Source organism: Coturnix japonica, chromosome 2 (genome assembly GCF_001577835.2).
Source record: "Coturnix japonica isolate 7356 chromosome 2, Coturnix japonica 2.1, whole genome shotgun sequence".
Classification (NCBI taxonomy): Eukaryota; Metazoa; Chordata; class Aves; order Galliformes; family Phasianidae; genus Coturnix; species Coturnix japonica.
The window spans coordinates 12,554,743-12,698,921 of NC_029517.1; the positions used below are offsets into that span (position 1 = coordinate 12,554,743).

At 40.6% G+C, this 144,179-nt stretch overlaps 1 protein-coding gene and 1 long non-coding RNA gene across 5 annotated transcripts; one reads left to right on the plus strand and one right to left on the minus strand.

Annotated features, from left to right (window-relative positions):
- Window positions 1–6,442: 6,442 nt before the first annotated feature.
- On the plus strand, window positions 6,443–115,114 carry NRP1 (neuropilin 1). Of its 4 annotated transcripts, none has more exons than XM_015853136.2 (18): window positions 6,443–6,574; window positions 6,766–7,228; window positions 10,273–10,447; window positions 51,581–51,762; window positions 55,974–56,201; window positions 63,132–63,287; window positions 65,786–65,952; window positions 82,749–82,904; window positions 85,943–86,087; window positions 87,346–87,677; window positions 91,646–91,790; window positions 94,652–94,756; window positions 97,731–97,790; window positions 104,501–104,638; window positions 107,604–107,878; window positions 108,338–108,431; window positions 110,170–110,226; window positions 111,476–115,114. In XM_015853136.2, exons 2-18 carry the CDS (start codon window positions 7,162–7,164, stop codon window positions 111,760–111,762), a joined length of 2,769 nt encoding a protein of 922 aa, XP_015708622.1. In that variant the 5' UTR covers window positions 6,443–6,574; window positions 6,766–7,161; the 3' UTR covers window positions 111,763–115,114. The 4 variants fall into 4 exon arrangements, with proteins under 4 accessions (XP_015708622.1, XP_015708623.1, XP_015708624.1 ...); XM_015853137.2 differs by having other exon boundaries at window positions 107,607–107,878; XM_015853138.2 differs by having other exon boundaries at window positions 94,652–94,735.
- On the minus strand, window positions 79,412–80,378 carry LOC116653014. The gene is made up of 2 exons (XR_004306367.1): window positions 80,228–80,378; window positions 79,412–79,850 (listed from the first exon to the last, which is right to left on the minus strand). It is a non-coding gene; the product is annotated as an uncharacterized LOC116653014 (long non-coding RNA).
- Window positions 115,115–144,179: the final 29,065 nt, after the last annotated feature.

The window sequence follows — 144,179 nt, forward strand, 5'->3', positions numbered from 1 at the left end:
ATCTCTTTTTCATTAATAACATTGAGAAGAATGTGTGAAGTCTTAAAAACTGCTTTGGTTATTGTGAAAGCTTCTTTAGAAAAGACTTTTTCATAATGTAAGCAAAGAATACATTGCTTACACACAAAACTGAAGTCAACTTTCTTCCATACAGGTGTTCTTCAGTTGTCCTCGCTGGCAACTTAATGGTCCCAGTATCAGTAAAACAGTAGTAGAAACTGTCGGGAGGGAGAATGCAGACAAACACATCAAATTTCTGAGATAGGTGAAGCTGACAGGTGAGGCCATTTAAAACATAACCTCTTATTCGGTCAGTCCTTCTACAGATTCTCTTTCATTTTCTTTTTCTGGCTGGGAGAACCTGACAGTCCAATTTCTGTCACCCCCATTGGGTTTCTCTGACATCCCTCTATTGCACCCCCACAGACTGAATTTTAAAATGTTGCCCACCTGCCCTTATTCTGTGGCCAAAACATCTTCCTGCTTTAACTGGATTTTCTTGATAAAATTTAAAAAAATAATAATAAAAAAAAAAACCACAAAATTAATTTATTTCTCTTTTTCAAGGCAATTTTTTGAGAAGTAACATTTCAGAGCTATTTTTCTATAAACGTAGAAATAACAATAAAATACTAAATGAAATCAACTTTCTGAAAATGTATCAATTTTATCAGGCCAGTAATGATTCTCGCTTTCTACTTTCAAGCTATGGTATGAAATACAGTTATCCCATGTAGACCCTTACACCTCCTTCTGGATGTCAGTCTGTACTCTTAAGTTGCAAGATCAACAACGGTAGACTTAGAAACTTGCTGCATTTGATTTATTTGAATAATACTCCTACCATTATATGTAATCTCCTGAACAAAGATTTGTGTTGCTTGTTGCTTCCACTTCCTCCAACTCAGTAAACCAACTGGAGGCAATCCATTGCCTGAGAGTTAATCCCTTTGAATACGATTCCCCGAATTTCTAGTTAATCCACTATAGTCTACAAATGGGTCCTCCATTCCATGTATAACATCAAAGTATGCCAATGTAAATGTTCTCTGGTTAATAAATAATCCAAACAAGCATTTAGCTGAAAAGCCATTTAACATCATCTGTAATAAGTGACAAAGAAAATTATGATAGAGAACATCTCTTGAGAAAGATGAGAGATGACTGACAAAGGGAATCTGATCTGTAATGAATGCAGTACAACTGCTTGTTTACTGTGATTGCTGCATTGTAGCTAAAGGGGGTGCATGACAACCATGCAGCACCGTGGTGACAGCTTCCATTTCCCTAATAACATCACAGTCTTCCTGGTATTAGTCTATCAGATGTAACATATAAAATAGTGCATATAATTTTCAATAATATGATATAATTATATGGACCTGCACAGATGAATAGATTACATGAGTGAGACACCAATTTTTCCAGCCAAAAACAAAGCAAGACAAGATATACAAAGATAAATCTATTACAATTTACACCTTCTTCTTAATGATTATAGACTTTCAGTCTAGCAAAGCCTGATTTTGAAAGGAACTGTTATTTTGGCTTTATGCAGCAGATCTCAGTGTAAACACAGACACTGATATACTCATTGTGCAATCAAATGGGAAAAAAATGAAGTTGATAAAACAAGTTTATTATCTGAGGGTCTGTGATCATTATTCAGGGCTTCTTTTCTTCTTTGAAGTCAGTGGAATTTTGTCATTGCCATTAGAAGAAATATAATCAGATTCTTAGTCCACATGGGTAGATTTGCTGTGTATCATTACTTTCATCACAGCAAGAGCTATTTCAGAACCCCTTGAGATGATCAGGCATCGTTAGTAAACACACCACCGTAAAACCACTTTCATGCTGTGTATGTCCCCCACTTCCTATTTCAGAGAAAAAGCAAAAGATGCGGCGAAGAAAGGAGTGGGGCAATCTGGTGGAACATGGCATTGACCATGCCTAGATCTGGCAGCACTAGCAGTGCAAGCAGAAGAGGAACTGAGCCTTGGAAAGACTTGACAAGCTTGTCAAAATGGAAACAGGAGTAGAATGATATGAGTGATGATTTGCCTTTGACACACATGAAAACATTTGACTTTTGATAATCAGATAATCAGCTAATAAAGCTTCGGGCTGTGCTAATTTGTTGGAGTGGAATGTGTTTAGACAGGATGATGAACATGTTTTGATAAGGCATTTGTGAGACAACACAGTAGTGATTCCAAGGAATTTTGTAAGATACTTGTAAAGCCACTCTAACCCTAAGAATGAAGTCAATGTGGAGGTGATGTAAATGCAAATGAAACTGGTCTCTAACCAACCAGAGTAGAGGTTCAATGTGTATCTTCCAATACAGGCCCATGTGTAAATGTAAATAATGGACAGATCAGATGGCTTTGTTTATAAAAACTACATATTTGCACTGATTCTTTGGAGGAGGTGAAGATGAGTGATGAAAGAGGACGGATCGTTTAGATGCATGTGGCTGTGTGTGGAAAAGAGGTGTAATGTGAGAGGACAGGGTAAGAAAGCATTGGGTGTGAGAGACTGAGTAGGAGGATAAAAGATGTAAGAGATAAAAGGGAGAGATGCAGACAAGAGAAAATGTATGTCTGATTTTAAAGATAAGGGTAAATACCTTCAGTTCAGTACAGCAAGCAATAGGAAGCCAAGCAGTGATTCATACGGCCAAAACAACAGGAGAGGAGATGACACAGAAGCCTAATTTTGGAGAGATTCTTGGGGAAGATAATCTAAAGAAAAAGAAAACATTAGAAAGGCAATTATAAACGAGTACCAGGCTATACATGAACACACTAATAGTTTTTAGTCGTAAAGCAAATGTATTTCCAGTTCTCCCCTAAATATTTGCAGGAAGTCTTGATTTCATGGCATTTAACATTATGGATGGGTTTAATTTGTTGTGTTTCTTCCTGAAAATAATACCAAATAAAGGTGTCTACAGCCACGTATTAATCATTTGCCAAACTTAGTTTTTAATTAAATGCATTAACGAGCTATATGAGTGTATAAAGGAGAAAACATCAAAGTTGCTCTGTTCTGCTATTGTTAAAATGGGAAAACTGTTTTCTCTTTTGGAATTTTAAGTTTTACATTACATGATTTAGCCCAAGGCAAATATATTTTATGGCTGAATTATAAACTTCCTGAGAAACAGGTTTATAACAGAAGTGCAGACAATCTTCAAAAAGGTGCTCTAAGCACCAAGTCAAATTACGAAGCAGAGATGGGCCTCGACCCAAACCCCAGAGCTAGCCACTCCATTAACTTCTACACAGACAGGATTCAGACTCTGTCTTTGTAACACTAACTCATCCTTGCCATAAAATCCCATTACTGATGTGAAAATGGAGAGCTGAACAAACGTGTAAGCAGTTGCAGGATCAGAACCTAAAATACTAATACTGAAATGTGAGAAGTGGATTATAAAAAGAGACTTCTGAATGTTTCATTTGATGACAGTTCGTATTCAGGATGATTAAAGCTTAAACATTTTCAGAAAAGTATATGTAAACCAAGGAAAAAATGTCTTCACTCATCATTTCAGCTCAGTGCATACATGGAAGATGTATGCATGTGCCTGTGTTTGTGAAACAGAGAGAAAAAGAAGGGTAATAAAAACAGACCGACGCCATCCACATTGTGATGAAAGGTCATTAGTGTACCAGACCTGTAGCAAAGGCTGCCCAGGGAGGTGGAGTCACCATCCCTAGAGGTGTTCAGGAAAGGGGTAGATGTCATACTGAGGGACACAGTATAGAGTGATCGCAGGCACAGGCTGATGGCTGGACCAGATGATCTCAAGTGGTTTTTCCAACCTTCACAATTCCACAATTCTATGATATTCTGCTGTATTTCCTAAGAGTCTGAGAATTCAAGAGAAAAAAACAGTATGAAATCCAGAAAGCCTAGAGAGCACTGAGGAAAGGCTGAAGTCCCCATCCATGGCCCCAATGGAGACAATCCTGCCCAGCTGTCCCTGCAGCACATCTCTGAGCAGGAGGAGAAAGCACTGACACTGGAGACCCGTGAGCGCTGCAGTCAGCCCCAGTGTGTGGATTGGTGTTACAAAGCACAAGCCCTTCAATTCATCACACCGCACCATCTCACTAATGTACACACTGTACCTGCGTTTTAAGTATCTAATTCTTCTTTCAGATAATGGAATTCCTTTAAAATACACCATCTAGCAGTACACCATGCCTGAACCCATAGAAAGTGTCTTTTTCATCTGATATAGAAAGAAACTGAAAGAACCCTGCTGTTGCTTGATTTGTTTGGAGCATCTTTAAACTGTACAGCTGGGAATAGGCATTGGCTCCCTTCAGATTCATGGGCACCGCTTGATAGGAGAACAGTGATGGAGCCAAGAGAGCCACTGCTGTCAAAAAATAATTGCAACTGTTAATATACACAACCTCTGGTTATCTTCTCACTGCATTTCACTTACAAAATTAATCTTGGCTTGTAAGGCTAAGCTTTTAAAACTCACATGTATGTATACACTTGTGTATACGCCAATTAGCTGCCATCAGCAGGGAACTTCAGAATTCAGAAATAGATGTATTTTATTTCAGAATGAACATTGTCTCTCAGTTGCAGGCAACAGTGTGCTTCAGGACAGAACCAATTTATCTCAAGGACTGTCCAGCAGCATGAGAGCTTTAATCATCAGAGAGCTCTGCTAGCTCCCCACTTCCCCCTTTTTTCTGGGAACTTCACTATAAGAAAAAAATAAGGGGGCTTAATGTGCTACCCATAAAATAGACATCCCAATCAATCATGGAAATGCCCAAGGATTGTATGTCATGATTCAGAGAGTGCCTAAAGACAGAGAAATGAGTCTGAACCCAGTAACTCAGTATGACTGGTTCCTGCCTGTGGACATGGGCACAGACATGGGTTTGGACACGGGCAGGGATTGGGACACGGGCATGGGCAGAGATGGAGGGCTGAGGAAAAAGAGGATGAAGTGTGTAGAGAATGTAACAGGATCAAACAGTGCTTCAGCATGTGATATTGTAGAACTGCAGTCACAGAAGAAAGCAAAGTGTCTGGCAAAAACTCAGAAAGTAGCAATGAAAGTGCGCGGTATGAGCCCAGCAGACAGATTTCCTACGGACTTAATCTCCAGACTTCAGCTGACCTTAAAGTCGGGGCTTCAAAAGGGCAGCGAGGGAGAGGGAGAGAAAGAGGGAGAGGGGAAGGCTGAGATGCGAGGCTGGAGACAAAGAGATGGAGGAGGCTGAATCTCCGTACGATGTCTGAACACAGATGTAACACATTTGTAGTTAATCTGTGTGGCTGCAGACTTACAGCTATGTTTGAAGATTATTTCAAACATAGTTACATCTCTTGAGTGGATGGGGATTTACAGCTGCAGCCGCACGGGGGCTGACCCCCAGCAAAAGCCCACTCCCTTCCCCAGCAGCCTTCAGAGGGGCTCCTTGGGAGAAGGACCTCCATGGGCCCTTTCTGATGGAGCGTGAACAGGGTTCACTGGCTGCACACTACTAACAAATCATTTCCAAACTTGGCTGCAGGAGATTTGAGTGCCTGATATCCACGGCAGCCCCAGCTCATTTAGCACAGACTCATCTTTGGGGACCACTTAACGCCGTGGTTCAGCTTTCAGTCTGCAGGCTCTTGGTGTAACCCCTACCGCTGCACCTGACCACCTCTGCACAGAGGGAGCTCAAAGCACTCCATGTGAAGGGAGCACTGGGGTTCAGCCCAGCACTGACTGCTGAGGTGTAGTTAAGCCTCTGGGGCCGGGCAGTGGGGCAGGGCAATGGGGCAGGCCCCATTGCTGTCCAGAACCACAGCACACATCCAAAGCCACAAGACTAGGAGAGTACTGTGCCCTCCTGGATCGAGATTTGAGGCTGCACATTTTCTCTGGGGAACAGAGCAGGCCTGGGGAATCTGGGCTGCTTCTCTGCTCCTTTGTGGGGGATGGACAGAATGGTGACAGTCGAGAGGGCACGAGGGGAAGGGTTCGGCTGTCGGGAATAGGAGGGTGAGAGAAGGTGACCACAGGATGCAAAGGGGACAAGAGCAGGAGGTCCAGGTGAGCCTCCAGCACGGGGTTCCCCATGCGGGAGGGCAGACGGCAGTAGCCGGGCGGTGGGCGCGGGGTCAGGGCGGCACCGCACGGCGGCGCGGGGCCACGCAGGAGCCCGCGGGGCGCAGGTGGGTGCCCCCGCCCGTCTCGGCGCTACCTGCCCGGTTCGGGGACGCCGCTGCCCGTCCCCCCCTTCCCTTCCGCATCTCACTGAGCCGGCCCCCGCCCGGCCGGCTGTCAAGGCCGTGTTTGTTTGTTGGTTCTTCCGCGCCGCCGATGTCTTGGGGGGCAGAGGAGGAGGAGAAGGAGGAGGAGGGCGGGGAGGGGGAGGGGACTGGGGCTTGGGAGACGGCGGCTCCTCGGCCTCTCTTATTGCCGCTGAGTTGCGCTCCTCTTCCTCAGGCTGCGAGCGGGAGCCGCCCGGACGCTTCTCCTTCCCGGCCGGCGCTCCCCGCTGCTGCGCCGCGCTCCCTCTCTCGCTCCCCGCCGGGGCAGGTGAGTGCGGGGCGCCGCCGCCCCTGCCCGAGCCCCAGCCCCGCCGGGCACCGCCGCCCCGGGGCCGCCGACCCGGCGGGAGCCGCTGTGCGGAGCAGAGCAGAGCGGGGAGGGCTCGGGGAAACACTTTGCCAAACTCCGGCGCCCGACCCCGCTCACCGCCGCTCTCCTCCCTTCTCTCCCCTCCGCAGAGCCGCCCCGCAGCCCGCCCCGGCAGAGCGCTCCCGAGGTGCCAGCAGCAGCCGCCAGGATTTTTGTCTGTCTTGTTTGTCTGTTTGTTTTTCTTTTTTTCCTCCTCGTTTTCATTTGGCTTTCTAGTCTCGCTGGGAATGGCCGGGGCAGCGGCGCTCGGAGCGGGAACAAGTGTGGGGAAAGGCAGAGGGAGCCGGAGCTGAACGCCAGGATGATGCGGGCGAGCTGAGGCTCAGAGAGAGCGACCCTACCCCCCGGGACTGCCCGTGCGGACCGTGCCTTCTGCTCCCGACTCCGGCCGGAGGATTTAAGACCTAGGAAGAGTTGTGCGTGGAGGGCTTTTTTATTTTTATTTTTTTATATTTTTTGTCTTTTCCCCGCTCTCGGAAGGGAAAATGGATTGGGGACTTCTCCTGCACTGCGCAGCCCTCACCTTCACTCTCGCCAGGGCTCTGCGAAGCGGTGAGTGTCGCGGGGACGGCGGCTCTCAGCCTGGGGGGCGGCTCCGGGGCAGTAGGAGCGGAGGGCGCACAGCGGGGCAGCTCCGACCCGTGCTCCCAACCCCCCGGGAACTTTCCGCTGGGGGACGGGAGCGGTGAGGTGTCCCTCCGGGCCGGGCATTGCCTTCTGTGCTCTTTTGGGGTGCTTGTACCGAGCAGGCTGCTCGTTCTCACAAGATCAGGGCAGCCAATTATCTTAATAGCGTTTCCTCCCATCGGCAATTAAATAAGTCTCGCCTTCCGTATCTCAAAGATAATGAACGCTGAAGGCGGAAGGCTCTTCCTCGCCCTTTCTTTCACCAAAGCGAAAGGTGTCGGAGTGCCGTGCCCGTTTCGGGCTGTCCTCGTACCTGCGGGTGTCACAGCTCTCAGCCCACCCCTTCCCGAGGTGCTCAGTTTGTGTACAACTCGCTCAGTGCCCGGGGGGGGGAGAGAGGAGGGTGGTGGGCTGAGCCTCCCCACGAAGGTTCAAAGACTCTTCTAGGAGAGAAATCCCGTAACAGATGAGCGATGCAGTCGGTTTGCTATCAGTCATTCCCTGCAAACACAGCAAATTGAAAGCACCGCGCTCCTCTTTCCCCGAACAATGCCCGGGCACCGCGGATGTGTCTGTCACCGCCTGATGCGTTTTTCAAGACGCTCCGGCTGTGGGAGCGCTGACGTTCCGCTCCCATACATTGAGCAGCTCCTGCGAGTTTGCCTTTCCCGACAAATCCCGAGCAATTATTATTAACTAATTATCAAATATTTACTTTAGCCTGGCTGGGTTTTCAATCAAAGTAATTAAATGGAGAGAGCACCCTCCGCTCTGAGCTGGTATATTGTTTTAATAAGGGACCGCGAGCGGAAGAGAGAGCATTAAAGACGCGTGGTTTATGACGGGAGTTCATCTCCTTCGCAGCGTTTGAGGGAGGCTGAGTTTAACCGGTAGGAGCCGCCTCCCAGCACAGCTGCACAGTAGTGGAGGTGTCAGGGGGTGCTTTGGGGCTGCCACCGGCCCAGGTGAGGGATGCGGCTCCCACATCACCCAGGGGTGCCCCAGCCCTGCAGGGCTGTGCTCTCCTTGGCCTTTGGAGGAAGGGAGCAGGGCAGGGTGCTGGAGAGGAGCCTCCGTCTGCTCTGAGCGGTGGGTGCTTGGCCCTGCCCCAGACACCGAGCCGATAACCTCCCTCTCACCCACCGATGCCAACTTCACCTATATCCAGCGCCTGGTGTCTGCTAAATTAATTCATTAACCTTATTTAGAACTAATGGTCCAAAGTCATTAGAAACTACTCTTCTTAATCAAGTGTGAGAGAGATTGCACAGAGCCGCGGAGCCGACCGGAGCGCATTATCTTATTACACTGTCACTTTCCCAGAAGTCGCAGATGAAGCAGCGCTGGTGGTGGTGAGTCCACCTCAGCGTCCTCCGAACTGACTCTGTCAAGTGAGTGGGAGCAGCGCTGCTTTATTTCAGGCGTTAAGCAGATGCCAGACTCTGCCATGTTGTTTGCAGGGCTGAAGTGGGTTTAATGAGACGGGATCACTTTCCAAGGGTGCTTACAGAGGGAGGGAAAGGCAGGGTTCCCCCGAGCCCAGACAGCGGATTAGCGAGATCACCAGTGACAGCTTTGAGCTCTGAGCCGCAGCGCCTTTTGTTCTGGTCAGGGGGAAACAGGCTGTTCTGCAACGGCAGGGCGGAAATAAATAACAAGATAGCCGTTCCCAGCAGCGTGCTTAGCAATATCTGGTTCTTGACCACACAGCTGCGAATGTATCATCCCCTCCTCTCTTAATTTATGGCAAATATTCTCTACAAAGTGTGCGGCTTAATGCATTTTTGATGTGCTCTTCCTCATTCATTTCCATCTGACCTGGTTTTTCTACAATAAAATCCTGTACATTCATAAATTCATGCTGAGAGTAAGGAATGCCATTTTGCTTTTGCAGAACGTGCCTAAGATACAGCAGTGCAGTCTGTGTGTACCATTACTGGGACGTAGTGACATACAGGCTCCTTTCTCAGTGCAGACAGTCTTCCTGTCTGTAGTTTACTGTCATATTTTATTGCTCAAAATTAAGCAGTCAGTGTGTAGGGAAAGTTTTCCCTCTCTGAACATCCAGGCGTAGAAAACCATAGTAGGAAAAAAATAGTGAAAACAGAAATCTGCATTGGACAGTGAAGCGAGTGACCACGTAGGCTGAACCTTCTGTCTCTATATTGGTCTCCCTATATTTTTGCCATAAGTCCTAAAGCACAACCCTGCAGTGCTGCCCAAAGGATGAAGATGTGACATGATCCATCTCACGGTCATGCTCAGTGACTCCAGGAACTTTTGCAACTATTTTGCTGTGAGAAATAAACCCTTGTTGTTGTTGTTGGGGGGAGGGAGGGAGGAACAGAGGGAAGAGGGAAGGATGTTGTTCTGCTCCATTACTTTGATACAGCCTCCAAGCATGAACAAACTTCCTTGAAGGAATAAATAGTGGGTGATTTCTGCTTCACTAAAACCACTTTGTTCTCTGCCAGCATGGGTTTGAGGAGCATAGATAATTTTGGTCTGCCTAGATTTATGGCCTGATAAGCAAGGGGAGGGTCTGCTGCAAGGAGCAGGGATCCTCAGGACCATCCCAGTGACACTGACCAGGCTCATTGTGGACAGAGGTCAGGCGGCCTCCTTTTAGCCGCCCTCCCACAGCTTTCCTTAAAACTTCATCGTTAAGGAGATTATACTTTGAGGGATAATTGGTTCTGTGACACCTCCTGAGCCAGTGTTAACACTGTTGGGAGGGGAGGTTTGAACACCGTATGGGCACTGTTTGCTTTGGAGAGCTTTTAAAATTCAGGAAAGGGGGGCTTGTGCCTAATGTAGGATTTATGGATGGATGTAGAGTTGAGCCTCTTCCCTTCAGAAAACTTAGCAGAGATGCCTTTGTGCAAGCACACAGAGAAAGTTTGCTTGAAGAAAGCTGTCATTGCCTTGAAGTACCAAAAACAAGCCAACCTGTTTTTCTTCAATTGCAGATAAATGCGGCGACACGATCAAAATTCTAAGCCCCGGGTACCTCACCTCCCCCGGCTACCCGCAGTCCTACCACCCCAGCCAGAAGTGCGAGTGGCTGATCCAGGCCCCGGAGCCCTACCAGCGGATCATGATCAACTTCAACCCGCACTTCGACCTGGAGGACCGCGACTGCAAGTAAGTGCTGCCGCCGCGCTGAGGAGCGCTATGGCTCCACCTGCCGGCCTAGAGCCGCTCAGCTCCCATCCTCCGCCACGCTCCGCAGCGATCCGCGCCCGCCCCGCAGCATTGCCCGCAGTGCCCGCAGTGCCCGGGCTCGGTCCTCACGGCTCCGTTCCGCCCAGCGACAGTCGTGGGCCGGTGGGAGGTGGGAAAGTGTCTTTGCGACTTTTCTGTAGGTGATCTGACGTAGGTTTGAATTTCCTCTGTCTCATAGGAGAGGCAGGTGGGCTATGGTGCGTGTTATGGGAGTGCAATTAGGATGAGGTGTTCTGTGTTCGTTTGGCTGTTTGCTTTTTGGAATAGGTTTCCAAAGTGTTAGAAGATACTTCCTCTTCTTTTAGTATTCACACAACTAACAGCCTGTGGCAGAAATGGGCAACCTATAAATTGTAAACTCCTCTTATTAAGGCAGAATGTCTGCTATTTACTCTCACCCATTAAGGGGCAGTGAACTGCAGATATGAGAGCTGTACGTCCCCTTTTCTCCCTTTGCTGCTGATTTATAGCCAGGAGCTGCTCTTATCCCTCCTCCTGCTCTGCTGTAATGCTCTGAGAGGAGGAAGGGGAAAACTGAGGCACTCTGTGCATATGTTTCCATTGACCATCTATAATGGGAGTGGAACTCACCCAGAACATTGTTCTCCCCTTTTCCCCAAATCTTTGCATGGAAACCATTGAACCTCAGGTCCTTCCCCTCTTCAACATACTCTCTAAATTCAGCCTACTTGTTCCACAATGAAAATATTTCAATAATTCACAATTAGAAAATTTCTTGAATATCGTGGAGTTTTCATCCCCTTCTGACAACTGCAAGAGAGAGTCGTTGTTCATTAATGCTATCAGTCAAGATCTTCTCTGCATGTCAGGAAGAGATTAAACTCAGTTGCCATTAGTATTTGACATCTCATGAGAGTGCTCGATATTCCACCGGCTCTGGTACTGTAAAATGATCAGGAGTGGTTGTCATGGACTGTGAGGTGAGACTGTTGGACTTAGGGAGCAACTGTACTCAAGCACTTAATTTTTACCATGCATGTCTCTGTTCCTATTACTTAATAAATGGATTACTCAAATCATCATTATTGATCTCCCTTAAGATGAAGTTCTTTAATGGTGCATTGTAGCGCTTAGCCGCTTTGTTGTTTCTGTAATCTCTAGTATATCAGCATTTCAGTTCAAGTGATAATGCAGGAAAACCCTGAGCTCATAAAACTAAACGGGCTCTTTGTTAAAATGAATTTTTATTGTGATGTTGGAGCTGCAGCTCATATTCACACCATATGTTTGCACGCTCGTTTCCCGTTCTTTAATTTTTAATTTGCTGTACTCAGGCCATGATTCACTTCCTTGTGTCTTCTTTGTATGGGTTTTACTTTCTTTCTGTGGGACAGCGTTAATGCTTAAAGATGATCGTGTGTGTGTGTGTGTGTATCTCTTTGTCTTTCAGACAGAGATTGAGAAATTGAATCAAGCATATTTCAGTGTCAACCCCTTTTTTGTTCCTTGCTAGAATACATGTTTTTCCAATGCTATAAAACCAACGTGGTCTTTGACAGCAGTAAAGCGGTGCACAGCATACAATTATTTAAAGAACAAGTAATCTTTGTGGCGTAGTGTTGTGTTAAGTAGTGCCAGACTGAGCTGAACTGGGTCCAGGGAAGAGATTGACTCCCTCCCTTCATCGCTCCCTTCTCAATATTCATTGTCCACTCTCGCCCTTGCATTATTCCTTCCTCTGAAAGGGGCCCAACACAGTAATGAGATGGCAGTGGGTGGGAGGGAGTCTGAACAGGGCTGTTTGCATTGTCTTTGCAGCGTGTGATGGTGATGACTTTACTGTCATTTGGTCTATGCTGAAATGCTAATCTTCTAGGCTATGATAAATTACTCAGCTGCTACTTCACTTATATTTAAAATTGCTCTTTTTAAGTTGAGAAGGATTGTGTTTGTGCCAAGAACCTTAGGACCAGAATAATAGAAAATGATTTCAGCAACAGAAATTTGTCAACAAGCTCTGTGGTTTCACATTTCACTGTCTGCTTAGGAAATCCACATTCCTCTTACTGAATATTGGGTGCAAGCAATGATTAATGCAGAGAAAGATTTCAGGAGATTTTTTTTCTTTCTGGTTTTGCAACTAAGAACATTTTGATTTCCTAATATTCTTAGTTTATTAGCAACTCAGCGTGCCATCTCGAAATGTGCAATTTAGGTTACACACTGACTTATTGAAAGGTTTAGCACTGGAAATTAATAAGCACTTAAATATGAAAAGCAGATAGAAAATGAGAGGTAGGGGAATTCATGTCTGGGAACAAAAATGCCCCATACAATTAAAGTGGACTGGAGGAGAAGATTAGCTTTCTGGCCTAGCTCCCAAAATCCACTTTGTGATGCTGTTCCTTGCATCTTATACCTCAGTTAGAGTTGGAGATAACATCAACAACAAAAACCCCTGCGCCCAAGGAGGGGAACAGTGTGACTTTGGAAAGGTTACTATTGTGGTCTGTAGTGTCAGTGGGAAAACCAGGAGGCCTTACCTTAATTGTAAATATCTCTGTATGTAGAAGACTGGGCATACTGAAAGGTAAAACTGGTGAAAGGTCTATTCTCTGAGGAGAAGCAAAAGCAGCAAATCTCAGTATCAGTTATACTGAAGCTGTTCGTGGCGAGTCTCTTTGAACGTGAGGGTTTGGGATTCATTTTGAAAACATACTCTTGATTTACCTATGATTATGCTGTGCTTTAATGGATAAGTGTTTCTCAAATGACTGCTAGTAAAATTCATGTGTGTGTGATTTTCTGATGATCGTTTGAGTTGTTTTAAGCAAACACGGTGAAAAATCCTGTTTTTCTGGAGGCAGTCCAAAGTGCTCAACTTTCACAGTTCTGAAGAATAAAGATACGCAAATAATTAGAAATATGTTCTCACAAGCTGGGTTCATCTGACAAAAAACCTTCTAGCCAGAACTACTGAACCAGTGTAATGGAAATACTAGGTCTCAACGGGAAGCATACAATCATGTCAACCACAGATTGTTATCAAGAGTATTAGCACATAATGAAAAAACACACAGTCTCTTTGTAACTTTTAACTTTAATGAGTGTTATGCCTCCTCTTCAGGAGTACTGCGTACTCTAAGACAACGCGAGCTTGTTTGCTGTTTTGCCTTTTCTCAAGCAAGCGTGGATAACATCCATGCATTTTTTGGAGTCAGGAGGATGGTTAAAATGAATAGAAGAGACAAAACATATGTCTGAGTATTAAAATGCTCCAATGTTTGTTGCATGTGGTAAATGCTTTTCAGCACTTGGAGCAAGCTGCATACATCTCGTGTCGCTGAAGGAGCCTACTGTGTAAATGTAGCCATCTTGAATCCAGTAAAACTTTATACCTAGATAATAAACAAGAATGTCACTGATACAGTACTTTGAATTTATGGAACTTTTCCGGTTTCCCAGCAATGCATACTATCAGCATGATAATTTATAATGGTTTGTGACAAATGTTGCTGAGCAAAGAGGTGTGTGGTTACATTCAGATCAGATGTCATTATCTGGGGAGCAATAAAAATTTCACAGACGCTAGGTTAAAAACATTAAGAAAATGAATGTGAAGCTTCAGAAGAAAAGGGCTTAAGAAAGGTGGAGAACAGGGTAGAGAAAGCCCAAAAGTGGTTTTCTTACTGACAAATTATTGACTTTGTTGCCAGACTTGACTATATTGCTTTACAAGGTCTTCATAGATATTCCATGCGGTATAGTTGTTTTATTGGCCATTTATAGATGTATAGAGTAAATATCATCCTTGCTTGACAATTATAAAAGGTGAACACAGTGCTGTCAAATTGGTTCAAACAGAAGAATTACCCATTTTGGAAACATTTGTGTCTTAGATAGAAAGATGTCATAGATAAGTTTTTTTTGTGTACTGCATTTACTAGGAATTAGATACGCTGATGAGATTAGGGCTGAATAGAAATTTCAGTTAGTTATAGAATGCAGAGGAAAAAAAACAAAACCAACCACCTATGTTTGTTTATGTAGAAAAAAGCAGCTCCTGCAGACCCTTGAGTCTGGCAGCAGAAAGGCTAGACAGACTTACTGAGTGCAACTGTAGCCCTACAAACTTCTATAGTCCTTAATGATGTTGGAAATTCATCCATCCATTGTATTTCTAAATAATGTCAATGGATTTATGCTGTAAATCTGTAGGCATAACAAACCGAGGCTGGTAAAATAAACAGGAGCAAGGCAAGCCATGGCTCAGCCTTGCTTTAGTTTCTGCAAAGTTTAAGCTTTCATTTACTTTTGTTTAAATCCTGGTTACTATTCCTCCGCACAGTGACAGGCTGCGTTAGCAGACTTTGTGGTTTATGTTTCTCTTGTGCAAAGGCAGTTTGAGCCCCAGGTGGCACTGAGCTTCTTTGGCTATGCAGTGATGTCCTGGGAGACCCAGTTAAACCACATATGCTGGAATGGCCCTTTGAACTGCTAAGGCTGCACACATTACAGCTGCATTCTGACTGCCCAAAGGTGTGTCTGGGGTCTGGCTCCAGGTTTACCAACCCTGAATTGCTCCCAAATCTGTGCAAAGGACATCTCAGGAGTAATGCAAGGATCTGCATAACTGTCCTGTTATCATTGAAAGCAAGGGGAGTTTTGCCCTCCGCTTTCACAGAGCTGTATCTCCTTTTTCTTTATGGCTGCGAGGAATGGTGGAGCACAGGCTCTGTATGACTGTTTTATAACTGTATCAGTCATTTTGATGGCAAACGTCAATCAGAGCCTCCTAATTTCATCTCTCTCAGTTGCTTTTGAGCTCAGTAGGCAGTGAGGTGACTGCAGCTGATGATGGCAGCTAAGCAGCAGAGCTAGTAAAAGAGCAGATTAATTTGGGCCTGTGAAAGACAGGAACCATATTTCCTAGAATCATAGAATCACAGAGTGGTTTGAGTTGAAAGGGACCTTAAAAATTATCAGCCCTGGCAGGGCTGCCTCCCAGCAGCTCAGGTTGCTCAGGGTCCCACCCAACCTGACCTTGAATGCCTCCAGGGATGGGGTACCTGCAGCTTCCCTGGACTGCAGTGCCAGGGAACCCATTTCACCATGGTTGAAGTCAGAAGATGAGCCTGAATGAGTTAATGCCTCTGATCTTTCAACCAGAAATGTGGTTTTAGCAGCTTGCTCTGTCTGTCTAGGCACCAGTGCCATTTCTTCTAACCGTTTGCCTCAGGACCAGGTGCCTAAAACAGGCATTAATGTCCACTTGCCACCTGCCACCCTGTGTGTCTTTTGAGTGAACCAAAGCACCCAGCCCTCACACCATGAACACCCCACATGAGGAGGCCGGCATGTACCTGTTGGCCCCACTACTGAAGCCAGGTTCAATGTGACCTTGAGAGGGATGTGACTTCTGAGGTAGTTTAGGGTGAGAGTTGTTGCAGTGGACTTGCAATATCTGTTTCTGGGTGCGCTCTTAGAGCATTTCCCTCCTTTAAATAAAAACACATTAAGGGCTTTCTCTGGCAGTGTGCTGTTGGTGACCATTATTTGAAGTTATCTGGAAGACCAACAGCACCAGGGAAGGGGGTCAGCTCAGGGCCTGCTCAGAATCAGGAAAGCAAACAACTCTTGTTTCAGTACAGATGGAATATGTTGCACACAGATAATTTTTTCTTTATGTAAAGGTTCTGAATCATAGTACTTTCTCCTTGCTACGGGATTTGGCATGTATTTCTAGATGTTTATCAGATGCAAGCATGCAAAGATAGCTCTATTATTTTATTGTGTTTTAGAGATGAAATAAGAGTTTAAAGAAGCTGGAAATTAAATTGTTTTTGCGATTACACAGTGCCATAAACAGATCCTTTTGTTGTTTTTCCAAGCAATTAACTCATATGAAACTCTCAACTGCTAACCTGATTATAACAATTCTTTCTTTTAGAGTAGTGTCAGGAAAAGGCATTAGCAAAATCATGATCAAATTACCTGGTCATACCTGGACATCTGGGCACGTGTGCAATGGGAACAGAGGTACTGGATACAGAGCCTGGTTTTGCACTCTGTGGGTGAGGGTACATCCCTGGCGCAGCAGAGTCTTGATTTGGGTCTCTGTACAAAGCACTTTACAATTATAATAACAATCATATGCAGATGTTTATATTAATGTGGACAGTTAAGTGAACTGTGGGGAAAATTCTGTCTTGATGTGCTACAACCAGATGCCCTTCAGACAGGAAAACGTCTTAAGGGTCAAATGTAGATTCCCGTGAGCCTCATCTTTCAGCTTTTCTGTGGACAGAGAGGCAAATTTAGAACAGAGGGCTGAGTCCTTCTAAAATGAAACCCAGAGCTGCAGACATTAGCCCTGTGAACCATTCAAGATGCTTTCAGTCAACCCCATCTTGCTTTCCTCTTCACCCTCCTCCCCATGTTAATGTAATTAAAATAAAAATCTACAGGTTGCTGAAAATTAGTTTCTTAATTATAGCTTATTGCAAGCTATAACGTTGGATCATAATTTGATAATTATGATATAGAGACAGCTGATATAAAAGCAAATTGAATTATTTTCTTTTGTAGTATTTCCAAAGGATGAAGTTATGTCTGAAAACAGGAGACATACTCACATGCATATGTCTAGACATATATCATATGGAACAACTTGATCACAAACATACATGTAACACGCACATCTTTAAGACTGTGCATATATACATGCATGTCATATAGATTTGATAGCTTATATAGAAGTTCCTAAAGTAAATCTGCTAATTAAAGTGCTAATACCCATCTTAAGGCTGATAATTAGGTATAAAGAGAAAAAGAGAAAGGATTAGTGTTCAGATCATGTTCCAAATGCCTCTTAATTGGGTGTTTGTAATCAATCCTGATTGCAAGAGGCAGTGGTTTGGCAGTACAAAGAATGAAAAACGCTTAGCCCTACTATTTTCCTGTTAGTTGACTTGGCCATAGTATTTAGGTCAGGATCCAGTGTCAAGCAAGGTAATTTTGTCAACATTAGCGATCCTCATAATACATATAAAATCTTTTCTAATGATAATTTCTTGCAAACTAAAAACTCTCTCAAAGTGGACAGCTATTTTTACCCAGAACCTCAAAAGTGTTTTCAAGCAAACCACAGAAACGACTTTGTTTCCCTGGCCCCCATCCACCACTGACTTCTGAAATCAGGCCTGAGTTCACTGTGGGTCTTTCATTGCACTGACCTTGGCACTTTTCTCACCGAGCCACAGTTTTCCATCACAAAACCACACAGCTTGGTATAATGATTATTTCTTTTTTCCTAGTAACCAAACAATTTTTTAAACAGGGTGACAGATTTCCCTGTTGTGCTGCGGGAAGCGAGCACCTGGTCATTTCCAAATAGAGTTTTAATGAACTTCCTGAAGGAGATTTGAGAGACGTTTAATAAGTCACCTGCTAACTTTCTGGGAGCATAGGTCATTTTCTTTTTTTTCTGTAAGAATTCACAAAAATGTGAGAATAACCCCCCTCCCAAGTCCTGTACTTCCATGGAGGAAATTGATTTTTGTGGGCAATATCAAAGGTTTATAAAATAGCAACTTCAAAAAATCAGGTTTCTGATTGTGTCTCTCACATGAGGTACTGTGAAACCCTGCCAGCCACAAAGCTAGCTGTGAACTGAGGTTGATCGTAATTCATTTAAAGTGAAAAAGATTGTACTTATTTAGACTTATTTTACATGCTAATAACATATGTAATGCTTTAAAATGAAGAATTTATATGGCTCAAGAGGACTACTATGAAAGTACATGTGCATATGGAAGGACATCCATTTGACATGATGATTTCTTCCAGAAGAAACTACATACATCCCAGAAGCAGGCTAACCAGCTGTTGTGCAGGAGAAACTGGGGCACTAGTCTGCTGCTTTCCATGCTGATGTGGAACCACAGTATCCCTGTGCCTCCTCATAATACAGATGCCTCACATTGAGCTGGAGCTTGGAGTTATCCCTTCCTTATTCTCCCACCAGCTCTCTCTGTTGTACATTTGCACTGTGGTCTGCTCGAGCCCCCATGTGCAAATACAGCCCATTAGGGCTGTGAGGTAGGAGAGGGGTTGGAGCACCCCAGGGTAGCAACACAACTCCTACACAGCTCAGTTGTACACTGGGGATGTTCCCACCGTGTTTCATGCTGGAAAAGAAGATACCATTTTTCTATTTTCTTTTTTTTTTTTTTTTTTAATTTCTTTTTTTATTTCTTATTTCAAATATGCTCCTGCAGCAGTTGGTAGCTGGGAACCTAGGGAAAATTGAGAGGTCTGTTCACAGCCGCGTGATTATTCTGCCTCAAGCTCTGAGAAACGCTCCCTTACAGCCAAATTTTTCCTCATCTTATTCACATAAACAGTCCCACTGAAGTCAATTAAAAGAACAGGCTCACTTGTGCAGGGCTAACAGCGCTTGAAAGCTAGGACATACGTTTTTGGCAGTATACAAATTAGAGTTACTTCTTGCAACAATGGATTTCAAATGCTTGAAGAGTAATTTACTGTACAGTAGAAAATTCAACTTCAGACCCCACTATCACCTCAATTCATATCACCACACCATATGCAACTTATCATTTGTTCTCTGAAATCTTAGCTCATAATGGCAGAGTTTTGGGATAAATTGCTAAGTGCGTGGGTAAGAATCAAAGTTTGTCTCACTGCAGAATCTTGTGCCAATCTGTCATTAAGCCAGGCAACTTCTGCCGACTTTCCTCTGATGTATTCATCTGTAACAAGGGAAGCAGATCAGCAATTTAGAAAAGCTTTAGCTTGATCACCGTGCGGAAATGTAGACTATGCTGCCTATTTCCATAGTGATCACTCCACTTTGCCAGATGCAAAATGGAAGACTTACATCCCTCGTGCTAAAACCCTTCTTAAAGGAAATCCTAGGCTGCCTCTCCATTTGAGTAGTTTTCGATAAGTCTGGAAAAATATGCAAAGGTAGCTCTTAAGTAAAAGCGTTTATTTTGTTTTATTTTTTTTCTCCTTTTTCAAAGCCATCTCCATGACCTGTTGTTGGAGACAAAAGCATCCAATGTCTTAGCATGGAAGGTGTATGCTCTGGTTGTGAAGTGTTTTTTCAACATTTCCACAAAACCCCTGAGACTTCATGTCACAATTCTATAAACTTTATCTATTTGTATCTTCATACCTGGGCTCAAATCCAAAACTTCCCTACATGCATTTGTAGCAGACAGTTTAGGTTCAACCCCTTGTGTTTCTGATGGCAGGCACTTAAAGCAGGTACACATTTTAACCACTCTACATAATCTAGCACTATCCAAATATATTTCTGAATTTTTCTGTTTCAAATAGCACATGCACACCATAATGTATGCATATAAAACAGATACAGGACCACAGTGAGTTGAGAAGCAAATGGAGACAGCTCCAGTGATGCCAATAGCCTAGCACCTGCTAACAGCACAAATACAAAATACCAAAAGCATATCGTATTATGTTCCTTACTGGTTTCCATTTTCATTCACCCTCTACAGCTATACTCGATGATGGCCTTCAGACAGTATAATAGTCTTCTTTATCTTATCTCTCTGACATCATTTTCAAGTTCCTTATTACTCTTGAACAGTGTCGCTAATAGTGCCCAAATTGCTTCTCATTTTTCCCATCATAGCATGCCATTATTCAAGAAACCAGTGCTCTCCAGCCTTTCCCACATGAATAGCTCTTCCCCAAACTAAACTTACGTTTACTACCAAGAGCCAGTCTCACATTTCCCAGGCAATCAGGCTACCCCACTGCCTATTTCACTTTTACTTTGTATGTTTTTATGCTTTTTTTTTTTTGTTTTAAGTAACCATACTTGTGTGTTACTTGAGACTTGAATTTTTGTGTTCTAAAGCCCAGTCTTTGTGCTCTGGTTTTTGTACTTTTATTATTTCAATTAAGGAGTTTGTGTATAGTTAAAACAATTCAGCACGCATCAGGGGAAAGGTTTGTTCCAGTATAAAGATGTCTTATGTCAGTACTTTTGCAGAAATAAACCTTGCTTTTGTCAGCAGTTTGTAGTGCGGACTGCAACTCTTTATCTGTAATGGTTTCTAATGTAATGTAGGTGAAGTGGCTGTAAAAACAGCGTATAGGCTGTGGTAAATAAGTAGTCACAAGTAGTGGTAGAGATTTTTTTGATACTATAATAGCTAACTTTGTGAGCAGAAATGGGTAAGATTACCCTGCTGCTTGCAAGCTTCAGACTTCAATATGCATTTAAATATATATGTACATAGTGGGTGACTTAGTGGCAAATCCATTTCCTCACGGCTTTGATTCTTCTAACACTGGCTCAGGCAAAGTGTCTACGCTAAGCAGTTCCTCTGCTTACTGTAACTTATTCCTTCCAGGAAGGCTATTTTTTTTTTAAACTCACCTCACTAGGCAGTTGGATTAATTACTGCGTGGTGACCTTCAGGCACCTTGCTCACTGCGTGGAAATGGTCCATATGCACACTCTCACCCTATGGTATTCCATATGAAGTGCAATGTAGCTTATCCCCTTTTTTAGTTATTCCTGCCCCCACCCCTAGCAGTGCAAACTAAAAACATGTTCATAGGTGTAGCCACAGCTCAGTTGACAATCGCCGGGTAATTTTTGCATGTCCCCATATGTTCAGCATAGAAAGGAAAATATATCCTTCCTTGCCACATCTCAGTTTCAGCTCTTTGTTGTCTGAAAAAAAAAAAAAAAAAAAAAAGTCAGATTATTAGATTATTGCAATGTAAATACCTGAAGAAAGGGAACTGTTTGTCATTGGTCTAAAGTACATTACTGGAGCTTGTGTTGTATGTCAGCTGAGCGAGGAGCTGACTCTGCACTTCAGCAGTACCCTAGGAATTTTTAGAAGACCAACACTGCAAATCCAACTGCAGTAACTCAAAGTGAAGGCAGTTAAAGTTCTGCTTCAGTGCTTGTGTAGAATGGGTAGGAGGTTATCAAAATCAAATATAATAAAGACCAAGGTCCTCCCACCATGTATTCAGATCTCTCCATTACCAGCCCTAAAGAAGTACACTGAGCTGGGTGCTTGGGCATTGTGGATGTGCTGACCCTCTCATCCTGCTTGATCTTGAGCAAGTCAGCCATCATCTTTGTGCCTCAGTTTCCCTACAGGGCATAATATCTTCATGTTTTGAAGTAGGTTGAGGATGCATTTACTAATGTTTGTGAAGTCCATAGAAGCTTCCGGGTGTAAATGTAATGTAGTTCAATAATTATTTGCTATTGTTTTGTATTTCTTAATCTTCTATCCATTAATTTTTTTAAACAATATACTGCTGTGTATAAAGGCAATCTATTGACTTTCAGAGAGGAGTGTTATCCAAACAAAAATGAAGAATAGTACTCATGCTCACAAGAGACATATTATCCGTGATGAGAAGAATCTATAACAGACATGACACTAACTCAAAACTGAGCACCAGATAGCATCCAAATGCGAGCAATTTCCAATGTGTGCATATTGCAGCACAAAACCAGGCCATTCTGCGAGCACAGAGTCCCCCAAGGAGTCATGAACCACGCAGCAGCAGCACTAATGGTTGTCTCCTCATGTGCAGTGAGGGAAGGCAGCACTTTAGAGCCGCCTTGGGCAGCTTTTAAGTTATTCATTCTTAACTTACTTCTATAAAGCTGTTATTGGGTGGAAGCAGATGACAAAAAGACTTGGGGCCTGCTCTGTCTGCAGCAGGTAGGACTTCCACATCTTTGCATGTAGAGTCAAATTATGGCTTCTTTTAGGTCAGTGGCAAAACTTCTCCCTACTTGCATGGGATCAGGATCTCACTTGACTTTAGGCTCCAAAATATCTTCTTTTGAAGAACATTTCTCTGGTGCCAGTGTATGTCATAGGTCTTTTCCCAGTTTGGATGTTATTTTTCTTCCAGTGCAGACAGTGCATATCAGGAAGCAAAGAGGCCCATGAGTTTCCAAATGGATTCATAATACAAGAAAAATGATTAAATAGGAAAAATACCCAATTTTCTCTTGTTAGAGTACACTTAATCATAGAATGGTTTGGATTTGAAGGGACCTCAAAGATCGCCTAGTTACAACCCACATCCCACAGGCAGGGTTCCCACCTGGGCAGCTCAGGCTGCTGTGTACCCCATCCAATGTGGCTTTGAGCACCTCCAGGGATGGGGGCACCCACAGCTTCCTGGGCAGCAGTGCCAGGGCCTCACCGGCCTCTGAGTAGGCATTTCCTTCCTAATGTCTAATGTAGATCTCTTCCTCTCTTTTTGCTTAAAGCTATTCCTCGTCCCAATGCATGGAGTATTATGCTAAGTCACCTACTTGTTTTCTTAATTTGCTTTCAGAACATTTCAGGCTGTTCAGTGATTTATTTGTTCCACCTGATGCTTGCTCCTTCACTGTGTTCTCTCTGTGGGTGACTTTGCCAACTAAAACTGTCTTTTTCTTTCTTAATAGCACCCACTTTAAGTTTCGGATATTGCAAGTTAGTCCTCAAAAAATGTGAAACTTTATTAAAGTATCTCAAAAAGTACTGAGGATTTCTTTTTCCTTTTATTACTTTTTTGGGGATTTTCTCTGTGATAATAATAGCCATAAAATTCCTTCATCTTAAATGAGAAATTTGGCAATGCCTTGATATCAGCAGCTGATGCTTTAAAACCTGCCATCAAGTTTCATGACACCAGTGATAAAAATCATGGGAACTGGCAGAGCTGGATTCTCGTTACAGTTCCAGCTTTCTGCAGCCACAGCCTCAAAACTTCCGCTCAAGCGATAGATTTGTAGAAAAAAGTACAATCAAGAGGAAATTAAAGTATTAATCTCTATTGCTTTCACTGCTTGGCTATATTTCTTCACCACTCACTGCATGATCAAAACTTACAAATACCAAATTTCACCCCAGTTAAAGAAAAGTCCTCTGAGTTCACTAACCTCATATCTGTGTATATATACAAGAGCATAGAATCATAGAATCACCATAGAATGGCCTGGATTGAAAAGGGCCAAAATGATCATCAGGTTTCAACCCCCCTGCTCTGTGCAGGGTCACCAGCCACCAGACCAGGCTGCCCAGAGCCACATCCAGCCTGGCCTTGAATGCCTCCAGGGATGGGGCATCCACAACCTCCTTGGGGAACCTGACCCAGTGCATCGCCATCCTCTGTGTGAAAAAATTCCTCCTAATATCCAACCTAAACCTCCCCTGTATCTGTTTAAAACCATTCCCCCTTGCCCACTCAAGTACTGGAAGGAAGCATTGGGCATCCTGTCATTATGGAAACTAAATTTTTGTTTGGCTCCAAAACCAACTTACATCCATGAGAAGAAAAAAAAAAAACAAACAAACAATGATTAGAGGTCAGTAAACACAAGGGCATGACTTTGGTTTAGGAAGACCCTGTTCTGCAAGGTGCTGGCATATTTTTGCTGAGCTCACACTGGTTGCTGACGGGTACTCATGGTCCCCTGCTGCTCTGCCCTGGCAAGTTGTACTGAGTAGATGGCACTGAGATTAAGGGTCCTGTTTTTATGTCTGTATCTCTAGTGAAGACGATAAAGCCATGACTGATATCTGTGTATTTTCCACAGAGACCAGATCCTTCCTTGCCACAGTTGCTTTACAGCAGTGGGGCTGCTCTGGTGTGCAGCAGCTGAGAAGCAAACGTGTAGCTCTGAACTCAGGGGCTGTTCTGAGGACAAAACTAGTCTTCAAAACATTTTGATGAAGTCAGGAAAATCTTAATGTCTTTATTCTATTATTACTTTAAAATAATAATCCCGAGCTGAACTGGGAGCTATTACTCAGTGAGCAGTAGCCCCTCGGAAGGTTTCAGCTTGTCAAGTTTAGCCATTTTTTGAATGCACAGAGGAAGTCATTAAGGCACATCAGGCTGCTGATTGCTATTAAACTCTGCGGAGAGTTCTGTGTAAAAATCAATGCTGTAAGAGGGCTGCAAGAATCTAGGAGGCAGGAAAAGCGTTTCTTTACCCTCTGGATCTCGAAAGTGGATTAATAGGTTTTGTGAAACCTCAAAAAAATATCACCTTTGAGCTAGGGGCCGCATGTAAGCCTCTGTGACAAAATAATACAGCTCAGAAAGCTTCAAGCATGTGAAAATGGGATTATAGGGGAACCCTCACTGCTACAACCTCGACTGAACATTTCTGTGCTGAAGAAATCTCACACATCTGCATGTGTACCCATGCACATGCTCTTTTATTGTATCCCAGTGAAGACCTTTTGTGCTCTATCACCACTAAGAAACCCGGAGGGAAAATTGCTTTTTAGTAAAGTATGATCATACATAGCTTGTGCTTAAAGAGTACTGAAGAAATTCCCAGATGAGTTCAGTCTCAGCAACAGCAGAACTGTTTCTTAGATGGCCAGTGGGTTCTGCTTGTGTGGGAACTGCACTGAAAAATGCAGCGCAGTTTACTATTAGTTGAAGGCTTTTTACCAATTTATTTTTTTTTTTCATGGGAAAGAGTAGCTTAAATCATATTAGGAAATTTTACTGTAAACAAGTTACATACAAACAGGCAAAGCCCATTCGCTCTGAGGCCAATTGCTATGGAATGGATGAAATTCAAACCTTCCAGTTCTCAGAAAGCAGAGTGGAAGCATTAGATTCCATTTGGGGCATGAATTTCATTAAATTTCTGATGAGAAGATGTTGAAACATCTCTTTAATTTGATTATTTTCTTTGATTCTTATATGAAAATACAATTTAAATGGGTTGTAATTAGTTTGTTTCATTCCATCATAGGATCATTTGTGTTGGAAGGGACCTCAGTAAACCAACAACTCAAAGGAGCTGTATTTTATAAGTACGAAGGCTAAAATGAAGTAATTCATTTAAAACCAACTGCTTCCATAAAAAATAAAAATAAAAAAAAATAAGAAAAAAAAATAAGAAGAACAAAGTAGACATTTTCATTCTCAATTAGGGTGTTTAAGAATCTTCATTTCATGTTATATCCCAGCCTTTCTACTCATATCAGTACTGGTTTCTCGCAAGCTCTTCTTGTTCATTTTCATAGAATCACAGAATCACAGAATCACAGAATGGCCTAGGCTAAAGGGGAGCACAATGGTCATCGAGTTTCAACCCTTTGCTATGTGCAGGGTTGCCAACCACCAGACCAGGCTGCCCAGATCCACATCCAGCCTGGCCTTGAGTGCCTCCCTATTGTTATTCCATTTTAAATACATGGTAATGTCAGGTAGGGTTGACCACAACATGCAGAGAGCTGAGAGGCAAGGCCACAAGCCTGGTCCATCATCTTATCTAAGCCCAGAAAATACCTTTTTAAATAAGGAGCTCAAGGAGGAGCTGTCTCAGCACCAAACCTTGGGACAGGCAGGACACACGACTGTAACATCCACCTGTGGTTCAGAGGGAGGAAATTTTTTCTTTGATTTCTCCCAAGATGCAAATGCCCAACAGTTTTCCCTTTGTCTGGGGGAGCTGCCCCCAGGCATCTCCCCTTGTCCATGGCAAGAGCAAGGGTTAGGGATGCAACTGATATTGGCAATCCCATCAGAGAGTCCAGATCCAAGACTGAGGTCTGGAAGGAAAGATCAAAACTAGGCTTTCTGCTAAGGACTGTCTCGAGCACACACAGTGAAAAAGCTCTTAACAAGTGAGCTGTAAAGCCTGTTTTAGTGCGTATGGTCTGGAGTGGCTGCAGTGAGGGGGCAGCTCACAGCATGGCGTCAAGGATGGAGGCTCCTACACTCTCATTATAGTTGGGAAAAATCCACTTTTCTTGCATGGATAATTTGGAAGTTATGAATCAGGCTGTTGTTTTTATTTCAGTGGAGTACAGACAAGAGTTGTGTAAAATGAGGCTGCTGCCTGTCTGTCAGGCAGCTGTAGTTTTTACCCTGCAGCCTCTTTTAATGCGCATTCTTGGCAAATTCTGAAGAGAAGCAGTCACAACTGTGCACTCAGACATTCGAGCAGCCCTCATAGCATTGTCATTGAGCTGAGGACTTCACTCATGCATTTTCCCGTGTTTGATGCAGCCTTTAGACATCCTGACCCAGTAACCAGAAAACTGGTTTGGTATCTGAGTCAAAAAGCAGTGTAAATATATTTTCTTGAATCATCTGTTTTTGGAAAGTTAATATTTTCTTCAGTATATCTACTTTTTCCAGGTGTTATATTGTTCGTTTGCTATCTGCTGATTCTTAGGGTTTTTTAAAGCAGGTGTTAAAGGCTATTCCAGCCCAACTCTACAGGGTTTTAAGGTATGAGAGACAGTTACCTGAAGAAAAAAAAAATGCTTTTCATTCAAATAATTAGCAATTATCTGTCAAAAAAAGAAATCTTCTGAACTGACTGCAGTAAGAAAAGCACTCTTCATCTTTGGCTTTTTTTTCCCGTCCTTCTTTCACTCTCCTTGCCTTACTCCCTGTTTTCCCCTTGCATTTTCTGAGCAGGCTTTGCCAAAGGAAATACTGATGAAAGTAACTGTCAGTGGCTGGGCAGTTCCCTGAGTCGCCTCCTTGCAGTCCGCCCCCTAGATTGCAACAGACTTCTGCCTTTGTGCACACCATGTCAGAGTCCAGAAGAGTCATTTTACATTCATTGTTCCTCCAAAATAAATAAAAGCAGCACAGCCAACGCGAACTGGCTGTAGACATCCCATTGCTAATAATGGAGCTATGCTGGTAATTGCTAATAATGATGCAGTGTTCCAGCATGGGAATGCAGTTCTAGCTGTAATGTGGATCTGGCCTGAATAAAGTGACACAGATGGTAACATTATTGCATATTTCTTTGTAGGGGAAGTTGACATTTTACTGTGGGAAAAAAAATCCATTCCTACATTTCCTTCCAGTTATTTCTTTAATATCGGCGGTGCTGGCATACTTGATCCACGAACTGTGTCAGTGGCGCATAAGGAACTTGCAAAGGAGCCTGCAAAGTGAGGAGAAACAATTGTTTCCACTTAGGCAAGGAAAGCTTAGATGCTGTTATACACAACTGCCTTTGCCTTCCTTGGCAGGGATGACCCATTTTGATCACACGCAAAAGCCCAACAACAGCTGATTTGCAGCAGCTCAGACTTTAAACCTCTCTGTAGCTGTCTGAAGGAGCTCCAGCTCTGGATTCTCCTCTCATTGACACATCTGCATCTCCTTGTTCTTTGCCAGCCTGCAGGCTGCAGACAGCAGGTACAGCTCCAGCCCCCAGCTGCCTTTTGATGCATGTTCCCCAATGGGAGCACCCAGTGCCCTCTGTGTGGGCATGCACAAGCCCTCCTGAGCCAAAACCAGGGAAAGGGCATACTGCTGCTTCGGCCTGCTTGCAACACATTTCCTTTGAAAGGTGTTTGTAAAGCTGTGGCAGCTTGACAGAGATAAGAGAGGCAGGAATCAGGTGTGTTTGCCAAGCGTCTGCCTGTGTTGGCTCTGTCCACAGAGCTGCTACCCTCACTTTTGAACTCTCCGATCTCTTTGCGTGCTCACTCGCAGAAATCACTAAGCTAACCCAGAGCCAGAGTTGTCCTTCCTGCAAGATTAGGTCACTGCATTAGATCAAAGCCCTCATATGCCATTTTATACCACGTGGATGCAACAATCAGCCAAGTTTCAAGTCCTCAGCACAGGTGTCTATGAGCTGCACTATGTACACATGAAAGTTCAGGCCAGGAGCCAAAATTATGAGCTGAATTCCATCTTGTTCCCCAGCATTACACCTTTCTTATCCACCCTTACAACTACATTTCCAATTTAAATTCTAGCAGATTTTCAGATCACTCACTGCTGGTGTCTAAAGCCTTCCTGCTTGTCTTTCCCAGTTTTGCAATCCTTTGCAATTTTCTGCCTCTCTCTGGCAATTCAAAAGTGAGCTTAATAATGCCGTTTAAAAAGAAACAATTCAGAAAGAATGATCCACAAACAAAGCCTCTTCCTGCCAAAAGGAGTGCAGCACAGTATTAATTAGCATGTGGAGGGACATGCAGCAGAAAATGGTGTTAGTATGCATTTAGGAAATAGGCAGTGTATTTGCTACAGTTGCCGTGCACCTGGAAGTGCAAGGCTTGAGCCAAAGTGATAAGCAAGTGCCACTTAGTAATGATTAGGAGAAAAATATTGATAAAATGCAGAAAGAATAGCCCTCATCTTGTTTATTTGTTCTCCTAAAAGCTGGATGTCTCCTTTAAACTGGACCCCTGGCCTTCTCTTGTGGTTTTTGGGAAGGGAGATACTAGCAGCAAAAATACATCCAATCTTACAACTGACCAGCAGAGTGAATCATTCTTTTCAGGTGCCTCTATCTCTCTGTACAGACTCCCAAGAGATAACTAGCTCAGAGCTCCTCCCTGACCTTTAGCTGAAGGTGAAATAAATTCCACCTGATGCCCTCAGAAGTAGCTGACCAAGCAGACAGGAAGGTGGGCAGACTGTGATAGCTACAGCAGATCACTCGTGCCATGCTGGATGGAGGGCTGACTGCTGGGGATGATGCATGCCGTTGCCCATATCTAAGGCTACAAACATTCAGTATTGTTTGCCATGTGATGGGCTTGATACACAAGTGCTGTAGTCAGGCTATGGTAAAACAAAAGCAGAAAAATGAACATAAGATCTGCATGTTCTGTTTATGTGGAAGTAAACATTTTCTTTCAGAACTGAAACTGCTGTTATAAAATATGTCACACGTTGATGTGCCTACAAGGTAAAATTGCATCTACTCAGGCATTGCTACCTGCAGCTCAGAGATGAGGCGTACTGCTGTGCTCAATGCAGAGCCTTCCTGAACCTCACCAGGGCCGGCTGGCAACCTGTGCACTTCACTCTGTGGGTCAGAGTCACTGCAGAGGACACACACTGCAGGAGCTCCAGTCAGCAGCCAGAGATCTCCTGTGGAAAAGCAACCTGATAGGACAAAAGAATGTGAAGTGGAAGGGAGTGGAAAGGAAATTGCCAGAGTATAACGGCACACAGCATAGTCTAACACAGCAAACACAATTTGCCCACTTGATCTTCCTCCATCTTCCCTCAACACATCCCAAGCCCTGTTAACATATGCTTAAACTCTATTTAATTTAATGCGGCCAACAGGTGCTTACAATTAGGCTTGTGCCCTGAATTGTGTGATTGAATTAAGGCTCAAAGCCTCAGCACATGAACATGGCTGTTGCTTGTGAGGAGTTTCAGCCACTAGGACCTGTAATCACTGCAGACCATTCTGTGTAGAAGATGAGGCACTGTGAAATGCTTCTGTTCAAAGTCTGTTCACACATTGAACAGACACATCACAGATTCATTCAGGTCTGAGCCCAGAACTTTTTCTTAATTAATTACATCATCTTATGAAGCACAAATTCTGAAGTTGCTGTTGCTTCAGAATTCTTTCAGATTGTACATGAGTTCATAGACTGTGGGCAGACCATCAAGGCAGCTTCCTCAGTTATCTCAGGTTTGACTATATTAATAGCAAGCGGTTCTGTAGCCTAAAGGTCAGGAAAAATGAAGGATGCTGGATGATCATTTACAAACTGATTTGCTGCCTCTCTACCTTACGTATTTAATGTAGGGTGGATTTAAGCATCAGTAGGTTAAGTGGTAATGACGCCAATGTTGTTTTTTTTTTGCTGAAGCATTAGCAAAGCCAAGGATACAGTACTAATCTAGGGTTGTTTCTCTTTTTCCTCAAATAATATTTTTATTGAGCAAGAAGCGGATGTCAGAATAGCCTTTTGATCAGTTAAAAACAGCAGTGTCTCTAAGGGAATCTTTCCTGTTTATTGTATGTTACTGCCTATGAAAAGTGCTAGCCTACAGTAGAAATAGACTTCTTAATATACAAGAAGCAAGGCAAAACAGGATGAGGCCAAAATGGGAACTGTATATCACAGGAACTCAGAAAGGCAGGAAGTAACAAAAGAAGTAGAAATTCTTGATTAAAAATATAATTGTACCAGCTTGTGTAAGAGGATAATGACTTTAAAATGTCAGCCTTTGTGCCTGTTCATAATGATAAAGCTATTAAACTGTATGTACTGTTCTTAATTCCATTTCTCATGGCAAGTCATTTAGGATCTGCATCTATTCTGTCCACTAAAATGTAAAGTATTTCTTTAGTAGTATATTCAAACAGTAGATTAAAAGCAATGCTGACTGCAGTGCCAGCCAGAGCTCCTGCACAGTGGTTTAGAACATTTGAGAGATTCTTTAATAAGCCCTTATTTTCAAGGATTTAAATATCAGCTATAAAAATTCACTCCCATGATGAAAGTCAGCCAAAGAGTGAATATTTAAACTGTGAGAAGAAAAAGACATCATTTTTGTGTTTTAGGAGATCTATGTGTAAAAATGAAGGAGGTCTTAAAATACTTTCTGCAGATCTGTAACTGAAAAGTATAACTTTCAAAAATTAACTCAACCAGAAATTAACTCTTACTGCACTCAGTGGCATCTTTATTTCAGACAATAGGTTGTACCAGAGTTAGTCAATAACTCCGCTCTGCTTTATAACTGCTGCACGGTTGAGCTTGGTCCAGCTCTGTGCTGCTAGTGGAAAAAAACAATTTACTTCAGCAGTAATTAGATCAAACACTAACTTCCTCATCAGGAAGTTCGATTCTGGAAGGAAAGCTAAGAGCTGAACTTTGCAATCACAATGCCTAAGCAAAATACTCACTTTTAATGTCAGTAAAGTTGCCTTTAAAGATAGGAAAACAAACATGGTGATGGTGTCCCTAGGGGTGCTTTTGCCTTTGCAGCATTTCAGTCAGTGCTGCTGCTTCCTACCCCTGCCGTAGGCTGTGGTGCTTCCAGGCTGAAGCTGGTTAAGAGCATGTTTTGTAATTGCAGGCACATGCCAACAGAAAAGCCATAGAGTAAAGTGTAATTGCCAGATGGCTCAATGTTTCGGGAGTTGGGGAAAGATGTTAGCAGAGAATTCTGCAGCAGCTTCCTCAAGTCCTACCCAGCAGGTGATATTTATGGCCTGTTTACAAGATTTTCACATATGGCACGATAAAGAAGTTTGCAGCTTTTATACTCTGCCATCCAATTTATTTATTTTTCAAAAATCCCACTCCAAAGGTCAGCTATGTTTTATCTTTCTTAGCAATTCCAGGTCTAAGGAAAAGTACTGGACATAACCTCAGTGTGCTGTAATTAAACAAACATGCTTTAAAACATGGTAAAGATGTTCATGTGTCTTGTTCTCATTGAGCTTAGACCTCTTGTCTCTTGGCTCCAGGTATCATTTAAATGAGAGCACTGTTCAGTGCCTCTTTCACATTCAAATGATATATTTGTGTTCTTTTGTGTAGAAATGTCTGTATATTTTCAACACTTCAATCCATGTGAAAGCAGACATGAACAAACCAAGGAGACAAAGATTATGTCAAAAAGAGTGAATAATACTGAAGTGATCCTGATGCATCTATTCTTTTCTAAATCTTCAGCAGAAAGTCACTTATCCTTTTTCAGCCTATTGATAGCACTGTGAAGCTCACTGCCGACCCTTCCAGCCTGATGCATTGCTCTTGGTGCTGTGTTTCCATCCCTAAGCTTCCTCTAGTACATCTGATTCAGGCATGGAGGTGAAACCCAGACTTGGTGGCTTCCCTCCTCACCTGACAGCAAGACTGGATGGCTTCTCTTTTTCTGAGCATCACACCTGAAGGGATCCTCACTAAGTGATGACCTACAGGTGTAATTCAAATAATGAAAATGCCACTGGTCTGGCCTGCCTAGTTCATATTGAGGGTGCAAAATGTACTTGCACCCAGGGAAGCCACAGATCAGCTTTTCAACTCGTATCCCAAACATATTTGTAGCTGGAAGTTGTTAGTACTTTGAAGTTATATTTGCTCTAAGACCAGTGAAAAATTTCAACAATTGATTGAACAGCTGAGTCTCTTGATTCACAAAAGCAATGTGATTACAGTGCAACCATTATATATACAAAGTCTGACTTGTGATATATGTGTATAATCAATTGCAAATTATGCGCCTTTCAAACATCTGCTGTGGTTTATTGTGGGTCTATTAGAGGATATCTAATATGCAATAGAAATGATGTGTAAGAAATCCATCACTTCTGCCCTGGCAGGAGGGCCATGCAATTCAGACAGAAGCTGTCTGTCTGTTATATGGAGCCACTGCAATGGTGGATCTGAAGCTTTCCACTGAACTATCATGAAAATACTTTTCATGTCTGCTATAAAACAGCTCCTTGCTCACCAAGAGGACAAAGCAGCCATACAGTACGCAAAGATGGGCACAGCTTTGTAACAGGCATTACTTCAAAGCCATGAGGCAATGCTATTAGGCTTGAAAAAGCTATTTTCAAGTCAAAATCACATAATCATTTTTTTCATTAGATGCTAATATCCCAAGGACTATTCCTTTTAGGAATATTGCCTGGGAGTGTAAATTCCCTTTGCTCTTAGTAGCCTGGTGTGCAGACCTTGGAAGCAGTGTGTGTGGTTGCACATACAGCATGTAGGGAGGTTTGCAATTTCTGGTTTTAGGCAAGTTTTGTCAAACAACCACAATTTACAAACTCTGCATTCTTCACTGGAGAGAGAGCACTTGAAACTGTGTCTCAGCTGCAAGGTATATAGGCAGCCATTAAATAAGCCTCTGCTGTGTGTTTAGAAGCGCAGTAAGGAGGACATGCCTTGGGCAAGGAATCAGCGGGTTAAAGTGGGTCCACTTAAACCAATAGAGCTGAGTCATTTTTCAACTCTGGTGGAGCTAGAGCAGCCAGGCAGGACACCATGCAAGGCCTCTCCACTACCAACAGCTGTGGAGTTCCATAAAATGGATTGGAGGTAGACAAGTGCAGGTTTGGAGCTCCCTGTTGGGCAATGCCCTGGCTTGGTGCTGCATGGAGGGATGTCTAGGGCTCCCTTTTTGCTCCCAGGCTGAGCTATGTGTCATGCTTACCTAGGTGTGTTTTTTCCCTCTCTTTTCTCAGTCTGGAAGAAGTTCCATCATCTCTGAGAATTTAACAGATTTTGTGGGACTGGGGCCATGGCTTCCCGTTACACCTAATTAGCCCTGGGAATTCAGCTCCACCACACTGAATTAAGGCCAAGAATATAGGTAGCTTTAAGAAAGAAAATGAAGGATTTGCAAGGAAGATGTACAATATCCACAATTACATTTCACATGATACAAAGTAATTAAGGGATATAAGCCATAATGGTTCATGGCACAATCCAAGTTCTAACAGATGGGGATACAAGAAATTTCCCCATGGGAAAGTGATTTTGTAATTGTAGAGGTGGGTGTACTCCTTTTACTTCTGTATTTATTTTAGCTGTGTATTTATATTTGTATAAACATTAGGGAAAAACATCAATCTGTAACCTCTGGGTATTTACACCATTTCTTTAAAATACAGAAGTAATTGCTACATACTTCTTAAGGAATAAAAGGGAAAAAATTAAAACCTTCATTTTTCCCCACCCACACATTTCTCTTCGCTCACAGATCCCAGCCCTCAGATTGCCCCTCCCTCTTGAAAAAGCCTGGGAAAAGATTCACAAGCACATGTGAAAAATGATAGTTTCACATGGCTGCAGTAGGTTCACATCCTTATTATGTAAATGAGTGGTTTTGGTTTGTGCGCCTCTTTTGTGGTTTTTGTGCAGATGGTTAAAGACTTAAACACAGTGGGCCAAAGTGTTCCTACTGGAATTTCACTGGCTCTGGGTAAACTACATGAGGATTCAAAACAGGCCACAGATCCAAACTCTAGTTTTGCTCATAATGAAATGACCAAATGGGTAATGGGATTGCAGCACAGTAGCAGGAAAAAGCCAGCAGTGGACAGATTTCCCCCTGTCTCTTCAGTAATTAATGAAGTACCTGGTGAACGGCATAGATCTGAGGAACCTCTCCTTGCTGCTGTGATCTGCACTTCCTCCAGACAGGTAAGTGCAGAGCTGTGTGTGCTGGGGACTGAGTAATTAGCCCAAGCAAGTCGTAAAATCTCTAGGAAGCAAGTGGTGCCTGTTTTCTTTTGCACAGGATGCCAAGAGATGTATTTAAAGTGTGAAAGTCAAAGGTCAGCTTGACATCACATACTCTAAGAACTCTCTTGGATTCCTGTTTCGTGTTAGGACTATCTTCTGAGAGCTGGGAAGCTATTGCACTTTATAAGGAGCAGGATTCATCTGCAGCAAGCAAATTTTAGGTTCAATATTATGAAAAATGTTGAAACTGTGAGATCACTTAAGCAAAGTAGCTGGCTGTCAAGGGAGACAGTCAAAGCTGGAAGTGACACTTTTCCATTGCAGGTGTCTCGCAGAGTAATGAATAAGCGTTGCTCATTGAATGGGGAGGGCTGTGGGCTCTGCTAGTGGTCTCTGCCTGAGCAAAGGAGTCTGGCAGCGGACAGGAGGCTGAGTGCCTCCACACAGGGGAAGTGTAGCCCCGAAAAGAGTGTTCCAGTCTCTTCCCAATGTCTGTTGCATATCAGAAATGGAAATTGAATGCAAATACTTTGAGCTGCTCACTACAAAACAATTTACATTCTCTTGCACCAAATCTAACCCAGAGGAAATTTAAGGGACAATAGTAATACCTCATATAATTCTTTCAGAACTGCTTGAGTTACAATAGTGAAAAAGTCTGCTCCAATCTCTATGATTTCTTATGCCTGTTTCATATTTATGTTCCCAAATTTCTCTCTTCGATTACAGTATTTCAAAGTTTTTCACCACTTTCTTCCCTTATCAAAGCTAATGAATGTGTTAACGTTGCATTCAGTGACAAAACACATAAGCCAGATGTGAGGCTGAAGTTCTAAATATTCTGCTAAGGTTTTTATCTTCAGATTGTTCAGGCTTATCCACTTGCACTGAACCAGTGATAATAATGTGTCTTTCTTTCTGCCTTTGCTCTGGAAAGATAAAATTTGTCATTTCCCAGCATTATATCTAGGTGCAGCAAATTGCAAAACAAATGCATTACCTCTGAATTATTTTGAGGGGACGGTGTGTTAAATTCAATTTCAAAATCAAATTACAGGAGGCTAAATCTCAGTCCCTAATTTGTGTCAAAAAAGTTGGCATATCATCTTAAAAAGGGCCAAAGAATTATTGCCTTGGTAAAAACAGCAAATTTGAGCATGGCAGTTTAATAGATGGCTCTGTGTTGGAAATGCTGATGGCTTTCAGAAGGTTTAGGAAGGGTTGTTCTCCACTGTTGCCAATGGAGTGATGCTTCATAAAAGTATTCATTGTGCCCGCTAACAGTGGTTTTAGCAAAGTGAAGGGGATCACAGGCAATACGAAATATAATCTGTAGCTTTCCATCCGCTGCACCCTACAGAGCCACAACCAGGGAACCAGGGGAAAGAGATCAAAAGGTTCTAAAAATGTCAGGCAACAGGATCGTATTTAAATTATTAGGTGAGTCGCCCTCTTGCTTTTAACAATAGCGAAAACATATCACGTTGCCTGTTTTCCTCTCTCTCTTTTATGCTGCTTTTGACAGACTGGTGTAAATTGCGCATAGAAATTGTGTTTCTGTTTTCCAGCATCACTTTGGACAATGTTTGAAAACACGTTTTCTTAGAACAGTGTAATATTCAAAGTTATTTGAATCACGTAGGAGCTGGAGGATTTGGAACAGGTTCTTAACCAGTGTTGACTGAAATAAAACTCATTTGGAGGGGGAAAAAGAAAAAAAAGCAAACAACAAAACCCAGAAACCTGCCTTTGGTGACACTCAGTGAATACAGGCACTTAGGGAATGTAAGAAGGCTTATCTATAATTCTGTTAAGTGATTCCACTTTAAGAATTGCTTGTTTCTAATTCACATGCATATGTTAAAAGACTTTTCAAGTCTGTAACAATTGAAATCATTAAAACCACATAAGACATTTTTTCATTGTTGTTGTTTATGTAGGCTTAAATGCAGGAAGTTACATACAGTCATAACTTAATGTTGTACTGCGGAGTAGTAAAGCTTTTCTCCTGAGCTCTTTGTCCAAGCTCTGTGCTGCCAAATCTTTGTTTGCTGGAGTGAATGTCAGGAAAGCCAGGGTGCTATGCTATCTATAGTGTTTCATGAGCATGTCAATTCTTGATATTATTGATCCTATTTTGGATTTTATGAAGTAAAGCATATGGCCTATGCAAAAGATTGGCTAAATACTCAACTTCTCTGATTTACTGCGTGATTTATGTTCCTAAATCATGCGAGTAGTGAATAGTACTGATTTAATAAAGGATCAGTCGTCTGAGACTGATGTGCTTAAAATGAAAGAAATAGAAATAAAAAGTAATCACTCTACACATAATTAATGACCACTCTGAAGGAGTTTTCTCCATACCACCTAGTTATGGGTTTTCATGTCTCTGTGTCTGTGCATATAAAAAGAGGACTGAAATGAGGGCAAAGAAGACCACTGCATCATTCTTTCTTATTTATGTTAACGCCCTGGGGATTCTCATGCAAAATAACAGAATTAGGAAAACGAGCTATTTTTAGGACTCAGTTCATATGTAATCATTTTTGTTTACCTTATAGCGGATCTCTGGGTATCTTCTCACAAGCTGTGTTGGCTTAAGGTATGGGCAGGGGACTGTGAAACTGAAGCGAATTGGACTCACATCCTCAGGGATTAAAAGCACCAGGAGACAAAACGTGTGCTGGAGACGAGCAAACTTAAGCTCTGGGTCTAAAGGTCAGCAGTCAGACTGGATGACAGACATCTCAGCATGACGTGTGGTGGAGAAGCGTGTTGCTAATGGTGCCTGCTTTCTCTTGTGTTGCCCCAGGTAGCTAAGAGAGTTCCTGTATGGCAAACAGAGGGAGAGCCATTTGTAACACAACAGACTCACGCTAGGGCTGGCAGGGAGTGCTGTTAACCTCAGAAGCCTTGATGTGACTGAAGAGCCTCAGGATCTGTATGGGAGACAAGTCTGAAAATTAACAGCCTCATTAATCAAATCACAATGTTTTGACAACTTCGTGGTGTGTATGTAATCTATCCTGTATACAGTTTGGCGAAGGCTTTCAAGCAACAAGATGGTTTTTGCAATAACTTTATGTGGTAAAGCTCCACCCACAGTACAATTAATGGATTGTATGCTGATTATCAAAGGGTGAAAAGGCTTAATCAGCTGAGCTCTGGAAAGAAAGTACTGCCAAGATAGTGAAGGATCTCTTTGTTTTCCATCTGTTTTTCTGAGTGAAGCATTGTCACCTTCATCTTTTGCTTAGAAAGTTTACGGAAGGGCATCCAACTTCTCCCACGTGAGCCCAGACACAGGACTTACCACCCTTCTTCGGTGATGAAATCCTTTAAATTCATTCTCCGATCTGTTTAGTCAAGAGATAAATGTGCAGGAAACCAGAGCTTGTCCTCAGAGCTCCAGTTCTGCATAGCAGCAGGATGCTCAGCACAGCATAATTTGGGGTGATTCTGGGTGCCTTACGTGTCAGACAGTCATTTTCTGCTTAAAAACAGACTCTCCCCCAAATCCTTTGTTCTCCAGGCATCTTGTAAGTACTCTTTCTAAGGAGCTTAGAGACAAATGGCAGCCTCCTTCCACACCTAGGGATTTATGCAGAACCCTTGTAAATGCTTTTGGGTATTAATTGTGTAAATGTCTGCACATCGAGACAAGACTATATCCACAAGTACTTCTGGGCTATAATTAAATGTTATTGCTTCTTATAATGTGCTTATGAGAATGAGGCATGATGAACTGTCAAGAGTCACATGGTGCCATATTTCTTCACCAGTACTATGGAAGAGAGGCTCACAAAATGTACGTAGTATTACAAGTCTCTTTGTCCTTGCTGTTTGTTTCTTTGCAGAGGTAATCTTTTAAATCATAGCTGGAAAGGATTAGGAGCAAGAATGCTGTGCTGTCAACTGCATTCTGCTGTTTACAAAAGACATATTAAATTCACAAAGTTAATGATGGAGTCACAGTTGTAGCCATCCAATTTTGTCTCATGCTTTCAAATGCTTTCAGGGAAATATCACTGTCTGATCTTTCAGACTGGGAAACTGAGGCATAGTAAAGTTACCTGCACCTGACTTGGCTGAATAGTGATGCCACAGGAGCAGAGCCAGTGCCTTTGGCCTTTCTCATCCATTGCTCTGCCCACTCTCTCCCCTCACCCCAAGCAACCCTACCCCCATCTTACTGAAGGCCAGACTGGCAGCTGGTTGTGGCACCAAAGGGTATGTATGGGTTAGTGATATGGTGGTGATGGGTTGACAGCTGGACAAGCTGATCTTAGTGGTCTTTTCCAACCTCTGTGATTCTATGATTCTATGACTCCTAGTTTCCAACCTGCCTTATGTTGGACATCTGTATCCACATTGCAGTTGAAGACATGATTGCAGCATCCATAATGGTGCCAAAACTTGATTCTGTTAGTGGCAACACTGCAGTGCCATAGGTTTTATTGTCCCTGACGGGAACATACAGCACTGAACAGAATCTATGGCACTATTAGTACCTCAGCCAGTCAAATAAAAATAGCTCAGACATGTGTCCCTGTGCTGTAATCACATCTCCAAATGCTAGAAAAGCAAATTTTGGTAGAGGTTATCACTGCTCTGAGCAGCAGCATTAATGAGAAATACTGTGATTTTCCCAGAGCATAATTCTGCATAGAAGCCTTACTCAGATTTTTTCCAGCTGATACATATCCTTTTGTTGCTGGCATGAGACTCATCCCTGATCCTTATTCCTATGGGAGAAAGGAGACAATCCTTCATCAGTTCCCCTCTTACCCCTTTGCTAGCTCTGATTTTGGTGAACTGCCGTGTGGAGCGTTCATGGGGTAAGGGCCACAGGTATGAAATATTTGTCAAAGTTGCCTGGCTGGTGTGGATCTTAAACCAGACATGTGGCAATCATGCAAGAGGGAGGGTGCTTTGTGGTATCGTATTTAAGAGAAATGGGTCGTAAATGAGAAAAAGCTGAAATATAGGATGTTATATGCCAAATACGTGAAAATTCCACTCATTGGAGCTGTTTCAGGAATCTGTTCATATTAACATGTGTTGTTACTATGAGTCAGGCAGAATTTTGCCTCAGTAGCGTTCTCTTGTCATCCCTTTGTTCTGGGAGGGCTGGCTTTACCGTGTACGTAAGACCCAGCTCAGCTTAAAGCTAATGAAGAATGTGTGTGTTTAATTTGTTAAAGGGTTTTTATGCCCGTTTCGGGGAAGAGGGGGGATTATTACCATTCCCCCCTAATGAAAAGCAGGATGCTGTATCTTGGAAATGTTTACAGTGTAACAAAATGCAGTTATTTTGGGTTGTAAAATTTTAAAGGGGACTGTGGATGGACAGCTCAGCTTGGAGCGAGTGGAGGCTTTGCCGATCCTGAGCTCCTCCAGGTCCAGCCAGGCGTCCCCGCCAGCCAGCGCAGGGGGCTCAGGGCAAGGAAGGGGATGTGGCATTATCTCATTTCCTTCCCAGACTTCCTACTACTGTTTTGGGCAATTTATACCTTAAAGAATGCATAAGGCAAACAAATCTTTTTCTCCCCAGTGTATGAAAACCTGTCTTTTGCATTATTAAGCTGCAGAGGAAGGCATGGCTTATCTGGCTCAGATTCTCTGCACGTACAGGAGAATCTGGCCAAAATACATTTCACGGCTTGTCTGTCTGGGTTAGCGTGCTGCTTGCTGTGAGTGAAGGAGAGGAAAGAATCAATGCTTAATACCACAGAGCCTTGCAGAGATTGCTCTTGTATGCTTATCACTGCTAAATAGACAAACAAAGCTAAATGCGTTAATAGATACCTGACTGGAAGTGTAAATGAAACAAAAGCTATCAAATCAGGATTTTATCCATTTAATTGTGGAGTAGGTGTTTTCGTCAGCCGTGTAATAGTTTATTGCCTTTCAAGGCTTATTTATTGTAATTGATTAATGAAGACTTAGAGCACCATTCTCTTATGGCTAACAAAAGGAATAAAGCTGCAACACCATCTATGTTTCTAATTCACTGGGTCACTGCAGGCCTCCCTTGATATTTGAGATAATGCATTATTACAGTTCCATGTCACACTGCCTGTTCCCATGAGTAGAAAGCAAGGACAGAAGTCTGACCCATGAGATGAAGAAGTCATATCTACATCCTTATCCCATGCTTGCTTAGTCCCACTAACAGCCATCTCCAAAAGTCTGTGTTCTTTTCTGGATCACAGTTGTAGAAAAATCCAGAATGAAAATGAGGGAGAGTGGTTCCATGGAAACATTATTGTAGATCTCGAAAGCAGCAATTCCTATATGATTGCATTAGTCCTGACTTTTTAGTATAGAGTGTATGTGTGTATAATGACTGAGTATAGGCTCAAATGCTCAGCAAGCTTGAAAGACCATATCTCAAAAAATTGCTCAGATGAGAGAGGAAAAGGAAGTAGAAAGACAAACTCCATCCCATCTAATGAATTGCGCCCTGACATATGTGTGGCTCCCACTAGGAACTGAGCGGATACATTTATGCAGTGTGGTCCCAATTACTGAAACCCGTGAGCTGTGTATGTGCTTGGGTTGTATGTGTGTTCATTACCCTGCTTGCTTTCTCAGATAAGTATCTAGTGCCAGAAAAAAAGCTATGCAAGTTTTATTTCAAAAACTACTGTCAGGCTTTTGACGTAGTTTTAAAATAGCTTATGATGATGCATCCCTAAAGCAACTCCACTATAGTCTAAATTTGCACTGGGAATGACGCTGATCTGCTGTACACATTTTCCTTTCTGAAAGTTGTTATCACATGCCTCTCTAAGAAAGACATTTTTATGAGAGGTGGATCACTGGGGTGGGTTTCTTTTGCATGACCAATGTGCCCCACGCGCTGGTCGTAACAAAGCAGTTTCACTGGGCTCTGGGTCATATGGCTGACCTCAGCTAACAAGCTGTTCCTGTTTGTAGGCTACTGGGAATGTTTATTGGCCACTGTTTTCCTCCTTTCTGAGCACATAGTTATTTCCCAACACCCAAATAAATCATAAGGTCGCAAAACTCATAGAAAGTCTGATATTCTCTGTGATGCGGGACACAAAGGAACTAACTTCAAGCTTAGCAGCTTTGAACATCTATGATATATTTTACCATAATATAAATGCATTCGCTGAAGTTATTTATACTTTTTAGTTTGATGATATACATAATAAAATGGAAATGTAGTAAAATTGTACTGTGGGACAAAAAATTATATAGTGATCTTTCAAATCGGTGCAGTTTAACTGTGGTCTCTGTTACAAAAAAAAACAAAAACAAACAAACAAAAAAAAAACTACTGTAACAGTACTAAACTGAGCTTAAGAGTAATGTTAATTGTCTACACACTTTGTAAGAAAATTGTACTAAGATTGCTACTGAGTTTCTTAATGCAGACTTTGAGTAGAAACCCATACTAACATGCTGCATTGAGATACCCATCTGTACAAAACTCAGCTCTACCAATAGGGAAATACACTCATTTATCAATAGCTGTTTTATTCATAATGCAAGTACCAAAGCTGGACAACAAATTAGTGAAAATAAGTGGTGGTCATTACTATAGTCATTTAGCAGAAGTTTCCACTCTGCTCCATATTTGCATTTGGTTCAGTTGTTTTGAAATGCATATCTTCTGGGCTGAAAGTTTCCCAGGCTGCTCCTCTGCTTGAGAATGTATTTGGAAAGAGAGATCTAGGATGTGATTCAGGCCTTTTTAAGTACAAGGAATATAAAAACACAGAGACAGGCACACACATGCAAGTGTTCCCAGTGGAAAACAGAAGAAGAGGAAGAGCTGTGTTCCTTTTTTTCAGGCAGATCTTTAGCCACATTTAGTAAGATCAGAAAACTGAGATTTGAAAGCAGCCTCCACGAGTAAATGTTCGTTGCACTGCTCTTGTGAAATGCTGAAACGTTATTTAGACTTCCCAAAGCCACAGATGCTTTAAAGTTGCTGTCTACATGAATTACTCATGCTGCTTAAGAGTTGGTTGTTAAAGTGGCAGTGTACACAACAAGATGATTTTGTGCTGAGATAACACCCAGCCAGGAAGCATGCAAACACTGTAAGTGGGCTGATCTCTGAACTGGAAATGCTTCTTATTCAGCCTAGTGTGCCTCCTGTGTCAGACAGCGCTTACAGCCAAACACTTTGTCCTTCCAAATTTGTGTTCTAGGAAAGATGTAAGAAGAAGTGTTTTGTTTTTTTTCTCTATTGCAGGAGAATGTCAAAGGTCTTCTCAGCATTATAGCAGTATTTATCTAATAAATCTCTACATTCACACACCCTAGGACTTCATTTCCAAGCCAGAAAATCTTTGAAAGTTGTGAGCTACTTTCACAGAATCATCATAGAATGGCATGGGTTGAAAAAGACCACAATGATCATCTAGTTTCAACACCCCTGCTATGTGCAGGGTCACCAATCACCAGACCAGGCTGCCCAGAGCCACATCCAGCCTGGCCTTGAATGCCTCCAGGGATGGGGTATCCACAATCTCCTTGGGCAACCTGTTCCAGTGCATCACCACCCTCTGAGTGAAAAACTTCCTCCTAATATCTAACCTAAACAACCCCTGTCTTAGCTGAAAACCATTCCCATTTGTCCTATCACTATACACTCTCATAAACAGACATTTTATTTTATTGAATTGTAATGTTTTGGTTTTTTTACAGTAGCTTAAGAGAGTCCATGTTCACCTCCAAACCACCACCAACCATACCTCACCTCACCACAAAAAAGGGAAGAAATTTTAATACATGTACATCATTAAACACGGGCAGGTCAAAACTTCAGTAATTAAGTTCTATGTCTTCCAATAATTCCTCTTTTCCATAAGTATTCCTTACTCTCTAGTTGTGGGAATATATATAGGTTTTAGCTGTAGCTCCTCCAAAAATCATGCATTCATTTGATGTGTCACTCTTTTTTCATGTGAGAAAGACCCAGCTAAATCATTTATATCAATACCAGCTATGTGTAGACACTAACCCACCAGTGGATTTTTCACTTGGCCAATCATTGGCCCAAAGGGAAAGTGGAATAGAAAACATAACAAAGGGGAAAATGTTGAGAAATGCTGAGTTCCAAGTCCCTAACACTGCTTCCTTAATGTTCTCTTAATATAGTTCCCAACTGCAAATAAGTGAATAAATACCCATCATTTTGTTGCATTTACAGAGCTTCAGGACATGGTTGCCATGGAGGAAAATTGCCATAACTTGTGTCCTAATGCTGATACGTATGTCTGCAATTTCCTTTCTCCTTTAGCCTCTTTCAGTTTCATTAATTACAACTGTTGCTTGGAGTGGTTTTAAACAGCCCACAAGGGACAAATATTTGAGAATTTCAAAAGCTTGAAACTTATTTTATGTTCTGAACTTTCACAGTTTCTGTGAAAAGCTAACATGTACCTAATACTTTTAAAAGTCAAGTTCCATAGGTTATGATTAATATACCACATAGACCCCAAAGGGATAATTACAAATTAATCAGCGGTTCAAAACTCCCAAATGAAGTACTATAAGGTTGCCATCCCTTTAAAGATTTCCTTTCCTACTTTCATGGAAAGAAAACAAAATCACAGAAGGGTCTGATCTTGGTTTGAGTCAGCCCTTTCTCTTTCTTCAGGTAATCGAGGAACCAAACCTGAAGGTTCCATTACATAGCAGTAGGCTTTTTGGTGAACTCAGCAGTACGTGCTAATAACACTCAGCCAACCACAAGCCATTAAACCAGTTAGGCACTTGAAAACAATTCTTAATGGTTTTAGAGATGTACAGATAGTGCTTGGCTCCCTGCATATGCATGTGTATGTATATGCATGAGTCTCTGTATGTATGTAATTTAGTCTAAGTCTCCTACAAAAATCATACAAATGTGTTTTATTTTTAACCATGTGAGACTATGCAGCCCTTTCTTCCAGTTCTGTTGCTTAAGAAAACTTCCAAGTTCTGAGTCTCTTTCAGGAAGCCTCATTCAAAAAACCACAGAAGCCGCTAGGAGTTTTTCCATTATTTCAGGAGAAGCAAGACTGAGTTCTTACATTCAAAACACAGTATCTGACTATTTAGGCTTTGTTCCTTGCTGTTTGCAAAATTTCTGGAAAGTTGTTGGCACTCTGTCTCTCTCTTCTGTCTCCACATATGTAAAATGAGAATGACAACTTTACCTCAGAGGAATGCTGCAAAGCTTTACGTATAAACAGATTGGCATACTTGGGTGAAGTTCCTCAACTCACAAGAAGTGTTCTGATGGATGGGTGTCCCTTGGGAGGTCATAAAAACAAAAACAAAACTGTGTAATTGAGATTGGGAAATTATTTTTTGGCTTTCATGAGCCTACTTTTATGCAAGATGACTGACTGGTCCTCTTTTTTTCTCTCCTTATCATCTATAATATCTTTACAAATCTAATTATGTGGCTTTATACACAAGTAAGCCAAGACATATCTGAAATGTCCATAGGAAAGACTATAAAACTCGAACATAGCCAGCGATAAGAAAATTCCTTTAAAAGAAAAAAAATAAAGATTTTTTTTTTCCAGTTTCTTAAGCCCTTAAATAGATAAAGTAGCTATGAAAGAACCAGTAAAACTTAGGCTACTTTTTATTTTGTGAAGAACACTGGAAAGTTGGCAAGAGGCAAGATTTTGCAGTGAAATAGGGAGGTGAGCGAGTTGTAAATGATTCTAATATCTTCCAGATGGCATATTTTACTTGGGAACTGAGTTTGGAGTAATTAGATGCATGTGAATTTCCTATAAATACTAACCTTCACCAGTTTGACATTAGAAAGCTCCATCATCTCTGATGCCTTTCAACTGCTAAGTGTTTCTTTTTCCGCTACTTAAGTGAAAGTCGTGGATTTGTAAATTTGTCTGATTTGACAGACAGAAATCTTTTTCCATGAAAAGATAGCATTTTTCTATGCCAGAAAGTTATGGACTGCAGTTCCTCACTGAAGAGTTTTAAAATTGAATGTTTCTTCCCAGAAGAGGTCTTCATTTTTATATACTGGTATTATTATATTACAATTTATTACAGTGTGTTGCAAGCAATGAAATCAGTGGAGTAAACTTTAACTTCAAGATCAACTATTTTCATTGGTAAAAGGCTTTTTGCAGATAGATGTGTTGAAGACCTTAGCAGATGAATTCTGTTAATTCCCCTAGGACTCTGCAACACTAAAATGATCAGAGATGGTCCACAGCCTCCCATTCTGCATGATGCTGTTACATTCACTCCTAGAGTGAATACTGATGTTCACATTTATGTTCACGAATTTTCCAAATTTATTTGATGTAAATAGAATTGAAGTAAATAAATACAACAAAAAATATTCTGTCACCACTTGCGCTCTTCAGCCATGTATCAGTGTAAACTGGCTTAGATCCACTGACATAAAGGGGCTAATCTCATTTGCAGCAGCTAAAGATCTATCTGCTGTTCTCAGTGGAGCAGTATAGATAAAGTGCAGATGTAATCTTGCTTATTTAGTTCGTATCTTCAATTCTGCCAGTCCTGGTTATTCAGAGTACACGAGCCAAACAGCCAGAAGCACGTGATAAGATGAAGGATAATCAGATTTTAAAATAGCAATGATTATTTTTATTACTTCTGGGTTTTCGATTTTTATTGGATAAGGTATGTTGTATATCAGATTCCTCTGCTCTGACAAGAATTAAAAGCTTGATTTTAACATGGATGCTGAAATCTTAGAGTTCTTGATGATGCCAGAAAACAACATAATAACAAAACTGTTGCTAACAGTCTCAATCAAACAGTTTTAGTGGGCAACTGTTGATCTTCATCCATGTCTTTGTCACATCTTTTTCTTTTTCACTACAGCACTGTCATGCACTAAAATAGACCCTGACTGTTTAATTCTTAATGGTGACCCACTGTCACTTAATGGCATTAGTAAATTATTGAACAGTGGCCAAATCCCAATGGCCTTATTCCCAGAAACCTCTTAGGTTGACAGGACCTTTGTATGAGTAACTTCAGTGAATTTTGGCCCTGGGTGAAGGACATAAAAACAGCAACTCACAAAAGACCAACTGGAACAAAAGCCTCCCAGACTGATAGGCATTTCAGTAACTTACAAATCTCCGACTGGTTGCAAATTGCTTATCTGAATACCCAGGACTTTCAGAGAGCAGTAGGATTCAGATGGTATACCAACTCCCTCTGTGTGATTCATTCCATGCATCCTGCACGACCTAAACCAGCTTCAAAGACTCTTGCCAGAGGTGCTTACTGCCACCTCAACCTCACTACCATTGAGCTATGCAGAAGTTCTGCTGCAGAGCAGCCTGACAGACACCATAGCTCTGGGAAGAAATACAGCCTCTTTGGGGCTGCGCCTAATTTTTTATTTGTAATGGCGTGTGCTTCTTTTTCTTGTCTCTAATAAAGCGGGATTAAGTTTGGTATCCCTGGAGTGCCTGCTGTTCTGGAGCTCTCAGCTCTGGGATACAGATTGCCTTGTGTCACAGGCACTGCAGTAAATCCCACACTGCTAACCCTCAGTCACTAATGGGACACAAATCCACAGGGCAGAATAACTCAAAACTAGTGGTTTAGCTTTCCTTTTGCAATGCCTTCTCCTTGGCTAGAGTGGAGACTTGCAAGGAAGAATAAAAATTGTTATAAAGTAAAGGCAAAAGAGAGCAAAACTTCTTATAAGCAAAGATAGTCTAGCCAGAGTGGATAATTCCTATCAGGGAGAGATTTAGCAGCTCGGGGATAGGGGAACCAGAGAAAGAAAAGGAATAGGGGGCTGGAGGATCTTTTCATTCTTACAGGTGAATAACCAAAATACTCATAACCACCCTATAGATGCATATCACAGCAGGCTGCAGAAAAATATGGTGTATTCTGATGTAAATTAGAGTTGTATATGCTTCACTGATTGTTTCATAAGTAACATGGCAGATATTTAGATTTCAGCTGAGTTCTGCATATGTCTTCAGAAGGGATTGTTTCTAGGCAAAAAAGCATGAGCTTTTTGCTGCTCTAATACTGTGCAGGATCTGAGCACAGTGTGTCAGGGCATCTGGCTGCAGCACTGCAAGGCTTCCCAGCACCCCACCTTCCCTCCTGCAGCACAGCAGGCAGTTTTGCATCTCAGAGGTCACCAGCATGTTCACAGCTGAAAGCAGATGAGAGCTCTGTTATCACCTACCAGAAACTGGAAATGAAAAATCCACCAAAATCTGTATTCTGCAGCTGTTTATGTTTTTTCACTGCCCAGTGCTCATTTTTATAGGCATAGCTTGGCCTTTTCCTCAAACCTATAACTTACACTTGCCCAAAAAAAAAAAAAAACCAAACACACACTTAAAGCAATTCCTTCAAGGACTTGCAGAGGAATTCTAGATTCCTTCATCATTCCAGTGGGAAACTTTCCCAGATACCATGTTATGGTACCATTAAACTGGGACCATTCAGTGTGCACATGCCCAGGCACCGTCTGGGAGGAGTGGAGCAGTACGAGAGCCCTGCAGTCCAACAGGCTCCCACACCCCACACACCACCAGGAGGTTAGTTACAGGGCAGAGTGAACACAAATGGGATATCCAGAGGGAACCAGCAAGAAGGGAATGCTTTTCACCTCTTGGAAATGGAGCTGCATGAGTATACTCACTGAACCCGCTAGCATGGGTGTACCTTTCCTGGTTTCACGCATGAGCTCATGCAATGGTCTTTCACCTGAATCTTGGAGCAATGCTTAGCGCTGTGTTTTTATTTACGTCTCCACGCCATAAACCCTGGAGGACTATAACATTATGAGAAATATTTGCCACACCATTGGCAGCAGTAACTGAGCGAAGAAATGCCAAGTGGGAAATCCAAATTTGCAAACTCAGTTCTCTGGGCTGCGCGCCAAGGCTGTCTGGGCACTGCGGAGGTGACACATTCAGTCTCCTCGCAAGGATGCCAGCATGCCAACTGCATCCCTGGCACAGCATCTTCTCCTGACAAACTTATGGAGAAGAACTGCTACCACGTCCAGAGGGAGATGCAAGCTGCTTCCTGAGCTTCCTTTCAAGTTGTGACTGTACTTTCCTCCATTTACGAGAACAGTTGTTTGCAATATACTGAGGTCTCCGGTAGAAATTTGAAAAGTGCAGAAGTGACAGCAGGACTTTGGTTTCCAAGTGTAAACTAGTAAAACCCAGAGTAAGTTTATTTCCCTATGAAAAAAATCCATTAATACTCAGTTACTACAGCCCAGCTTTCAGATGTTGCTGCCAGTGTGGGAGAATCCAAACCCGTCTGTTTATTGCCAAACTCAGGGCAGGATCGCCAGAACATGAAGTCTGTGAGGCTGATCTCTACAGTTTCCTGTTTTCAAGTCTTACTTCATACCTATTGTCTCACAGCTCAACTTCTTTCCTTTCTGTCATTTTTCAGAGGAATGGAAAAAAACTGAGAAATCTTCCAGCCTTCTGCAGGGCACTAAGACCTATAACTTGCAAAATCCATTAGAAGGCAGATTTTAGTAACCAGATTGTGTCACCTAGAACTGCCCAGCAGCCAGACAGAGCACAGTAAATTACAGTTCTGTTGGTATAAGGGACAATGGGAAGGTGTGGGCAGGCTGTTTGTACAGAGGAGGAGATTCAGGAAAGTGAGAATTTAATCTTAACGTTTTTTACAGAATATTACTTCCTATAATAGCAAAACTGATACTTATTTATGCCTGATTTTTTTGGTTGTGTGCAGCTTGTTAAGACTGTAGAAGATGGTTAATCTTTATGTGTAGAAAAAAAATAAATACTGAATTCAGACTTTTTTTTTCATTATACAAAGAGTAAAATGTGATTCACATTTTTAGTTAAAATTATTCATAACATCTAATAATTCAGTAGCAGTGTTCTTCTCAATATCAATTTGAAAGATCATCTACTTTTGAGGCTTGAGCAATGAATGGCATTGGTAAAACTGGTGAAGTAATGCTGTTAGAGAGAGAATAGCAAAGACCTGCTCAGAATTGGGAAGGGATTAACATACCTGAACCCCACAAGTGTCAGATGATGCAAAACACAAATAGCTTTAAGCACCTGCATCTGTTTATATTCCTAAGCATATTTGTAGCAACACCAAAAATGAAAAAAAGAAAAGGGGGGGAGATAAATCTTCCTAAAGTCCTTTAATAGCTCATCTCCCAACTTTCAGATCCTCACATGTATATGTCATAATGAAATTACAGTAAAAAACAAAGGTCCAATTTTATTTATATTTTTTAAAGGCAGCTTACTTAAATTATCCATAAAATTCTTTCAGAAGTGAACATTTCCTCTTTGTATTTCCACCAATCTGAGCAGGGGCAGTGAAGCTAGCTAGCTGAGCAATAGCTACTAGAAAAATCAAATCCGCGGAATGAAATGCAGTTAACACAATATTTCACATATGTTAATGCTTATGGTTCCATCAGTGTCAGCTTTATTTTCTACTTGATATACACTAAAGCTGGCACACGGTTTTAACTGATGAGGTAATGTCATTTTTAATTTAAGGAGCCTTAAGCCGTCCACTTTAACTAGTGATATCATCTCTGCAGTTGTCTTATGGGACTTCATGTAAACATAAGTAATGTGCCCTGGATGGTTTGGAACAGGGTTGTTAAAAATGACATTGGTCATCATGAAGACATTTTTTTTTCCTTTGATCTCTTTAAAAATGTCAGACACACTTTACTGTCCTGTCAGTTTTAGCTCTTCCTTGTATATTAATATGCTCAGAACATTTCAGTGAACCCAACAGCAGAATAAAGGTCTAAACAAATTAATGGCTACATTTCAATGTCAGTTGTAGTAGGATAATGAAAAGTAAATGGGATTGTCTGGCTAACAGCAACCTGTGAAGTGAAACGGCAGCGTGGCTGAGACACAAAGAGGCACAGACAGGGCAAAGGCTTTCACTGCAACCCAGCAGAGAGCAGAGCAGAACCCAGTCTCTAAATGCCACCGCATTTTAGAGAAGATTAAACCAGTTCTTCAGATTGTGTCTGCACGTCCTTCCTGCCCAGAGCCAAGTGAAATCATCTGCTAATAAAACATAAAACCCGACCTGTCTCTGCACCTGAACCTCGTGCCTCTCTGACTAGGATGCTCATTTGTATGCTGTGGGTTGGTTCGGCGCAACAAGCTGCCAGCCCTGCACAGCCCCCTGCAATCAGGGTGTGAGACCCAGCCACTGAGGCTGGCATTGCTTGTGGCACAACTCAGGGTCCCAGCTATGACTGTCGCTCCTAGGCACACTTGTGCTTTTATACATTTGTACTTTCTTTTATGAAGTCCTTGGAAATCTAGCAAGTAAGCAGGGGAGGGTTTAGCCCAGCCTGTTTGGCAATCACATACTGTGTAGGCAAGAATACTGTAGTGTGCACTCCTTGGCTCAAACACCTACTCAAAGGTGCTTTGTAATGAGGGATGGTTCATCTGAGTAAACTCAAGTGTTGTGATAGATGTGTGGATTTTGAGATTTGCTGAAAATTGTTCATCCAGCTATCAGGGAAAAGAGCAGGTTTTGCTATCTGCAGCATGGTGGAGTTTTGAAGAAAATGTAATGCTTTGGGATTTATTTATTATTCCATGGACATATGTTTGGAGGACAGCATATGGAAATGAAAGTATTGTTCATGAAGAGCTCCAGCTAAAAAGACGTTTCTGAATTCATAACAGAACTTCACAGTTTGAAAAGAATGCTATGCATTATGTATTGATAACAACACCACATAGACAAAGGAACACAATTTAATAATGCAGAATTGTGCTCATGAGATTTCCTTTTTTTTTTTTTATGTTAATTGGTTACTTTAGCTGACATTGTCTGCAAGCATAATGGACACCATTCTTCCTAATAGTTCCATGTTGCCAGATGATGTCTACAGACATAATGTAGTCCATTTTAATTATTTCATTTTGCTTACATCTTTCAACATAATGCATTTTCCAAGCAAGCTAGCATTTTTCTTGATTATCTATGTTGTGTTATGGTTTCTAAATTAATTAGGTCTCCTTCTTTCCTGGAAGTTAAAAGTTTCTTCCTTCCATTTGTCTACCAGGTATGATTACGTTGAAGTGATTGATGGAGATAATGCTGAAGGACGCTTATGGGGAAAGTACTGTGGAAAAATTGCTCCCCCTCCTTTAGTGTCTTCAGGACCTTATCTTTTTATTAAATTCGTTTCCGACTATGAAACACATGGAGCGGGATTTTCTATCCGTTATGAAGTATTCAAAAGAGGTGAGAAAAAATTCATTGTTATACAGCTCCTAACCCGTGACTTCTACTTTCATCAAAAAGTTCACCATATTTTTTAGGGGTGGGGGGAATACAGGAAAATATTTGAAAGAGAAGATTGTGTTACCTTTGTCGTTACGATGTAGTGCATGTATTCAGTGGGTGGAAAGTGTTAAGGAAGCAATGGGTCAACTGTATGTGAGAACTGACTCCTCTGGGTGTAATCTGATAGTCCTCATCAGCTGTTTGTTTGGACCTTCTTAAAACCATTAGCTTTCTTCTTTTGTGTGATAATAATTACTGTATGATTTACAGTGTTTCAGCCCTAACAACACAGTAACCTTCTGAGTCTCCAACTTACTCTGGTTAGTGCTTACCCTGCATTCCCAAGAGACAGCTGTAAGCTCAGAAAGGACCAAAGTTCACATGGGCAGCAGATGATGTTGCTGTTCCTTCCACAAATCATGTTTGCCAGCTGAAGGAGTGGGGAAGGTCACACAGTTCAGAAACATGTCCTACTGGATGATTGTTCAGAGAGCACAGATAGCTGTACAGGGCGCAGATAAAGCCCAGAGTACCAGTCTAGGGTTAACCAACCCAGTAGAGAATCACTCTTTGATATCTCTCTGAGCCAGCAGCTAGAAGGACAGTGAGATCATGTTTGGCATACACCTTCCCTATAGCTGGATGGAGACAAATAATTCATTTACTCTATTCCTGGAAAATACAAGACCAAAACTAGTTAGTGTACAAAAAGACAAAAAGCTCAGAATGAAGTGACAAACAGATATTGGCTTTGATGTCAGTGTTTAGAATCATATTTACAAAAACAGCTCAAAAGTCCAGACTTCCAGAACAATCCCCTCCCAGTTACTGCTACATTTTCGGAACCAGTTTAGTTCCCTTATATGTACCTAATCCAGAGCCAGATCTTCAGCTGCATTCAGTGCACACACTTGTTGGCAGCTGTACTGTTAATGAGGAGAATTGCAGTTGTGAGGTCTCTGTTGCATGCTAGTGCTGCTCTGCACAGTGCTAATTGGGACCACAGACCTCTTGGTCACCATCTTCCCTGCCTGTAAGTCCACTCCTGGCTCTCTGAAATTCTTTTGGTGACCTTCGGGGTCAAATTTTTTGAAAGAACTCATCATCCAAGTGACACCAAGCTTTCCTGAAAAAAATATCTCTGTTTATTCTGGTGTCTTTAGGAAGCTCAGTTCTTGATATCACATCCTAAATTTTCTCACTCTTTATATTTACACTATCATTTGTAATGAAGATGAAGGCTGAAACACGGAGAACAAGTGAAGTAGTAGTGAGTAGTCTGTGAAACAATCTATTTTAGCAAATGGATGTTTCCAATAAGAAAAGCTTTTATTTATTTTCTAACAGTGAAGCTGTGAGTCAGAACTCTGACAGGAATGTTCTGCTTATTTCCTTGTGTGGTCATTTGCATTTCTCAGTGATGCATATTAACCATGTTAAGAAGGCATTATGAGTGTGATTTTACACACAGAGAAGTCAAGAAACTCAAAATTATGGCACCCAGAGCAACTTTAACTCTAGTTCATTCCACATAAACAGTATTTTAAGGCAGCAAAGTTATCACCAGGTACAGCATAAGAAAATGTTGTGTGTACACAAAGGGCACAAGTTATAGTTGCAGTGGGAATGCAACTCTTTTTAACTTTTGAGTTAATGCACAGATGCTATTCCAAATTTGCATTTTAATTTCTATACCAAATGAAGCTGACCAGTTTACCCTGTTCTGCAGATGAAGCTCAGGTGCGCACATCAGACTACCATGCTCTTCTTTAGCATACCTTTAAAACCTTGCTTAACCATCTTCCAGATAGGAGAGGCATTAAAATGATCCCAATCTCAACATCCTATGGTGCTGAGCCAAAGGCTGAGCTGTACTCCAGAATTTCTGCATTACAGGATGTGAAAGTATCCTTAGTTGTGGAAAAGGAAAGCTTACTTCCAGTGTCCTAAGCTGAATTCCCAGCCTAGCACTCAGAGGTCCACATGCCATGGAAACTGTGAGGAGACTGACCATGATAAATGCGGAATGGGCTTAGAGAGTAGGATCACATGTAATCTCTGTGCCTTGGAAGTATTCATTCTGTTTGGTCTCCACAAGAGCCTTTTCTTCCAGCTTCCCACAAATACCTCTCCATGGAGTTCCTTGTATCCTCAGTGTTGATTTAATTCCTGAAGTTTCTCCACAGTGTCAATAAAGGGTCAAAATCTGTAGAGGGCATTTTAGTAAGGCAGCTTTTCTGAAAACAGTTTTTGTTTCTCGCACCAGATTGGCTTGAACATCTAATACAAGCTGGTACTGAGGTTCTATGTGTGAGCGTAAGGAGCCTGTCAATCCTGCACTCACAGAGCCAGGATTTGGCTGTATTTAATAAAGCAATAATGATCCTGGCTTACATTTTATACTGCATCTCTTATTGGATTCCAAGAAGAGTAAAGAGCACTTTCTGCTATGAATGGCATACTCCAAAGCTGTTTTATCCTGGAACAGCAGCTACTGGTGGGAGTGAGGAGCAACAACCAGAATATAACCCTCCCATATGTGACAGGGAGACAAGGAAACGACGAGGAGAGGAGAGAAATATCCGGCTAATGTGTAGGGGTGCAATTTAATAGCAGGCAAAATGTAATTTCCCAAATTGGAATGGGTCAGGTTAAGTGAGCATTAATTTCTAGATCTTCCAAAATATGCCATGAAATGTTCTGAACGCTGATGTGATAGCTCAAGCATTTCCCATCAGTGTCTGCTGAAGGACAAAAATACCTGAACTGATTACATTCATTCAGCCCTCTCTCTTGCCTGCTGAATTTACTTGGGAGGTAGCCAGATCTGTGGGGGGTAATATGTTTGGCACATTCACAAGGAAAACATTCTCTGTGGTGAAATAAGAGTATGCATATCTGCAACAAGCCAGACTGTTTTCCCTCAATGATCTGTGTTAAGCGTTAGAAATCCTCTAAGGCTACTGACTACGATCTCTAAGGAAGCTGTGCATCCTCATCCAAACCAAAAGCTTTCACATGCTCATACTGGCCTGTTGCAACTCAACTCTGTTGCCTGCACCCTTCCTTTTCTCCATGTCAGAAGAGCTTCATCTGAGCCATCCTCCCCAAACTCCCCAGGTCAGCTGCCACTCACAGATGCCCCAAACCCCATCAATCACTTTACATTAAACTGTGAGTGTCAAAAGGCAGAGAGAGGGGTACCTGAGTTGACCCTGTGGGAAGATATGTGGGCAGAGCCTGCGGCTTACTCAGAGCACACCTGCAGATGTGGGATCCACAGAGAGGATTTCTGAGGACATAAACAAGGGAGAAACATGATCTGTCGACAAGAGTCTCTGGTTTTAGTCCCGTTTGTTCACAAAGGCATATCCAGTGACCTGGCCTTTCATACCCTTGCTCCTCCATTGCTACCTGCCTCCTCCACCAATAGCAGTATTAGGGGCAACATGTTATGCCATGGTAGGGACACTGGGGAAAGCCAGCATGTCAACATTGACATTAGGTGACTTCTAGCAACACCGCCTGTAATCACACAGTTTGTCATGCCTGCACTAACAGCAACATTTTACTGGTGCACCTGTGTCAACACCACTCAGAATGAGTCACTCACCCTTGGTACATGTACGAATTACCTTTCACATTTAGTTTGTCAAGAAGGCATAGGTCACATCTGGCAGAGTTACTGAGTCAGTGCTCCAGGAATCTGAAACCACTACTCCCTCTACTGAATTCACTCGCTCTCTTTCGTAAAAATTTCTATTTTACCAATAAAAGCCTGTCAGCCATAAGATTTAAAGATCTGAGCTTGAAGGGGCTATAATTATTTCTCTAGGGCTCTGTTGAGATTTCTGCAGCTTACACTTTCATTGTTCCCACATGACTTTGTATTTGTCATAATTTTTTCTAGAGCTGGTACAAGTTTTCATATTGTTCTATACAAATTGAAAATTGGAGATCAGACAGTGTATGTGAATTGTGCTTTAAAAACCTGACTATCAATAATATGAACAAGCTGGCTGAATGATTAATACAGCAATTAAAATGAGGTGTTTCATTGAAAAGCCACCTTTGCTTCTGGGGAGACAATACAACCTAATTTGTTTTCCAGCTAACTGCTTTGTTAGTAACATAGTGTTAAGCCAGGTGAATTTTTCTTTCTCTTGCAGGACCTGAATGCTCCAGAAACTTTACTTCATCAAGTGGAATGATAAAGTCCCCTGGATTCCCTGAAAAATATCCCAATAGCCTTGAATGCACTTACATTATCTTTGCACCAAAGATGTCGGAGATTATACTGGAATTTGAAAGCTTTGAACTAGAACCTGATTCAAATACTCCAGGGGGAGCATTCTGTCGCTATGACCGATTGGAAATCTGGGACGGATTCCCTGATGGTAAGAGAAAAATGGACTGTGATACACATAACCATTACTCCATAGTGGGCCGCAGAAGGCACATTCTCATTTTTTTAAATGCCATAGTACAGAGGTCCTTGTTTGATTTATGTGAAATGAGTTAAATTGAAGAGAAATGGGGAAAATGCTCTGTAAATTCATTCAGTAAAGCATATCACAGTGTGAATGATTTTTTTATGAAATATGTTTAATTTTGAACAGTTGGCTTAGAGAAAAGGTCTATTTTTGGATAGAATATGTGGTGGACCTTGTACACTGAATAAATCAAATATGCGACCTTATAACAGATTCCTAGACTTTCACAGATAATGCATTGGGATTATCCAGTAATTTCCAAAAACTTGCACAAGTTGGAGTTCAGATCTTAACCCTCCAACTGGAGGAGGAACAAGGTTTCAGACCAGCTACCAAAGCAGAGGATTTTTGTGCCAGAGCAAATATAGCAACCGTGCAGTCCAAATCACACTTGGTGAACCCAGGTCAATGGGCAATCCCCAGTTAGCCATTCAGGTAGCATCATTGGGCACCCCAGGGTTCTTTGCTCAAAGTGCTCTCTCTTCCATCAGTACAAACAAATCCAAAGGCATTCTCTTAATTTGTTAATTTATAATTTCTGACTAACCAGGCACACGTGCCAGGATGGATATGGTGGTGCCCTACTGGAATTTATTTCTCTGCCATCTCAGTAATTTTCCACTTATCTGTTGACCACACTTAACCTTGTGTAAACTGGAGAAGTGCATAGCTAGATCTTGGCAGAGGCTGGGGAGACAGTCAGCCCTCATTTCACCCCATGCCCAGTCTCACGCCCTTCTTTAACAGAGATGGTTGAACAAAATAGTGATGTGATTTCTTTATTTTTTCTTTATTTTTTCTTTTTTTCCACTAAAAGGGGCTGCTCAAGCTGAGTGCCTACCCTTTAGGGTGTCCAAACACCCATACAGATTGTGCAAACAGCTATGTCAAGCTGTCTGTGATGCCTTTTTCACTGTTTCTATGCACAGTGCAGACTGATAAAGAGAAGTATCCTGTAGCTGTCTTTTTTCTTCTTTCTTTTCTAACTGGTGACAAAATTCATTGGCTGAGGATTGATATTGTTTGTGTTGGGTACTAATTACAGATATTTTAGTTTTCTTTTGGTGTGATAACCCATTCTAAATAATAGATATTTTCTGTCAGTTTCTACAAACTGCTAATGCTACATAAATATTTCATTTAAATGAAAACATATAACTTCAGGAACATATTTTAGTAACACATTTGAACTTGTCCGCCTTCTTAGATAAATCCTCAGTATCACTTTAATTAAAGTTTTTATTGATGCTGCAGTAAAAAAGAAAAAAAAATGCGCTTTTTAATGTATAGCTGTTCTTCCTTTTTGTTTTATGCTTAATGGGTTTATCGTGGCTCTTTTCAGTCCTCTCCAATAAACAGGGAAGAAAGAGCCATGACAGTAACTGCAAGTAGTATTTAATGCCTCAGTTAGGAAAACAGTATTGTAGCAATACAATAACGATGTCTGGAACATTTAATAATAGCTTTATTTGTACATAGGCCAAATCCTTTCAAGCTAAATTCCTGTAGAGCTTGGATTTCAACTGATATGTGAAAAGATGATCCAGTCAATCAATTTGTGTAATGTAACCAAAAAAAAAAAAAGGCATTATTGTTAGTGTCAGAGGGTTTCAAAGCAGTAATTTCCTGGTTCAAGACAGTGACTGAGCCATATTGAAGAGCAATTAACAACAGGCATTATCTGCTTTCCAATTCCCTCACAAACTGTCTAAATCCAAACTGCTCCTGACATCCAATAAGGGTGTTTCATGTTTGTAAATATTCAGTTGAATTTGTAGACCAGAAAAGAGCATTTCCTTAGATACATTCTGTTGGATCTTGTGGCATTGTAAGGAAACATTTGCTACATCATTGTACTGTAGGATGCTCCTCAGCCAGAGGTCAGGCTCTCTTGTTTAACTTAACAAAAATGAAGAGGATGCGTTTATTCATGTGATACATGCGTCACAAGATGAGTGCTTGGGAGGGAGAACTGTTTCTACCAGAGAGCAAAGCAGACATGGGAAACTGCTGTGATGACCCGGCTGTAAACTGAAGATAGAAATTAAAAGTTTCTAGGTACCAAAAAGAGAATGTCCAGATAATAAGGAAGTCAACATAAATCTAATTTGCATCTACGTAGAAATAGCACATTTATGAAAAAGATAATACTCCCTTACACATTTTTTCACCCACATCAGCTGATGCTTTCCCCAGCCGTTCCCAAGTGTGCTTTGGAATGCAGCAGGTCTGGATGGCACGTTTAACAGCTATCCTGCTTCAGAGGGAGGAGCCATCCGGGAGCAAGCTCACTCTGATAATCTGCTCCTCTGGCTACTGACCATAGGTCCAGAGGGTGCTCCCTGGCCACCTTGACTTCCTGATATGCACACAGCCATGCAGAAGGAAGCTATTTTTCTTTGCTGAACTGGGTTACTGCTCACACTCCCAGTTGTGATAGAGGTTAAAGCCCTCATTGCACTGCACTTATATAAACAGAGTAGAAGGATGTCTAGCTCTAATAATAGAGCAGACAGACAGACTTAGAGAAAACAAACACACAAAAAAGAAGTTTGAATTTCTTTTTTCTTTTTTTGTTTTGTTTTACTATAAAAACTTTTTAATTTAAATATATATATATATAAATATATCCTTCTGTTCAAGTCCGAGGATCCAAGCAAAACATCTCTGTTTTGTAGGTATGATTATGTTGGGGTTTTTTTAATACAACACAAAGAGCAGTTTGATGGAAACTAGTTGTGGCTATATTCAGGGCAGAATGAGGTGGGCATCCACTGGACATGATGCTCCACTGTAAAAGCAGGTGTTCCCCAGAAAGCAGATGTCAGTGTGTGAGCTACACATTGCCAGTCCTAATGTTCCAAGCACAGAACAGGACCCAACCCTGATCCTGGTCTCAGACATCTACTGTAGGGTCCAGGTAATGCTCCTCTGGAGGTGCTTATCTCACTGGCTATTCTGCAAGCCAAATGGCTATTCTGTGAATCATAAACTCAGTTGTAAACTTTAGGTACCTAAGTTAGTGCAGATAAAAATCCTCCTGAGCTGAGTGCTTTCACTCTGGAGTTTGGTTACAAGCACGAGGAATCAACAGGTGATGAATTTGCGGTCTTCAAGAATTTCCATTCTTTCTCTTAACTAAACTATGTCAAAGTAAATATGCTTTCATGTATATTTTGTTTCTCCATCATTAAAATTTTTATGCTGGAAAACAATTACTCTTCAGAAAACTTTCCAACAGCCATAGTAATCATTCACAAAGAAGTTAATTCTGAAATGTTCTGTCGTGATCATAGTCCTCAGTCTCTCTGGTTATCCTTCTACTAGATGGAATCTGGCAGGTGCTGAGTACCTGTGACTTGATTCTGCAAAACAAGTGCTTATTTTCAGAGCACATGAGTGGTTAGACTGACTTCAAAAGGAATTCGCTGAGGACACTTACAGGTCTGAAGTTAAGCACCAGTTTAAGTGTTTTGTTGTTTCAGGAGGGGAATGGTAGGCATTCAGGAATGCCTCAGGCATGGCATTTTGTTTCCACATAACTAACTGTATGCCAAGGGCACCCTTTGGTATCTTCATTAAAAGAGAGCTTGAAGTGAAACAAGTCCTGTCAGAATATTTGGGAACTACAGGTGCATTTTGCAAATACAGTGCAGAAAAGATTCGTGGTTGGAAGACAGAAATGAGTAAAGTTGGAGAAGAAGAGTGTAGATGACATCATAGAAACATATGGTTTCTCATTGATAAACTAGGCTCTGAAGATGTCTTTGCCCAAGGCAAGACGTATCTCAGCCAGCCTTGGCCAAGAACACTCCATTGATGGTTTTGAAGAAAAATAGACCAGTCAAAATGAGGGCTAGCTCAGGTGATGAATTGCACCTATTCATCATGCAGCATTCTTTGAAGCTCTATGGGCTGTCTACTAGGTGCTCAGAACTAATTTAAAGAAGTTTACCTGTGGTTTGAGAACCACAGGCTGAGCATTGCTGCTTCAGTCAATACCACTGAGTTACAGAGCAAAACAGAAGGCTTCACTGCAGTTGTTTACATCAGTGCAAATGAAGGTTGCTATTAATCTGGGTTTTTCTCCTCCGCTGTGGTTGCATTCTACATTCTTATGAGAAGCCATTAAGATTTGAGTGTATTCAAGCTCAGTGTGACTAGTGGACTGTGAGAACAGAACTCATTTTTCAGTTGTTTTCTCTTTAGCATCCTAAATTATGTGCAAATGTTTTGTCAATAACAATCACAGTGCTGTGAACATACTGTTGGCAGCACACTAGCACACTTCTATAAGCAAACTCTAAAATCCAATAAGAACACTAGTTAATATAACATTTTGTCTGATATTTTAGTAGTTCAATACAGTTTTAGTTGTTGTTGTTGTTTAAATCTAGTCCAAAAGCTTGTGGGACAGCTTTCTTAGTTACCCCTCCATCTTTTAATCTGGAAGTGACTTGGGTCTCCACTCTATCATATCACGCTGAGGCCCCAGAAATAGCTAGACCATGGGCCATCAGTGAAGTAGCTGGCTCACAAAAATGCCTCTGTTCCGCAGGTAATGCAGAAGTGACCTTGAGAGAGAACATTTCCAAGTGGCTCACACTTGGAGTAGGACATCCTGTAGGATGCCAGCAAAGTCACCTGATTGTCAATAGGCAAAGGTGCAAAGAGCTTTCTGGGCCTAATGACTTCTCAGTGCTCAGTGTTCCCCACACTGTATTTGTTTCATGTGATGATACCTGAAACGTGTTAATTTATTGTCATTCAAAACTCATCAAGACTTGAATAGGAACAAGGAGGAGTTTAAATGTATTAGGTGTCTATGTAAGAAGAGTAAGAATTTCTATTTGATCAAATTCTGCTTAGATCAATACCATATTAGCTCCAAACACTGAGGTTTACATGCTGTGCAAAAAATTCAATACCTCTTTGTAATCTTCTGCAAGTTTTTGCCTCTTCATCTACACAGCTAGGAAAGGGAATAGTAGTGTGATAACAGTGCTAATTTGAAGAAGACTGAAATGCAGAATTATTGAATGTGTCTTAAAAATTATAAACCAGTGAGTCATGGGGACTCTTAAAGCCTGTCTGCTTTAAACAAAGTTCTCTTCTGTTTGTCATTTCAAAGAGGCTTCCCTGCAGGAAATGGGAGGAGGGAGGCTCAGAGTGCCCTAACATGGTGGCCTTATCCTCCCTATTTTGATTCAGTTCAGAGCGAGAACAGCAGCTGTAATGTCAAAAGGCCATCACGAGAAAGAGCAGTGTCAGAGCTGTGTGCATATGCAAAAATTGTAAATATATATATACCACCAGCGCCACAACTGGAGCCTGAATTGGGGTATAATTTTGTCTTTTTTAAAAAGTCAGTAACTGTAACACTCCAGAACAACTTCCTCACTCCAAATAATAAAAACCATAAAGCTTTATTATTTCTAGAATGAGAAGGAATCCAATTCATGTGTTTCAGTCAACTGATGTGAAAATGAGCAATGCTGGAGGAAAAGGGCTGGACTGGCAGGTACTCAGAATGTCCTGGGATTGCCATAGCAAGTGAAGACCATGGCCAGAATATTGGTTGAAATATATATGCTGGCAGCAAAAGCTATATCACATGAGCTTCCTCATTCTGGCAACTCAAGAGCCTTACAGAAGTGTGTGGCTTAGAAAATCAAGTTGTTCCAAGCTGGAACTGTTTTACTTGTTGAAAAATGCCAACAAATGACTACAAAATGATGTTAGCTGAGGATTTTCTTTGAACTGTGAATAATTAGGATATATAAACATTTTATAATTTAAACTGAATGTTAAATGGAGTTCCTAAAGAAATGACAAGGTGTTAATTTAAGTCTAGAAAGCCAGTGGTGTAAGCATTAGAATGATTTCTTATGATTATTTTTATCGTTGACTCCATGCATGGGTTTAGCATTATCTTTTCTTATTGTTTGTAAGCAGAGATGTGTCAGTACTCAGCTGCCTAGGGACCTATCCGTAGTGAGTGCTCAAGAGTTGGAAGACCACATATATTGGTTGTGATTTGAGTAGTGTAATTAAGGGAAAGGATTATCTCCCTGCACAAGAAAGCCAGAATAAATAGCAGGAACCAGTTTATGTGTTATGAACACTAAAAGAAATAATGTATGTGTACTTGTTCTGTGACACAGAGTTCCACTCAAAAAATCTTTGCACTATTGAATGGATTAATATTTTCCATCTGAATTCTTCTATGGTAATCTTTAGTATTCAGCATATAGGTGAAAGATCCATGAGGATGCACTGAAGGTATAAATAGGAAGGGGAAAAGAGAATTTGGTCATTGGCTCAATGTGAATGCAAAAACATTTTTCTGAATTTGCTATAAAATTAACAGATTGCCTGCAATATTGAGCAAAAATCCAGAAAGATGCTGTTTGAACTTCTACCAGAGCTAAGAGCATTCAGCATCTTGTAGGCTGTGTGGGCAAATCAGGCCATTCCAATGTCCTTGTCATAAATAGGTGCTTCAGTCACACTTGGAAACATACTTCTGCTGTTTTGTACATGTGATTTTGTGCATCATTACCGTTTCTGTGCACTTTAAAGAACAGATTTTGAAATCCTATTCTTTCTGTATTCTGAGGTTTAATGGAGTGCTATCTAGAGCATTTTAGAAGACCGCTGGGGCAGGATAAGCAATTTATTGTTCATTGCTAAGTTATTGATGAGGCTGTGATTTTAAACTATTGTGAAGTTTCACTTACTCCTGCTGAGGAAGTCTCTCTAGGAGGCTATTGTAGAGTCATCTATTGTTGTAGTAGAAGTGCTCCTTTACCATTGTACTCTATCTCTTTGCAGTTGGCCCGCACATAGGGCGTTATTGTGGGCAGAACAACCCAGGCCGCGTCCGCTCTTCAACAGGGATCCTTTCAATGGTATTTTACACTGACAGTGCAATAGCAAAAGAGGGATTTTCAGCAAACTACAGCGTGTCACAGAGCAGTGTATCAGAAGGTCAGTATTTTTGCATCCTGCAGAGCTTCTTGGAAAATATTCTCTGTTATGTCTTCTCGCACACCAGGTGTTGCATGAAACTTTAAAGAAACCTTAAATAAATAAGATGATGGGGGAGAGTAGGTTCTGTTTTGCTGTTCTGCTTTTTTTCTTTTTTTCTTTTTTTTTTGGGGGGGGGGAGTTTCCTATCTTTTTTTTTCTTAAGATCAGCTACCCTTTGAAAAAATTCTGCAAGAAGCAGAATTCCTCTCACAGCTTTATTCCTCAGGAAGTTGGAACAGTTATGAAAACCTCTGCTGACCAAGGAAACACAGGAATGCAGAGCAATTGAACAGTTGCATTAAAACAATGAAGCATGTACAATAAATGCACTATCCAAAGCCTTCTTTATTACAATAAGCTTTGATGGTCGATTTCATGAATAAGAAGAACCTATTTAATATATCTGCTCTTGTTTAGACATTTCATAAGCTACATAAGCTTTGTTCTGTCTATTATTTTTCTCCCAGTTGCCTCATTTTCATGCTTGTTGATTGGACAGGAATGAAATCAAGAGAGGGAGATGCAGGAAAATAATAGGCTATGTTATGTTATGCCCTTGTAGATTTCCTTGCTCTGTTAGATGATAAAATATACACTTTAAATCAAACTTTCTCCTTTCTGTGGCTGAGTTTTGAGTAGATTCAGAGTTGTAGTTGTTAAATCACAGATCACAGAATCACAGAATCACAGAATTACCCGGGTTGGAAGGGACCTCAAGGATCATGTAGTTCCAACCCCCCTGCCTAGCAGGGCCACCAAACATACACATTTACTAGATCAGGTTGCCCAGGGCCCCGTCCAACCTGGTCTTGAACACCTCCAAGGACGGGGCATAAATCAAAGAAGGAACAAGAGAAAAATGGGTAAACAGAAATTATTCCAATTTTTCCCCACCCTTTTTCTGCTTTTGTATTTTCAATTTTTTTTCTTGTACATTCATAGCCAGCAGGAGGTAGCAGGACATACCCAGCTGGCATGGATGGGAAAGCATCCATCAAACTGGACAACTGTTTTTTAGATATTTTAATATGACTCTGACCTACCATCTCTTGGGTCTTTTGTAGTGGCCTTCTGATTCCAAGCAGAAGGGGGTTTACACAGATGTAAGAAGTCTTACCTAAGACTTACCATAACATGCTTCAGTTTCAGTACCTCACCTAATATTCTTTAGCAGCACAGAAAGAGGGAAATGGGTGATACACCATGGAGAATGTGATTTTACCAGAAAAGCTGATAATTCAGTTACAAGATATAGTTTAGTGATTTGTTGTAGCTACAGTAATGGGAGAACAGTTGTACTAGATGATCTTGTAGGTCCTTTCCAACCTTGTGATTCTGTGATTCTATGATTCACTTTTCCTCCTTAGGTCAAATGCTCAAAAGCAGTGAGCTGTACCTCTCAAAACTCAAGTGTGCATTTGTTCGACATACAAGATGAATCAGAATCAGCAGCAGAGCAGGCTTCCCATACTATCATGAAAATGCATCTCAGTCCTGAATTCAGTACTGAATCCAGCCAACATTCTCTAGCAGTTCTGAAACCTTTGGCTAACCACCTGTTGGAAATACAGTTCCTTCTCTCAGAAAGGAAAGCTGGCCTTTTCTCTTAAGCTACCAGTGATGAAATGAATTATATTAATATAAGATTAATTCCCCAGACTGTAGTGCAGGCACCTGCTCTTTTCTTCTGCCCTTGAAATCAAAGTGGTAAACCTGACAAAGGTCCTTATGCAGCTGGGTGTGAGGATCCATCTAAAGTCACTAGCTTCTGTTTCTTCAACAGTAGCATCTTTCTGAAGAGTGAAAGAATTTAGAGTCCATGCCCTATCAGCCTTTGAACTTCCAATATTGACAACACTGTTAATTGATTCTGTTATCTAGGTAATTTTATGTGTATAGAAAGAGAGTGGATGAAGATGGTCAACTCATTAAAAATGCAGCACATTACAGAAGAGGTGGTAATTCCCTTGTGTCAACACTCTTCTGAACTGGATTCACATTTTGTTGGTCTGTTTCCTTCTAGTGTCCAGGATCAAAAGAGAACAGCTGCAGTTTTGATAACATCTTAAAACATGTTATACTTTTTGTTCTGGAGAATATACATAGTTCTGAGATTGAATTATTTTATACTGTCATGTAGTTTGTCTTTCCTGGCTTTGTGCATAATTATGAGATGAACACACGTTGTTTTATATTACAAATCTACAGCAGTGCCTGTGCTACCCTAGAAAAGAGAATTCTATTGTCCTATACTGAAATGACTACAACCGCTGGTCTAGAAATATTTGTATAGCATTATTATTATAGGAATTGCCATGGCAACTTGAATGACAATATTAAGAATGGTACCACGAGCTCCATACTGCTTTGCTTAAAGTTGCTAAAGAATTCAAAGTCGCATAAAAATAAATTCAAAAACCTGACCATAGTAATGATGGTAATTTATTTTTCCTCAGATTTCCAGTGCATGGAGCCACTAGGTATGGAGTCAGGAGAAATTCACTCTGATCAAATCACTGTCTCCTCCCAGTACAGTGCTATCTGGTCTTCAGAAAGGTCCCGTCTAAATTATCCTGAAAATGGTTGGACCCCAGGGGAAGATTCTGTCAAAGAATGGATACAGGTAAAAAGATAATGCTTTAAAGATATTATTGATACCCTGTGGAGTTTATTGAATGTGGAGAATGCAGAAGAAAAAGTAAAATAATACAGTAAAGTACTCCTACATAATCTAAGAATCGCTGCAAGTGGAAAGCTCAAATTCCCTATTAAACACTATTAAACACATAGAAAAACTGACTCCCAAAGGTATAAAAGAAAAAAAAAAAGGTCAGGAAGATTAATTCTTCTGCTTCCCACGTCTATTGTTTTTCAGTCTTCTGGGCACAAATAGCAGATTTTGGTTTAGTGGAAAAGTCAATATTAGTTTAACATGCACTTAAAGTGGAATGTCCCAGTAAACTGAGCATGTGCTATGTCTCAAGCTGATTATAGTTAAGCATTAATATGGGATGGTGTTTTCATGCACTCTGATTTCACCTCAGAAGACCTAGGTCCTTTCTAGAAAATCTTAAACAGAAGGTGAGTTTACTGGTCTCTGTCTAGTGGCAATTCTTCCACATCCTTAAACATAGTGCTGTTTAGCGCAATTGTCTGCCTCAGCTTTGCTCTGACAGTACAGGAGCAGTAGCAATCCTGCAAACACTTGTCCCTGTGAAGAGATTCCCTGAGCTCAGTGGGTCCACTGAAGGTTGTTACTAATTGCTACCAGGCCCTTAACTTCATGGTGCACAATCCCTGAACAGATTAAAGTTGTTCATATGAGTTACTGTATGCAAATAACAACCTACAGTAGCGCACCAGTATTAATTTCATTAGGCAAAGAATACAGATTTATCTTGATTATGTAGGTCAACTCCTTAGTTGTGTTGTGATCTAGTTTCTGTTTCTTTTATTTAAAAAAAAAAAAAGAGAGAGAGAGAGAGAGAAAGAGAGACAGTTTAATGTATATTAGATTAATATTACAAATACTGAAAGTTCATTCAGGTATTCAGAACATTTCTTCTGCTCCTGTTGTTTTCTATGGGAAATTGCTAACTGACATATAAAAAGATCTCATTAGCTGTCAATAAGAATATTCATATCAGTGTTTCCTGTGAGGTTTGCTGTCTGCAAGAGAGCTTAAAAACATGTTGAGCAGTAGTTAGTAAAGGAGAGAAAGAAGGGGAAGTCTTTCATTTCTGATCCTTGGCACACAATGGGACTCTCAGGTGTCCTGCTTAGGGGCCTCTACACATCCTGAGCTCTTGTTGATGGACCTAATCAGGCTTCAGAGTGGCAAAAAAAAAATCTCTTGATCCTTCTTCTTTACTTAAGAATAAATAATAAAATCTTACCTAAGTGCTCAACTTGTTATTAATCATTGCTGCTTGTAGAAATGTTATTAATCGTGGAATGCTTGTAGAAAAAAAGGATGGAATGCATCAGAATCAAAGTCCATGTGTCTTATCTGGTCAAAGGGCCACCACTTGTTTTTTATTTCCTTCTTTTCTACCATCACTTATGCATTTATGATTGGATAATCAAAACAAGAAAGCTTGTCAAATCTCATTCATGTGTTCTATGTGCTTATTAACTTTACTAAGTTATGATGACCCCATACATATGTATATAGCTTAATCCTTTCACTTAGAACTAGGCCTTTCTGAGAGAAAAAAAAAAAAAAAAAAAGTCTGAGGACTTTTTTAACTTTAAACTATTTTAATAACAAGTGCGTAACAGAACCCAAGACACTCAGGGATTTATGCTTAAAACAGTAACAGTAACCTCAAGCCTCCTAACAAGAAATTGCTCAGCCTCCCTTGTATTTTGCTATAAACCAGAATGCTCAGGGGCGGAAACAATCACCAAACAAATTTTTGAGCACCTTTATACTGCTTTCAGCTACCCATTGGTCAAGAAGCTGGTGCTTAAGTGTATGTTGTCCTGCTCAAGCCTCAGCTTTCACCTACTTCACCCAGCCCCTGTTTTGGAAAAGGCAGCATGAGCCATTTCCTTGACTGTTCTAGCACTAGAACAGTGCCCAGAAGCCATTATGAGAATACAAGCAGCCCTGGGGCAAACTTCGTGCCAGAACTGTGGCAGCCTTTACAGCAGAGATAGGAGATAGGTCATGTTTGCAGGACCAAGCCTACAAAACTCTTCTTGGGGATTCGCTGTGTTGAATATGCATGCTTTACACATGCTGCAGAACTGTTAATCATTCCACTCATCCTGTGTAAGCGTCTCATTATCCTACCATTCATTGTCTGCATAGCAGAAGCAGCCATGGTTTGGGGACTTGCCTCCCCCTGACCTTTCTCGATGTACAATGGCTTAACACATCTTTGGTTCCATTTGTGTGAGAAGGATATGAATTATTGTAATTATTTGTTGTCATTTAATTCAACACTCATTGATAATTGAAGCCTCCAAATGAATTTTAGATGCTTTCCTGTTAAAGTTAATTGACAGTCTTCAAATGGATGTTAAGTAATTCAGACCGTAGAGTACCTTGGTAGCAGTGTCCTTGCGCATGGGAAAAGCTATGTACAAAGGCTTGATGCCATTGGCAGTAAGCGGGTATTGTGAGTTTGTATCTGGATATGGTAATGAAAGCCCATGTTTCCTCTCCACAAATATCTGCAGGAACAGATGTTCATATCCATAAGAGCTTACAGACAAACAACCAAGGACATACAACTAATAAAACACTCTGAAACTACCCACTGAAAAAAATATATATATAATACTTTCTAAAAGGAGGGGGGCACTTTTATATGAAGGACTGAGATCACTTTGTTCTATGTGGTTCTGTATGCAGTTGTAAATTAGTCATTTACATGAAGTTTTTGCTTTTGTGCAGTACAACGTAAAGAGATTCTTGTGGCACAGTTCAAGACCTCTGGAAAATATTCAGTGGGAAAAAACATGCTGAAGTGTACAGCAATGCTGAACTTGAAACTTTTAAACTGAAAATTTCTGCCTATATGCTTTTGTGTCAGAGTTAGGGAGTTTCTCTATACTACTATTCATTAATCAGCTCACGTTTGCAGGTTTGCATACCTGCACATACTGCAGCTGGTTAAGTAGCAATGTCTGCTTTTAAACTGCCAATACGCATATACAACTAGGGCATATATTTGAGATATGTACAATTATACGTGGGCAAAACAGCTTGAAAATTCAGCTCCAAATACTAATTTCCTTAGTGTTTCATTTTTTGTATAAGGAAAATATTATAGCTCTCCTTTCCCTTCCTTTTACCCCTCCCTTCAAGGTTAATGTTTTTACTAGGACAAAAGAAACAGAAAACCTCAGTTAAGTATCAGCAAAGGGAGATTGGTATCTACAGAGGACGTCTAGAGGGCATGCGATATGATTGTCTCCTTTGAGGTGTTGACGTCTTTTGGACCATTTCACTGAAAATAATTAGGAAAATAGCCTTGGCTTGCTGTTAGCAATGGATTTGCATGCATTCCATCTGTGGACGTGAAATCCATTTTTTGGTAGAAAAACTGGGTGTCTCCTTTGTGGCTGAAGAGGCATGAGCTCCTGGGTGCAACTGAGTGCTGCCTGCCTGCCAGGCTCTGCAAAATGAAAGCTGCATGTCTGCTGCTTTCTTGTTTTGAAATAAATGTCAAAGCTTAGATTCAAAATATCAATAGCACGATCATACCATCAGTCTGCACGGTACCTTCTCCATTATTTCTTTTTTACCCTCAAACACACTTTTTAAAATTACTCAACTGACTCGAGATTTGGAGTGACTCCGTAATCAGAAACAGAGTTACTCCAGATTGAATTTCTTCTTTAAAATCACATTAATAAAGTCTGTGGATTTTCTAATATGAGCAGAATAAAGATACGCATGAGACAAAGGCTGTCAAAAATAAGCATAAAGTTAGTTTATTGTCATATGGAATGTTATTAGCTCTTCAAATTTAAGCAAAACATCCCTGTTTATTACACTTAGGTTTTATACAGTCAGCTGCCCGACAGTGTGAAATAGCATAATTTAAAATAAAAAATAAAAACAGTCCTTTAATTTAATCAGGAGCAGAGTACTGACATTGCATTGTAAGTCATTGTCCCTCATTAACGTATCCTTTCACAGGAAAAATAGTATAGTGTTTCCATTTCTGTAATCTGAACAACAAACATGTTAATAGGTATCAATTACCAGCCAGTTTCAGTACTTAGAACCAGTAAGAAGGCCAGCACAAGGGTTTCACATCTGGTTTTAGTGAAACTGTTCCTGTCTGTGGTATTTAAAATTTAAAGAACTGCTGTTATTGTGCAATTGGGAATCCTAGGGGAGTACAATGTTAATGAAACCCATAACATGCAGGGATTTTATGATTGCATTTTCAAGGCATTCCTTCAAAAGGGACAACTGATTTCTGCCATGGCAGCAGTAATTGTGCTTTTACAGAGTAGATTTAATGTTTGCATTTAAGAATGGTTGTTATGTTTACACACAACTGAAAAGGCAACATGTGAAATCTTTGCAATTAGGGAACTTTCTGCATCTTACCTTTGAAACCCTGGAGTAGGAGCTATAGGTGCTGCACAAGGTAATCCTCTGCATCTCCAGGCCATATGGGTAGGCAGACACTTGAGCCCCATGTGTGTGTGGTTTTGAAGGGAAACTGATTGCCTATTAACAGGGTCACTGGAACCTGTGTTATCATCAATTCTCATAATGATGTGGGTTTTCAAACCCGCAAAGAGCAACACCTTCTGGGTACTTTTACTGCAACATCTGTATGCTTTCTAACAAAATCTTTCTCCTAATGCTTATGGCACGAATCTTTATGCTCCCACCGAGCTGAGTGATAGTTTCTGGGTGGCAGCATTTGTCACTCATTAACCCCCAGCTTGCCCAGATAGCAAAGATGTGTTTGCACAACATCTTCAGTTCGTATTATGACTGGAGTTCAACAAAACCATAAATCCAGCTTTAAGAATCTAGAACCAGATCAAAACTTTGCAGCTATAAGACAAAAGGCACTAACGTGGTATAAACATACTCTGCCAGTTCAAATTTGTTCCAAAAGGTTAGCAGAGGGTTAACATAAATAGACATTATACTCTGGATTGGGTATTATCTGTCACTCTGCAGCTGACACAGGGCTGTACACTAAGATGAATTCCATATTGTGTGCTCTGGCTAACATGACAGAAATGGCTAATCCGCTCCAAATTTGCGTACTAGGTTTTCCAGCAGGGCAATGGAATGGTCGGGTTGGAGGTCTGCAGGGAGCAGGCCTGGCTCAGGAGGCTCCCAGATCCCGACCTGCCACTCAGACCTCCTCCCAGCATCATGCCTCAGGCACCCGAGCTTGCACAGGGCCATCCTCCAGCCCAGCAAGCCCTAAACACAGCAGCCGACCTGGTGTAAAACTATCCCTCTACATCCTGCAGCAGTGAGGTCTCTGGAGTAAGAACGGGCCTCCTCACAAAGCAACCTGGGGGATCCCCTCGCCTCCACTGATTGAAATATCAGTTGTTTATTTAACACGAACTCTCCCATGCAAGGAAAATATACTTCCATTGATTTAAAACACTTCCATGTATACACTGCTTCACCAGAAAGAGAGGGACCTCTGAGGTGGAATTTTTTTTCCACATTTGTCTTCATTCCTTTAAATTTGTAGTAACCTACCTTCCTCATTACTTGCTCCTTTGTAAGCGAAGGCCAGAAACATGCATCATTGATGTAAACTGGTATATAGATTAATATAGATTTATTCCTGCAGCACTTCTGAAAATAATCACAGTTTATCATCTGGTGTCTCGACCTTTCAACTGTGTCATAGCTTATTTCCTTATCAGGTATTCACTTAAAAATGCAGTCAGTATTTATATATTACTTCTGCATAGCACATTTGTTTCATTAACAGGTTTATTCTTACATCAGGCAGCTGCTCAGGTTGACTTTCCTGAGCAAGCTTATCTAAATATTTCACATGAAAGCTCAAGGAAATGCAAGTCAACAATTCCTGTTATTTTTACTGCTATTATTTCTGCTTCTTTTGGAGTCTGCTATTGCAGTAAAGTACATCGTATTTCTGCATAGAATAATGTGAAACTTGGGAAACCTGGGAAACCCACTTCTAAGCCTTTGAAGGACTGCCTGAGAGCTGAGGCTCAGAGGCTTCATGGCAGGGCTTGCCCATCATTAGGGAGCACACTGACATGAAAGCACAAAACCTGCCAGTCCTTCTTCCCTACCACTTCAGAATATGAGTCTTGTATTTGGTTCATGTCATTTTACAGTTCATAACTGTACTCCAGCAATTACAAAAAGCAGAGTTAGCTTTATGTGGAAGAGTTTTACAGTTATCTTATAGTCTTAATATGTGTTTGCACATGGGCAAAGAATGACAAAAGAATATTCCTTTCTGGAAATCACAGTCAGTACAGACTGTGACACGGTGCAGAACCGAGGTTAATTGACCCAGCAGGATACATTCGTACCCTTATTTACTGTGACATGGGAATAAATGGTACAGTTTCTCAAAGGCAAGTACTGAAATTGGGCAAGAGGGAGGGGGAGAACTAAAAGGGCCCTACGAAGTATGAAAGGGTTTTTTTTATTTATTTATTGTTATTCAAAGCAATTTAAGAGATATTTTAGTACCAGAAAGTTCCCAGCCATAGATTTATCACTCTGGGGAGGCTGAAGGGATCCTCAGAGTGCTGTGTGCAACAACTGGCAGCCTTCTTGCTTCAGAATTGCAGGTGCAAAATAATGCTTAGAGGAAAAGCCTCGCTACATCCCACTGAGAAGTTTCTGCATCAGCCCTGGTGCAGTGGGGAGTCCTGCATGGCTTCGAGCAATCCTGCATGTAACATATGGAGGAGCAGCAGAAGCAGAGCCCCTCTGAGTCTCCACCACCAGCCTAATCATTATAATAGTTGCGCTTCTTTCAGGGGATCCATTATGCGGAGATCTGAGTAGTTTGTATATAACTCTGTAATTACCTATGCATCCACTTCCCAGTCCAGCCCTACATCCCCTCAATGGCTGCAAGACAGATGGCCCTTTAGAGCTGAGGTAGCAAATTAAAAATGTGTCCAGCAAAAGCCCTGAATCAGCAGCTACTAAAATAATTTTGTAAATTTATTTCACTTTCACAAAACAGTTTATTCCAGGAGGCAAAGAAATTAAAACCTTTAAATATGCTTTTAAACTAAATGGGGTTTTTGTTTGTTTGTTTGTTTTAATGAAAGCATCTTTTCCTTCTACTTTCTTCCACATAAATTAAAGCCACTTGAAAATATTTGGAACAGAATGGTTCTTCTCTTTTTTTCCCATTGACCTTGCTCGTGTGTTTAGCTTGACTCAAACCATTTGTTATTGCTCAATGATATTTTTAACTGCCATGAGGGCAAAAAATCAGTTGGCTGTGTCACTCTGCTCGGCAGAGGAGCTCTCCTGGAGGGTCTGCAGAGCTCATATGGGCTGAGGGAACCTTGCCTATCCCACACTGCAGCACGTCTGTTCTTCTGAGCCGTGCTCTTTGCAGAGGTGAGGGAAGGTATCTCAAAAGGAGATTTTTTCCAAGTCCAGCAGAAATAAATTAATCTACAAGACCAGGCAGGTGTCGGGCTGCAGGGAAAGCAGAGCCCAAGGCTAGAAGTTAAATGGCTAAGTGTAGTGGCTAAAAACACAGTCTTGGGTAGGAACACGCAGCTGAGGTATGTTATAATAAGCAGAGTTGTTACTGAGCTAAAGGTCGCTGCTCTCACAGGGATGACCCCGGGCTGGAGATGATAGGTGCACTGCTGAGTGCTTTGCAGAGACGGTCATGTGGTTTTATTCACTCTTTCCATACCTGCACGGCAGTATGAGGCTGAAGAGTTCATGAGTCCTGTGGGTCCTTCCCCATCCCAGCATCCATGCTCCGGATTTTCTGACGGTTGCCTCCCCTGCCGTTGTGTTATCCTGATTCTTTGTCCCAGTTTGATTCTGTTCTGCCCATTAGGGGACATTTTCACAGCAGTAGGAAAATAGGTAAAGTGGAAGGATGAATTAGATTTCTACCAAGTGGTAAATAGATTCCCTCCAGAAAGCAATTTGTCTTCTTCCCACCAAAAAAAATACATATATACATATATATATTTAAGTATGTATTTCAATAGAGAGATACTTCAATTTTTGCTTCACCTTTAACATTCTTTATCAAATCTTAAAAAAAAAATCTTTTAAAAAACATCACTGTGAACTTCACAGCTGTCTGATAAACAAAGCCTATATGCAGAGAAAGCACAGCTGGCCGTCAAAGAATTGTTAAGCCAAGGTTGGGTTCCTTTGCTTTTGGAAGTGCCTGGATCCTCCTCAGAGCCCTGTTTGCACACAGCTCCCTGCAGCTGGTGGTACCTGTGCAGTCTGGTCTTTCTCTTCTCTACTGCCTCTTGCATTGAACACTTTGGGCCAAATTCATTTCTGGTGTTGATCCTTCGAAGCTGCTGATAAGATTAATTTGTCGTGTTGCTTGTAAAACCTGGACATATTTTAACTGGTCATATTTAGGTTAGAGATGATTGAAATGGAGACTAAGGGGGCTTTCATTTCAGCCTTAACAAAGGTGGCAGGTCTTCTATTGCAAATCCTATTAAGTTCAGACTGTGGGTTGAAGGGCTGACAGAGCATAGAATAATTTTAAAATGCTGTTATCAGGCTGTAAAAATTAACAGTCCATAGTGGCCTTTCCCCTTTCAGTGATATGCTTAACTAAGAAAATACATCCTGTGTTTATTTTACAAAGTCACAGCACTTAAAAATCAATGGCTTTGCCCTTTGCATGGCTAAAGATAGAGCAACTTTTAGAGAAACGGGGTGGGAGTACACAAACCAGGCACGTTCCTTGGCCCAAGAAACCCTGGAAATGAGATCCCAGAAGTCTGAGCAGGTTTTGCTGAGAAAAGGGCAGAGATGGAAAGGAACCAGTCTTCTGGTGCTTTGTTTATCACCAGAGGGGAAGCACTAGAGGGGGTCTATAAGAAAGAAGGGGAGACACTTTAGCAGCATCTGTTGAGACAGGATAAGAGGAAATGGTTTGAAACTAAAAGAGGGAAGATTTAGATTGGATGTAAGGAAGAAATTTTTTACAATAAGAGTGGTGAGGCACTGGCACAGGTTGCCCAGAGAGGTGGTGGATGCCCCATCCCTGGAGACACTCAAGGTCAGGCTGGACTGGGCTCTGAGCATCTGATCCAGTGTAGGTGCTCCTGTCCATTGTGGGGGGCGTTCCTTCCAACTCAGATGATTCACTGATTTTGTCTGTGTGGTCAACAACCTGCCCATCCCTTCTTCTGCACCGTACTTCCCCAAAGGCAAAAGCATTGCACTCACCAGTAGGTCTTCCAGATCTCTGCCTCAGAAGGATTTCATCCACAGCTGAAGCTATGAGAAATGTACCAAACAAGATGAGCTTGGTATGTCACTCCCTTTATTCTGAGCATTTACAGTCCCTTCAGCACATCGTCTGACCGCAGTTACCTGACATTTTCTCTAGAAAGTAGCAGAAACTCGTATTTTAAAAAAGCAGTGACTTGTTTGGTGACCCAGTAGTAAATTAAAATCATCATACACAATGTGTATGAAATAGAAAATCGAATTTTGGTGCAATGAAACTGACAGTTCCATTTAACAGAGAATAAATGAATGCAGACTCCCGTGGATGACTGACTGACTTAAAGAGACTGGGCAGATTTTCCCAGATGAGAAAGCTGATCACAAGAAAATACATATATTTCTATGTGACACAGGTTATACACCTTTTCCAATTCCCAGTGAAATTAAGCTTAAAAAACATTAAATCTTAGACTCTGGCATTTTTTTCCACATTTTGTTGCTGTATAAATAGAAAACTCAAAGCTTGAACTCTGTAGCAAATTCCAGTGATTTCAGAGGCACTTTCTCTGCATCTGTGATTGCACAGTCAGATCTTTCTGGTCTGAGACAGAAGAGGTTTAATTCTGTATGGCGCATCACACCCTCACTTATGAGCTTCCTACGCAATTAGCATAGGTATGCTGCGAAACAGGAAGAAGCCGAGGTTGTTCCTATGTGTTTATATGCATATAATATTGTACTTTTATTCAAAGTGCCAAAATACATTTCATATCAAGCCTTGCTGCCTCTGCCACTGATTTCAACAGGATAGTAGCTGGCAAATACATGCTAGAAGAGAACACTGTAGATAAAATTCAGTGTTTTCCACCCAGAGCGCAGTTATTCACATGTGAGGCAGTCAGTCACTTTGCATCACTTGTTTCCCAAGTGTGTATTAGTTGCTTGGTACAGCTGGGAGAAAAAGAAGTCCTACAATTATGTCCCTCTCTCAGAAAAGAGCGGTTCTACAAGTATTGCTATAGAGTTTCCTTTTTCTATAGTTTCTAACACAAACTGGGGAAGGTTACATTCAGACTGCACTAAATAGTTGTCTTCATTCCAGATCAGAGGATTAAGCTCAGGTTTAAAATTAAATGTAAATTACAAATAAGTATTCAGAAAACGTTAATTAAAAGTATTACGTTCCTGACTCATTTATGGCTCAGCAAGGGTTCCTAAGTATCTTAGCTGGAGAAAGGGGCCATTCACATTCCTCTTTTTTTGACCAAGTCATTGTACATGTCTTAGGTTATCCATTTGCAAGTTAATGTAGTGCTGAAGCAAAGGTTTTCATTTTAAAGAAGTAATTTTTCACAGCAAGATATGCTCCTGAAAGACGTAAAACAATCTTTTTCTAAAGCACTGGGAGTTAATCAGACTTTCTCTGCATTGCTATGGCAGTTTTGAATGGCACAAGATACCGATTATTTGGATCCCAGAGTCTATAGAAATCCCAATACTATTACATTCTCTTCTCTTTATTATCGTATATTGGTGTTCAGGTTTTAAGTAGTTTTGAAGTAGGAAATAAATTAAGAAGAATGTATTTTCTGAGTCTTCTGAATAACTATTGTGTTACATCAGAGCCCTACAAGACCACATCAGGTGCAGCTTGGAACGAATGAAGAGTGGCAGAAGCACTCTCTGTCACCACCCAGCAACACAGTCACCCCCTTCCAGCAGACCAGTGCATTGCCCCTGCTTTTAAACCGACCCCTTCCAAGCCCCACACTGAAAATATCACACTAAGCTAATGTGTTCCAGTGGCAGCACTTCTCCCAGCCTACTCACAGCATTTCTCTTTCGCATTTGATCTTTATAGTTTCCATACTGGAGCGATTTGGTTTGCTGAATTCTGGAAATGTCTCAAGTTGAAATGCTAGTGTATTAACCTGCTGTACTGAGTCTCTTTTGTTTCTCTTTACCAGAGTGCTGCTTGCCAATTTTTACAACTACAGCAGATTTTACTATTCAAACAGAACCAGATGGAACACCAGTTCAAAGAACATGTCAGAATTAAATATTTCTTTTTTAATTAGTTGCTTCTGATTTATGCAAAAAAAAATTAACATAAGAGTGGGAGAATGTGCCATGAATCCAGATGCAACACAGCCCACACAAGCATTATCTTTTCTCTGTCAGAGACACAGAGGCTTTTTCATTCTTTTTTTTTTTTTTCTAGTTTTTTTTTTTTGCCTTTGTTTCTGGATTTCATTTTTCTTACACTTTCTGCATCTTTTCTTTCTCCAGGAAGCCCCATAGTGACAACTGAGGTTCTTTTATGTCTATTAGTCGTACTTTTTCCGGACCAGTTTGACTTTTCTCTTGTAGAAACTAACTGATCTAGCTCTGAAAAGAAATATCACTGTACTCAGTACTGCAGTCCCAGCATCAGTATCTCAATGTGATAGACTCCTCTGAATCAATTCTTTGTCTTCGGGACCACAGTCTTTACACTCACGTTTTTCCTGCTCAGAAAAGCATTTAGGCAGAGGGCAAAGATTGCAAGGAATATTTCAACTGCTAAGAAAAGTTCCCTTCCTTGTTGCTGCCAAGCATTCCTGCTTCTTTGGCATGAATATTTGCTCATCTTCTTGTTCCTAACTTCCCACTTTTGCCAAGTCACATAGGCATCAGTTCAGTAAGTCTAGAAGTTGAGTGCACTGAGAATTTTGCACAAAAGTCTTAGGTGCTTTACAGCCTTAACTACTTTCACTTAAACCCAGGATGAATATTTATGCCCTGTCATTAATCAAGGGGTTGTGCTCTTTTAATGATGATGCATCTCAGGGGTGAAGGCTTTAAGAAGTAACATTGAAACCAAATTAGTGAAACTCTCAGAATTTCTTCTAGAGCTTGTGTCATTTTGCTTAGCATTGTAATCTTTTTTATTTAAAGCGCAATAAATAAAGGAACTAATTGATAGCTGTATGTGCGTAGTGGGAGTGTGTGATTGGTCAAAGCAACAGCAACATCTAATAAAAATATTAACAAATGAAAAAGATCAGCTCTTCATTAATTAAAATTTTTGACAGAGGAACAGTGAAGCATCACAACAGTTAATGTAAATCAGAGCGCTATGTATGCTATCTAGGGAAATGACACAGTTCTCTAAAAATATTTACTTTGGTGTGTTGTGTCAAGTGATGGATTATACAGCTTTTCAAGCCACAAGAGATGCCCACAACAAAAAGCTTCCTGTTGTTAATCAAACTCCAGCGCTTCGTCCTTTATTTTCTCAGGCTGTTGAACAGACCTACAGTAGGAGTGTTAAAAGCTCATGAAACTGCTCCCTTGCTACAGCTCACTCAACGACTGTATTTTATTTAGGGAGTCAGATTTTCATTCTGAAAATAAAGTCTTCCATACAATGACATGGTTATGTATGACAACGGGGAGAAGCAATATTCATTTCGTGCCTTGCATGTTGTGTGTTGTTCATTAACCAGCAGTTTTGCTAAGATTTGCTGTGTGATATATTGTGCAGAGCTAAATGTTATCTTTTTTCTCTCTCCTTAAATGGTCTCAAATCAAATGTGCATGCCACCCCTTGCATATCTGTGTCCTACAAGTGTGTCACCCACCCACATATTTTGAAGATAGTAAGACAGCAATAAAAATATTTTTCCTGGAAGCTAAAAGATATTGCAGTATAAATAGCGAGGAAGAAATTCATATGCAGAAACACCTAGTGTTTTGCAGTGTGATTTCACAGGATATAAATTGATTTTAGAAACAGGAAAAACTGGGACTTTTCTTTACAAACATTTTTCTTCAGGAGAAGAAACACACACTTGAGATATTCCTAATTTCATGTAGGTTCAGGGCCCATTCCTGTAGGTAGGTCTGCCCCCAGTCTTGTACTTACCAAAAAGGCGGTCACATCGCAACACAGGCAATTATCAAAGCAGTTTGTTGGATAGGTCCCCAAGGCACCATTTTCCAGAAGAGAGAAGCTTTTTAATCAGAATGAAGGTGAGCAAGATTTTGAAAACAGACTTTCAGTATACTGCAGTTAGATAAGGCAAAAATTCTGTTCATGGCAATGAAATGTCATGATTTCAAGCTTCGAGACCACTGTCTATCTCAGACTGTGGCCATACAGCATGCAATAACTTAGAAAATTGTTTGCATCCTGTAAAATAAATACCAGATGTTTATTTATCATATGTGCAGAAAGTTAAATGTCAAATAATTGGAGGGATATGCATTTGATGTTCATCTTCAAAAGTACCGTGTTTCATCACCATCTCTCTCTGCAGTTCATTTTAACATGAAACACAAGTTCTAAACACACACAAAAAAAGGACAAGAAAAATGAGTTACTTCTGGTCATGTTAACACTCGGAGACCTCTGTTGAGAGGGCACACTGAGCTGATTGGAAATTTCATGACTTGAAAAGCAAACATCTCTAAAAAACATAGGAACTCCGACCTATTTGGTGACACATCTGTACTAGAGCTGCTGCAGTGGTTCCTCTGGATAACATAGCACAGAAATCTATTTTATGACCTCTGCATTCTGGTACCTTCAGGTTCCAGTTGTTAATAGCAGTTGAAATGGTTGAGCTTCAACCCTGAAAAAATAGAAAGAGAACAAAATGCATCAAAAAATGGCTAGTGAAGATTAATTTAACAACTCTTTTAAGATGCTTCATGCAATTTCCAGCATTGTCTTCTACATAATTTATTTCAATCACCTTACTTAGAGAAGACTGGTAAATGTATAGTTTGATTTACAAACATGCAGAGGTACCACAGCATTGTGATTCTGTTTTCTGGCACCTGGAGAGAAGCAATTCCTCTGTCAAACTGTTCTTCATGATAGAGTTACTAGCACCAGGAGAACGATTAGGTTACTTCTTCCCTACCTGTAGGCAGTGAACTGGAGACCTGCTCACAGATTCCCTCTCTCAGTCCACTGTTAACTTTTGGCAGGAGAATTTCTACCTACCTGTAGAGTTCTGTCCGATTTTAGGTATAATGGTAGATGTTAGTCCTTACTGTATTCAGGACAGTGGGTTAGATGGGTTTCAGGGTTTTCAGTGCTTCAGGAGTGTGTTGAATATCAGCATTTGGGCCTTAGCAAAATGTGGACACCTGAAGTTCTGTGATGGGACAAGCCTGAGGTGCATAACTGGTCACTGGCCAGTAGCTGTATTTGTTCACTCAGACATCAACTAATCAAATCTTCCCCTCAGTCCCCACTGTTAAAATTTAACTAAGCTTCAAATATCTGGAACTCTTGTAATAGGCCATTGCTTGACTTTATTCACAATGAAGTACTTACTGTATATTAAAAAGCCCCTACTAGAATCATTTCAAATCAGTTGGAATGGTACAGGCTTGGGACCCTAATCATTTCAAAACTGAAGAGCTGTTTCAAATTGTAAGAGAAGCAGATCATTTAAATAACTTAGCTCTGCACTCCCTCAGACTTCCAGATTTTCAAGTGCACTTCAGTCTGGAAGTGAATGTGGTATTGGACATAACTCAGCGCAGCACACTTTACAATCAGCAGAGTACAGTTTGGAGAGCATTTGAAGTTAAGCTGAGATTGCTCAGCGCAATGATGCCCAGATTCCCCCATTAACTTTCAGATTGCAACAATCTAACATCTGAGACTCTCCAGTTACTTTAAATCACTTGATTGTTTTTGTAAGGCAATGCTCTGATTTATTTTTTTTTAAGATTGATTTTTTTTTTTAATCATGAGATAACAAAATGTTGCACTATATCACCTCCACAGACCAATGCTAAAATGTTAAATATAGGCTTCACCAGCCTTAAAAACCGTGGCAAGGGCAGTGGCTTTGTGCTGAAAGCTAGTTCTATCTGTCATACACAAGGCTTCTATTCTTGTGTTGGAAGACTTCAGAATGACTTGCATATGACATGGGCATTGAGAGAGCAGCCAGTCTGTCCTCAATAGCACTTCCTTCAGCCTTTTGAGAGAGAATGCAGAGCATGTTGATTTAACTGCTCCAGCGCCTTTGGATATATGACATACATCCAGGAAAAAGGATGCCTGTGGGACACAGGGGACATATGTGCCCCATCCTGCATACTTTGGAAATAATGAGAAGGCCTGAGACATTCTTTGGACATTCACGCGAGAAGGATTAATCAACCTATTATTATGCTTCTAAAGCCTGGTTAACAATTTTGAGCAAATTAATTGCTCTGATTAATATTTTGTGAACAGTGTAATTTTGTATTGAATTTAAGTAGTTTGCTTTAAGAAACAAAGAGAAGGTTCTAGGTGTGGAGAAAGCAGAGTGATGAATTTGATTTTTATCAAGTTTGCTTTTATGGTTAAAGAAAGGCAGTAAGGAAACGGAGTTTCAAAGCTGTAGTCATCAGCCAGACAGTGTGAAAGTTTCATGCCTTGTTTTGGCCATTTGGCAGCTGTACTTGTGCTCTGAGACAAAGGTTTCTCTTGCCAGCAGAGCTGACTTGAGTAGTCTTGCTCCTGCACCCCACATCATCTCCCCAGCTACACCCATATAGCTTCAGTGACTACATATGGTGACCTAGATCAAGAAACAGATCTAGATTAGAAATAGTTTTTCGAGGAGGGAGCTAATCTAAATCACTTCCCCATTTGGTTGCTGTGTAATTTCATGGGGGAAAGACAGAGAATAGTTGAGGAAGAGAGATGGCCTCCAGCAAGCATTTGTGTGCACACAATAGCATTCATTTCTATAGCAAGTTCAAATTGCCATTATTTTCTAAAGCTTGAAGTTCATTACATTTGTCAGTCAGAGCAGAATTATTGAACTTGTGTTAATGCCTCCTTTTTTTGGCAAATGCCTTGTAGTGTACAAGCTAGCAACTCATTTGCCTTTTTCCCAACAAAATTGCACAGTGATTCATAATTATCTTGTGACTAAATAATACACCATGGGACTCTTTTCTTCTCATCTGTTTGCAAGTGATGAGCTTGTAGGCTTCAGCAGAATTCTTTTTATCATTCCCTAAGTGCATGACTTCGTTATTGTGCTATTAAATTTTATCCCATTTCTAATACTCCAGTCCTCAGGGTCATTCAGCTTTCACCGCATGGCTCTCCTCTGTATTGACAATGCCTGGTAGCTTTGTGTCCTCAGCAAATTTCATTTGCATCTTTGCAAGACAGTTAATGAAAGTATTAAGTAAGATTGTTCACCAGACTGGTCCTTGAGGAGCTTTGCAAATAACTTGTCTATAGTCTGGTGCCCAGTTACACTGAAGGGGTTTCTGGTTCCTCCTCCATAGAGGAAAGATAATCCTCTGCCATGTGTGTTGCCTTCCTAACTGATCAAGCAAATGTTCCCTTCTCCTTTGATGGCCCTGTTAGCAAGAAAGACTAGTACTGTCATTAGCAACAATGCACTGCAGTTTCTTTTATATAAATCCCTATTACCTCCAAGGGGGATGTGGAGGGTCACTTATGCATTGATTGTCCTCACACCCCCATTTGTTCACTACCACAGGTAGATCTGGGCCTTCTCCGCTTCGTTTCTGGAATTGGGACCCAAGGAGCCATCTCAAAAGAGACAAAGAAAGAATATTACCTGAAAACATACCGTGTAGATGTCAGCTCCAATGGAGAGGACTGGATTACCCTGAAGGAAGGAAACAAGCCTGTTGTAAGTCCTTTCTCTTTTACCCTTCTTTTGCCAAAAAAAAATAGGCTGTTGAATTCCTTAGTTACTGTATCACAGTTTTAATCAGCATGATCAGTGCTAGCAGTTTCCCAAATCCAAAATGCAGAAATTTTCTTAGTAGCAAAGGGCCCCAAAAATTCGCTTGTGTGCAGCAGCTGAAATGGGTGTAAGGTTCTGCTTTTCTTATTGTGGACACCAGAATTTGAGTGGTTTGGATCTTCTCCCCAGAGTGTGCTGCTGTTTCCCTATTTGACAGAAATGTCCTATGTGACTTTCAGAAAAACATTATGGGGAACCTTTTAGAAAATGTATCAGTCCTTCATATATGGTGAAGTTCTGTATATGTGCTGCTGCGGTGCCTCAGCATAGTCCTGCTGTCTTGCAGCAGTGCCAGCAAGCCATTAGTAATGTGTTAGACTTTCAAGCATCTCAGTGATGGGGTCATGCAGGCAGATAATTAGGCTTATCTTTCCATCCTTATAGATTTTTATCACCTTTCCATTTATCAGCAGATGTGCTCCCTGTAACCTCCCAACATAACAGCTTTAGACATTTGTAAGAAAAATCTTCATTATCCACTACCACGAGCATAAAGCTCATTACTGAGAAGTCAGTTCTGTCCCAGCTACCAGTGAGGCTGTAACTTCCATTCCACCTCACTGGGACACATCTGGAACTGCATCCCAGTGGCTGCCTGGGCTGATGACATAGAAGACTCTCTGCTGTCTCTCCTCAAAACAGCTTTTTTGTGACCATTCTGCAAGGACTCAGAATGGCTGCATAATATTATGCTCTATCAGTGTAACCATATCTAGCCCAAAATATTTGGTAACTGGTTTGTCCCTTATTCATCTGTAAGTGCTATGCCAAGTCCACTACTTTTATCTAATCAAAATGGTAGTACCATTTAACACATTTACCTTTCTTCTTTGAAACACTTTGTAAGAAACAAAAAACAAGAATCCTGAAAGCTTCCTGAACAGGTATTACAGACGAGAAGGAACTTTAGAAGGTCAAGTGCCTCAATGCAGGCACTGTGTAATGATGTACAAAGGTACAATAACTGACTCACCCAAAGTCACAAGGGGAGCCAACACTGCTTTGGGTACAAGGCACAGGGTTTTCTGGCTCCAGTTCCAGTAACCTGAACAAATCCCTCTTTCAGAATCAGGCCATGCCTGATTTTCTTTACCAGCTTCAAATTGTAAACTCTCCAAGAGTGTATTTTGCATGAGTTTCTGTTATACACGCTGTTCTTAATTCATTCTTAAATCACTTACTTTTTCGAAGGGTTTATTAAAAAGAAAGAAAGAAAGAAAGAAGAAAGAAAGAAAGAAAGAAAGAGAAAAGAAAGAAGAGAAAAGGAAAGGAAGAAAGAAAAGAAGAAAGAAGGAAAAAAAGAAAAGAAGGAAATAAAAGAAAGAAGAAGGGGAAAGGAAAGAAGAACAGAAGCAAGAAAGAAAGAAAGACTAAGAAAGAAAAAGAAAGAGAAGTAAAGAAAGAAAGAAAGAAGAATAGATAAGAAAGAAAGAAAGAAAGAAAGAAAGAAAGAAAAGAAAGAAACAGGTTTCTTAAAAGGTCACATTTCTAAAATGACCTTATTTTGCTGTTATCAGGACAAGGAATAAAACCTGTACATTGTTCTTCCTCTAAAAGCTTCATTCAAACCAATGAAGGAGACTCAGCTGCTGAAGGAATGACAAAAGCAGGCAGCCACCAGCATTCTAAGGAAGCCTTATGGCAGTGTTGCACTGACCAAGCTCAGGAACTGGGTGCCTTGAGAAACCTGTTTCCTTGATCAGATGCAAACCTTGAGATAACTACAACAGGTCCTCCAAGAGAAAAAGAAGATAGTTGCTAAAGAGAAATGTAGATCCATTTAAATTCTCTTTCTGTGTATGAAACTCCTTTATCAAATTATTTAAGAAATAACCAAGCCTGATGAGCTGGCAGCTGTGTGCTGCTGGCCTCTGCTCCAAATTAGTGCAATTGCTGCAAGTAACAAACAGGAAAGTAGACAGTGTATGTAAGAAATGGGAAAACCTCCTGTAAAAAGAGAGGGGACTGTATCTATGGAAAATAACAGGAAGCTGGTCCTCTCTACGTGAGAAAGAGGCAGGAAACTGAATCACCTTCTTTGGACTGGAACATTGCAAAGTTTCGGCTCTGCTAGGAAGGAGCATGTTTGTAGGATCCTCAACATGAAAGAACAGCGCAGTCCTCTCGCTTCTTGTGGAAGTCTTATTGTTCATCTGATCTGACTATTAGCCTCAGGGGACACACAGAGGCTAAACCTTAGAACCCACTATATAGACTTTAAATAGTCTTCCATGTCAGAATGCAAGGAGAAAGACTTGAGCATTTGTTAAAAAGGAGTTAAGCCCAGAAGGTTATCAGAGCAAGGGTTGCATGACGCACTCTGAAAAACTCTGAAACCCAAGGACAGCAAAACAAAGTGTTTTTAGCTTAACTCCATATAGGGATTTTTACATGGTCTAATTGAAATCCAAAACCTTTAATTTGGGCATGAGGTTTTGTAGCTTTTGGCATCATTCTACAAGCATTTGTGTAATCAAACTACCCTAATTAGGCAGTGAGGCTTTCTGCCAGGACACAGCAATCCTTGGGTGGCAAGGACCAGTGTATGCCAGTCTCACATAGAGGCCTGTGCATTGGGAAGATGTTAACACAGTCAGGGGCTGTGCAGAGCCTTGTGCTCAGGTGAATTCCTGATCTCCTGATGGCCTTGAACTCTCCTGCTGTGTTCTGCAGCGTGCTATGGGACATGGCTATTTTTTAGTATTACCAGACATCTTTTTCCTCTCAAAGGAAAGCTTGACTGTCAGCAAAAAATATGTTAGGAGTTTAATGAAATACTTCCCCATGCAAGACTTTTGTCTCATCTGCCACAGAAATAACCCTGGCTAGATCTTGTGTCTCTAGTATCTGTAAAATACAGAAATCTAAACACCATTTAAAACAAAACCTAACAAATATATACCTTTTCTCTCCACACAAAGGTCTTTCAAGGGAATAGCAATCCCACTGATGTTGTTTACAGACCTTTTGCCAAACCAGTTTTAACACGTTTTGTACGAATTAGACCTATGTCTTGGGAAAATGGAGTATCGCTGAGATTTGAAGTCTATGGCTGCAAGATAACGGGTAAGTCTTGGGAAGGATTTTAAAACCAAGGGAATTTATTGTGCCTATGCTGTGTTTTTTTATTTTTATTAGTTAAATACATCTTCACTATTTCTGCTGTGGTCATACTGGAGAAATGTGAACAAATGAGAAAGAAAATAAAATCCAACAACCCAAACATACAGTATTATCAGAATTTTGTTCCAGCATTCTCTTTAAAGTCTTCTGCTTTAAGAAGTTAAATAAATAAAGTGTAATTACTTCTCATGCAACTTTTACAGCTTTGTGCAAAACACCTCAGATACGCATCACTCTTGTTTTCTCTTTCTTGCCCTCCAGTCTCTCTTGGCTCTCTTGCCTACTGTTTACAGTTTGTTCTCAGCAGGTTGCCCAAGGAACAGTCATATATATCTACATTTAAAAACACTACAAGGTAAAAACGCTGAGATCTAAAGCCTGTTTCAGTATCTAGACATATGAACTCATGTTCCCAGTGCAAAATCAGCATTACTTTTTGGAATGTAACTCCTTTGTATCACACAGATACCTACCTACAGATCCCTACCCAAATAATTGCCCAAAGTGCTTTCTAAAATAATAGCAAAAAGAAATAAAGGAAAAAAAGAAAAAGAAAAAAAATAAAGCAGGCACAACCAGGAATTTTTTAGTGTTTCTTTTTCCAGTTCCTACAAAAATTTGTTAACATTTTATATACAAAGTAGAAATAGTCTTCTTTACTAAGACCTTTAACAAGGTGTATAAGAAAGTGATAATTTTAATATTTCGCTTCTTTGTCCTTTAAAAATGCCTAAGACAAAAGTTATAACAATGGGGTAAACTCAAGTAGAGCAAGAAAATGTAATTTACAGAATATACAAAAGATTTCCAGTTCCAACAACTTTATAAATAAGTAGTTTGAAACTGGTTTTTTGGTTGATTTAGAAAACCTTCCTTAGGGGAAATTCAAATTCAGATGTGACCCCGCACTCCTTGACTGAGCAAAAAGAATAGAAAACAAGAATAGAATAGGATTTTCTGATCTTTTTGGTTCCCATAAGGACAGAAATACTTGTGGTATTTTGGTACTTCCATTTCCTGCCAAAACTAGGAAGTGTACGTTTGAATAAATGAAAATTATATACAAATACAAAAAGATAATGTTGCATGTAAGAAAGAAATAAGAAATTGCTTATCAGAGTTGAACTGATTGATACAGTCTGTTTCTGTTTTGGTGTTTGTTCAAATTAACAGTTTAGTTCATTTGTTTTTTTCTCTGCAGATTATCCTTGCTCTGGGATGCTGGGCATGGTGTCTGGGCTCATTCCTGACTCTCAGATTACTGCTTCTACTCAAGTTGATAGAAACTGGATCCCTGAAAATGCTCGCCTTATAACAAGCCGTTCAGGCTGGGCACTGCCACCAACTACTCATCCTTATACAAACGAATGGCTTCAAATAGACCTTGGTGAAGAAAAAAAAGTGAGGGGCATTATAGTCCAAGGAGGCAAGCACCGAGAAAACAAAGTATTCATGAAAAAATTCAAAATCGGCTACAGCAACAATGGATCAGATTGGAAAATGATCATGGATTCCAGCAAGAAAAAGATAAAGGTAAGGAGGAATGCTCTGCTTAGGGAAGAGCTTGCATTACATTTTATACACAGTCATCTCTAATCTGAGGAAGAGCACGTGGTTGGGGTGAAGCTAAGGTAGGACTGCACTGAAAGTGATGTGGCTTTTGACATTATCCCATTCTAGGCGGAATGTACCAGTGAAGATTACTGGTGAAGCACCTTGTTATGTGTGAATAATGCTCATAGGTTGAAGCAGAAACCACAAAATAGTCTTTTTTTTTTTTTTTTTTTTTTTTGTCTTTGAATGTATGCACTTCTGAACATAATATGCACTATTTAACATGTTTACCCAAAATCCCATTTATTGTTTTCCAATCAGATTTGTAATTGTTGCTCACAAAGTCCATTTTGGCTTTGAGAGGTGCAACCTTCTTCAATCCTCCCTTCCTTTTTGTTCAGGAGAGGAGCATGAACATTTTCAGGGGCTGGCGCTACAGTATTGGAAAGATAGGGAATCAGATACACCAAAAATGGTCCCCAAAAGCCAAACCATTATGGTGTTTGGCAAATAGAAACCTTGAGAGCTGCTGCAGATCTTAGCAGTGTTAGTCTGAAAATTAGATGTAAAAGCTGTTTTGCTATATAGACTCATCAATTGAGCAAACCTGTGTTTCTTTAACGGAAAAGCTGAGTGTGCCCATGGATGTAGCTTTTCCAGGCACATTTGGTAAATATTGGACTTCCTTCTCTCCTGTTTTAATCTCACTGAATATCACTTTTCATCATTTGTTATGGGGATTAAAACTAAATGAATTCAGCCTTTGCAATCAGCTCCTTTCTCTTGTTACCATGAGTTTTGACTTCATCATAAAGTGTGAAGAGAGTGTAAATCAACAATGGGATCTAACCATTTTCTGTCTAAAATAGATGTTGTTTTGACATGTACTTCTACACTGGGGCTCAGTGAGGGAAAAAATAATGCCATATGCTTTCAAAGCAGTGCGCCGTCTGCTGCATGGCTTTCTGTTTTCTAATACAAGCACTTGCCATCATTGTCAGAAGTTAGCAGTTTGACAAGAAAACTAGAGTGCTAACTAACACACTGAGCCCATCCTCAGCTTTCATCACTACCAGAAATTAACTTTCAAAGGTTAATGGAATGAGGAGGGCTGGAATTCAAGTCTCTTGTGGCCTAATTATAATCCTTCCCAAAAATTCAATACTATTTAATAAACTTTCCTCCAAAGTACAAGTTTTCTTTAAAGAGAATTAAATAAATCCTATGATTCAGGAGTCAGAGGGATTTAAAATGTTAATACTGGAATGTAGTACTTTTAAATGTAAGTAGAGCTGGAGAGGACAGAATGCTATAATGAGTCACAGCAGGAACATAGATTAGAAACAGCCCCATTTTATGAAATGAAACACATCATTTCACTTGGTTAAAGTCTTGACTTTCAATAAACAAACAACTGCACGCAAGGAAAAGGAAGAGAAACAACAAGCTAAATGTAAAAACAGAATCTGTCCAAAGGATGAAACGTCATCTAAATACCATCTTGTCTTCCATGCTTGCAGCTCCTTCCCTAAGACTATCGTAACTCTTTTTTCTTTGGCTGACCCAATTTCTGCTATTTTTGACTGTGCAGAATGTTTCCCCCTCCAGCCTATCTCAAGCACTTAAAGGAGTGAATATCACTCAAATCCTCAAACAACCACGCAGAACCCCACATTCATTTCAAAATCCAACTTGTGTTTGTTCTCTAGTTTTTTCTTTCTCTAGTTTACTCCATAAAATCATCTTTGTCTTCCATTCTTTTTTCCTGCTTCCACTTACCAACTGATGACCTTTTTGGTTTTCACACCACTTCTGGTCATTTATTGCACAAGAAAATTCTAACTGTTCTGCCAACTGGAACAACCTTTTTAAATTTCTCTGCCATACTTACTTTGATTTACAAATCATGAAAACTTTTTTTTTTTCCTAGTTTATATTCCCTTTTGTTTTGTGATCATTTATTATACTTATCTTTGTAACAAAGTAAATTGATTTGTGACATAGCATATATAAAAGATGCTCAGAAAGTGAAGTTATACTGTGTACTCCTCTCTCCTCCCCCATGAAGAATATCAGTATGTATTTTAAATGAACAGTCAAAATTGAATCACAGGCAGCTCTTCACTACAAAGGACAATGATTCAATATAATTATGATTCAATATAATTCTAGATGCCTATTGAATTCTAATGCCTATGTGTCAGTACTCTAGTATTGATGTCTTTTATAAAACAGTTGTCATTATTATATGTTGCTATTAAGACTACTATTAAAAAGGAAGCAAAGATTCCTCAGATACATCTGTCTATTTTCTACACATAAAATGGCATTCATTCTTTCACATGCAGTAGGTAGCTTTTTGATCATTTGACCTATGTTGGAATTCAAATCTAATAATATATAATTGCATGTTAATTAGTTCTGACAGGCTATCTACATGTGAATTCTTGACAACTTTCTTCCAGGCACCTTCAGAACATGAGATCAGGTATTGCCCCTTGAACCACCTCAGAGTTACAGTCTTCACTAAGAAATAATAGCAAAAGCATTTACGTAGAAATTACCCATCAACTCTGGCTTATGTGACTGCAACATTGTCTTATGCGACTGGCACTCTAACCAATGGCCAGAAGGGATTCTGGACCATCCGCTAGACACAAGTGTAAAACAAACATAACAGGGCTTTTAGGACTGCACTAAAAACACAAGCAGCTGTCAGTTTTACCTGTGCTTTTGGGCAATACAGTCAGTTTTTCCTATGGCTTCGGTTTTCTCTGTCCCCAGGTCAGTAAGAAGGCCAAGTTTTGTTCTCATTCAAAATAAGGGCAGACAAGTGCTGACTTCTTCCTGAAGAAAGCTTCAGACCTCACAGTTATGAGCTGGAATTAGCAGCACTTCTAATCAGTTCAATAAAGATTATTTTTATTGATTTGTAATTTAACTATTAACAGAAAGAAAAGTCCAAATCATTTTACTTTTTTTATATACATTTAATATTTTGTTGTTTATTCTCCACAGGGCCTTCTGAAGTTATTTTTTTTTACATAAATTAGTCCAAAAATAACTCTGTTTAATCATCTAGACTTTGAAACATTTCATGGGAAGAAACATTTCTTTGTGCAGTCAGTTCATTCTAAGGATCTATAATCTCCATGGATACTATATGAAGGTTTTGGTTTAAGTACAAATTATAACTTGTCCCATATAAGAAATATCAATGACAGGTGACACTGAAGGTATCAGACAAATGCAATTGAGAGCTATATTATGGCTGAAGAACCCAGAGTGCAACTCAGACAAGAGATTTTTTGTTTGATAGGTACCTTCGCTGACCTGCCTTCCCTGTTAAATTACATTGCAGTTTTGTCAGGAAGCAGCTCTCTTCTTTCTTTCATTCTTTCTTTCTTTTTTTTCTTTCTTCCTTTCTTTCTATTCTTATTCAATAGCAGTCTCCCTGGAAGAACTCTTGCAGCTACTGTTACTGGAGTTTAATTTATGCCTTTTGAAATAACTACAACTTATGAAACTCTGTCACTGGGGGAAATCAGATTGAAATTTTCTCTTGAATAGTTGGATTATTATTGTAACCACTTAAAAGGTGACAGGATCTTCACCTCAGTCATTTTTTTTCCCTAAGAAGTGTTGAAAATGTCACCCAGTTAAACCCCAGATCAGAGCGTCATTTAAAAACATGTCTCATTAAACACTCAGCTCTTGTTATGACCCTGATGGATTGGTTGCTACCGAGTTTATGAAAAATGAAATGCATTACTTTTCCGAGAAGCTTTAACTGTGTATTTTCCATTCTCATTTAGGATGTGGAAGTCTGACACTTATTAAATGGTTAGAATCTGGCCTACTTCTCACCTAATTCAAAGGCTAGAGAGTGAAGAAAGCGTTGAAATATCTTTTCTTTTTTAACAAGCAGCATTTGTCATGCTTTGCAGACGTTTGAAGGCAACACCAACTACGATACACCTGAACTGCGGACTTTTGAACCTGTATCGACGAGATTCATCCGCGTCTACCCTGAGAGAGCCACACACGCTGGACTGGGACTTCGAATGGAGCTGCTGGGCTGTGAACTTGAAGGTAATTGCTCTGCCAGAGATGAATGCCCTTTATTATTTTCAAACATACATTTGGTACTTGGACTACTGCTGAACACTGCTGTTCTTGCACAGGCAGCACATCATACTCTTGCTTCCGTGACTGCCATTAGTGCTGTTTCTTGGACTAATCAGTTCCTTCTGGGCAGACGTTCGAATATGCTGAAGGCACAAATATTATTCTCTCTCCCATCCTTTGTTGAATCACAGTGATATTCTCCACATGGTTTCTGTTCCCTCAAGCAAACTTATGATTATGCTTTCGAGAAGAATAGAGCTATTAGGAGAAAATGAAGACAGAAACTCGTATTTTCTGTTACAATGATACAACCCAGAAAGAGACATTTTCTGAGAATGAGAAGGGGGAAATTACACCTTTTGCTCCTTCAAAGGATGTGAAAGTCACACAAGACACTATGATAGGTAGTGATTACTTTTATGGACAGGATCTGTGTTCTTCCTTTTTAAGGGTGAGGAAGGTCTTTTTTGTTCCACACCATGCTTTCATTTTGCAATAGTATGTAAAGAGATGAAAGACCAGGAAAAGCAAAGTTTAGACATTTATTCTTGGACTATGACATGAAGTATTATTATGCTTTGATTTTTGTTATATAAACAATAATTATTTAACATCATAGATAACTACAGAGAGCACTACATGAATTTCACAATGTTATCTGGTGGATGAAGGTACAGTGGCTTGGCTTATAAATCACAGAGCTTAGCAATATGCATCTAATAACAAATCATATTATCAGGGGTATCATATGATACCTCAGAAAGAAGTTGCTGAACAGGCTCCCAAGATGCAAAACTGCTCTACCTCCACTTCTTTCTCACCATTTCATTCCCACAGCAGAGGAGTGGAAAACATTACTGTGAGAACTGCTGATCTCTCTGTTGTTTTTTAGTGAAGGCCAAATTGAATAAGTGTGCTTTTTACTTGGCCCAGAAAGTTGGGAGTTTGGAAATGCTTCTTAGTTCCTGCAGGAAGTCCTCATTTCCTGTGAGAATTCTTGGTTCCTGCAGACTATTGTACTGCTTGCTCAGAAAAGAGAAAAGAAAACTCAGCACCTGCCCTGTGTAAACTTACAACCCATGGGTAATGTCCTCCTGCTACAGGGGTCCTGTAGCCACCTTCACATCAAGAAGTAAGGTTATGGATCACCTTACAAGAACATGTGGCTCAGTGACATGGAGGAGCCAGAGAAGACTAACTAGGCAAACTGCAGCAGCAAGTATTGTGTTTCCCTGTTGCCGTGAGCAACATGGGACACATCTACTTGCATTCATCTTCCCAACTCTAGAGCACTTCGGAAGGTTGCTCACCTACAGGTCATCCATGGACAGGCAGGGTCAATTTCCATTCGCCCACGGGAGAAACATAATAAGAAAAATTCGTTGCATAACTGTATCTTTTGGAAGGAGTTGAATGAAGAGAAGTCACTTGAGATTTACTGAGGAGGATGGATATTGAGATGAGAAAAGAAGCATGGAGCTAGGCGCAGACAGGAGTAAAAAATCAGATCTCCAGCAGTAATGAGCAAGGAGAAGCTTTGTATCTTACAGAGCATCCCAGGGGGCCTATAGGAATTGATGGCAGAGATGTAGGCAAGCTTGAGGCTATACAGGGGCATGAAGATCAAGATAAAAAAACTTGACTTGATGTAGAAAGCTAGAAGGAGCTCCCAGAGGGGCTTTCAAGGAGATATGGGGAATAGGTGCTCTGAATAACTTGTAACGGGTGCAGAAATGTTTCTTTAGTGCTAGCTTATACCTGTAAAGCACAGGTTGTGGTCCAGAAAATCCTAGTTTCATCCCAGGATAGAACTTCCACAGAAAGTGCCATCCCTACTGACATTTTCTGACCATGAATTCAGTGCATAAGATCTTGAGTGGCCAGTGGGCTCTGGAGGCAGCAGAAGGGCAAAGAAGAATCCAAGGAAGTGAAGCATTATTATATAGCTATAATCACAGTAAAACATTGTTAATGAAAATAGCAGTAGTTGAAAACAGGCAAAAGCCCGGACCACATTCCCAGGCTGGTTATCTTAAGAAAAGGAAATATACTTCCACCATAAAACATAAACTGTATCCTGATTTTCCAGATGTTATATGTTTTGCAGACACTGGGATTTAGATATGTTTTCTGGCACCTTGCACAAATCTCAAGGTCTTAATTGCAATAACAAAGGTCAGACTTTTACTGGTTATGCAGCAGCTACCGGAAAGTCATCACCAGTGAGAAGCTAGCAGGTGGCCAGGAGGGATGACTGACATCACTGATGTCTTACTTATTTATAACTTCAACAAGAACAAAAGAAACTCCTTCCAGACCTTCTCAGTGAGCACAAAGTAATTCCACATCACACTGCCTTCCTGCCACTGTTACTGTCTGCTCAGACATTTCCTCCCTTACACGTGCTGTGCAGAGATTTCTTTGTCAGTGTAGTAGGTGCTTGAGAACTACCACCCTGAGCTCACACCCCTCCTGCTGCTCTGTACAGGCCTACTCATGGAAACTTTGGCCACACAATAAGATTATGGGGTTTCTACCTTACCCTAACACTTACATCCCTTCACTCCTGGTTTGTAGAAACAGTAAGCTACCATCAGCCAGTGAACAGACAGTTCAGGGCTTTAATGCTCAACTCCACACAGCCCTTGAGCTCAGATATAGCAGAGCACCTCAGTGCAAGAGGAAATATTAACAAACCTGGAGAGTTGCTCCTTTTTGCAAAAATAACACAGGAAAATAGTGTATGGTGCTCATCACGATGTCACTGCTAATTGCATGCTGATACTCCAGCACACTTTTTCACTAACAAATGGATTTTCTTTCAGCTCCTACAGCTGTCCCTACTGTTTCTGAAGGCAAGCCCGTGGATGAGTGTGATGATGACCAGGCGAACTGTCACAGTGGCACAGGTGATGACTACCAACTGACAGGTGCAGAAACCATCCTCATTTCATTGCAGCTTCATTGTAGCTCATATTCATCACCAGTAACCAGCTAAACATTTGTACTAATTTAGTCACTCAGCATAAATGGACATTGGTATGCAGTTCATATTGTCGGTGCTGTCAAAACAGAGGCATCTGCCTTTTACATGTGACAATACTTTTGATTGTTTTCTCAGCCATATAATTTTGGAAGCAAATAATAGTGACTAGCTGGAGCAGAGGGCATTTTTTTTAATCAGGAATTCTGCCTAATCAAATGTCATAATTAAACTTTCTCTTACTAAGAACAAAGCTGATAAACCTTTTGCGGTTTATTGTCTGAGGCTGAAGAACTCAAAATGAAATATTGTTCAGGCTCTTGCATGTTGTTATACTCTTCCATGCATAAAATTTAGCACAGGACTCGTCTCAGCCCTAAATCTTACTCAGACAGAAACAAAGATTTGCTTCATCAAAGCATACTCATGCATATACCACCAAAAAGATTTTCATGAGCTTCCCCATCAGCACTGCATTACAGCCTCAGATGGGCTGACCTCCTCCAAGCTGCCATCACTAAGAGAAAAACAGGACATAAGGTACTCTGCATCTGGAAGGGAGGAAGCTTCTTAAATTTCATATTTTCTCACTTCTGCACAGAACCACTGTCCTTCTGAGAGAGCTGGTTCTCCATCACTATGTCCTCGATCCTTTCACGAAGGTCACTTACTGCAGAAAGCTCTGGGCCTGCTCCTGTACTAGATCCATACTGCTGTAGTGGCTGAGCTTATTTTTGGACATAGCAACACAGGTTATTTCATCACATCTCTCTGGTTCACTTACCTAATAAAAGTTTACTGCTTCTTATATCTATGGCATAAAATAGCACCACAGCCTGACAATAGCTGTCCATGAGGACATTGAGAAATCTTAGGTAAGAGAGAGATTGGCTTTTTGAAAGCAGCCAAGTAGAACATCTGACAGCAGATATGAGTGAAAGTGCAGTTTCAGCATCAGACTCTTTCTGAGCTTTGCCAGTGTCTCCCGTAAATGTATATTGCAAATCAAAAATTGAAAAACAGTTCATGAGCAAAAAAGGCACCACACGGTCACTGTCACTGCTTTTCAAATCACTTTTCCAGATGGATCTTATTCTTTGTGAAAAGAGTCACGTAGGAAGTCTAATAAAATAGTCCATATTGTGTTAAGGTAACTCAGAAAGCTTTCAGTATTAGTAAACATTGTAATTTTGTAATTTCTCTGAAAGCAAAGAGCCAGGTCAGAAAACCCTGGGGCTGTCTGCAAAGCTCTGCGATGAAGGCTGGCTTGCAAGACTCAATAGGTAGAGACATATTTCGCATAGACAGAGGCTGTGTGAGGGCAGGGAGACAGATCTGTGCAATCACCTTCCTGTTCACCCACTAATAGTCTCTGCACTTCAGACAGCTCAGGACTGCATCCCACATGTCCCTCAGGGAAAGGTTATTGAGCAGAAGAAACTCCCTCTGGCAATTTTTGCAGGCTGTGCTTAGGGAGCAGTTTATAAGCTCTAGGACAAGGGAGCAGGCATCAGCCTTCCTGAGCACCAGATTTTCTGGGAACTGAACCTATTTCACTACTAAAATTGAAAATTACTACACTGCCCTTCTATAGAGTGCCAGCACTTCAGTATAATTTACAACATCCCCTAGAAACCCCAGCTCAGTTGTTCTGGGCACAGCAGTAATGTTACGTTTTATGTTTGATGTCACATGTAACACAAAAAATGCACAGAAGTGATTTTACCAAAAATTTTACCACAGATATTCCTCCAAAGTGCATAGACAGAAAGTGTGTAAATCTCACAGACCATTAAGGATGGCAGGGCAAGGCATCAGTGCCGTCCCTTCTTTCCTCCAAGCCCCATGAGTGCAGTGCCAGCATTCTCATGGGTACGGCTGCTTGAGTCACTTCCCTGATGGTACTCGCACATATGTGAGTATCACAATGAATCCTCCCTTGCAATTAACAATAATTGTTCTGTAGGCCAGATTCCTTCCTGCTCTATTTGGACCCCATACAGAGCTACTCTATTTGCATGGCTTAGAGCATTTCCCATCAGATCATTCTCACAAACATAAAGCTGATATAGCTTGGGCATTCATTCTTATTGAAAGTCATCATAGTCATCCTTTCTATAATGCTTTAAGCACTTGCTTGCTGGAGAAGAGAAAAGCCATTGACTGGTAATCAGCACCCCACTGTGCATTTATAATTGCACTAGTTTACTTTTTGTTTCCTTTATCAATATGAGGCTTACCTTTAAAAAGTCAAGTATTTTTAAAATATCAATTAGTGAGCACAGAGAGAGGGCCATGACCCCTCTCTTCTCTTGTTCATCTACTTGAAAAAGAAGACAAAGTTCTTAATTACCCCTGCTCTTTGAGACAGAAGTGAAAGCTGCCTAGAGAAGAGCCAAAAGCTGGGCAGTTCCCATGCAGCTCTCCAGCAAGCTGGTCTCACAAAGTAGCTGTGAAGCAATGCAGGGGCTGGAGGATCTCAGGTGTGTGATATGGCAAGCATGTGCTTGCTGAATGCATAGACTGGTGAGTGTCAGGGGGGCTAGGGAGATCAGTCACTGACATCCCATCTGATTTTGACAAATCACTGTCTGTAAAGTGAGGACAACCATAAGGGCACAGTAGGGATTGATTAGTTGGTGTTTGCAAGGACTCAAAACATAGAAGGCTTTATCTGAGCTCTGGGTGGGGTGATTTTGGGGGGTTTTTTTGGGGGGGGTTATTGTTTTGAGGGTGTTTTGGGTTTTGTTTTGTAAAGGAAACCAGGTCTTTAATGTCATATTTTCATGCCTAAGGTATTCAGTTGCCTTCATGTCTAATAAAGATGGTCATATTTCAGATTTATAAGTAGGAAATTCCTAATGATCACTGTGTCCTTCGTTGAATGCCTCATATCGTGATATGCATAATTTCTTTTCCAGGTGGAACTACGGTGCTGAATACAGAAAAGCCGACAGTGATAGACAATACATTACAACCAGGTATTTAAAAAAAAAAAAACAATTCCAAACCTAAATTTCATGCCAGAGACAAAATAATAAATTGCAGCACTTCCTGACTCCCCAGCCCCTAAAAGTCTCTGAAGTAAAGAAGCATCTGGTCTCTCAGCTCTATACAGTAAATATTTTATTCCTTTCATCCACATGTAGACAAAGCGGAGAACAAGATTTCCTTTTGCATCAGCAAATGGTAAATGCTGACAAAATTAAACTAGCTTAATCACACAGTGCATTCTGTTAAAATGGCATCTTAGCGATGCAGAGTTTGTTTGCAAACTTAAAGAAAACAAAAACAAGCCACACAGGCAAATTCACTCTTTATATCCATGGTTTCACAAACCTTAGAGAAGTCAACTTTGCCAGTTTTCTCCACCAGAGAGCTGGCAGTTTTACAGCATTGTTTTCTAGCAAGCTTTCTCAAAATGGGGTTACAAAAACTACTACCATGAACTTGAAAAGAGAGGAACAAGTTGTCACAGGCAGCAGGTCCTTTCTACTTAATACAGTAACTAGCAGCTTTTAAAATCCTTACTTTCCTGCTTCCAGATCTTTCATAGCAATTTTTTAATATCCTGTTCAGTTTACTGGGAATAGGGGACAGGATAGATTTGGTCAGAATATCTGAACTGTAAAAACTGGGAACACCAGTTTGAAATGCTGTGCGTTAGTGAATGCGCAGTGGTAAAGAGGTCAGCTTTCAACTACTCCCATTTCCTCCATTAAAGTATGGTCAGCCGCAGCCTTGCAAGTGATTTGTAGCAGGGTGGGTAAGTGTTTATCATTGTTTCCTCAACTGTGTGACACAAGCCGGTTTTGCTTCAAGTAAAAAAGGGTACTAATAATGGAAAAGTTTCCTACAGAGCACCAATTGTGTCAGTCTGATAGACAGAGCTGGCTTCTCTCTGACATTATTCCCACTCTCAGCCTCTGCATTCCTCTATTGTGGAGGCAAATGCTTTTAGTCCCCCTAAAATTTGTCTCTGGGGCCATACAGTTTGCTTTGTCAGCATATACTATTCCTAACTGACTTCTGTATGAGTGGGGCAGATAAAGGGGTACCAGAGCCTTCACACAACACTTCTTCATGTTGCTCTTCCACAGCCAGCATTGCTGCAGGGCCAAGGGACAACTGGTGATTCCACAGTTTGGGGGTGGTGAAGGCAGAAAGGATATTGCAGTGGGTTTAGAGTAAAACATTTGGATTCTTCTGTCTGAAATGAGCTTTTAGTCTTCTACTTGGCTGTAGTGAAGGGTTTTTTTAACAGTTCCTTTAACTGTCTTCTTGCATTCAAACAAATGCTAATTGCAAACTCATACAGTGCCTCAGTGCTATGCAGTTCTCCTCACCCCTCCCCAGTGCCAGTTGCAGTTGCAGGTTGTGTTTAATCCTTTTGGCTTGGGTGGGACTGTTTCTGCCAGAGTTAAAGATATCCTCATTTTCTCTCCTTCCCTCCTGCACCACCTTCATTGACTCCGCCATGAGCCAATTTTTTTCTGTACTGAAGAAGTTTATGAGGTTCCCTTCAGAGCATGCCAATGCTACTTCCCTGCATTGTGCTGGTAGGAGCTGTTTCCTTCCGGGCAATAAGGGACAAGCTCACATCCCAAATGCCAGGCTCCCACATGACAGTACAGTACAAAGATCATAGATACAGATCAGTCAGATGCTAATAAATAATAATAGGGTTTCCAGAATCGGCAGTTAAAGACATAAAGGTTTCCAGCTGCTTTGTAATCCCTCACTGAAAAACAGCCAGAAAACTCCCAAAAAGGGGCAGCCAGAAATTCCCTTTAGCATGGGGAAAGCCCTCCTGGCAGAGAGGTGATACAAGCCACTGCCAGCCATGGCATCTTGTGCCATGGTGATTTGAAACATCTTTGCCAGCCCTTCCAACACTCCTGTTGGACAGGTACTTTTGCACCGTGAGCTAAGGCCCTGTACTCCTGCATACCATTGTCTTCCTGCCTGTGTTCAAGCCTTCAAGCACCCCTAATCATGTTATCCCAGACTAACATGCTTGTGTATGTCAAAGTCTTGAGATTATCCTATTCCTGCCAGCTTTCATACATGATAGAAACAGTTAAGTGCAAATAGCTGGAAAGCCTCCACATATAAACAAGCTTTCCATCAAAGAGACTTTTACAGTTCATTCCAAAGAGGCTGAATCGTAAGAAAATAAAAAAGAATCATTATTTCCTACTGCTCAAAAAGTTTAAAGCTTTGGATTTTTTTATTATTTTTTTTTTAATAGAATCTACTTCTCAGACTTAAAAGGTGCTTTTAACAAACCTGTCTGTCAAGGTAAATACCTTTCAGACCTCAGTCCTCAGTCTCACCAACATCTAGCCTTTTTCAACATGTCTCTTTCAATTCCAAAGAACTATTGGAAACTCTTGACTCTTAGCTATTTACATACAGAGCAAGCTGTTCATTTACATAATGTGCTCTTGGAGTGTAAGCTCAGTCCTTTGTAAAGCAGATTGTTCAAGAAGTAACGTATCCTGTTTTTCACACATATAGTAGCTATTTTGGAAAAATATAAGAAATCTTGAGGTTAAAAGCTATACTGAGAAATCATTTAAAGGTAGAATAAGTCTGAATCTCTTTTATGGCAGGACAACTTTGCACTGATAAAGGATGTAAAGGGATATTAAAGCACTTAAATTATAATTTACTATCATTAGAGGTAATTCTAAGCTGCCAATATAAATAGTAAAAAAAGGTGAAATGCAAATAAGAATCAGACTCAATGTATTACTTTGAAGTGTTTGCAATTTCCCTTTTTAGTGTTGATTTTCCCTTTGGCAAGAGCTTCCTATAGGTAATTTTCATAGCATTTTTAATGCCATCATGCTCCTTCTTGCCTCTTGTTGGAATAGTTATAAAAATATGTCAAAGTCATTGGGCCACATAAGATTAATGGACTTGCAAAAAACTCACTCAACTAGATTTTCAAATGACTTTCTTGTTCACGTGTGGTAATGGTTCCAGCTGTGAGCAAGATGTGGTCAAGTACAGCTGTTGGTTATTCTTTGAGAGGATAAATCTGTTTTAATTCAGTATCACGTACACTACATTTTCAAAAAGACATATGGGATTTCGTCACACCTCCATCTCAGATTCTCATCTGAACTGCTGCTATTTAGTTACATAATAGCTGGTTTTCTTCATCTTCTCAATGTACACAAACCCCAAGATCAATCACCTGCTGGCAAGGGAAATATCTTAGCAGGGAAATAGGACAGCACCACAAAGGGAGCCCACCAAATGCTGCTCATCCTCCTCTCTTCTTTCCTTCCTTCCCTAAGATTTGCCAAGCTATAGTTAAAGGACAAAGAAACTGACAGATTGCCTGTAGTGTACTGTGAGCTACTGTCTCAGCCTCCCAGTACGTTTATTAGAAGCACTGAACTATTCTGTCTTCTGCTGGGTTAGACCCATTGTCCATACAGCTAATGAACCTATCCTGATGCTGCAAATGTCTGTTATAAATTGGCTCACAGTGTTGTTTTTTTTAATGGGTCCCTGGGAGGAGCACTGGAAGAGACATAAGAATAGTCAGTAATAGATGGCATGTTTAAGGAGCCCATTAAATGAAAGTGCTCTGAAATAAATGCCTTGCTTTTGACTTCTAGTGCCATTGCTGTGATTGTCTAAGGAACATATTAACATGATCACTTTTGAGAAAACAATACGGACCTCGCAAGAAGTAGCTGATGAAGAACATGTTGCAGGCCAAATCCTGCTCAGTTTCAAGGGCTTCTCATTAACTTCTCCTTGGAAAATAAGTTCATTTTTGTGCTACACAGCAGCAAAGCTAAGGAACAGTCAAGGCCAAATCGTACCAAGTTTAGGCATTTTGCCAGTTTCCTGGACCATATATTTAAAATGAAAGTGTAAGAAATACATTATTAGATGATGCTGTGAAATTTAGCCCTGCTTCGATGCTCATTCTAGTCACAGTGTTCAGAGATTGCTTCAGACCATGAAGAAGGTGGCTTTTGTCACTTCGTGCGTGTTAGAATTAACAACTAAATTCTGGATATTTTCCTCATAAATTTCAGCGCCCATTTCTCTTTGATCATTCGAAGCACCCTTAGCAGTATTCAAGGGAAGAAGGAGTTGTTTGCACCACATGAAGCTTTCCCTTTGATCAGTACTGAACTACACTGTATATCGCCTAGTTCTCAGGCTATGAAACTGAGAAAACAGAACATTGTAATTCTCCTTCTGTAGGTTCTTTACCCGTACTCCTTCTGCGTCCTCTGCTATTTACTTTTATTCAGAGTTAAACAATCCCAGTCCTTTCAACCTCTTTCCACCATGTGCTCATTTATGCTGTCTTACATCTTCAGATGGATGTGATCTATCCACCATTGTTCTGCTTTCTTGTGGTCTGAATACCACACAGGCTATCACAAGCTTCAGATGATATAATCCTTTGGGATTAATACGATTAATTTTGTTTTAGGTTCTCTAAGGCCTTTTTTATGGTTCTGTTTCATAACTCTGATGACAAAACCATGCAGTATAGCTCTCCCTAGGCTTCCTTGACAAGGAAAGGAAATTTTTCAAAAAATTAAAACCCTTTAATTCATTTCAATGTTATTCTTTTTTTCAAAAAACTCTCCTTGATTTTCAGATGTCCCCTTTCAGGGAAGATCGCTTTGATCATGGCCCCATTGTCTAGGAAAAAAAAAAAAACACATACTGAAGCAAGAAACATAATGGATTGCCTTTTTGTACCCATGTGTGCACAGGATGAGTTCTGCTTCTTCAACATTTTGAGCTCAAAGAGGCATTACTCACCATGATCTGCCTCTTGCCTAGAAAAGGTTGAGGTCCGCCAGGAAACATGTTTTCTCCACATTAAATTCCTGTGACAGGCAGTATCTGTTTAATTCATTTGTTCCCAGTTAGGATGCCACATCTGTGTCAATGTCAGGTAGACCCCTCCGGAGGCCAACAGGAGGCTGGGGAGTTGGGTTGGAATGGGGTAGATGAAAGATGAGGGAAAGGAACAAGGCACAGGGATTGCAGAGATGCTGCAACACAGCCGAGGCGGAGGTGAATAATAGGAGCTGCAATGCACTCAGACCTCTCTGATGACAGAACAATATTATGGGGGGGCAAGAGCAGAGAGGGCACAGTGGCTGAAATGCAGAAATCCTCTGGATTTGGGTTGAGTGAAAAACGCGTCTCAGAGCAAGGATTCACTGAACAAGGGCACAGCGGGCAAGGAGGAAATGACAGATAAACTGTTATGTATTGACCTACTCACTTGAGGTTTTCTCTTAGTTCATAAAATATTCTAATTCAAGTTTACCTCCTATTAAAATCTGGGAAGTGAGTTCAGAAGTCTTTCCAGTCTTCCCTGGGCTGCTTTTTTATGTGGAGCTCTTTGCCCCATCAGACTGGAAGAGATCCACCTCAAAAGTGTGCCCAGTTGCAGATCCCAGCATGCATCCCATATTTCTCTATATTTTCCCACTATAAACAAGATACATTATAGGAGTTGCATGATCTTTATCTGGGTTTTTTGTTTGTTTTGTTTTGTTTGTTTTGTTGTGGGTTTTTTTTCTTTGTTGTTTCTGTTTTGATAATGGGAAAGACAGCAGCAGAACAGAATTCTTCCCCTAGACCTGACAATGGTGAGAGAAAGGTTTGTTCTTAGTTCGTACTTGCACAAAGCATCTCATTAAAGTAAATCTAAGTTTTTTCCTTTAATAAAGCATGAGTCAAGCTTGAGAAAAGACTTCAGGATTTGGTCACACTGCTGTGGGGGGGGTATTACTCTACTGGGAGCTGGCATTGCTCAGGGTGAGGTAAAAGTTCATACCAACCTGGTAGAAACCAAAAGCCGAAAAGATTTCAAACTGTTTCTCAAAAGAAGAAACATAAAGAATAGTCTATCTTTGTATAATTTTTCCATACTAATTCCAAGTTGTATTGAGTAAAATAAGCTACAATCTGTTAAACCTTTGGGCAGAATTGAAGAGAAGCTGAAAACAAGATATGATCTCATCCTGACCATAATACCAGATTTCCCTTGTTTTACATGGAGCTTGTTTTGAAGCTTATTTTGAGTCCATATGGCAATCAGCCACATTTCTCCCTTTTCTGTCTTAAGTTGTCCATTTCAATGCTGCCATCTTGTGGGCCAGCTTGTGTGGAAGATGCTGCAGTGCTGTTCCTGTCTGACGCCATGAGCTTGGCATTTCACCAGAAATCCTTTCCTGCCGATGACATTTCACTAGTGTTCCTGAGTTTTCTTATTTTTATCCAAATCTTGCCATGGTTTGTTGTACAATGTTATGGTACGGTTACAGTAGAAATGCACGTTAACAACCAGCAAACGTATCTAATAAGTAAGCCAGAGTTTTCTTTTGGAGTCGTATATGTTAGAACAAAGTTGTCAGATAATGTGGGGAAATTAATCCAACAAAAAAATAATAATAATAATAATCATAAAATAAGATTCATAAAGAGACAAAAAATGAGCACACTTCTTACTAGAAATAGCCCTCCTTTTTCCTAACAGGACTACTTCTGCTATGTCTTCTCACACTTACAAGTGGGAATGGCTTTCTTTGTGGTTAAATGAATGCATTTGGTTTTGAAATGCAAAATCTGAATAATGAAATTAATAATCATATTTATTTTCAACATCCTTTTCTATCTTTTCATGCAGAACTGCCACTATACAACTTCAACTGTGGCTTTGGCTGGGGATCCCACAAGACTTTGTGCCAATGGGAACATGACAACCAGGTGGATTTGAAGTGGGCAATTCTGACCAGCAAAACTGGGCCAATTCAAGACCACACAGGTAATCTTGAGTTCATGATTTAGTCATTTTACATGAGAAGAAGTTGATCTGTTTAATACCAACACGCCTTCCAAAGCCAGAAGAGTCTGAGTTATACCTAAAATAAATATCATAGGAAAGATAAGTCTAGGCAATCTGAACCATTGTGTGTAGATGCGAATGACCATAATTATCTCTTTTGTTGGGGAATAAAGAACATTTATTGTCAGGAACTGAAGATCCACGCTCCTCCTGACTGTCCTTTCAATAACTGCCATCTAGATAAATAATCAAACATTCTGCATGTCGTTTACCAAATCATATGGTCATGAGCAAACCCCACACTATTCCTATTTGTGATTACAGAAACTGCTCACTGTGGAAAGGCATTGTGAGTGAAACTTCTCACAAGGGCTTGTTTCCATGCCCTTCTGCTTTCCAATGGGAGTTGGAGACCACAGCCATCCTTTTGCTCACACAGTTTTTCCAGAATTATTACCCTGGGAAATTGATTAGTTTGGTTTGTAGTATCTAACTCATGGCTCTGCATAATTAGGCAATAAATATGCTGCTGGCTAACAGAGAAGGGAGTGCATTGTTTGACCTGCATGGCCTCTCACTTCAGTGTTCTCCCTTGCATACGTGCAGATTAATCAAATGTGTTAGGGATGAATACCCTTTCCCACTTCTGCAACCCCTTTGCTTAATGAGAATGACAAGGAAATTAGACAAAATTGGACTTTTTAAATTCTGAGACACTTTCAATTGAATCTTAAGACAAGTACAGTAGTTTCTGAAGAAAAAAAAAACTTATAATACTTTGACTATAAATGGCATTGTACAAATAAATGGCATCAAATTAACTAAATGCAGTTAGCTGAAGTGAAGTCTGTAATGGTGGAAAAATTGATGTAAAGTAAAGTGAAATGGCTCAGTAGGATCTGACATTGAAAGGAGGTTAAAAGCTACGTTAGCCAGACTCTGACAAAATCTAAAAGGCATGCATAAGTAAAGCTCTAATTAAGACAATGAAGACAGAGTTCCTGACCCAGCACTACAGTAATATTCTGGAAATGAGAGCTATCTGCACTTTGCCACCAAGGATTATAGAGAGACTGAACCTGTCTTCAATCAAGAGATGAAGAAATGATATTCTTCAAATGAGATTTTGTTGTTTCCTCCGGGTCTTACTATTGCAGAAGACTTACTCATTCCATTAGCTGTAGCTTCCATAAGTCTTCCAGGCAGCTTATTTTGCTCCTTGCTACTCTCGCTTTCGATATTTTCCAAATTTTTCCTTCAATTCCAACAGTATCTTCATCTGCCACATCTGCCATAGGGGGGGAGTGGGTGTGAACGCAGACCACAAGTGGTCTGAATGGCACTGCCATCACAGACGTGCACTTCAGTGTGCCTGTTACTCAACAAAGCACCTGGTATGCTGGGAAAACTTCAGTGAGCAGTTCCCAGCTGTACTTATATAAAACTGAAGAAACTCCATAGAAGCAATCTTCAACAGCAATTGCTTTAAGACAGCAGGATACTCTGTACGCCACTTCAAATTATTCATGTTACAATTAAATCTGGCCAGAGTTAGGTCTTCCAACTGAGATGCCATCCTAATGCTGTGAATATTTTCCTTTTTTCTTTCCTTTGGGGTTCTCTGTCACCATTCTCTGTCACCATTCTTTGATGGGAGAGATTTGCATTTACTTTGTGATGTCCTCTGTACAGGAGTAAATTCAAACACTCCTGCTGAAGAAGCTGGACAAGGTGCTACTGCACTAAAATAGGGAAAAAAATAATTCTGAATTTTTGGCAATTTAACATCAGCTTCCCCTACAACATTCTTTCAAAGATCAGATACTCCCATGTATATTGGCATGGGTAATTCTGACTGCTCACAGAAAAGTCCAAGTAAAATACTCTCATTTCATGTCAAAATAAATATTACTCTTCTCTTTTAGTAGGTTCCAATGACTAAGTTTAACCCACTTGTTTTGTTCCTGGTTAATCTTTTACTATCCTGAACTTCACTGGTGCAAGCCCACACCATCACAAGCCAGCATATCTCAGTTATGTGTTATTTCAGATGAAACTCAAGAATATCATATATAATCAAAGACCAATGTTGAAAATGCTTCACCCTTCTAAAACATCTTTTGCCTCTTTTTTTGTTTTAACTTTTCTTTAGCTAAAGCAATGGTATAATTATATGCTTATTTCAGCAGATCACCAGCACTTTGCTTCAGTCAGTATCTCACCTAGTGTTTTGTTGTTAGCAAACTAATCATGTTCCCACATGCTTCCCTGCCCAATTAAGCAAGTGATTTTCAAAACTAAGGGTATCTAGTGTTCAGATTTTTTATATAAAATCCACGTATAAACCCATTCTGCTGTAATTAGTCTTCTGGGAAGTGGCTCATAAACATTCAGAGCCCAATATGCTATTGCCAAAATCAAGGGATTAACTCTGGCACCATTTGTGGCAATACTCTGGCTCAATTTATGCACTCACTTTGGTTTCAGTTCCTCATCTCTGACCATGGCTGCTCAAAGATATTTTATTCTCCACTGCTCTTCCCATCCTAGCCCTGCCTTCTCAAGCTCAGCCTAAACAGACATTAAAAGCAGCTCTTTACACGATTAGTGTGGAGTAGGCCCAGGGGACTTTAGCTGGACCTACTGTGTGAGGTCTGCCCTCAGAAGCTGCACGCTGACTGACTAAGTGCTCATCACTGCAGACATGCCCTTGCCTCCATTCCTAAGCAAAGGGAAACAAATTCTGAGTGTTATGTGGCACACACTTGTCACAGGGCATCTTGGTGAGCAGCAGAAATACACTCTCTCTGGGGCACACTTCACTCTCAGTTGTGCGACTTGGGGCAGAATGCAAAGAGACCACGACTGGCAGAGCTGAGATTTCTTAGCTGAACAAAGAAAACAACATCTGGTCACTATTCCTAATGCAGTCCTTTTGTCACAGCAGGAGATGGCAACTTCATCTACTCTCAAGCTGACGAAAGCCAGAAAGGCAAAGTTGCCCGGCTGTTGAGCCCCGTCATTTACTCACAGAACTCAGCACACTGCATGACTTTCTGGTACCACATGTCTGGCCCACATGTTGGCACTCTGAAGATCAAGCTGAGGTACCAGAAGCCAGATGAATATGACCAGGTGCTGCTGACCCTGAACGGGCACCAGGCAGACTGTTGGAAGGAGGGCCGTGTTCTTCTGCACAAGTCTGTGAAACACTACCAGGTGAGCCTTGCTGGTCATGCCTTACATGCCTTAGCAGAAAATGTCACTGGAGGATTTGTGTAAACAGTGTTATACCTACAGATGAGTTGCTGTTGCTGTGACAGTAATAATAGTGGCATATTTCATACTATCGCAGATGACAGTGATACAAGCAATTTGTTATAGAAGGCCAAATAAATGCATTAGAAATCACTTCTCAGTTGTCAAAAAACTGCATCCTTGCCATACTTTTGCTACTGATGTAAAATGTTTCTGTGAAGTTTAGACATTATATGAATTCACATTTGTGCATATAAGTTCGTAAAGGCATATAGCGCTGATTGACAGGCCACAATCAAAGTGTGCGTAATGTGGCATCGTGACAACTGGAGAAGTGTGTTAACGGCTAATTAAGACTTCCTGAACTCTTCAATTGTGTGTTAACTTGAAAACAGTGTGAAAATTATCTTATTTTTCCAGGTGGTTATAGAGGGAGAAATTGGAAAAGGAAATGGAGGAATTGCTGTGGATGATATTAATATTGACAATCACATATCTCAAGAGGACTGCCAAAGTAAGTATGCATAGCATGGTTGTATAGAGATCTCATCCAGTACCTATATTTACTTAGATTTATTTAGATAGCTGATATTATGGGATTTTAGTTTTGGGTTTTTTTTTTTCTTTGTGAAAAGGATACATAATTATTGATGATATTGGAAGCTTAGCACTGAAAACGCCCTGATCTGGTCCATACTCTAATTGGTAGGCTGGCCTCAGTACTGCAGTGATGCAGTCTTCTGGATCACAGCTGGCATCCCCCTGACAGGTCACAGCACATTCACATCCTCACATCTCTCCTTATATTTTTTATTGCTGTACTCTTTGTATTTTTCTGCTTTTCATAATGCTCTTCCCTACCTTAATTATTGCTTAAAATTCTTCACTCATTTTAGATCACTTATCCTAGGATTTTTTAAGCATTTTATCAAACCAACATTGGATACCCAAGTATGGTTCAGTGGCCACAGCCCTGTCCTTTGCTGCCCTGCAGCAGAGTTTGCAATTACTCATTTACCATAGTTATCAGTTCCCTAGACACGTGTCACTGAGTAGTACTGGATCGTGGTCTGTTTTGCTTCCGAGCCAGGCTGATCTTGAGCCCCTGTTTCAGTCGTTTTTTTCTGGCCAGTCTGGAATTATTCCAGTCACAGCCAATCATATGTGCATTGCATACTGCACGTAATTTGGCAGCAGCAACCTCCAGATAAACACAAGCAACTAAATCCCGTCCTTCATGATAGAGATTGAGGTATGAGATTAAGAGAGAAAATAGAACAGAGAACCTTCAGCATCAGAAATGTAAACTTACTCCACTTGAGTTGGCAGCACAATGGAGAACAATGATAGAGGCTGTTCTCACCCTTTGTGGCTAACAGCCATTTGAGGATAACATGACAGGCTCCAACTACATGGTAATTTCATAGCTGAATAAGACTGAAACAGTCTCTTCATTGTGCAGTCCATCTCCTCGATTCATCCTGCAGCACAAGTAAACGTTACCAGGAAAGAGAGTCAGTGCACACTGCCTGATCCTCCTGCAGTATCTTCAGTGCCAAGCAAGATGCTGGGACCACAGTGATGGCGCTGATCTGACTGAAATGAGAGAGGAAAGTAACTTATTTCCTACCTCCTCATTTCAGATATGCAAACTGAAATCTCAAGAAATAAAGACAAATGGAGCTTCTATTTGAAACATCATAACAGAAATAATAACAATAATGATAGCCAGGTAAACTGTCCAACAGGAAAGGAGGAACAAAAATTCAACCCCAAACAGTAAGACTACAATTGGTGTTTGTATATTTCCTCCTTTCAGATATACAAACCAAATGGTGCGCAGAAATTTTAGCCTGTGTGAGCTAAAGCTTATTCAGCAGACCAAACACAAATGGTCTCGCTGCAGTTCTTGTGATTAACTGTGCCTTCACTGATGAAGTGTTGTGGAATTGGGCTCCAAAATTGTAAATACAATGAATGAGATGCTAATTTATCACACTGATTTCTCTTTTGTAGGCATGGAAAACCCCTGCTGATAACTCTAAAACTGTGCCAAGATTGGGTGGAGAGAAGTTTTTAAATCTTTCTTTTTTCTCCATTAATTTTCAGAGCCCGTCATAATGAACAGTTATGTCAAGCTGGCATAATGATGCTCTGACACAGAAAAATCTGCTATACCATTATTGTCAGCATGATAGTCAATCAGTGTTTGTAACCCTAATAATCAATGTCAATTCTCTTTGCTTCATTAGAATCAACTGATCTGGAGAACAGAATAGATGAAGAAGATCCAGAAAGTAATCAAACAGGTAAAAATTATGCTATTGTTACAAGGAAATGAATTACAATGTGTCTTTTCATGTGAATTTGTGTATTCTATTTCCTTATTTATGAATTGGTAATCTTAATTGCATATGGCACTAAGTTTTTTGTTGTTGTTGTTTATCTACAGCAGACACTTAGAAGGTTTACATTTATACTCAGGATTTCATAGTTTTATTCTTCTTTGCCTTACAATCTTGTGGATTTTCTATCCTATATAAAGATTTTAAAAATTCAAATTTTATGTATGTTTGTTACATTGTATACATATTTATGCACACACACACTATCGATCTCTAATATTTTTTATCCAGAAGGCATACCCACAGATGAAGAAAAAGCTATCACTGTATTTTATGTCTCATGCAGTGTCTAGGTAATTAGGCTCAAAACTCTTCAGGCTAATCATTTCTCAGACCTTGCAGAAAATGTCGTTTTATAACCAGTCTACCAAAGCATTATCGTTTTCAATGATGATAGCTGTAAATGGATCATTAAATGGATCATAATTGTCATATTGTTCTCATAGTGAAATACATTCGCATTTTTCAAGCAAAGAGCTTCTTTTTTTTCTTTTTGGCTACAGTCAACAAGATTGTCACTGGGTTTAGTGAAAGTGGAGTTCATACAGAAATACTCCTTTGCTTTGCTTGCAACAATTAGCAAGTTTCATAAGCTTAGCATGTCTCCTTAATAAATTGAGTTTAGGGAAAACATTGTGATATCCAGTGAATATTTTACATTAGGAGGCAGAGTGCTCTCCTGTGTCAGTTCTGTCACTATCCCCATTTCCACGTCCATTCCACGAAGCCAGTGAAGCAGAGACAGACTCAAACTGGCTAAAGATTCCTGATTGATGTCTAAGACTGTAAACATTCACACTGAGCTATGAAATATTTAATTAACATTTTGGAGCTAAATACTTCAGATAAGGAAAATATAACCAAAAGGTCTGGTTATTCATTTCCAAGACTCCCACATATGTCAAGGCAGAATCGGACTTCTGCTACCATGCAACAGAATTGATTGCTGGAGAGCTGTATGAAGAATTCAGCAGCTATTTGAGCCCCATTATAATTTTCAGTTACTTATGACTACTTCTAAGAAGCCAGGTTTTCAAATTACATAGCAGTTTATGCCAAAAGCTTGATATCCTTTCTCCAGATTACCTTCTCATCAAACTAAGCTCTAACTGGAATCAATTCTGAACATTTTGCAACTCTTACTCTATTTCAGGGTTTACTCCTTCATACCATACAGATGAGGACTACGATGACATTTCCAGGAAACCAGGCAACGTCCTGAAGACGCTAGACCCAATCCTTATTACCATCATAGCCATGAGTGCACTTGGGGTGCTTTTAGGAGCCATTTGTGGAGTTGTCCTATACTGTGCCTGTTGGCACAATGGGATGTCAGAGAGGAACTTGTCTGCACTGGAGAATTACAATTTTGAGCTGGTCGATGGTGTAAAACTGAAGAAAGATAAACTAAACACACAGAATTCTTACTCGGAAGCATGAAGGTATAAAGCAACTTGAGAAGTTTCAGAGAATCGGGATGGAAGGACATAGCTCGGTCGTGCTGGGGAACTGTTGATCATCTTTTACTGTACAGGCTGAAAAGTGCATTGATGACACTGAGCCAAGCTTTTCTCAGGAGCTTCAACGAGTGTGTAACCGATAAACATGGACAACAATCTGTGTTAACAATCTGAATCATGTACAGTCTGCTTTTTTCTGTTGGTTTTATTTGAAATAATCAAATGCTGGTGTTGAGACCAAGTATGATTGACTTCTAGGTCATTTTGTCTTTCTTTCTCTCCCTCTCTTTTGTTTTCCGTTAATGGGTAATTTTCTTTTTACTGTGCAAAATCCAAGATGCTGTCACAAAATGTATTCAGTGGGGTCCTTTGGATGGACATGCTGTCTGTAGCTCAGTGCCCAGAAATTATTGGAGTAACAGCAATTTAGTGGACTCCTGCACCTGTATTTGTGTATAATTGCTCGTGTTGTGCATAGGCAAAGAAGGGTTAGGATGTTTTTGAAAGTACTGCTGCATCAGTACCAATATAGTGTGTCAGCTCTGTTTACAAAGCAATACAGTCAAATTTTATTGATGTTTTTCAGTGTTGTACTAAATTTTGTGCTTGTGACTCCATAAAAGAGTATGTGCCATCATCAGACACAACTGGTAACCAAGTATACTGCCTAAAATCTAAACAAAAAAGTCCTTGGCACTGGCTAGTGTATGTCCTCTCAAGTGCCTTTTTGTTTGTACTGCTTCTCATTGTGTTAACATTGACTACAGCTCTGCTTCTCTCCAATTATGCCCTTGTCTTTAATCATATTCTGATGGCTTACCGAAAAAAGTATATTTTAGTGTAAGAGAGTAGCCTCGGCAAGGCAAGGGCTAATCAAATTTGACCACCTGGCTCAATGGTTCAGCTTTCTATATTTCACCTTCACATCTCTTGACCCTTTTGTATAAAGCTGCAATATCCCCTTTTATTGTTCTTTCATATAGAATGTATTTTCAAATGTAAAGTCTCTCTACCTTTCTCTTCTTGCTCTCTCTCTTTCTCTCTCTGAGTAGACTGCATAAACATTTGCCATTGCCAAGGAAAGAAAACTGCAGCTTTAACTTGCTGGTAATGGCAAAAGATTTTATTAGAGTTTGTGTTAAAAAGTAAGGGAAAATTCTTAACTTTACCCTCCAAAGTCAAACTTTGGGTTTCTTCTTAACGGCATAAAGTGACAGTATCTTTTTTCCTGAAGTCATGAAATGTATTTTATCCTAAATGACATGCCTGTTAATTACACTAGGGAAATGAATTCCCGGCTGAAAAGATTGCCTTTAAAATGAGAAACTTTCCTCCTCCTGTCCCTACCTAAACCAGAGTTCTTTTCTCTCAGTAAACCTTCATTTTCATGCAAATCAATGCTAATTGGGCTTTCACATGAGTTCAGAGGGCAGAATAAAATCCCACAGTGTATGTGAGAGATGTCCTTGCTGTTCTGTAATATCCCATTGGCATTTCCTACCATGAGGTCTCTGTTTGACCAAAAGTGCAGATAATGATAGATTTGGTGAGCAAGGCTAATTTAAACTGTCAGGACAACGTACTCAACAATTACATGGCAGTTTTTAATATTTTGGGACAAGTGGGTTGAAAAAATAATATCCAGCAGTTGATACAGCTGGTCTGACAAGGTAAAAAGAAATAAAGTGATGCTGTGCTCAGAGGAGCTGTCTGCAGTGATTAGGATGCAGCCCAGTTAGAGCTGAAGTGTTTCAACCCATGCAGACCTGGAGAAAGGACCATTCCGGAAAGAGCTGAACTCCTGTTCTTCCTCACTGGATTTGCTCTGTAGAGCCAGGGAAGGGTCTGTGATTTTCAGAATTAGTCTTTTCTGAAAGTAGTTTTGTAGGTAAGCAGTGAAATATCCTGCTCAGGATTAGGACTGTGAAAGGGATAATTCAGCCCTGAATTGCAACAAAATCCACCCTTGTTTATCAGCTAAATGTTTTAAAGCATGTCATGTAATCAGTACTAATCACAAAACAAGAAATCCACTGATTTAGAAATTGAAAAAGAGGGAGGGAGGCTGAAGGTAAAAAAAATATGAGTTATGTAGCTGAAAATACTGTAGATGAAGACTCAGTAGAAAAGTGAGGAGTATGGTTTCTACTTCAAAGGACTCCTGAAAGCAGAGACTATAGTGACTATTGAAACACACACTTCAGGTCATCACACCTTTGGCTAAAGAGGAAGAGCTACCTCTCCAGGCTCTGGGCCTCAGGCCATCCAGAAGATGAGGCAGAGCACTTGACTTAAAAGTTAAGCCCAAAAGTTAGACCATGAAATGGCCCGAGTGGCAGGCTCACTTGGACAGAGGCAGAAGTTTCATTTACATCCAACAGTGTAAGCTGACCATCGTGGTATTGCAGCAGCTAGTTAATCAACCCAAAGAAAAAAAGGATTGCTCTAAATTATTTTCAGGACACCACCATGCAATTCGGTTGTGTTAGAATCTGCCCTCCTCATCTCAAAACACATCCACTAGCTTGACTGAGAGTTACATTTGTATATTGCCTTGAAGAGAAAGTCCCACAGGGGAGCCCAGGCCCAAAAGTTTGGAAATATTCCCATGGATTTCAGTGGATTCTGGACCAGCTCTTGGTCTTGGTCTGTTTGAACGGTAAAGCTGATGGTTGTTTGTGTGCTGTTTTTTCTTTATTCTTTTAACGTACTGAGAATGGTAAACATAAAAAAGAATGGTATCTCCTTTGTAGTCTTCAGACTTTACTATGATAATGAGGATCTAGCACTGAAGATTTGATTTCTCTGAAGGTAATAGAATGAAAGTTGCCCTTCGAAAAAGGAAAAATGATACTGCAACTTTACATTGAAAAGTATCTTGCACTGATAAATATATTTAAAAAAAATATATGTTTATAAAGTTATTAATTTGTAAAGGCAGTGTTACAAAATGTTCAGTTTATATTGTTTTAGATTGTTTCATAATTTTTAAAGTGTAAAATAACATATTTTTTTCTTTATTGAAAAACTATAAAAATCTTCTGTAGTAAAATGATTTCATTTTACTGGTATATTATTGCTTCATGTTTTGTACCATCATAAAACTTTGTGCAAATTTTTTTTACAGAAATTTTTATTTTCTATGACAATATGACACTTGTAAATTGTTGTTTCAAAATTAACAGCGAAGCCTTAACTTTAAATGACATTTGTATTCTCAGACACTGAGTAGCATAAGAAGAATCACATAGAACTGAACTGTAACTTAAATTTCCAAACTATGACTACTACATTCCAAAGAAACAGTTGAATTAAACATTTTCATAAAATATCCCTTACCTGATGTATTTTATTATACCAAATGCATTTGTTTTATTAAATGTCTGTTTTTCTTTAGAATCCTGCATCAAGCACAACATTTTAATCATGGTTAAATTTGTTTCAAGGCAGTTGGTTAGAATAAAAGTTAGGGCATATCTTGCTAGCTTTAGGAGCTTCCTAAACTTAACCTTCTTGTCTGATCCAGTTGTCTCAATTATCTGTATACACAGTGGGCAGACAGACACCTTGGTAGGAAAGCTCATTGTTAAGAATGGTTTTAACACCGTGTTTTTAGTGCTGAGCACTCTGCTAATTAAAGTTTGTCAAACCCTTCCTTTATTTGCGCACAGTAATAATGCATGTACTGTCGCTGTGTCATTAGGTTGAGTGCTCACAGACATGTGGTTTACTTCATCTTCTTTACTGTTCCTGGGAGAAATACTGCACTGTGTTTTTGATGATTGTGGCATTTGAAAAGAAAGTATGAAGTCTTCCTCGGGAGAGCAGCATTTAGGGTACCTGTGTAAGATAAGATAAAGCTACAGCAGAGTTTCTGAGCAAAACTATGCTTTGTGATCACAGTGGAGGTTGCTCAAAGGATAGCTGTGAGAGTTATTGTCCATATAATTACTAAATCCAAATTCCATAGGAATGTACTTCATCACTTCCCGTTTTTCTCTCTGATACTCAGCCACAGGGCATCTTGAGGGAATATAAATGGCACTTAAATTAATTAGTGAAAAAATGAATCTATAAAGTCAATCCATCAGGAGGCTGAGAAGAGATAAGTATTTCAAGCTAAAAATTCTCTTTCTTTCTTTTAGGGGAGATGGATTAGTCTAGAAGCTAATACTTACTTAGCACTAAACCTTCTGTTTTCCACACTGAACAGGCTTCATGAAGGAAAAACAGAAATAGTGCAGTGAGTTCTGGTAGTCAAACCCACCTGTGAAGAATTGAAGCTTAAATTTCAGAACATAACGTAAACTTGAATGAAAATGATGAGCAGGCTGGAAAAACAGATGGGTCAGCTGAAGAAAAACAATGCCAGGAGCACAGAACTGAGGCTCCGGTGGACACTGAAGTCACTGACTTCAGGTGGGTAGAAACAAGTAAATACTTACTATTTTACCAATCAAACATACCAGTCTTAAACCAGCAGCCATGTAGTTGCAGTGCCGAACCCACTCTCTTTTCCTTCATTTTCAGCACAACAGAAAGTAGAGTTACACAGCAGATACACAGGAGAGGCAGGAGGGCCTGGTTGGCACATAGTTGGCTTGGGCCTGCTGGCATCCAGCACTTGTCCATTCAGACCTACCTGTGGGTCCAGAGCTCCCACCCCTGTGGAAGTAACACCCGGCCCTCAGTCCTCCAAAACTACTATTGTAGTTCTAAAATTGATTCCTGTATGTTTTGTCTTATGTGCAATTAGTATATATCTAATTCACATCTCCTCATTTGCTTTTGCAAAGTCAAATGGCAAAACTCCTCTTGATTTTCAGATCACTGGTAAATTTGTTTGTATGGTGGATGTTTGATCCCAGAAGTAATTCCCTTCCCATTCCTTAATTATCCTATCCTTTGCAATGCATTATGCCTAACAGCAAATTGGTTCAAGCAACATTAATTTATTAGAGCTTTAATTTCTTTTTTTCTACCATTTTATGCATCAAGTCACCCATTACCACAATTTTATCTACAAGTTTTTGTTGAATTATAACAAAGTGTATCTTATTTTTTTATCTTTTTTGCCATGGGATACTTTGTACTGTTTATTTTCCCATTAGTCGCTCTGTAGACCCTAATTGTTTTTCTACAGTAGGTCAGTTCCCTACATACACTTCTATTCTCATAGTAACACATAATCAAACTCTAATCTTATCACCACATTGGTGCCCCAATGTTTATGGCTGAAAATCTCATTAAAAAATCTTCTGGCATTTTTCACGGATGAATGGATTGTTATCATGTGTCCAAACCTAATTTCACCTTCAATAATCATATTCTCCTATTTAAATTTACATTGTTTTTATTCATCTCAAAGATTTAATTCATGTCTCTGCCACTGTGCAGCATCACTGTGCTTGGCTACAGACAACTGCACTTCCATCATGGGTGAGGTGAATCCTATTGAAATAGGAATTACTCCTCACTGGAGTCAGACAGATTGGGTGGTGATCTCACAGGGAGAAAGCAAGGAGTAGGTTTGCAGGTGTTGTCATAATGCAGACTGAAGGATTTAATGACAAGAGGCTGGAGGATGAAGGTCTTGCCTGAGGGAGCTGCAAAGGGAATTATCAAAACTCTCCTGTGTTCAGTCCAGGACTCTTCTGTTTTTCCCTTGAAAAACAAACAAACAAAACAAAAACAACAATATAATTCTCAAAAAAAAAGTGTCTGCTTCACAAAAATCTCTCAAGAAGTCACTATGCACAATGCGCCACTCACCTCACGCACAGAGGAAGTGAATGGAACCAACTCAGCTCTTAGCTGAACTTAAATGGTGAACTTACACACTCAGAGAGGCAAAATGGGTACAGATGTGTCTTTGGAGACCCTGTTAGCATCTCAGAACAATAAGATTCTTCATGTATCATTTTCATCTGAGCACCTTTAGTCTCTTTCCTCAAGTTGCTTGATACCATTTGCTTCATAAATAAACTGCTCTGATGGTATATTTTATGGTTTCTTAATATGTATTTTTAAGTGCATTTTGCCTTCCTCCTTGCCCAAATATGGGTTTCTAAGGTATGAATAGCATAAAATAGTTCTGCTCAATGCTATGCATACTCTGTGTGAGAAGAAAGGAGAAGACTCACCTGGTCTAACCCCTCCTTTCCACATCTCTACCAGGGCTGTGCTCTCCATGTAAGGGCCCAGACAGGATGCCTTTAATAAGTAATCCACCTTGCAAGAAGCTTCACTGTTTTCTAGATCAGTACTGATATATCTGTGCTAATCCATTAATTAAATATTGATGCCAATCTTTCTGCTTAATATTTACTTACCAGCTTCATAACTGTTAGCATAATAGAGTGGGTCACTCTCCCTCTGCCTTTTGAGACTGCTAACTAAACTCCAGTGTTTTATCTTTCTCCCCTTTTAACCTGACTGTGTTTCCCATCACTCTATTAGCGAGGAAACTAAAATGAAGGCATAGCTGGGCCCTTTCTTTCTGTGAAACTGGAGGAACACATTGAATAAGTAGAGAAGTTAACTTTACTTTCAAATGTGTTTTTGTGGAATGAGAAGCAAAGGCATCAGGCTGGTTGGAGGTGGTGTTTGGGAGGGCAGGGAAGCAGGAAGGAGGCAGCTTCCAGAGCTGAAAACTATCCTGTAATGCTTGAAAAGGTTTAATAATACTGCTGAGTCATGGGAACAAAGGACTACAGAAGTAGGCAGGATATGAAGATACTGATTTACTGCAGGTATGCTTGGTGAAATGGTAGAAAACAGAAAAATACTTAGTGCTAAGAGAAGGTCAGAGATGACCTTGTTATAAGTTCTACACATGTCTCACAATCAGTCATCAACCATTCAGTCCTACCTACAGCTCGTGCTGACAAGCATCTCTGAGACTGAGAGAAGGAGAAGCAGCTCACCACCACCCTTTGTGTGAAAAGTTTCTTACTCTTACCACAAATTCCTTTGTGTGTTCTTGAAATGGAGCATGCAGGAAACAATACCACTTTGCCCATATTGCCCACGTACCCAAATTTACCAAAAATATTTGTTGTGGGTCATATTGTCTTTCTTTTCCATTTCTTTAGCCTTTGTTTTTATTAAGTCAGCTCTTGTCAAACAAACATGTCCCTCCAGGCTCTCTGCCTTGCATGGTGCAGTACAGCCCAGGTCCCTTTTTTCCACATAGGAAGTCTCACATGGTACCAAAGTTCCCATTTGCTAATCTGATGCTGTTCTACTGCCTGAGCCCTTCATGGCCTACTGACTGTTTTGCATCACTATCCTGTTTGCAACAGGAGGTCACTGAAAGTTCGCTTGAAATCTGGACTATTCCAGTGCCATTATAAGTAGACAACCAAGGATCATCTTTGCTACTTTCAGCAAGACTTGCACAATCATCAATTCCCTTTTCTTCGTGCATACCGAGGTTTTAAAATGGTCTTAAATCCATATAACTTGATAAAGTGGCTGAACCATTGTCACTGAATTGTAGGCCATTATCTACAATTAGTTTATGGCTTTTAATAGCTATTATTGCAAATGATGGACTTTTCAATAGCATATCTTACCAAAGATCCTGTTAGTACTCTTGCTTATGAAAATTTTAGTTGTAGCTGCTTTCTGGAAACGATCAGCTTACTCTCCAGGCTGAAAAAAAAACTAATACCAGCTAACCAACATGCATATTGTGTAGGTTACTTACTCTATGAGGACTGTTTTGTTCTTCTTTGTTATACATTGTATGTAATAATGTAAGTGTGCACTGCACTAGATAGACAGACTGAAGAAATACTGTCAAGGAGTCACCACCTAGTTTAAGAGGCTGTCTACCTGCCAAGGAGGACCTGCATTAACTTGTTTCAGAGTAACAGCTTTTCTTTCTCTGTTTATAGAGGTAGGATGGTAGAACACTTAGATTCTAAGTGTGTGTCATTTCAATGAAAAAAACTGTGGATTTATGAATCTCCTTGAGGAAGTGCCTTCTGATGAAGGACATGAAGGAGCAGAGAGTAGAGGCAGAGTAGATGAGGTCATGAACTTCATTTTACTTCTCATCATGAGTAATAGTGCTAAACTGATAGTCAGTCAGATCTCTCATTTTCTTTAATTTAACTCTACTCTTCTTGCTCCGTGCATTACTGACCCCACATTATAACTGAACCATGTGTTTTATTGCAATGCTAAGCACTGCTTTAAATGCACATGAGAAGATTTCAGTACTTTTTATACTGCACAGTTATGTGCAGTGAGTTTTGTTTTTTCCATATAAAGAACCACCTCAGAGCTAACAACTTGTATTATTTTAATCAAGTCTCATTTCACACAGGTTATGAACTTTAATACAGATTGCCATTTCTTCTGAGTTTCAGATGTAAGGCACAGCTCAGCACAAGTCTGACCTTTGTGGTTTCATCTCAGTGCATACTGGCTGAAGTTACTTCATTATATACCAACGGTGAAAAAGCTTTCAGCTTTTCTACTAGGTTTCTTTGGAGCTGTTGGCGATTACCAGTATGTACCTTTTAACCAGTAACACATTGTCTGTGTATTATATACAGTAAGCTCAGCACCACCTCCCTTGAGATGCAGCAGAGAGTGAGGAAGGTCTAGAAGTACTAGAATATAGAATTTGCCTAAAAGTAAAGGTATGCATAATTATTATACACGTGAAGGTTCTAGTCAGGTTTGGAGCTTCCTTGTGAAAGTGCAATGCAAAGAGCATTCCTACAAGCAGAATTATTTTCAGACTGCTTTAATGTTGCTGTAGTTCACTTCCAGCTCGGATTTTGAAGGCTAAAAAGAGAATCTTTAGTATTCAGCAACTATTTTCCTCTACTGCTTTATGGATCCAACACTTTTTTAGCTAAAGCAATTTGTATTTAATGTCTGTGAAGTGAAAGTGCCTGTGGTATAACAAAATTGGGGTCCAATAGTGCAAAACAACATAAAAAGATACAGAACTGCACATTCTTGCTCCTCAGACAGAAACTGCAATGTGGTAGTTATGAGGAAAGATGATTCTGAAGCTGGTATCTTTGTAAAGCACTTTATTGACACGTTTCTCTTTTGTATTTTCCAGAGCTTTTGCTGCTTTTTGTGGTCAGTGAGACAAGAGAATGGAATGCCACCACACGTGTAGTTGACCACTTAAAAGCTAACTGAATAGTTTTGAAGGCTTAAGCTTATCTACCACTGGAAGTGGGACATGATACCCAGAGCTGATGCCATAGCCACTGCTACAAACATCTACCTCAGAGGGGGGTGAATTTTCTTCTTATAGTATCAATTTATCCTGTCTACACAATAGTACACAATAGCTCAAATAATACAAGGACTATGTTTTAGATGCATAAAATGAAATGGATAAAATTTCCCAACTATTTATTGTGATGAACAAACCAGTGCTGGTTTTATTTACTTTTCCTGGGGACAAAGATTCAAATTTCTTTGGTTTATTTCTTTCATAGTTTGTTTTGACATCTTAAAGCATTGGTACGCTTTCTGCTATGCTTACTGAAGGGAAACTTAACTGTTTAGTTTACAGTTGGATTCTCAAATCCCACTGGTTTAACTTTAATAAAGGAAGCAAATAAGCAGTGAGAAGGTAAGTAGAGCATCCACTCCTTTATAACTGTGTCATTCACTACTACCTATAGAATTAAAACATGCCTTGAAGAAGTCTTATCCTGCCCTCATACTTAGGCAGACTTGGGTTTGATTGTACCTTTATTCAAGATCTAGTACTGAGAATTAAACTTTAATTTTTATAGGCTTCTTTGAATATGCATCTTAGATTGGTTTTGTTCCAGCTGCTATGAGCTAATTATACTGCATTCCTACAGTGCTGCAGGTTAGACTGTTGCCTCCTGCGCAGTCATCTATTCATTTTCTCACTTCCTTTTCTTGTGTTTTGGTTTTGTTCTGATCTGTATGCATAACTTTACACAAAGCTGTAATTTTTTTCTTCTTAGAGATTTGATCTACTTACAGTTTTATTATCTTATACTCCTTCTGAATGCCTGAATGAAAAGCATGCATTTCTGAAGTGCAGCTCTCTGCTCTCTCTAGGAAATCTCAAACTTCTGCAACACGTAGCTATATTTCTTAACTTGCCATGCACTTCAAACCATTATATTGGATGGTTTCCTGAGTATTTTTCTCAGCAAGAAACATGCTTATGTCAATGACAGTCTGCATGAGAGGTGACCCAAAATCTGTCTGCCTTTCATACGAGAGTCCTAGTGAGCCTGTTAATGAAACCTGACAGAACCTTGAAATGACCTGTAAGAAACTATCAGAAGTGTTTTTAAGAAGTATTTTGGATAATGTTATTGACATCAATATGCTTGCAGCAAACTTCAAGGTCTTTTCTGATTACCTCTGTTAGGAAAATCCATAGTTCTTACCAGAATACTCATTATCTGAATTTACATTTTAATAATAAGGTCATCTCTTCCTTCTTTTTGTACTTAAGTAAGAGAACAGTACAGGCTCAAGTGTGTGACATGTTAATCACCATCTTCAGGAAGTTTGCTCTGATTTTTTTAGTGTTTGCTACACCAAAAAGACAGAGGCATCCAAATTATTTCCATGCTGCTCTTTAATAAATTCAGGTGTCTCCAAGTTTTTTGACTTTCAGCCCTTCCAAGCCCATTTTCTCCATATTCGCTATGGAGCATGAGGATTTGCTGTGTCTCTTTTCAACAATTCTAAAAAATACCTTTTATAATTATTGCCCCAGGTCAGTGCAAGTTCTAAAGCAAGTATAAATGCATGCACAAGGCAGCCATGATCTCTAAGGTGCATATGTTATCAAATGGCTGAAAGACATTGTACCAAACACATAAATGATAGATAAGTGGGAACTGGCTCACCATTTCCAAGTCCTTTAAATAGGAATGTTCTGACATCTCAAAATCCGTTAACCCATGCTGAAGCAGAAGAAAGTACAGAGCAATCAAACCACTTCTGCTCTTTCTACCAGTGGTGCGGATGGATCCCATTCTGTGGGACCCAATCAAGAAAAACAGCCCAGAAAATCAGATGGAGCTTTAAAAGGAGAAAGATTTAGATTCACTGTCCACTGTTGCCAGCTGAAAAATGATACCAGTGTTTCAGAGGACAGTTAGCAGATAAGTTACTCATGCTACAATAAAAAGGTTTTAGAAAAACTAGAAAAATGCAAAGAAGTGTTGACCAATTACAGAAGTCGAGAGAACTGGCCATGAGTAACACACAGAGACTTTCTAACATGAAATGAACATCATCATCTTTTGCACAGAACACAGTTTTAGCTTTTAGCATTATAGCATATATATAGTTCCCAGTACTGAAACTATTTTTGATATTGAAGCCAGCATGATAGTTGATGTCACTGTATGAAAACCAGGACCTGTAAGTTCAGAATGTACATTCAGAATGTAAGAAAAACCCAGATGGCGAGTTTCAAATAACTACTGTTGCTAACAAATATATAAAGCCAGTTTTTATGTCATTTCCTAAACTTAGTAGTTTCTCATTCTCCAAGGAGTTGAAATAACTTTTATTCCTCATTACATTGTGTGGTGCTTAATGGCATACAGACTCTGGTTCACCTTAGGCACCTAACTCATTGAAATCATTAAATGGCCAATTCAGCTGTTCTGAATTACTGTCTGCAGGAACGTACTTCTCTCAATACAAATGAAATGGTGGAAGAAAATTCTTCTCGTCTCCTTTCCCCCAGAACAGTTCTAATGTCCTTCTCCTGCTGTAAATTTCTGTTCAGTGTAAGCCGAAGTCTAAAGAACTTACTGGCTTGTTTGCTGTTGGCAAACATGTCGTGATCATACAGCACTTTTTCAGATTATTGAAACCCTTCTGCTCTTAATTTCAGTGTAAGGAAAGAGAACAGCAGCAACTGATTAACATACATGTAGAATCCATCCAAGATTTTTGATCCAAGAACCTGGCAGCCATCATGTGCAGGAGAATAAATAATACTTTAAAATGCATTTGTAAGACTTGGCATCATCTCAATATTCCACACACAACAAAACTGCATTACTCTGAAATGTATTTGATGGCCATTGATAGTGACAAGTCTTGTCTTTTTAAATTCCATCTCATCTCTGGAGTAATTGAACTCCAGTGCAGCTGCTAGAAGCTCGAGTTCAACTTTCCAGTACATCATTATATTTGATTTTAATGCCTTTACTCTTTTTCCAAGCACTAAAGGGAAATACAGGAACAACTCTAAGAATAAATATTCCAAAGACAATGAATATTTTTAGACCTGTAAGACAAGCCACCCCTGTGGACTGAATAAAAACATATCTTTTTGACCATTCGGGATGAAGTGATCCCCTGAAGTAGATTTGGCACTGTGAGAACATTTTTAAAGCTTGTTTTGGAACCTGCTTGAACACAAATTCAAATATACTGAAAGTTACTGAAGCACTTCAAATACTCCATATTTAATATGTGACCCTACTTTCTATGTGACAATGATTAAATACAAGTAAAGAGAACTTGTTCATTAAGCCAAAACTGTGACTGCAGTTTCCTACAATACGTCTTCATCTCCATCTGGACAGTGGTTTCTATTGTGTTCTCTGGCTTATGAAATAAAACCAGCTGTCACAAATTCCATTGTCTTTTCTGTGAAACAGAGCACTTAGCTGTGGCAAGTAGTTCAGATTTTTCTTCCTATTCAATGTACAGGTTTGGTTCTTTCTTTTCCGAAGACTTTACACTGAAGCTCTAACAAGAAGATGCACAACATAGTCATATTATTGCCTTCAGTTCTTAATTAAGAGGGTGCTACTAGAAAAGTGGATTTAATTCCAGTGTTTTAATTACACTGTAGCTTGGCACAGATCCACCTGTCTGGATTCAATCAGATATAGTTCTTTCTCCTTCTTAACTCAGAGATTGCCATTCCCCGTTCCCATTGAACTACTGCTGTGATTCTCCCATTTCATTTCAGCGCAATTAAAGGCAGTGTTCAGAATGCCTTTTGCATGAAAGCTACACCAAAGCTACTGTTTAAGATTTATGTGTCATGCCATTTACACATTCAAATGTTGTGTGCCAGGCAGTTGTGTTCACACTCAGATCCCATACTGAGTGCAGTGGCACAGCCATGCAGCAGAGCTCAGTTTAGACTACTGAAATCCACCATCCTGCAAACACAAGCCAAGTTATCATTTCAGATGGCTGCTGGACTTGTTTAGATAAGCAGCAATGATTTCATTCCGAATTACAGAGAGAACAGATATTTCCCACCCAGTGGGAAATCTGCAGTGCAGAGAAGCTGAATATGGCCCAAGTGGAGTTCCCAACACAAAGTGGAGTTCTCATTTTTTCCACTGCATACAAGGAATTTTAATACTGACTCCTGAAACAAAAATATTGGTCATTTTTTGCCTCTTGCCATACGGTTGCTCAGGCTTATGATAGGGACAAGGATGGTGGAAGGAAGGAAAGAGTTTTGAAAGCAGGAGTCTTGGAAAGATTGAGTTTACATCCTGCAAAACAGCAGAGGAAGACATCAAGCTCCAAGTCACAGCAGTGGGATTCATCTTCATCCTTCCCAGTCATCCAGAAGTGGGATCAAAGCAAGACATTCAGTCTTCTTCTGTGAGTAGAGATGGGCACCTCCAGATGGCAGTTCAGCCCACCACTCTTTGATGTTTATCCTAGGAAAAGACGAATCCCTGGTCTGCTCCACCAGCCACGTATCTATGTGCCACCACTGACTCAACGCTTCGTAGTTAATTAGAGTTGAAATGTCAACATATGTATGCATCGCTCACCACCCCCGCAGTCTTAATCCTCTCTCACATCTAACTGTTAACAGCTCATCTTTTTACTCCCTTCTTCAGGCGCAGTTTAAAGATACGTGAACTTCTGGTAAGCAGAAAGCAGAAAGCATGTGATTTACTGTTTTCTAAAACTACTGAAGAACTGGCTAGTTTCAGCATGGCTACGGATGGGTATGATGGCTCTGCTTCTCCTTAGGTGACAGGTGTGAAATAGTGAGACTACGCTCCCTACCCACATGAAAGCAAGTACTAAGAAGCACACATGTTTACCAGCCTGCAGCTTGTGCCACATAATACCACTATGACCTGGCAGGCACTTGTTAGTTTCACTCTCAGAAAAACATTCTGCCACTCACATTTTGTCTGCCCATTCTGCAGCTAAAAACAAAACTTTCTGCCAGACAAAGGAAGCCCATGAAAGCATTATTAAGGGGGAAAAAAATGAAAAGACATTTCTCACTGAAAAAAAACTGAACAATTAACAAGTAAACCATACCACATTGCAAGGCTTATTGAACCTATATGACTCCAGCACATTAAGAATCTAAATGCATTCTGTTACCTGGAAGGAGGCAGATGTCTGAAGCAAGGTTGCACACGCCCAGATTCATCTTTACAGAAAATTATAAAATAGCTGGAGGCACGTTTTGCTGTGCTGTTATAATTTAAGGTTCACAAAAGCTGATTGATGCACAGGTTTACTTACTGATCAAATTCGGGAGATTAGAAAGCATCTTCTAAACTCATCTAGATCTTAAGTGCCCAATAGCCCCATGCTGCCAGGAGCACCTGATCTCAGCATTCAGCCATGTGGCCCAGAAGTACTCAGTTCACTGCATCCTTCTGCACAGCACCACTGAAAGTGTCTCCTGAAGGTGAAGCTGTGATCCATGTCAGTGCTTTTGCCATTCTTCTCCCTTTCACAACTTCTAATCGTAAGAAATATCAGTGCCACTGGCAGGCAATTTTCTTTTCCTCATTGAGGCAGTTCCATCCTCTACATCATGCCGCAGGCACCTCACTAGTTGCCAGTGACTTTGCTGCTGTGATTAGTCTGCAGCCTCTCGGAAGGCTGGAATAGAGACTGTCTGCCCTTAGAGAGAAATGATCAGGAAGTGTATTCATGCTCTGGGCTCCTCCATGGTTAGTTAGACTATTACTTGGGCAGTGCTTTTATTCTACTCTGGTGCAGGAAAGCATCACAAAAGAGAAACTGATAGTCTTAATTAAATGAGGACCTAGGAAGTCTCTGTGATCTTTCACCTGTGGAGTCCGAGAAACGTGTTACAGACTCTAAACGGGAGTCCTGTCAGAATTTCATAGATCATTCTTCCTTGCTCTTGGAATAGCTGTGACACTTTACTGTGCTCCCCTGCCTACCACCCCACTGTGTCTGCAGAAGACTCAGGACTGTCCCGCACCTTCTGTGGCAGTCCCAGTTTGTTTGGAGGGGTATAAGTTCAGGTTGGTGGGAGGATGTGGGGAGAGGAAGAGGGACTGCTGCGAGGTCTGGGAGGGAGACTGAGGTAGGGCAGTGGGGACGGACAGGCTCCCAGGCAGATGGAAGTGCTGGATCGTGACTGGTGGGACCTGGAACCGCTGGCAGTCCTGTCATAAGCATTTAGAGGCACTTCGGGCTCCATCTCTCCCAAATGAGTACTTGTAATTCGCCTTGATGTTAATGAGAAGTACATGCACACATCAGGGAAAGAACAGGCCCTCTACAATGAGCATGTGACAGCTAAAGTGCATCAGTCAGCAGGGAAACAAAAGAGGTCATAATTTATGTAAAAGGTTCATTTTTAATGTAAGTCTTGCCCCCAAATGCTCTGCTTACCAGCCTGAATCTGCGGTATTTCGGCAGTGGAAAATGAAAGGGGTGAAAAACTCACTGCTGGCAGGTAAATGCATAATGTGATAGATTGATTTAAAATCCTTGTCATCTTCCTTTTTCACCTGCATACATAACGATCCTCTGTTAGTCATTAGAGCTCCTTGTACCTTCAGTACTCTAAAAAAATATTGGCTTTGAAATGATATCTCATTGTTAAGGAATTTTTGTCAGCCAGCTCCATTTATCGATGTATCAAAGCCATTTTACAGGAGATAGGCTCCGCTTTGGCACCGGCAGCGCATACATTACACGCCTTGCGAGGACTCGCATCTCATTCCAGCACGGAGTGGAAGTGCCAAGAGCCACGGAGGTACAGAATGAGGCATGTCACCCCACGGTGGGGACAGCGAGGAGACGTGAGTGAGTCGGCCAGAGATGAGAGGAGCAGGGACACGAGGGATGATGGCAGGCACACACTCAGGGTGCATCCTCACACTAGCAGAGAGCTCTGCTGTGGAGCCCCAGGGTGAGGGGAGCACATGCCACTAAGCCAGGTCTTTTTGTTGATCTATTTACACCTCCTCCCCAGACAGTAAGAGCCAAGGCAGCAAGCGCTCTTTCTTCCAGCCATATGTGCGTCTGCAACAAGGGCTTTTTTCAGCATGCTGGTGATAACCGGGGTGTCACGCTGTTTTGTGAGCAACATTTCGTATCATAAGCCATCTCAGAAAGAGTACTGTGGAGTAACTACCTCCAAAACTCTTTAGGCTGTCGTGCGAATTAAATCATGTTTCTTTGCCCTTTTATTTAGATCTTCACCTTGTGTTTCCAAGCAACTGCACGGGGAAAGCTAATGGCAAAGCTCCCCTTTCCAAACCAGGCAGTGTTTGTACTGAGGCTGTCTGGTATGGAAAAGACGAGGGCTGGAAGAAAAGAAAGAGCCCATGGTCATTTGGATCTTTTTTACTTTTCTGAGTATCCTAGAAATAGAGGATGCTTGGCAGACAGAGCTAAAGACAGGGCTTTCCTGAGCAAAGTTTATTACCACATCCATTCTAGGACATTGAACCCAAGTGTAGGCTATGCACTGAGAGATGTCAAGAAGAAAATAGCATAGCACCGATGATTTCTACTACCAATTATCCTACCTGTCTCAAAAGGAAATTCTCGACCCAATTTGCTACTACCACTCATAGTCTGAGCTTCTGCAGCCCAAGAAAGAATCTCTGCACTAAATCATAGTGAAGCTATAAAGGATGCCACAGCTTCCTGCCAGCATCATCTACTGCACTTCTCGGAAGATAGACTCAAAGCTCATAGGCTCCCTGCGATTTGGGACGTGTTTTTCAGATTGAAGGCTCATAGCTTAAATAGGAAAGAAGAGTGCAAGGAAACTTCTACCTTACACTGGCTTCCTCACACTATTTTAGCAACTCTAGGTTCCCGAGGATGCAGACCTGGGAGCAACCTCCTCCTCTCTCTAACTGTAACTGTAACTGTAATGTTCTGAAATGAACATTATTCTATCTTCATTATTCTCCACATTTAAAAGAAAATGACTATTGCAGACAAAAAATTGTAGTGCAATAAACAGAAACCAGAAGCAGCCTATTTTTTGTCACAGTCACGGATGCAGTTCTGAAAGTTGTGCTGAGACTTGGCTACAGATCTATTCCTACTGCATTTTGCAAAGTTTTGAAGCTGCTCTGACTGTACAATTCCTGTGCTTTCCTCTGGTCCAGTATCCTGCCTTGAAGAAATTCCAGCAGCAGGAGCAGAGGACAAAAGAAGAAACCTGTAACAGTCAAATGGTACAGTTTACTCTGTAAAAACATTATCCAGAGCCCTGAGAGCAAAAGATTGATTCTGAAGACAGACCAGTTCAGCTCTGTAACAAATGTCCCATATGCCATAATAGAAAACCATTTGCATTACAAATGAAAAAGTCTTTGCATTATTACTAATATCATGGGATTTCAGCAACCATAGTACTGTACAGAGAGACAACCATCTTATCCACAAGCTGCCAACTCCATCTCGCTGTCTTTCTCTGAACACAGCAAAGGTTAAGCCATAAGAAGTAGGAGCAGCTCCTGCAAGTTTAAAACCAAGCAGACTCAAAATTAAGGTCTCAGCTAAAATGATTGAAAACCACTGAGTGCACCAACACTGTGCTGCAGTTGTACGTACTCCAACACATGTTAGCAAGAAGGTTTACCACTTCCTACAAATTTCTTTTGATATTATCCAACATTTTATTCTGGTTTGATAATGTTTTATTTTTTCCTAATGAAAATACTTGTCTGCATAGCTAAGGCAACTCCTTAGTTGTTTCACTTCTAAACAGAAAATTACATTGCAGATGTTTCTTCCAAGATCTCAGATAAAGTTGACACATGTAAATATGCCTGTAGATACATATGTATGTGTGCGCATACAGCTGTTATTAAAACCTGTGGTTTTTACACTTGTATTTCCTTGTGACTAGATGCATTCACACCTGACAAGCCCCTTTAGCAGAACAGACAAAAATAAATTTCTTTGTAAGCATCTGCTTCTTCTGAGCTGCCTCACCGCCATTACTGCCTTGCTGGTTCTTTCCTAGCCTGCCTTAATTAATATTAATAATATACTACTAAGAACATTCTGTGGCAGACACAACACAGTGATTCTAAGCAGACTGTAGATAGACCACCATGGATCTTCAGTTTAAGCGGTACTTCCAGTGCTTTGAAGCTTGGGAAGTATGAATTTTATGTAATGCTACTGAAGCAAAGAGGGCTGGAGGAGCGCTGTGCAGGTCTCTGTCCTTCAAAGGGAAATGAGATAACGCCTGGCAGGAAACCACCAAGCAAAAAAGAAAGAAGGTGCTGCATGAGTTTCATAGGACTCTTTCTCCCTCCTCCCACACACTGGCTCTTAATGGACAAACAGATCAATGCAGATGACCACATTTCAGGCAACAGTAGATTGGTTGCCTACAAGGCAGTGCAGGCCTCACTACTGAATTAGCCATGCTGAAGATCTCAAATGACATCAGGCTTGACCCAAGAGAGGTCTCTGCACCAGGGCCAGCTGCCATGAGAGCATGGAGAAAGACAACAGGCCACTTATGAGGAAACCTGTGGAGTGAAATGGGGGAGGTCCTTGTAGAGCTACCATGCCACTGTTTTGCTCCCAGGCTGGCAGGCAGGAATAGCTGCCTGTGTTCCTGGAAGTCTGAGCTGTAAAATCTGCTGGTGCTGGGAGATAAGGACAGGAACAGAGTCTGTGGAATAAACAAGATGCAGGCTTTCCTGTTGTAAGGGAAGTAACCAATTTCAAATATCAGTGACTGTGCTGCATTCTATATGGTAAAACATACTGTCAGACACTTACTGGTCCCCTCTGCTTGTAAGTTGCCTTCTTCAGATATCCAGAGATGAGACTTCAGGGTGTGAAGAGCAGCTGGGGGGCAGGGATGAGCAATGGAAGAATGTCTTGGTACCAGCTGGGGCATCTTTGTATATCAGCAAATAAGGATTTGATCCACCTCTCAGAAGTGTTGTACAAACAGCTCAGTGCTCTGATTTTGATGTTTGAACCTCACAGTAATCTTTGTGCCATTCTTCCTAAGAAAGGCAGTTGGTTAATAGTAAACAATGTGGCCAGGGAACCAAAGGCTTTTCTTTCTGCTCCCAGTTCCAGCACTGCCTCTCCCCATGCCCTCTACATCACTTCAGGCCTCTCGCTGTCCCTGTGCACACAGAATGGTGTAACACTTGCATGGTTTGGGGAAGCTGGCTTGTTACACATGATACAAAAACAGACCCATACAAATACCCAGAGCTTTACGTGCAAGGAACTCTCTGTATGCCATATGGCTTCAATATTGATATATCAATAAACTCCTTGCTAAGTGCAGCAGATGCTCAAGTCACACAATACAATGTACTGTTGTGTCCTTTTCTGTGAGCAAGAGTAAGCCAGATGCTTTTCCAAAACATATTGGCGGAAATAGACTACTATACAGCCAGAGAAAGTAAAGTTTATCTCCATTACAGATGAGCCCCTAAAGAACTGCATTTTAAATCTTCCTTTCATAAAGCTGATTAATTTTGACAGAAGATTTACCCACTGATAGCTATCCAGATGATCAAATACTTCTGCAACTGAGACTGATGTATCATCAAGGAATATGAAACTCCCCTAATGTCACAATTATATTTTTCTTATTTCTTTTTATAATAGCGTTAGACAAAGGAAACAAATTAGTGGTGTTCATTTTTCCTCCATTAACTATTTTTTTTTTTGTTCCTTTATCTTCTCTATTGACTCTCATTTATTTTTCTCCTCATTTCCTCAGAGAGCAAACAGTGCTAACCTGCTTTCCCGCTTCCCTCATTAAATATAATTTTAATTATTTTTTCTTCACCTCTATCTGTTAGTTCTCTAAAGTTCTCTTCCAGCTGCATATATTAACACCTCACTATTGCAGTCGTTCTCTGCTGCAAATATCATCACCTAATTTTGGCACTTGAATCTTTGCTCTTTGATCCTTTAATTGGAATCCACTGCCAAATTCCTGTGGGGATTTGCTCTTTTACTACTAAGCTCCCAGTATCACCAACTTCTAAGGCTCCATACAATCTGTATTTTACAGTGTGCTTCCATAAAAGGTCACCTGAAGACCACGCAGTCTCAAAGAAGGGGTGACACTGCCATCCCAGCATCACTGGGTGCACATTCCCACCCCACAGCTTGCAGTGGTTTTACCACTTGCACAACCACACGGCCAGCCAAACCACAACTGTGCTTTTGGTTCTTCATGCTTTTTTGGGTAATCTTTAGGCAGATATGAAAAAGCATGCCCAGAGTGATACAGCCAGGCTGCGAGTGAAGAGAAGCTACCAGCAAAGAGGGGGATGGATCTAGAAAATCTTTGAGGTCCCTTCCAATACAAGCCTTCATCTCTTGGCTTTGGGGTGTACCAATGGGCTTATAGCATGCACAGAGCTACTGCTGGCATAGCGACAGGGAGCAATGCACATTTGAACTCTCTCCAGCTACCACTTTTCTCCTTAAATCATAATTTCACTCAGGCAATGAACTGCCCTTTCCAGCAAGAGGTTTGCTGTTTGCTTTGTTGAGCAATTGAACCTTACCAGGCCTTCAGCTCAGCCAAAACTGAAGCTCACTGTGAGGAGCAGACAAGTTGCAGTCCTTAGTCATCAGCCTCAACAGGATCTTGGCTGGAGCAGGGGAGGGAAAAACGTTAACGAATAGGTCTAAAAATAAATGCGAGAGTTTCCTGACATTGTTTTTTGGCCTTCTGCATTCTTCTAATGAGAAAAAAAGATCAGTGGGATTCAAGCTGCATTTTAGTCTGTCGTTAACACTCAGGTCCCAAGATTTAAATACACCATAGGAGTACTCAGAAAACAGAGGGAGTTGTGGCTGACGCCATGATGACCTTCACTTCCATTGTCCTACAAGAGAGAAGTCACTCACCATCACCAATAACTCTTCAATCACTTGGGAGAGGCTTAGGCATCCAAACTTAACATCTTAGGGGCTATTTTTCCTTCAAAAACTCAACCCATTTCTATCATAAAAGAAACCACTGTGTTACATTTATAGGTAACATCTTCAGCTCTTACATGTCAGAGAATATAATTAGAGCTTTAATTGTTTCTTTCAGTACCTTCAGGGAACCTGCCAGAAATGCTCCCCCATCTGCAGCAGCAAAATAAGCAACTTCTCTAGCAATGTATCTGTCTATGTCACAGGACAGGCTTGAAAACGAAGCGGCAATATTGATCTTCCAGAAATCTATACAAAAACTATTTAGGTTCATCTATCTCGAATACCATAATTACAGAGCACGGCTCTTGTCATTAGATTCCTTGGTACACACTGAAAGCTCCAAGTCTGAGCATTTACCTTCTCCTTCTGTCTCAAGTATTTCATTGCAAACTGCCCTAAAAATATTCAGAGAAATCCACAAGTTTTTCTAATGGGATATAATACTTTCTAAGAGAAAAGTATTATATTATTTTCTAAGAAAAAGTATTACATGCTCTTCAAAATTCAAAATAGGAAAATATTGTATAAAACCAAAAATTAAGTAAGAAGACACAATTAGGGGGAAGGTACATGCTATAAAGCTATGAATATAATTCAAAGCTGGAATGGACCACTGTCATCATCTAATTTGATTTCCTAGGGGGCACTGACTAATGGAATTCCCTGAATTCTTGATTTAGAAATACAATTTGACAGAATTTATTACAAGCCTCTGACCAATTATCATCCTTACTAATAAATTACATTTTATCAGCTAAAAATGCAATAAAATGTAGCAGTTCCTTCTAGAACATAAAACACTTGTTCTTTTTTCCACAGAGCACTCGTTTACGTGTTAAAATACATATCTATTTTAAAATATGTAAATGGGGATTTTCATTGCTATGACAGCCCTGAAAAATAGTCAAATCCATACGGTGTTGGCATTATTGAAAACCCGCGTAGAAACTGTTTGCATCCAAAGTCAGTTAATCTCTTTCCAAAACACATTGTAAATAACAATTGATTTGGTAACATTTTAAAATTATATTATCAAGAAAGGCAGGCCTAAACGTACCATTTTAACTTGATTTGCCATCTCTCATTATCATTTTACTATTTATTTTGTCCCACGTTTCAATTGAATGAATCAAGTATTGCCCTTGAGATGCTCCTATTTATAGCATATCTTAGAATTTATTAGGTTCACAAAAATTCAGTCGATGATGTTGACCTTTAGAAGAAAGAATCACTCAGACTCCTTAATTCCATTTCACTGCATTGCAGTGGTAGCTATCTTTCTCCATTTTCTCTAAATTTTACTTACTAATTTCACTATCCTGAGGCTGTCTCAAACCTGAGGACATTTTCAAGCTTTTTTTTTTTTCAGAGCTTCTTTATTAAATGCAAATGTTCTTCTTCTGTAGTTCTCTTCTCATTAAAGCTTCAGATGTCAGACAAACTATCTAAGAAAAAGGAGTCCTAGTTAGTGAACTCCAATTGTAAGACCTATCTGCAAAGGCAGAGAAGCACGGCCAAGTTCCATTATAGAATCAAACTGAAAGAACGATCACCTGGGTCAGCCTGTACTAATGTGGGTTATCGCCTTAAAAGTGAATAGAAAGAACAGGAACACTAGAAACACCAGCATACAAGAAAAACCATCATGCAAAACTGAATTAGCTGAGTAGATTGTGAGGAGGTTGAATAAAATGTCAGCAGAGGGAGGAACATACATCACTGAAAATCTTCATCATCGAGAGAGGATAGTGTGACACTGATTCACAGAGAGGAAGGTGATGGCAGGTTAATTAACCACATTTCATATATCTGTGGGAAGATCACAAAAGGAGCAGAGGCTCAAAAACAGTAGTAAAAGCTGCTATATTTTAACTTTCAGAGCAGGAATCTGCATGGAGTCTGCTTGTCATTGCTGTTACTAGCTGCTGTCTGCTTTGTTCTGGCATTAGGGAGGACTTGCCCAGCAAGTAATGCCTGAACACAGAGGTTCAGTGAACTTACTATTGCACACAGTGGTAACTTTATCACTGTCACAGGGAAATTTTGCCATGCAGAAGGATCAGCTGAGAGCACAGGACCAGAATTCCTTCCCACCTTTTCTACTGATTACAAAAGAGACTACAAAAGAGTTTCCTCACTGAAAAACACAATATCCTTTCTATCTTGCAGGGTGTCTGCTACCCAGTCTCCCCATACCCTTGGCTGGGAGGAGAGCCACTGTAACACCTGTGGGAATCAGTAGCAGAGAGCAGGTGAGCATCCCAGCCTTGCTGAGCCATCACAATGCAAATGAAGTGGTACCCAGATCTAGTCCCTGGAAAGCTCTCCTCCCTTCCAGCTTGGCAAGCGAACTTATTGGCTTACTGTATATGTTTGCAGACAAACAGACATTCTCTTACTGACATGGAGGTACCCTGATCCATCTGCAGCACGTGGTACTCTGGGAGGTATCCAGCAATTGTAATGATCAGAATTATGGTGTCTAATGTCTTCCCAGTGACAGTAAATCAGTTCATTACTGTAAAAAAAAAAAAAAAAAAAAAAAAAAAAACAGGGATAACTGATAAGCAGCATTTCCTTTTGTCATACACTGCTTAAAACATGTTTGCAGTAGTGAAACTGCAAAAGAAGAATAGGAGACAGGCATATGTCCTGCAAAATCACATTTATCAGTCAAGATTCCCCCAGTTGCACCTGCATAGGAGCTGGCTTGTGGTGTTGGGCTGTTCATTTCCTCACCCTGAGAGTGGATATTTTCCAGAAAGGACAACACCTTCTCAGCTGATATGGTCAGACGTGGCTGTCCCTGATGACATTTCCGACACATCTGGAAAAATCTCCTTTTCTGTAAAGGTTTGCCACTTCGTCTTCTGTGACAAGTCATGTGGCAGTGTGAAAAACTAGGTTATTTCCCTTCCCATTGATCACTGAGGTTTCTATGAGCCACCTATCCATTGAATCCCTTAGCTACTTCTCCTGTGAGGGGTATTTCTAGGGGGGTGAAATCCGTTATCTCACAGACAAGAGTCTCTGGAGTGCATTATTTACGGGGCACATCTACCTTCTCACTGACCTTGCATCTTTTGCAAATTTATAGATCCATTAGAATTTATTAACTATGAATACCTTTGGCTCCAGGTGCATTACAGAGTGTCTAGAAAACATATTATAATAAAAAACCCAAACAGCATGTCCACATAATGCCTGCAATGTCCCCATATGTCTCACTAGACAGATCACACAACTCAGTGTCCTGGTAATGCAACCTGCAATAGGTGTCATCAGCTATGCTCGTTAGCAGTTAAGAAAGGCAAGGTACTAATAAGTGCTTTTGGTTTTCTAACTGTTCTATTTGCCATTTAAGTGCATAATATTTTAATTAAGATTTTTTTTTTTTTCCCCCATTATGGAAATAATTTTGAAGCAACCTTCCTCCTGGTTGCTTAAGCAGGTTCATTACAATGCGGTGTAATTTACCCAGCTGGACAGGTCTGCAGGTGGCCAGAAACCCATTAGAGAGGTATCTACCTACTACAGGGGAAACTAATATTCAGGAGACAGGAAATCTCACTGGGACTTCGATTTTGCCAGGCATTAACACAGCTGACTGGGTAGCAGGTGGCTGGAAGCATAAATTTCCCTGTAACTTATTTATTAGGGGTCCCTTGCCTCCTTCCTTCTAGAATTATAACATTCTCTTGGCATTGATAAACCCCAGCAAGGGCACTCTGTAAAGACACAAGTAGCAAGACAAGACTTGATAAATATTTTTTATCTGTTTGACCTAAAATCTTTGAGCCAAACTGGGGCCTGGTAGAGATGATTTTGTTCTTCCCAGGAGATGAGAAAATAAAGTATTCTTACGATGCAAACATCCTCATTTAGGAATAATATATAACAGCCTGTCTTCCTCTACAGAAGAAGAGTTATAAAGGAATTATTGTTTTCTGTAACAGCTCCAAGCCTCTTTTCAGCCAACTCTCTGCTTGGAAAGCTCTTCATCACCTTCTTTTCATACACCATAACCTGCTTTTCCTCTGTGACCTTTTTCCTTCTCTATATTTCCACAATGTTTTCTTGCCCACTAAACCCCTCTGCTCCTTCCCATGAAAATTATTTGAATCACGTATGCCTGTGAGCTGTTCATATGTTTCAGATATCTAGTGCTACAAAGGGACTCATCTGTAGCCTGCAATTCTCAGGAAGAAAAGCTCAGCACCACACACACCAGCTCTAAAGAGGTTTATTTCTGTGCACAGTGCAAACATAGAAAAGAACATTCACTACTTGTTCATCTCCTTCCCTCATTTTCTTTATCGTTTAAGGGACAACTGGGGGGGAAAGTATATAAAACTCTCTCATGAGCTCTTTGGGGGTAGCTCAAGCTTCCTAAAATATTCTGAACAATTCAGCATTAGTTCACAAATACCAAAGGCTGTATGACTGTACTACATTGTGTTAGCCTGTGCACTAGCACTCACAACACCCTTGTTTCCATGGCACTTTCACCTCTTCTGCCAGAGCAATAGTGAAATGTTACATTCATACCATTTTTTTCCACAGCCAACTCAGGACAACTCCCCTTTCCCTCTCCAGCTCCCCCAATTGCCATGCATGGGTGGCTTTGGGTTTGCACAGGTTGTGACAACACAATCATCAAGGAATCATTAAGATTGGAGAGACCACTAAGATCACCTAGTCCAACCACCAACCCATCATCACGCTGCCACTAAACTGTACCCCTCAGTGCCATTCCCCTTTCTTGAACATCTCCAGGGGTGGTGACTCCTGGGGCAGCCTGTGCCAACACATCACCACTCTTTCTGAGAAGAAATTTTTCCTGATATACAACCTGAACCTTCCCTGGCCAAATGAGAGCACTGCACTGCCTTAAGGCTGCCTTAGTCTCACATCCTGTTCACACCATCTGTCACAGTGCTACCACACATAGGACAGAAAGATGTCCTGGAGAGGCCTGAGGGAGCTGCAGCATTCATCCTTCTAGCACAACACTCTGAAAATGCACAACCTTATGCAAATCAAAGCAATACTTCCCCCTGCCCACACACACATCTTTTCCTGGATCTTAAATACTCCAAGTAAGCAACAGATGAGGAAAGTTGATACGATTACCTGTAAGTGGTCTGGAGAATGGAAGCAGGCTTTATGTCTACTTTTAAGGAATTTCATTAATAAGTAAACATAGCCATAAATATTCTGAATAAAACAGAGACAAGCAAGATCTGCATCTCAGCACTTCTAAGTAGGAAAAGCATGTAGGGTTTTCTTTTCAAACACTTCCTGTAATTTATGTGGATGAGCTGCATAAGCCTTCTTTGGCATGGTCCAGCCTTACGTTGTGTTCTCTTGTTGAAATATCCGCATACAATTAAGTATCCATAGGCAAAGGGGAACAGAGGTATAGGAGGAGCAAACTCCTTCTCCCTCACAACACAAATTACACAAGTCTCTAAAGCAGCTGATGTAAATTTGTTCTGTTGAAAGCTGAGCTTAGCTTATTGCCTTTTCCTTTGTCCTTTCTCCAAAATGATTCCAACTTTTCTCTGCTGAGCTCCGCAAACATAAAACATTATTTAATTTCACCTTTTTTCCCTCTCATTTTCTCAGCCCTTTTGTACCACACACCATAACTGGGCAAATCCTATTCACACACATCTCAATGTGAGTGTAAGGTCTTTTAGACTGATCTTTTAAATAATAAACCCAACCACAGATATACAGTAATGCAAGAAACTCATATCAGACATTCAGACGCTGCGCCAATAAGAGCTTAGATGACTAGAAAGACACCTTTAAAGCCACTTAAAACTGAGTTACAAAGGAAGTGCCCTCAGTTGTGTTTTCTGCTTAAAAAACATCATTAAATCAAACAAATACCCACACCTTCTTCAGAACCATCAGTTCTTTGCCTTACTTCCACACAGAAAATGAAAGGGCCATTTTGCAGCCTTTTTGCTCCAAAGAAAATGTTTCCACTGACATCAGTGGCTCCTTCATTTGGCTCCAGAATATCTTCCTCATATCTGCACTGTACCAGCAAGTACCATTCCCAGTACAGAGCACACTGCACAAATAGACATCTCCCAGTGCCCACGTGCAGCAGGGCTGAGGTGTGAGGTCACTTCACGTGGCTGAGGCCCAGCCTCAAGACCTGCAAGGCCAGGACAAATGGTCCCACTCTCCTGGGCACAGGCAGACTCCACTGCACTTCCCTTTTCCCAATGGACACCTGAGATAAAGCAACATGATCGTATCCTGTTGTGCTCAGAGCCAAGGACTACACATGTTCCCCATTGAGAGTCACTGGGAACAACACACATCAGGACTGGGATCAGGTCCCAAAACCTTTCTTGTTTTCCCACAAGTCTTTCATTTCCTGGCATGTGGCAGCTCTGCATTGGTAGGAGGGCTGCCTTCCTCAGGCTACCCTGGAGGTCAGTGGTGAAGGCAGGATGGTGCAGATACTTCTCAAGGAAATGCCCTGCTTCTGAGCAGTGCCCTGAGCAGCTCTATGGTAAGAAAAGGGCTTTATATACTCAACAATTGGGCATCTACCTAGAAAAAGTAAGGATGTACTTAATTCCACATCATGAAATCAGCTGTAAATGCAGCCATGTGTTGGTCACCTCCTCACCATCCTGGGACTATGTGTGTGATGTTGTCTGATCTCAGAGCATTCTGTTCCATATACAGGAGGCTAACATCAGTCTATGTAAGCTACTAAGTTCCCAGTTTAAACAGTGGGGAAAAAAAATTCCATCCAAATGAACTACATATGGGGTGTACCCATCTGTGCAGTGGTTGCCTACACACCTAATTTCAGTAACCTGAATTCCCCTTGCCAAGATTGAACACCCACTCACAAGCTTTTTCTCTGCACAGTGATAGCGGGTGATCAGAATCCAGCCAAATACCACATTAAAGAACCATACAGTTGAGTCATCCCTAAAAAAGTATTCAGTTTAATTATCTGGTAGGAAAAACAACATTGCTCATGATTTTGGTCCTTTATGGAGTGAAGTTAATGCAAGCTGTAGCATGTGATACAAATTATGCATATTACCTGTTATTTTGTCTTGTCTTAATTTTTTTTTAAAGTTTCTCTGTTACTTTTTTACCTTCTGCATTTAGGCAAAAATACTGTTTACAATCCCATTAAACTCAGCTGAGAACAATTGCAAGTTTCATTAGACCACACTGACAATATATGGCTTTAATTATCTTCTTTACTCATAGAAACTCTCACACCAGGGTGGAGTAACAGAGCACTTGTGATATTTTCCTACAAACTTGAAAGTGGGAATGTGTACTGGGGAGGGGAGGGAACTGGGAGAGGGCTGATGGAGGGGCCAAAGAATTCAGAACATCTCTTTTATATTTTTTGGATAAAAATCTTGATGAAATACTTGGTATGCCTCAAATGCTAAAAGCATGGCCATCGTTTATGACAGCTGGTCAGAGTTATACATTCAAGCACACACTAACATCTAAATCAGGTCATTAGTTACTTCTAGAGATGATAATCTTACTTTTATTAAAAATCTTAAGGTGTTCTGAGCTGATAAATTTCCATCACACCTAATTTGCAAACCACACTCTGCAGTTTCTCTTTGCTGTTCAGCCTATCTCACAGCAAAGTGAAGGTCCTGTTATCTGGCAGAACAATCACAGCCCTCCAGATCTTACACTTTCTTAATTTATTTGTTTCCTTGTCAAAGCTTTTGTTCCAAAACAGGAATTATTCTTAAAAGTTAGAAAATATTTCCTAAGATTTTTAGAGCCAAAAACCTTTGGTGCTGCCTCTTCTTACTGACTCATACTGCTTCTAAAGGCAGTGTGAAAAAGGGGCCTCTTGGCTTTCACTTCATCAAAGCCTTCTGTTGGATCATTCAGTATTGTTGATATGAGAATTCTTGCACTGGCAGAATGGTTTTCCTCTTTCAAGAGATCGTAAAACAACGCAATGCATTGAGAGGATCTCTATTCATAACCTACATAGTAGGCCTTATTCCACTGGCAAGTCTGCTGAGTTTTAAATCTTGGCTTCCTTTTTTAAGCTCCAAGATTGTTGCCGTTACTTCACCTCCAAAGCACGATATATTTTTTTTCCATTCTCCCCTCCCTCTGCTTGCTCAAAAAAAGGCTCGACTCCTGCCCACAAGTCATTTTAATGGTATATATGAAACCTGTCTATGTTCTGCTAAGAGATCAGCAGAGTCTGCATGAAGTCTCCAGGCAGGACAAGAACAACTGCACTGGATTTTCCTATAGGTAAGAGACCATTCCCTGGGATAATTGTAGGACAGTTTTGCAGATACACTACAGCTGTTCGCTCCTTTAGTTTCCTCACAGTTTCCAGATATTTTTCAAATTGGCCAATCAGGTCCTGTGAATTGACATAACACTGCTGCCTTTGTCAGCTTAGCAGACACTTCAGCCCATTGTTTCTATTCCAGATTCCACTTCCTTAAAACAAATAGTCGGTGAGTGTAAGCGGTGATGTACAAATGTGCACAGGCCTCCAGAAACTTCCAAAATTAAAACTCAATTGTTCTACTGGGATCTCTAATTCTTAGGAGCCCCAGCCCTTCTCAGTGAAATCCTGATGGTTAGGAATAGATAATTACCTTGAAATTAAGGTTTCAGCCTCCGTGTTACCTAGCAATGTGTGCATTGAAAGCATTCTGTTTTAAAAGCCCTTTGAAAGCATGGGAAGGTTGCCAGCTATTCAAATAATGTCAGAGCTCTGAATGTTTTCCAGCTCTGCTGATACGCACTCAGAAATCAGACCAAGGAGGAAAGACTGCTGAGATAAAGGCATCTCCATTTATGTGCCCCAAAACTTTCAAACCAAGATCTGTAAATGTGTCTGTTTTAGACATTTGGGTTCCCTCACTATACACAAGGAGATAAGCATGTCTGGAGGATATAGTTTCCTACTGAATCTGATGGACTGGAGCCTTATAAATGTTGTTACAAAATTTGTCAGGGTTTCTCCGACATGGCTGCAAGTTTGCTGTAGTGAATATAGAGCTGGCTGTGGATTTCTACTGAGGAGCCTCACTGTGAAGGTTCAGTCTCAGGGAAGATGAAAGTCCATGAAACAGCGGCTAGACCTTAAAGGATTCAGCAGCAAGTCCCAGTTCTCCCACCATGCCTTCATGTCATAGACAATGGATCACTGGGGCCAAACAGTGTGGAAGGTCAGATAAATAAAATCCTAAAAATAAATAAATCCGATAAATAATGTCAGGTATATATCCTTGTAGATCTTTCCCTCTTGTCCCAGAATGGAGCAACCTCAATCTTCAAAGAGATGACAAAACTCTGCTGCACAACTCTCAGTGTTCTCTCTCCCACCACTGGTAACAGTGCCTCAGATGCCGCCATAGAGAACTTGCTTGTTAGAGTTAAAACCCAGAAATACACTGAAATACAGAAGTAGCTCATTAAACTTTTCTTAGATAAATTGTTTAGACTAAGTAATTCTCTCCTTTCCTCCCCTTGTGTTGCCAGCCCATTGTTTATAGCCCACATTCCAGGCTGCGTGTGATGAAAATGCTGATGTGTTTCCTGAGTTACAGACCCGAGCTTTATCTCATCTTTCAATTAGGAAACTGGCTGCTTTATCATTTTATGCTGCTGAGTGCAATGTTTATTTTTTCCCCATTATTAACATTGTATAGGAGGATGTGCCCAGCCCAATCAGCTGTGAGCTGTATTGTGTATAGTGCGCACACACACACACACACACACACATGCACACACAGAAAATGAATAGATAGTTTAGCTGTTCAGAGAAATCTACACACATCACAGATACCATGTAGTATTGGAACAATCTCTGAATGCCAGTGTCAGTGCAGATCTGCATCCCGCACACACAGTGTTGAGTGCAGAGCTCGCTGCTGCCTTTTATTTCCATATTTAAGTCAGTTTGAGTTCCCTTAGAAAGACATATTTCACCCCCTGGTTTTCCTTTGTTTGGATTCCAGGGGAGAAATTACTGAGCAGTGACTCATCTGATGGATTATGAAGGCAGTAAAAGGGGTCTGAGTGATATAGATGAAACTTTTGCTAGCTATTCTGGTCAATGTACAGCTAATTGGAAAAGTAACATACATTGTCTTTGGTTTAGAGAATTTTAAGAGAAAAAGAACCCTGAATCCCCGATAGGATTCTGATTTAAACCCAAAGAATGCTCTAAGTGGTCAGAAAAGGAAGACAGGTAATCACATTTTGGTCTACAAGATACATCTTGGGCTTAAGTCCATTGATTTTTGTAATTGTTTTGCAAAGCGTGTGTAACTTTTTGCTTCAGTTCTTGAGAGGTAAGTATTGAGGTTTGTACTACTACATTAAAAAGAGGATCGGCAGAGTCTGTGGGGGCCAAAAGCAACTGAATTTATAAATATCACTGCTGAGAAGGTGTGAATTTGCCTGTCTTGCACTGAGTGCTGACTGTGAGGATAAATTTGAAACACCTGAGGTGGTCACCACAATTATTATCAGTTCTTGTTTTATCAGGTATGATGGATTCATTGGATGCACACAGTGGATTTCCCTGGACTACTGAGGGATCCCAAAAAATGGTTGTCATATTCACAGCTCAATTATTTCTTAGTGACTCTGTCCATTGTTGTTCCCAAATAACTTCTCATAGCACTTTCTAATAATTAGCACTTCTCACTGTGTTTTTGCCTATAACCATGAGGTGGACACAGAATGAGTGACCAGTTCAGGCTTTCTCTCCACTTAGTTTGCTTATGCTGATGTTCCTTTGGAAATAATACCTCTACAAAATAATTTACATTTACCTAAACTGAAACAAAGGAGTCTGACAAAAACATGGTATTTCAAAATCCAGCTTGAACTTCGGCTTGTTCAGGTCAGCTTCCTTCCCTTCCCACACCCAGTTCTACTTGCTTTCTCTTATTCACATATTTTCAATTCCATGTCATGCTCCTTTTTTCAACGTCTTACTTCCTCTTTAATGCACAGAACAATATATGGTTTCAAATGTTTGTCCTGTGGTCATCCGCAGAACTCACATAAGCAACAGCAGAGCTAAACTGCTGTCTTCAGAGCTTTCTTCTCTGAGACTTGAGCCACACAGCTTCAATTTTCTGAATTTTCACCAGTTTTTCATTATAATCTTGATGA

What these genes read in the sequence shown, in the direction of transcription:
- NRP1 (XM_015853136.2), top strand. Translation starts at nt 7,162, where the DNA reads ATGGATTGGGGACTTCTCCTGCACTGCGCAGCCCTCACCTTCACTCTC. An exon ending in AGACAATACATTACAACCAG is followed by an intron (nt 97,791 to 104,500) that starts GTATTTAAAAAA and finishes CTTTTCATGCAG; the next exon opens with AACTGCCACTATACAACTTC. An exon ending in ATCTCAAGAGGACTGCCAAA is followed by an intron (nt 108,432 to 110,169) that starts GTAAGTATGCAT and finishes TTGCTTCATTAG; the next exon opens with AATCAACTGATCTGGAGAAC.